This window comes from Canis lupus, chromosome 26 (assembly GCF_048164855.1).
Source record: "Canis lupus baileyi chromosome 26, mCanLup2.hap1, whole genome shotgun sequence".
Classification (NCBI taxonomy): Eukaryota; Metazoa; Chordata; class Mammalia; order Carnivora; family Canidae; genus Canis; species Canis lupus.
Window position 1 is genome coordinate 4,553,402 of NC_132863.1, and position 144,179 is coordinate 4,697,580.

The window sequence follows — 144,179 nt, forward strand, 5'->3', positions numbered from 1 at the left end:
ATTTCTAATTGACATCTATATTTCATGAAGACTCAGCTGTTGCTCCTTGGTGATAAGTTGACAAAAGTAGTTTAAATTTCACAGGAGAAATAATGCTGAGATATTTCAACCTTAGCAAATTGACATCCTGTATACTCTCTCAGCCAGGGCTGTCTCAACAGGATGGTGGGGCAGGGGTTGGGGCTTGCCTGGAGAGCTCCAACCCTATGTTGTTTTTTTTTTTTTTGTCTCAGTTACCATCCTTCCTCCTTTTGCTACTTGGATGCATTGCATAGTGTTTCAGCCCAAGACCCTTGGGGAAACAAATGTTGATTTCAATCCTGGTGGGCAGCCCTGTATGGCCATGTACATCTGAGACTCCAACCTCTCCAATTCCCACTGTAGCTGGGATACGGAGATCCTTATCTGGCATAGCTGAGTGAGGAAGGATCATGACAGAGGGTATGACACATAGTATGAGATAGTGGCCAGCATCACTGCTTTACTGAGTGGGACTAGAGATGAAAAGGAGAGGGAAACACTCATCAGAGCATTTTTCTCTGGAGAAATGGCTGAAGGAGACAGAATAGTAATTCTATTTTTTACTGTCTCTTGACTAAAAAAACAACATAATGAGAAAAAGTTAAAGCATCCCTGGCCATGGCTTATAAGGTTAGAACTACCCAATGGAGCATACAAAGATTAATTAAATGTGGATATTGTAATAATTGTACCAGGCAACATTTCTCAAACACTTGCTGTGTTCCAGGTCTGCTGCTAATTGTTTCACATAGACTATCTCATTTCAACTGTCAGAATAGCCCCCACGAAGAATGTATTATTCCTGGTCTGTTTACAGATAAGGAAACTGAGGCTCAGAGAAAAGGAACTTCCCAAGGCATCTCACTGATGTAGAGACTGCTATGTGGTCAACAAAACCCATTTTTTTCTTCTTCCTGAGCAACTAATTGAATTCTGTTTTTGGTTGCCTGTGCAGTTAGTTGTGACTATGTGAATGAATTTTGACCAATAGATTGCACATGGAGATGGCCACACAAATCTCCTACCTGATCCTCTGCCCTCTCTTACCCTATCTGGCAGCTGAGTGCTGAGGACCCAACAGAGAATTTCAGGGCCATGGGTGATGGTGAAACCACAAGATGGAAGGGAACTGGATTCCTGAACGATCAGAAAAAAAACTTCTGACCAGAAATACTCACTTTGGATTTTGTGTGAGCAAGAAGTCAACTCTTATTGTGTCAATATGCTGAGATGTGGGACTTGGTGATAGCAACTAGTGTTATGCATCCTATGTCATTCACACAGACTGTCAGCATTCTTGTCATGGAGCCAAGAGTCTATGAGCCACTGCATTGCTGCACTGCTCAAAAACAGTGAAGATACAAAAGAGCAAGTGACAGTGTGTTTCTTCAATCTTCTTGCTTTCATTCTTAGTGCTCTTAAGAGATCTACCTATCACTTTATTATGGTCTTTGGAAGAATGATCAGTGGTGGATATGAACAGATGCAGGAATGAGGTGGGCACTGGAAATTTTGGAAGGGAAGTGGAGTACAGGAAGGGCACTAAGCTGAATCAAGTGGTCAGGAAGGGAAAAAGGAAGGTAAGTGCTAGGGCAATTTGTAGCTCAGATGGATACCTGATGGGTCAAGAGGATAGGATGGCTCTTGGTGTTTTTTTATTATTGTTATTGTTAAATAGTTCCCATTTCTTCATTGAGATATCCCCTTTTTTTTCTAATTTCTAATGGTGTATTTTTCTTTAAACCTTTGAATATATTTGTAAAAGCTGCTTTAAAGTCCTTGCTTGCTGATTACAATGGTGCTGTCATCTCTGAGTCTGTTTCTATTGATTGATTTTTTTTTCTGATTATGAGTCACATTTTCCTACTTTTTTGCATAGCTAAAGTTTTTTGATCCTATGCTGTTGAGTGCTGGGTTCTGTGGAGTGCTGAGTGAGTGTCCTGGCAGGCATTTAACTTGCAGTTACTTGTAGATCAGTTTGACCCCCTTGGAAGCTTGTTTTGAAGATTTGTTGGGTTGAGTCTAGAGTAGCCTTTACTTTAGAGTTAGTTTATCTCTACTCCCAAGATGTGATATTTCAGGGGTCTTAACTCATTGCTTGGAACATGGAGTGACATCTTTCTAGTCTGGTCGTTAGAACTCCAATGTTTCCCTGTCCTATTCAAGCTCCAGAATCTGCATTTGGCTCACAGCACACCACCCCTCTCTATTGACTACTCTTTCCCAAGACTCATGAATTCACACTCTGGACATATGCAGTTTAGTATTTGGCCAAAGGCTCAAGGGAAACTTTATCTAGATTTGTGGAACTCTTTCTGCGTACACCTCAATCCCCATTGTATCCTGTCCCTTATACTCCATCTACTGCCTTAGACCCAAACTCTGATTTTTGACTCCTCACCTTGGTGAGACCACCATGGTCTGTAAGGTCTCCAGCTATCTATAGTGTGTTTTGGAAAGCACCTCTGGGTAGCCAGCCAAGGCAACATGGGTCTCACCTTGTATGTTTCTCTTCCCTCTAGGGCCATAGTCTTACGCTGCATTCCAATGTCTAAAACCAGTTTTTTCCCAATTTCAGAGTGGCTTATAGGGGGAAGGCTGATCTGAAACTTGGTACTCCAACATGATGGGAAGCAGAAGTTATTCTCCTATTATTCTGATGCTCTTGAGTTTGCAGAGTCAACTGTCTCTTCCCTCCCTTCATACTCACTCAATGTTTGTTGTTGCAAGCAGGCTGGAAGGCTCTTTTAGAGGAGAAGCCATCCTGTGCTGTAGATGGGTTCGAGATCTCAGAGGGGGCAATGAGTGCACAACAAGAGGCCTTACCAAATGGGGCCAGCATTGTTTGGGGTTGGCTTCTCAAGTCTGTTTACTTGGCAGGATGAGGTTTTTTGTTTGTTTTCAGTACGGAGTAGGATGGAGCTATGAAGAATAGAAGGAGGTGTGAACTAGAAAATCTGGGGACCAGACACATTTCTATCACTTAGAAGCTAGGGGGTGTTGGACAAGCCATTTGGATTCTGAATTCTGTTCTCTCACTCATAGAATAGGAGAAATGGTACATTTTTTGTACAGCACCAGTGAGCTCAAGAATGTGAATGCATCTTGTAAGCCTTGAAGCCTCTTATATACATGAAGGGTTTTTCCTGTTAAGGATGTAAGGTGAGGTATAGAGTTGGATTTGCCCAGAGCACCAGCATCCCTTTGGAGAAACCCCAGATTGCTGAAAGAAGCAACCAAGAGAAAGAACAGGGAGAGACTCCTTCTGCACCATCCCCCTCTGGGCTTAATTGGTCCGTCTCTCGGGCAGTAGTGAAATCAAGCCTGTCCTCTTAGGTGTGTGTGCTGGGGGTTCTTGGTCCAGAAAATAAACAGGCAAACCTGAGGCCTGCAGGTCCCCTGGAGAGGCTTCCCAAGGCTGCCTGGCCTGCCTCTATGCTGCAGGGCAGCCAGTGAGGCAGAACTTAGGCTAGTTGGTTTTGGGGTCCCAAGCATTTCTCCCTGTGAGGGTTTTGACTTCTCTCCCATTGGCCCAATGTACTCCACTGGCTGCCATACAAGATCAGCTGTACAATTGCCTGAGAGTCAAGATTTGGTAATCTCCCTGGGTCCTGAGAAGGAACAATGGGGACCACCAGGGAGAAGTGCCGCTTTGGTCTCCAGGGCTGACCCCAAAGGCTTAAAGCAGCAGGATCAAGCCATATGTCCTCATTATTTTTTTTAATAACGTTTCTTTTTTTTTAAGATTTTATTTATTTATTCATGAGAGACACACGCAGAGAGAGAGAGAGGCAGAGGGAGAAGCAGGCTCCACGCAGGGAGCCCTACGTGGGACTCGATCAGGGGTCTCCAGGATCACACCCTGGGCTGCAGGCGGCGCCAAACCGCTGCACCACCGGGGCTGCCCCATATGTCCTCATTAATCCAACATTTGGGTCACAGGGTGGAGATGCATATAGAGCCTGGTTAATGACACGGCATAACTCCCCTCCCAAATTATAATTCTGAGACTTGATGGCAGAGGAAATTTAGTTATTGAGAGCCCACAGTGGGGCAAGCAGAAAACAAAGCAGATTTTGGAAAAATGAACACATTTACCTTGTGCATGGAGTTCTTGAGAGCATAATGAGTTAATGTTAACATCATCCTACTCTCTTCCGCTATCCAAGATTAAACTGGAAATAGTAGAGGTGGGGTGAGAGGGGACAGAGCTCTTTATGGAATTTTGGGCATGATGTGGGGTTTTACAGCTTTCTCATTAACCTTTCTTGAAACCAAGTTATGTGCACATCCCATTCCCAGTTCAATTTTGTTTGTTTGAAAAATGAAATTTAACTCTAACTTAACATAATGATGTTAAACACCTTTCCCAATGTTTGCAACATAGCCCTGCACAGCTGTCACATTTAACTGGCTCAAACCCCACCCCCCCAAACCCAAAAAAACCCACTACCAAAAAAACTGTCTTTGCAAATTAAAAAGATAATCAGGATTTGAAGACAACAAATAATTGACTGAGGGTTTTCAGATGTAATAGTTTTAATTATGTAATCACTCTGCGGATGTCTGTGATACATTTTTAAGTTCATTTTCCACTGGGTGGAATTTCTACATTCCAGACAAAGCACTTTCCTCCCCACTTGATTTAACAGACAGAGGTGAACTGGCAATAAAGCATTTGGTGGTTTGTTTGGTTCTGTTCCATTTTTTGTTTTTCCCAAACACCGACTTTTCGAGTTTTCTGAATCATGCATGTAAAACATCTGGATGTGAATACATATTGCTTTCTGTGTCTTCCCTGAAATCACTAAAGAAAACAAGCTTTGAGTTACTAGTTGTGTGTGTATCTCTATTTGCAACCCAGGATTTCTAATTAATTGTAACAAACACGCTTCCATCATGGGAAGAGAGCCTCAGCTTCCCCTTTGTCAGAGCAGAGACTCTGCAGAGCAGCCTGGCTGTCAGCGAAGGCTGGGGTTGGGACACCCAAGATTGTGGGGTAATCTCACTGGGATCTCGAGCTGGGGGACTTGCACCGCTTTTGGAAATGCAAGCTGCCTTTTCTGCTTTGGTGATTAACAATTGTCCGCCAAACACATTAGAATAAATTGCACTGTAGGTATAACATTTTTATAAGGTTCCCAACTATTACAAAATAGTTTCTACCCCAGCACTTTCCCCTCTGGCCAGACTGGTGGAATAATCCTGGAAAAACAATACACCTGGAAGTGAGCACAACCTTCTCCCTTTTTGTTCCTCATGTAGGCACCAGTTTGTCCAGATTATTGATGGGGAGGAGGTTGTGTTTAAATGATAAAAAGGAAAAGTAGGAAAGGTGGATGGAAACACCACCACACTTGCATTCTAGAGAAGTGGGTGAGCAGTGAGAAAAGGCATCTTCGCCCATGCTAAAATTTGCCCAATTAAAAGGGACAAAGAAATAGTGGCGGTACTCATAAAACACCATCTCTGAGTGCATGTCTGAGTGGTAGTTCTCTTTCTGACATGTCAGACTGGTAGCCTGGGATCTTTATGAAAAAGTTCTGAGCCGCAAAAAGGCTCATATACTGAAAGAATGTTAATGGAGCATCCTCAGAGCTAAGCTCATGTGCCAAGGCTTTCATGAAACACAATAAGATGACTTGAGAGAATAATTTCACCAGGAGAAAAACTCGGCTGCCCACTAAACTAGTTTGGGATACAGGTGGGGGTCTGCCTCTGTCTGAAGGAGAACCATCCTGCCCCCCTCCTGAGAGGTAACCATAACTGGAAAGACCATGGCAATAAATACAATTTATTGCATTATTTATTTATTTATTTATTTATTTATTTACTTTTCTGAGGGCTTACTATAAGGCATAAGGTACAATGAGATGTCAAGATTAAAGTCATAGTCCCTGATCACTGGGGCCAATTAGTAAGGATAGAAAATTAATCACCATCATCATATATATTACTAAGCATCCATATGTGGAGTGCAGTTTGAAACACTATATATTTTAGTTCCTTGATTCTCACAGCAAGCCTCTGAAGTAGGCACTGTTACTGTTTCTGAGATGTGGAAAATGAGGCCCAGAGAGGTAACTTGCCCAAGGCTGTAGAGTGAGCAAGTGACAAAACTTGGATATGCAGATCTATGTACACAGATCACTATGCACCATGTGAGAGAGGCTGTCAGAGAGTCATCAGTTGAATGCAAAGATAGTTGAGAAGGGAGAGGTCATATTTAGTTAGGGAGAAGGGCAGACTTCAAGGGGGAGGTGGCAGTTCAATGGGCTTGGAGAGATAAGAGGCATTTCCTCAGGTGGAGATCAGGGCCTGGTCGAAGGATGGTAGACACTTATGTGGGTGGACTTTCAGAAGCTGCTCCCTGTTGCAGAGGACTATGTTCCAGTGTGCAGGATTGAAGCTTATTGTACTGTGGGGCCCTATGGTACCAGGGATCACTGGATCCACTAAAGTAGGTTTCTGTTAAAAAGTGTTAATCAAGACAATGTCCACATGGAAGAAAAGGTGAGTGGAGGGTTCCAGAGATGGCAGCGTTAGGGGTATGTCTGGGGAAAGAGAAGCACATACTTCCCTGTGAGTGAAAAGTTGCCATTAAAGATGGAAGAGGAGGGATTCCTGGGTGGCGCAGCGGTTTAGCGCCTGCCTTTGGCCCAGGGTGCGATCCTGGAGACCCGGGATTGAATCCCACGTCGGGCTCCCTGCATGGAGCCTGCTTCTCCCTCTGCCTGTGTCTCTGCCTCTCTCTCTCTCTCTCTCTCTCTCTCTGTGACTATCATGAATAAATAAATAAAATCTTAAAAAAAAAAAAAGATGGAAGAGGAACAGCAGTGGAGGGCCTATAGGACAGCCCTACTGCAAGCATCTTTATATACCTTGTCTCATTCTTTCCTAAAATAACTCTTCAAAATAGATATTATCATCACCATTTTATTGATGAGTATATTACGTCCTGAAAGGTGAAGTAACTCATTCAGGACTGCATGGCTATTTCAGTGCAGTTCCTGGGGCACTTGAGTCCAGTCCTGAATTCTTCCCACTACCGCCAAGGAGGCTAAAGCCACTCGTGCAGGATCTCGAATGCTGGCAACTATCACTTTTAAGTAGAGCAGTTGGGAATGGGAGTCTGAACTGGTGATGGCCGGAGAAAGAAAAAAAGAGGCTTAATTCTAGACATACTGTTGAGTTAAACCAATAGGTCAGTGGTTCTCAAAGTGTTTCCAGGCCAGCAGTATTAGCATCTCCTGGGAACTTACTAGAAATACAAATCCAACTACCAAATTGGAAATTTTCGTGGTGGGGTCCAGAAATCTCTGTGTTAACAAGATCTCCAGGGGATTTTGACATGTATTCATGTTTGAATGATTCTGTCATAGACCATATCGATGAGCTGGATTTGAGAAGTTGGGAGTGGAGTCATGGATGCAGATTAAGGTTAGATGTATAATCAGTCTCTAAACTATTTGTATTCCTATGGCAGTCTCTTCTCCTCACAACCCCTGGCAGCCACCATTCTGTTTTCTGTATCTGTGAAGTTGACTATTCCAGGTACCTCACATAAGAAGAATCATACAGTGCGTGTCTTCTCATGATGAGCTTATTTTGCTTAGCACAATAGTCTCAAAACTCATCCATATTGTGACATGTGTCAGAATTTCCTTTCCTTTCAAGGCTGAATACTATTCCATTGTATGTATATACCACACTTTGTTTATCCATTCACCTGCCAGCAGACACTTGGGTTATTTCTACCTTTTGGCTATTGTGAATAAACCTACTATGGATATGCCTGTACCAATATCTCTTCAAGACCCTGCTTTCAATTTTTTTGGGTATATACCCAGAAGTGGACTACGTGGATCATATGGTCATTTTCTTTTTAAGGAACTGCTGTACTACTTTCCATAATGGTTGCAACATTTTGTGTTCCCAACAATACACAAGCGTTCCAATTTCTTCACATCCTTGCCGACACTTTTTCTTTCCTTTTCTTTCTTTTTTTTTTGACAGAGGCCATCTTAATGGATATGAAGTGGTATCTCATTGTGATTTTGATTTGCATTTCCCTAATGACTAGTGATGTTGAGTATTCTTTCATGTACTCATTGGCCATTTGTATATCTTCTTTGGAGAAATGTTTATTCAGGTCCTTGGCCCAATTTTGATTGGGTTCTCTGGAGAGTTCTCATTTTTAACCCTTTTTAAAGACAGTGATTGGAGAGGTCTGGAAGGGAACCCAGGTATCTGTATGTTATAGAAGCATCACAGATGTTTCTGAAGCAAGTAAGATTTGAGAGCCACTGTGCATTGTGGCAAGAGCTTCACCTCTGACAACTTAATTAAACATGCACATGTTCATATGAATGATTCAAGCAAAAGTTTAGAACTCCCTCATGTTCAATTTCTCTCTATGTCAAATAAAGTCAATGGGATTTTTATGTTGGATCACGAATCATCTAATGCTCCTCCTTCTTTACCTTTAGACAATGGCAAAGAGGCTAACACTGGTCACAGTGGCCAAGAAAAATATGAAGAGGAAACGGAAACCTAACAAAGTAAGAGTTTTGGTTAGGGAGGAGGCTGAAGCTATTTGTCATAACAAAACAGTGAAATTCCTGTTCTTATTTTTCTCAGGATCCCATTCCATGAGCAAACAGAGCAGACATTAAGAGCCTCAGAGAGGAAATACCACACTCAAGATGCAACCAAGAAGAATTAGCCAGAATATGATTCTCAGAGACGGGCTCATCTACTGGATTTCACACAGGACCATGGATGGTGAGAAGTCTGGAGTCCAGAAGTGTCAGTCAGCCAGAGATATGTTGATTGCAAGTGGCAGAAGTGGGATGGGATGGCATGTTACCCACCAGACTTCCAGTTCTCCATGCTTTCAAGGAAAATGGGCTCTAGCAGCTCAAGGGCTGTCCTCCAACAAAGAGATGCAGATACTGGCTGTTGGGAATGAATGCACATGGGGATGGGTTTGTGTGAAAATGACAAGAGATTTTAGGGGACATCGGCAGAGTAGCTGATAGCAGGTGCTATACCCACTCACTCTCATTCAATCTTCAAAATATTGAAAAGTGTGATTTCCAATACAGTGCCTGTAGGATGAAGGGTCAGCTTTGACAGATGATTTGGTGTACATACTTATACAGTATGTATAATAGCATACTGTAGTAGTACAATTTTGATGGTTCATGAATGACAAAAATATTTTGTTGGTTCAATAACAAAAGAGAGTTTAAATGAGAATGGGCCTCGGTCACATAATTTGCACATAAAGCACCTTGAGTGCAAATTTAGCTCGTGATTCTGTGGGTTGGTGGGTGGCTCTACTGGGCTCGGCTGGCTTGGCTGATACCCGTTGGGCTCTTGCATATGTCTGTCTTGCATATGACTGTCTGGTAGAGGGATGGTAGACTATGGCCTTGCTCTCCAGTGTGATCACTGGCAGGTTACTCAGTCTTTTCTCCACATGTCTCTAGAAAGTAGGCTGCCTCAGGCTTCTCACATGGTGATCTCCAAATACACCAAGAGCATATGTGTTACATGCTTTTAAAATTTCTGCTTGTGTCACACTGATTAATGTTCATTGGCCAAAACAAATTAGACAAAGCAATGGACAACCTCACGTCTAGAGGGCACTTCCAAAAGGTGGACGTGGGTGCAGAGAGAAAAAGAATATGTGGCCATTTATTATCATATTTACTCAGTTATGTTTTGTGGGTGCTTGTGCTTATACTCAATGTCTCAGAAAACTTAACAGCTTTTCAAAGAAGTAGACAAAAGGGAAATGACTACATTCCTTTGTATAAAATTATTTATTTGAAGCCTTGAAATATAAGTGCTCTTTTAAAATTATAAATCCATGAATACATTGTCAGGATTTTGAGACCTAAATGCAGGTGATACACCTGGTAAAATGGCTTTGGACATTATAACCTCTCTAGATACATGAGTGTTTATACATTTCTGAGAAGGATAATAATTAACTCAGATCGTAGAATATGTTTTTCAGTATTCTTCTGTGTGTGTATGTTTGTGCGGGGCACATCTGGTCACAGTAAGTCCCTACCTTCAAAAGGGCTTTATATCCTTCCTTCCTTTTTTTTAACCTTTTTAAAAATTTACATTCAGTTTGCCAACATATAGTATAACACCCAGTGCTCATCCCATCAAGTGCCCTCCTCAGTGCCGGTCACCCAGTCACCCCATACCCCTCCCCACCCACCCCAACCTTCCATTTCTGCAATCCTTTGTTTGTTTCCCAGTGTTAGGAGGCTCTCATGGTTTGTCTCCCTCTCTAATTTTTCCCACTCAGTTTTATACCCTTCCTTAACATGGGTGGTCATGACACATTCAATTGTTCCTTTCCCCACATTTGACTCTTAAATCAGTTACAGGATTAACCAATTTGAGGATTACAATATTTATTTTTTATTTTAAAAATAATGGTAACCGGGGTACCTGGCTCAGTCAGTTAAGTGTCTTCCTTCAGCTCAGATCATGATCCCAGGGTCCTAGGATACAGTCCTGGGTTGGGCTCCTTGCTGAGCAGAGAGTCTGCTTCTCCCTCTGTCCCTCCCTCTGCTCATACTCTCTTTCTCTCTCTCTCTCAAATGAATAAATAAATAAAAATATTTAAAAAATAAAAATAGGTGGCCCAGCGGTTTAGCACTGGCTTCAATCCAGGACGTGATCCTGGAGACCCGGAATCAAGTCCCACATCGGGCTCCCTGCACCGAGCCTGCTTCTCCCTCTGCCTGTGTCTCTGCTAATCTCTCTCTGTGTCTGTCATGAATAAATAAATAAAATCTTTAAAAATAAATAAATAGATAAATAAATAAATAAATAAATAAATAAATAAATAAATAAATAAAAATAAGGTGACATTTGGATTCAAACCTGATAAGGACTCTTTTCTCACTTGGAATTAGGTCCCCCTGTTTTCCACCCAAAAGGGTAGTTTGCAAGGCATTTATTTCCTTTTTCTCTTTACCTTGGGAACACATGAAGTGTTCACATTTTCTGTGCTTTGCTCATCACTGTGGCAAATCAGCATGGGACTGATTCTGTCAATGAATGAACCAGAGTCTGCACAACAAAATCATCTGAAGGCAATGTCACTCAACATTTGTGAACATTGCTTTGTTCACTTGGGTACACCTATATTCTTTTACCATGTGATTACTCCTAAAACAGTATTGTTATTTTTAGAGAGAGACAGAGAGAGCATGCGCAGGAAGTGGGGTAGGGACAGAGGGAGGAGAGAGAGAATCTTTAGCAGGTTCCACGCCCAGTGTGGAACCCAACATGGGGTTCAATCTCATCACCCTCAGACTGTGACCTGAGCCAAAGTGAAGAGTTGGATGCTTAACCGACTGAGCCACTCAGGCACACCGTAAAAAAGTTTTGATCAAAAAGTAATTGACACATTTCAACAAATGTGTGGCCAGCAACATTCAACAGGAAAGTAACCTAAAAAAAGATGCTTGTGATCCCAAAGCAGACTGAGTAATAAGGATCTTTTCCTTTCTCTCTGCGCAAATATTTTTTAAGTCTCTTCTTGAAGTGCAGCAGTGTTCTGGAACCTTCACCATAGTTTCTGCAAATCTACTCTTGTCCAAAACTGGGCATATGGTTTTTATACGAGACACCACCCCTCTTTCCTCCCACCACAACCCTCGGGATCTACCTTTTCCATTTTGTTTCTTTGTTGAATGTGCCAGTGATGGGACCTATGTCCAGAAAGGGATGCTTTCAGTTTTGAATAAAGTCTGTGTCAGAATCTGTTCTGGTTGCCCGGCCTCAGCAAATAGGATCCCAGGGTGGGGAAGACCCAGGCCACCTGCCTACAGTGACATAACTACTCCACGGTAAATCAGCTTGGCTCTGCATCGGGCAGGACTCCACCTGGTTCCATAAAGACAGCACGTCCGCAAGACCCTGCCTACTCTTAAAGACTCACTTGGGAAATAGGAAGAGGCCGGAAGCCATGACAGGCAAGGGAACTTGGACTCTCCAGCCCTCACACTGTCCTAGCAGAAATGCTGTGAGCTGAAGACTGCAGCCGGTGACAGACAGCTCCTTATTTGTAAGTAGTTAATGTTTCTTAGCAAGCACTTCTGAAAGAAATTGGTATGTAATGACAGCACTCACTGGAAAACAGGCCGATTAGAAAATGCACTAACTTATCTGGTATTCATTTGAAAAGTAAATGGATGCACGGCAAGGTGAGAGTTCACTATCAATTCAAATATTTTCCCATAACAGGCTCTCGCACTCCTGCTTTAATTCAAGCAGAAACACAAGTATGAATAATCAAACTAGATGACGCTCATCAAGAACCTTTGTGCCTTGTACCATTTCAAATGGTCATTGAAGCTTAATGGCAAAAAATTTACATTCTTCCTTTAATTTGTATTCTATTCCTTCCTTCTGAGTGATGTGATTGTGGCTTGCTGCTGCCTGCTGTATTATTTTGATGCAAATGCCGTGTTGTGTGTGCCTGAGTCCAATTTCCTGGCCTTTGCTAGGAAGAGGAGTGACTTCGAAAATAGTTCAGAATCAGGGTTATTTAAAGAGTTTATAACTACTGCTTCTAATGAGTGAAGCAGTACAGTTGACGAGCCCACCGTTTGGAGGCACCTTGATGGCTCTAGGTTAACAGATGCGGGGGAAACAAAATAAAAATCAACAGGAAAATCACTGTTTACTCGTCGTCTCCCTTTCCCCAGCCTCAGTACAGACTTTACTCCGATGGCCTGGCCGTCTACAAAAGAATCACAGAATTTGTAATTCAAGCCAAACCGCCTTTCCTGCGCCTTCCCCTCGCTGGGGGAGGACGGCTTTGCTGCCACACAGGGGTGCTGGCCAACGCCGCAAACACTGGGCCCCCAGGGCCGTGCGCAATGTAATGTATGCACGAACTCATTTATGATCCTGTGACTAATTTCCATTTCTTGTGCTTAGAGTTGCCGGGCTAATTACAGGGATGTTTCCCTAACTTTAGTAATCGCGCTCTGAGCCTTCGCCAGGCGACGGAGCAAACGAGCGAGGGCGGACTGCGCGGCGCTCGGAGCGGGGCGCGCCGGGGCGAGAGGGGCCCGCGCCCGCCACGCAGGGCCCGCGTCGCTGATCACAAGCCTCGCCGGCTTTGACCAGCGCCCACGGGCTGCAGCGGAAGCATCTGGAGACCTGTTTGATGGCACGCCCCGTAGTTAGATGGACTGGCTTAATTAGGAGAAGTTTCGGGGCAGAGGGAAGCTGGCGGGGCCGCGCGGCGATCTGACGGTTTGCAGCCTCCTCCCCTCCCGGGAGGTGCGAGCGCAAGGCTCGGCCCACGCGGGGGCGTCTGTGCCTCCAAAGCGGCCCCTGCTCGGGCGGGGGCACCCAGAGGCCTGCCCCTCTGCCGCAGCCTGTCCAAAACGATGGCGATGGCGGTCACGCTCTTCAGCTGCCCCCTGGCCCCCCGCGCCGCCCTGGGAGGCAGACAGGAGGGCAGCTCAGATGCGGTGGCCCCGGGCGGCGCTTGCAGCCAGTGAGGCTGGGACCGGGGTGGAGGACTGAGGACCGTGGATATTTCCCTGATGTGGGGGCCAACATCCAGCACATAATTCGAGGTTCCAAGCATACACGTAGCTATTTAGAAACCTAAATGACCCGATTCCATCAGTTCGAGTTTTCAGGCAAACTTAGAAACTCTGGCCTTGACCATGTCTAATTAGGCTCCCCAGGGAGGGCAGAGGGATGAGGCCAGGGCTGGAGCCGTAGGTACCACACACATCTGGGAGCATCTACCACTATCAGGTGGGTCTTCTGATAATCAGACGCCACAGTGGCCAGAAGGAGAAAGGAAGCACAACAGTCACTAGTGCAAACTCACCAGGTTTCATTTGCTCTCATTCTAGAGACTTCTCTCCTCCCACAACTGGAGGCAGCAAGGGAGAAGCTGAAGGTGTATGTGAATGCATGTGTGTGTGTGTGTGCATGTGAGGGGGGGGAGAGAGAAAGAGAGAGAGAGAGAGAGCAGTGCGTGTGTGTGAGTTGTTCTCAGCTGGGCGATTTTTGCTTTCTGGAACACCAAGGCTATTTATTTTTGACATCAGGAAACATAAAAAGATTGCAATAATCTGTTCCCACTTTACCAAATTAAAATGGTTCCCTCTGCTTTATAGAGATGAGGTGATTTGTACATCAGGCATTCAAGATATAAAAAATGATCTGTCCCCTAAATATCTCATTAGATATCAACATTTGATGAAATGCACTTCAAGCCACTCATGATATCAATTTTAAACTAAGCCAACCAGGTAACCTGCATCAAAACAGACCATGCTGAGGACAATACTGTTGAATTTTTAATGTACCATTGGAAAACATTAACAGCCTTTATTTTGAAATTCTAAAAATGGATTTCAAATGCATTTGAAAGGGCTTCTTCAACATAATGATGAAACTTACTTCAGAACTACTGCCAAATCCCTATTTAAAGGCTCTTCCCAGTTAAAGAATTAACATTTCAGAGGACATCACCTTCAGTTAAATAAAAAGAAAAAAAAATGAGGAGAGAAAATTTGGAGGAATGCACCAGGACTCAGACATCAAACAGGACATTTGTAGGGTAAATATTCCTGCCAGTATGGCTCCCCAGTCAACCAGAAAGAAGAGGCATGAGCAAATCCCAAACGTTGTGGTGAATTAGCCCAGGCTGAGCCTAGAATCCCAGTCAGCCATGACAGAATGAAGGGTTCCTTACTGATGGGTGTGTTTCCCCTGAGAGCAGCCCTCACTGAAAAAAAAAGTCCTCCTTTTATCCATTCAAGTGAGGCTGATGTGCTTGCTCATGTGATGTGGAAGAAAGGAAAGCAACAAGAAATGTAATTATTTTGCCACATTCTTTTTAAAAAGGTTGTTGTTCCTACTTAATGCAAAGTGGTTTACACTGCCATTATGAAAGGAGTCCGCTGTCCTTGGTCTTTAAACTGTGAGCACTCTGAAGATTCAATGCCAGCCACAATGGCCAGTTACTAATAGTTTGATGACAAACTGCACGGAGAGCTCATTTCAGACCTGTGAGAAACACAGACCTTTCCCTGTTCTTCCCTTCCAGCATTCTTGGTGCCTTACATTTTCACTCCATTTTGTGAGGAAAACCTTGTTTTTACCTCGAAAGAAAGAGAAAACATTTTGGAGGGTCTCTGCCCCTCAGTCATCCCTGGCTTCCTCCCCCAGTGATTTTTACTTAATTGAAAGCTCCATGGTACATGACTCCAATTGTGTAATTCCTCTGAAACCAGTTCTGGACAGTCGGACCTCTGAGTCACACCACCCTGCCTGTTGGGAGAGTCGTTGCAGGTGCCTGTTAATTACCGTGTGAGCAGTTGCTGGTTCTGGGAGAAGCGTGCCCATTTCTCTCCCCATCCCATTTTGTGTTGAAGATGGTTTGATGCTAAGGGGTGGACACCTCAGAACCCCCAAACTCTGCTCCTTTTTGACCCACCCTGCAGCTGCAGAAGGGGCCCAGATGTTCCCCAACAAAATGTCATTTGTGAGTAGGAGATCAAAAGCCCTCTGATAACTCACCGGCCTTCTCATGCTCCTTGTGGCATCCCGAGGAAGAAAAGGATCAAAGTCAGAAATAGAGGCCATATCACTGATGAATAATTTACATGCACAGTAGGTGGGAGTGAGTTTGTACATGAAGGTCCTTTTGAAGAGGAAAGAAATTGCTGCCTTTCCAGCAAACATTGACTTTGAGAGAAGCCAATGAGAGAAACCCTTTCCACGGGAGGGTTTGGCTTTGCTCTGACCATGACCACGGTGCTCTAAGAGTCACATGTGTGCACGAGGGCAGGACTTGCGGGCTGCAGAGGCTTTTAAAACACATGTTTGTTCATCCAGTGCCTAAGTGGTAGAAGAGCCCAAACTCTGTATCAGAGTTTATAACTCGAGCCAGAAGCCTGAGTTGAAAGAATTTCCACATGCCCTGGTTTTGCTTATCATGAAAACTACCTTCCCCTACTGTGTCCTCTCTCATCTCTAGGGGTTCTAATAAAGTTATGTGAAATTAAAGACAGGCTTAAAACTCCGAATCAGAAGAATCACACCAGATTTTCCTGCAGAGCAATAATTATATTTGGAACAAAGGTGCCTTTAGGTATATGTGTATCTGGATTAAGTGAGGCTGCTGGTATTCTACTAATGGAAATGTCGTCTTTCTTTTCAGGATGTAGGCATAAGAACTGGCTTTTGAAAGCAGCCAAATTCATGTTTGTGAAAGGAAAAAAAAAACGCAGAAAGAAATAAAGATTTAGTTAGCTTTTTATTTAGGACCAAGTATGTTGTTCTCCCCATCTATCTTAATTTTAGATGCTGACATCATTCGTGCATTTTAAACTATTAATCACTTCCTTAAAATAATCTCAACACTCAGCTACAATAAAATAGATTTCTTTCAAAGCCCCTTACTTAAATGTGCTCAGTGCTACTTTCTGTATCATGCAGGTCAATTTAATTCAGTTCAGCTCTATCTGCCCAGCCAAACAATTGCTTTTCAGTCTCTGGAGAGTGTGGTGAAAGCAGCCAAGAATACCCATCTGGAGATGGCCTTGGACACTTTTGCTCATAAAAACTTGACACCCTAAGTCCCACTCTTTATTAATGTCTTGTCAAAGAGATAGTCAAGATTTCTGAAAAAAGTCAATGTCATATAAATCATGATTAATGATTCAGCAATGAATGAGATGACAAGTGGGAGAATGGAACATTTTAAGAATGATACCAGGACACCTAGTTTACAAGTAGCCCTTCTTGGAAGAGTTGCACCTCTTCACCTGCAGCCTGCTTTTCTCTGTAGCTCCAGACCAGGTGAATTACCTGTGGAGCCGATGGTTTAGTAATACTGCATGAATGATCTTTATCTCTGTGTCTGTCTACCCATACCTCTGCTCATGTCTTGATTCCCTGCCTCCCTTTTACCTTTATGGCCTCACTACTTGTTTTTTCTTGCAAGGTGTCTTAATTTTCAGTTCTCTGGAAACAGATCGGAGATTTTGAGTGCAAGTAGTTTATTTGAAGAGTTTCTTCAGAAAGTACAGGTAGAGAAGAATAGAAGAGAAACTAACATGTTTGCATTAATAAGCAGGTTGCAGGTATGGGCTTCTGGGGCTCAATCCTGCTGGACATCAGGGAAGTAATGTGGAACACATCTCACAGTTGTCCTATCTGAGGGACAGGGAAGCCAGAGTATGTATGCATCAACTCTTGTTTGGCATTGGTTGAGGGGTCAAGTACACCCCTTCAGCCAGTGAAAACCCCCTCTAAGTTTGCTGACTTGCAAACTGGGAATGGTGCATGCCAAGAGGAAATGGAAGGAGCACTGTTTCTGCTAATCAAGGTAGGGTGAAATCACTCAGTGCCAAGACATTCCTCCAAAGGCCTGGCTTCTAGCCTGATTCTGGAGCTAGCAGATTGGTGCATGATGTCTTCAAGTCATCACCTCCTTGAGCCTGTGTTGTGTGAAATTGACTAAAACTCTCCCTGGGGTACTATAAGCTCCAGCTGGAATCCACGGTGGCTTTCTCCACCCTAATGTACTGCTCTAAGGACTTCTTCCAGTTTGCCCATCATAGCTATTACCCCACAATCACTGTGAGGCAATGTTCTGGACTTCATGCCCATCTCTTGCTCTAGAAGACAGTTGGTTGGATCAGGGTGCCTGATCTTAGGCAACCAAATACGAAAGTCGGTTAGAAACAGTTTGAGGCTTGACTTGAAAAGACATGCTAGGCCAATCTGAGTGCCTCTTTCAAGGATCTGAGCTAAGAAGCAGAGGATATGTGCCCATGAGTGATGGAAACAGCAGCTGGAAGGTCACAAGGTAGAATTTTAGATGTAAAGAGCAAGATAGGATCAAGGTCAATGAGGTCATTGACCCAATGTTATTATACCCTCAGTGCCTAGCATAGAGTAGGTTCTCAATAAACATTTGTTGAGTAAATGAATAAATTAATTGTGTAGACTGAAGTAATAAGATGTAGCAATGGTGAGTAACCAAAGGAAACCAGTTGGAGACAGAATAGTCAGAAGAGGAATTCACTCATGGCAAGCTCTATAATGAAGATAAAAATGGTTAGCCTATCATATGAAGCACCCAAGAAAGCAGAAGCATGGAGACCTTAAGTGACCTTCCCAGGATGATACAGCTAGTGCCAGGTGGAACAAGAGTTTGGACCAGACTGGGTGCTCAGGAAAGCCTGTTGCTAGCACTGTTTCACCTCTGCTAAAAGCCCAAGGCCTCCTTGCATCTAGAACAGGTCTCAAAGTCAACTGCCATGAGGCCCAATGATATTTCCACATCTGGCCATAGATTTTTATTTGACTACATCCTTCTGCTGCTCCATACTGGTACTTATAAACATTTGTCCTCCTTGTCTCTCTGACTAGAGACAACTTCAGTGGCTTTGTAATCAAAGAGCAAAATTCAAAAACAGAAAAATAGATAACACTGAACATGTAGTCCCTGAAACTGTCTTCCAGATGTTTGCCTGTGGTCTGGCCTGGTGCCTTATGGGTACCAACTGGGTGCAGTACTGCTCCCAGAGAACATTTGCAGAACAAATTCTAGTCACCAGGAACCAAGTTATTCATCTATCTTAGGTGTGCTGGTTATCTTTTGCTGCATAACAAACCACTCTGAGTCTTAGAGGCCCACAAACAACGACGACATTCATTTTGCTCATGAATCTATGGTTTGAGCAGGCGTGGCAGGTGTAAGGGGTAGAATAGTGTTCCATTAAATAAATTCATGTTGAGGTCCTAACCCCAGTATCTTAGAATATGAGGGTATTTGGAGACAGGGTCTTTATAGAGGTGATTAATTTAAAACAAGGTCATTCAGGTAGACACTTATGCAATGTGACAGGTGTCCTTATAGGAAGAAAAAATTTGGATCCAGGTGTGAGAGGGGAGGGGAGACCATGTGACCTCCAGACAAGGAGAAAGGCCTGGTATAGACACTTTCTTCCAACCTTCAGAAAGTACCAACTCTGCCAACACCTTGATCTCTGACCTCTAGTCTCCAGAACTGCGTGAAAACAAATCTTGTTTAAACCACTTAGTCTGTGGTACTTTGTTATGATCACCCTAGCATACTAATATAGCAGGGCAGGGATTGCTTATCCATGCTCTATGTGGTGTTAATTGGGCAAGCTTGAAGGGTGGGGGCTGAATTCACCCAAAGTCTCTTCACTCATATGTCTGATGGTTGGTGCTGGCTGTTGGCTAGACATTAGCTGGGTCTGTCAACTGGAACACCTCCATGTGGCCTCTCCACATGATGGGGCTTTCTCAAAACATCAAAATGTCTGAGTTCTGAGGGTAGAACCAGCCAGGTGGAAGCTGCTCCTTTTAAGACCTTACTCAGAAGTCACTCATCAACACTTCTGCCACATTTTATCCATTAGCAATGAGTCATAAAGATCAGTTCATATTCCATAGGAAGGGAATTAAAATCCCTACCTTTTGATGGGATGAGAGTCAAAAACTTGCAGATGTATTTTCAAATCACCACATCAGGAAAACCAGTCAACATCCTTGTTTTAACAAAGGCCTTGGCAGACTGTAAGTCACACCAGCTTGGACTCCTATCATAATGTTTCCTACTTTATTCACATGAGTACAGTTTGCAGAAATGACACACTCCAAATGTGTGCATAGGGGAGTCATTGTATGTGGTCAGCAGAATCTAGTGAACTGGACATTGCCAGATATTTAAAGCTAATACAAAACAAAGTATAAAAACTTCAGCACTGTCTATTTATGGAATAGAGGTTACCCTAAGCTGCCCTATTTGAACCAATGGGCCACAGGAAATTTCAGCAGGCAGAAATTGGCAGTATCCTGACCCCACCCCATGGGACTGGTTGTTTATTTCCATTGTCATAACTTGACAACTAAATCAAAGGTTGAAGTAGATATGGCATTTGATAGCCAATATGGATAATGACTAATAATATTTCACTAAGGTTTCATGCATTGAAGAAAAGTTTGTGAGTATGCGATAACATGTTAGAGTAGGGAACTGGAATCTGAGTGTGCAAGGAGACAAACTGGGGTATGTGTAACTCGCCACTAGAAAGCTTCTGTCTCTGACTTCACAGTAATAAGGAAGCCTTTGATTAGGGAAGGAAATAGGACTTCTCTCCTCTCTACTTGGGAACATCAGCTACCTCTCCATCTTTTCTCCAACCTTTCTCACAACTGTAGTCCAAGTCAGCCAGTTGGATAGTTGGAGATTACTCCACGAAAGCTGTGGATGTTTCCATTACCAACCCAAAGTCTTCTTTTCTACGACAGGAAGACTGAAAGCTGCTATTCCCCAAGAGACGGCTCCTACTTATTCTTCCATTAGGGGCACCTGCTCATGTCTGCAAATCACCGGGACACCCCATCACTCTCGGGAAGCATAAATATTAATGAATGTGTGGTCCAGGCATTGAGGGCCACATAGCACTTATTATAAGAGAGGAGAATGCAGCAAGCCTGTGGAAAGCATCATTAGTGAGGCACGTGGTGGATGCATTAAGCAGTGTCTTCACCACAGAGATAGATGGCTGGGGAGGGTGAACTTGAGAAGTGAGAGCATCACAGGAATTCAACTGGCATCAGACTCATAATTCCCAGTTGCAAAAAGCCCTTTCATCTGGTCCAAGTCTGACTCCTCTGATTAACCTAGTAGTGATGTAAAAATGGTGGCATCTTCACTCTAATCTGAGTTTGAACTCCATCCAAATTAGCAAAAAGGACAAAGGATGGAGGGAATACAATCCATCATCAATGAAGTAGGAATCTGAAACAGTATCACACCCCAGAGTATGAATCATTGCTGGCAAATGCCAAGAAATCGAGGCTGAGATGAGGGAGTAAGCTGACAGCTAATACACGCTGCCTCAAACTCTGATAAGGATATGTATTTCTTCAAAAGTATTTGTCAACATCAAGAAGAACATATCCAAGGATTTTTAGAGTGTTGAGATCCAGTTTCATGGGCAGCCCAGGAAAGAGGTAGGGAATGCTCTTATCTCTATGAAAAGATATCCACTGCTTTTAGTGAGGTCAGGGATGGAATTTAGCTAAAAAATGAATTTGTACCCTGATAGTCTGTTTCTGTTGCCTGTGACCAAGGGTTCCACTCAAAAAACAAAACAACACAATACAAATCCAAGAGAGGAAGCTAGGGGAATGGTGCGGAATGGACAGCCAGAACCCTATCACAGCCCAGATGGCATGCACCCTAAAGAGCTTACTATGAGCAACGCTGGTCCAGGAACACAGACTTGGGGAAAGATGTGCCCTTAGGGTAAGGAAATTAAAGCTACAGGAAATAAGTACCAGAAAATAAAGACAAAAAGAGAGACCGTGTATAGGCTTGAGATCATCGCATGAAATGAAATGGAAAAGTTGATTATAAATAATTAATACAAAGAGGATGATAGATATTGGAGATAAAGGAGACTCATGTATCCACAATTATGGTTTCTGAAGAAGAAAACAGGAAAACGGAGCAACATACTTAAGAATGTAATAGAAGAAAATTTTACTAAAATAAGGAAACATTGAAAGAAAAATATGTTCTAGGGACGCCTGGGTGGCTCAGTGGTTGAGTATCTGCCTTTGGCTCAGGGTGTGAACCTGGAGTCCCAGGATCGAGTCCTGCATTAGGAGCCTGTTTCTCCCTCTGCCTATGTCTCTGCCTCGTTCTTCACACCCTCTGTCTGTCTCTCATGAATAAATAAATAAAATCTAAAAAAAAAAAGAAAAAAAAGAAAAATACGTTCTAGAAAAAAAAAAAGGATGTACAATGATCAACACTAAGTTATATCCTGGAGTAGCTATTGAACTGCAAGGTGAAAGAAAAAATTATAAAGACATCCAAGTAGAAATATTTCAACATTTAACACGTTTTGAGTGTCCTCTATGTGTCAGACCTGTACTAGACTTTGAGGATTCCCCACAGAGGACAAGATAATCAAGGTTCCTGCCCTCGTGGACTTTTCTAGGGTAGGATTTGGGGTGGGTAGGTTGGAAAACAAAAAATAAATAAGTAAACAAATAAGATATTTAGTATAATCATTTCCACCCAAATAGGCCACCTATCCATATTTTGAACACTTGAGCTGTGTAAGTGTGTGGAGAGATGTCCAGAATGGTGTTTATCAAAAGTTGAAAACTGTGATTTCTAGAAAGGTTTTGCTTTTTTTCTTTTTGCTTTTATGGATCTCTCAAAAATGAGCATGTGCTTAAAAAGTCTAAAAACATTATCCTAAAATTAACAAATAAAAGCATAGTGTTGGGCCCTTTGACTAGTGACTCCTTTCCATTCCTGACCTTCTTCGCCCTCTGTGGTCGACAAGATGGCTCAGTCTAGACGGTGAATAATTACATGTCTACAGATCATCTGACTGAGCTAGAGGCTAGGAAAAGAGATAAAACATCTGGTGTTGTAAGGATTCTGGGAATATGTTCTCTTGCCTGCTATCTTTTAACTTTTTAGGAATAAGACTTTTGAAGCCAAGCTCTCTGCCAAAGATGGGGTCAGAATTCAAGGATTAGGAATCACAATCCACCGATAACTGAGATCAGAAAACAAATACTGCCTCCTGCAAGCCAGCCAGCAAGGTGGGCTTGCAGAAGACTTTTTTATATTTCCTTACAATCATCACTGGCCTAGCTCTTCTAGGAAAACACTAAGTGTTTTGGCTATGGGAACTTGGTTTAAGGAGCAAATGGCTGATTTGTGGCATGCCTACTGTGTGACAGGTACATCATTTCTTTTAATCCTCATCAGAACACTATGGAATAGGTATACCATTTCATACCTTTCAGGTTCACTGAGGAAGTGTGGAGAGGGTAAATAAGTCACCCAAAGCCACACAACTACTGAGCAGCAGAGTCAAGAATCAGGTCTGTCGGGGATCCCTGGGTGGCTCAGTGGTTTAGCGCCTGCCTTCGGCCCAGGGCATGATCCTGGAGTCCAGGGATCAAGTCCCATGTCAGGCTCCCTACATGGAGCCTGTTTATCCCTCTGCCTGTGTCTCTGCCTCTCACTCTCTGTGTCTCTCATGAATAAATAAATAAATCTTAAAAAAAAAAAAAAGAATCAGGTCTGTCTGGGAAATAAGCATCTCTTCACACTGAAGGGCTTCCAGACAAGACTCCTGCCCACAAAGGGAGGGGTTTGCTAGGCATTCAAATCCTTCTGGTTTTAGGAGTCAAACCAATTTTAAAGCTACAGGGAGTGGGAAGAACAAAGATTTTGGTTGGTGTTCCTAGTATCCCTTATAACTGATCTTGTAACACAGGAGCCAACGACTTAGGGGATCTGTCATGGCTTGAGTCAGTTTGCAAGGAGCCAGAAGACCACAAGACAGGAAAACAGCAGACTGTCATTGCATATCTCCATATGTCATCCTGCAGATGCCCAGATTCAAATGCTGAGTGAGGAACTCTGGCAGGATTTGTAATAACAAAAACTGGAAACAAGCCTAAGTGTGCATCAGAAAGGGAATTGTTAAATAAATTATAGTCATACCTAAATTGTAGTCATGGAAAAGAATAACATCAAGCCTTTTATACTGGTATAGAAAGGTCTCCAGGACATTTAGATAAGTTAAAACACCAAGATGCAGACCAGTGTATTTTTATGCTCTTATTGACATAAATATATATATATATATATAAAGATATAGATATAAATATAGATATAGATATAGATATTAGGGCACCTGGGTGGCTCAGTTGGTTAAGCATCTGCCTTCAGCTCAGGTCATGATCCCAGGGTCCTGGGATCCAGCCCCACATTGGTCTCCCTGCCCAACAGGGAGCCTGCTTCTCCCGCTTCTGTTCTGCCTGCTTGTTCTCTCTCTCTCTGTCAAATAAGTAAATAAAATCTTTTTTAAAAAGGTAGATTATATGATAGGACAATCCTGTTTTTGTAGGTCAAAACATTTCAACAGTGGCAATTTAATATGCTTCAATCTACAATGTATGTGTAACAGACATACACATGTTCGCTAGTACATAAGAAACTAGTAATAAGATAGCATTCTGGGCAAGTGACTGGGGGCTAGAGGTCTGGGATAAAGAGGACAGGCAATTTACTACCAAGAGCAAGTATTACTTTAATAAAATAATAATGAAAAAAAAAGAAATATACTTAACACCTTAAATTTGAGGTTATAGGTTTCCCAATTTATGACAAATTCTTGATCCAAATATTAAAAAACTTGAGTTAGACTTTTCATTTCATCAAAATCTAATGTGAGAGACAGAGCATGCTTACTTTTTTATTTTGAGAACACTTTAAGCAAGAAAGATCCTTTAACCAGCACAAAGCCCCACTATGCTGGTGAGAAGATGGATTGGAGATGGGAACACAGGTTTAGAAAGGGGAAACCAATTCTGTATACAGTCTTCTTTCTCCTGTTGTTGTTTCCTGCCCATGGTACAAAGTTCTTCCAACCCTCTGCTTTTTTCTTTCAGGAGAAGAAGATAATGATGCAAGATGACCATCAGAAGAGGTAACACTAACCATGATGCCCAATCAGATCTTCACCTAGTTGGGTCAGAGAAATAATATGGTTTAAATTCAGTGATTTTGTTGGGTCACAAAGATGACGTCAGCTGGGGTCAAATGGCTCTGGCTCAGTTATATCAATTGTGCAAAGGCAGCCCTTGAAAATGCTTGTCTGGGCATCAGAATGGGGCTGGAATACTTTAATGTAAACTAAGATGGTCTCAGACAAATAGTTATTTTCACACAGAATTTTAGCCCCAGGAAGGATAATAACTGCAGTGGATTCATCCCAGTAATGGGCCCAGTTTGTTCATGCCTCCTGCTTACATGCTTTTTGGTAGTTTTTATCACACTGACTCTAGGCTTGGTCATGGAACTTATTCTGGCCAATGGGGCAGGAGCAATGGCGATATAAGCAGGAACAAGAAGAGTACTTGAGCCCTGGCCCTCTCACTGCTCTTGAGGTCCTGCTGAGCTGCCATATTGAATAAGACTGCTGGAAGTTGAGAAAACACATGAGCTGAGCTGAGCCATTCCAGCTGAGCCATCTTACACCAGCCAGACCTTAGTGGACCTGGCAACTGACAACAGCTACAAGAGTGTGCCCAGCCAACATCAACTGTGTCTAGTCCAAAGAGGCAGAATCACCCAGCTAAGCCCAGCCAGATTGCCATTACTTAGGATAGTGACTAAATAAATGATGATTGTTTCAAGTCATTATATTCTGGAATGGTTTATTATATAGCAATGCCTGTCTGATATAACATTCTTGCTTCATAATACTTGATATAAAAATACCAAAAAAATACTTATTTTCAGTTATCTAGAAGTGACATTTTGTTAGTCCAACCAGCTCTTGAATATCTGAATAAATAGACAATAGGGACACAATGAAAAGTCAATGTTCATAGACAATCCCAAGTTCTACAGACTGTTGAAAAAGTTGGTGGTGATGGTTATACAATAGTGTGAATGTACTTAATGTCACTGAATTGTATACTTTTAAAAATGGTTGAAGTGGTAAAGTTTATGTTATATGTCTTTTACCACAATAAAAAAAGAAGAAAAATTATATCATCTGTTACTAGTTTCAACTTTATTCTTCCTTCTGGCCTGAATCAAGTTTTTAAAAAAGGACTCCTGTGGATTTGATCATACCCATCGCTCCTTTGCCAGGGGTGCTAATGAGCAAGGAAAGGGGAAAAGACCAGCAGCAGTGGGGGTGGGGGGAGAATCAAGAGATCTGGATAATCAGTTTCTGGTTAATGAGTCAACTAGCACCAGGGGTCTACGGTTGGTGAGCACTTTTCTCTCCTGCAGCCTTTTGATCAGCTTGGATCATATCAGCTACGATGTGCTGTGGTTCCGCAGTGATACACATCCAAGGCTTACTTCTTCCATACACTCCAAATTAATATGTGACCAACTCTAATGAATGAATCTTGTTTTTGAAAAATCATGTGTACTCTGTTTACTTCTAAAAGAATTCGATGTGATGGAAAGCTGATGGGAAGAGATATTTATACCAGGAGCTGGTCGTTAGGCACTGCCAGTGCCTTTCCATATTCACTCAGCCTACCATGGAGGTCTCCTGTGGCTTTCTGTGTTTCTCTGGCTGGGGAAGCCTGGAGGTGCTAGGGAGTAAATGCCCCCAGGAGTGGCCTACAATGGATGAGGGACAGGAGACAGTAGACAAAGACCCAAGTTCCTTGACCCTTAGTGGGACTGCTAGATATGGTTCTACACAGTCACTTGGAGGTCCTTGGCTGCCCTCAGTGATAACCCTTTCATTACCACAGTTTCTGTTAACTCTTCTCCCTTCCTTGTCTCATGTCCTGCTCTTTCACGTCCTGCTTCCTGGGATCATAAGTAAGCCACATGTACCCCGTTCTCTCTTTCAGCCGTCTACTTTTGGGAGGAGGGAACCCGAATCCAACAGAGTCACCACAATACTTTTAGCTTCTTAGCAAGTAACATTAAGAAAAATACAACCCCTATTATTTAATAGAGCTGAGTAAGAACCATTAGTTTTGAAAATATTCTGCCTTTTCAATTAACTACCTTGGCAGTCGAGGGACTGCTCACTCTTCAGGCCACCATCTGGGAAGCCCTGTTCTGTGAGCTGCTGCCATGACTTACCCGGGACGTGAGCCCGTCTTGGGCTCTGGAGGAGTTTCATAGGTTTATCAAAGATGGAAATGTTAATAACGGCTCTGAGGGAAAACCAGCTTCCCCAATAAAGATGGTGTGAGAAGTCTTGTGGAGGGGGGGTGGTCCTCCAAAGTCATCCCACAGAGGGAAAACAGACATGCTGTATTTCTCTAGAGTTGTCAGTAGAACCCAAAGGCACCAGTTGGGATATTTTTGGCAATTTAAAAACACATCCAACAGTTACATGAAATTCCTTCCATCAAGAGGCAGATCTATGTTGCCTTGAGCATAACACCGAACTTTGTGACTACACGATGCATAGAACAAAATCAAAGTGAGACTGTGTGAGCACTGACGCTAGGTTAGGAAAGGCCTCATTCCTTCTCTTGGAACATTCTCTATAGGGCCTTAGGCCACCATATAAGAGGTCTGACCTGACTACCCTGAAGCTATGAAAGAGAGAGAGAGAGAGAGAGAGAGAGAGCGCGAAAGAGAGAAGAGACAGCCAGCCTTTCTGTGAACATTTTGTCTTGCTCCTCATGATAGCAAGACCACTACTACAAATCCAAGTAGAATATTCTCATACAATTTCTAAAGGTGGGCAGGAAGGGGCATTTTGCCCTATGTGTCTCTTTTTTATGGAAAATCTTTCCAAAAATTTCCTCTTTAGACTGCCCTTGTGTCCCATTGGCTGTGATCTAACTACAAAGGAGGTTGGGGAACTGAATATCATATACTTATAGTCTCTAAAGTAGGAGGTAGTCTCTGTCACCATGGAGAAAAGGGCTGGGGATGATTGTTGAATAGATAACCACAAGTGTTCTCTAAAAATTAGCTTCCAGGGGCATCTGGGTGACTGTCAGTTAAGTGTCTGACTCCTGGTTTTGTCTCTGGTCGTGATCTCAGGGTTGTGAGACTGAACCCCTCGTGAACTCTGCACTGAGCGTGGAGCCTGCTTAATTCTCTCTTTCTCTCTCCCTCTGCTACTTCCCCTCTGCCTTTGTGAATGCATGTGCTCTCTCTCTAAAAAAAAAGAGAAAGAAAGAAAGAAAGAAAGAAAGAAAGAAAGAAAGAAAGAAAGAAAGAAAGAATTAGCTTCCAGACAATTGAAGCTTCCTTGTCAGTTAGAAAAGTTTTATTTTATTTTAATCATAATGAAAATCTTTTTAAAATATTTCAGTTTTACATTTTTTTCTTTAACCACCTGGAAGTCTCTCTGTCCTCAGCTGAGACACTGATTCTAATTGGAAGCAGCTATTCATTCAACAGGATGGGAAATATTCCTAGTACCCCTGAATCTGTTTAGTTGAAATTGGCAACCATTGTGACCCGGCACTTTCTCCCTGGCTTGGTTCTGGACTTCTCTCTCAGTTTGATGTCTGGATTTGTTTGGGTCCCAGTGTTTGGTGACTCTCTTAAGAGCGCAAAACATGCTTTGAGCACATGCTTCATGCATTCATTGTCTATTGCTTTGTAACAAATTACTCCCAAACATAGTGGTTTATCTTATAGTTTCTGAAGGCCAAGAATTTGGAAGTGGCTTATTTGGGTGGTTCTGACTCAGGGACTCCCTATGAGATTGTAGTCAAGGGGTTAGTAGGGGCTGCAGCCATCTGAAGGCTTAACAGTAGCTGGAGGATCTGCTCGTGTTTGCTTACTCACATGGCTGTCGGCTCCAGGCCTCAGTTCCTTGCCTTTCGCGGGGTTGTGGGAGTTCCTTGGTATGGCAGTTGGCTTCTCCTAGAACAAGTGGCCCAAGAGAGAAGCAAAAATCAATATATCTTTTATAACCTAGCTTTGAGGAGATGACATACCATCACTTCTGACATACTCTATTGGCCACACAGACCAACCAGGATCCAGTGTAGGGGAGAGGCCACACAGAATTATAAAAACCAGGAGGGGAGCATCTTTGGGGGCCATTTTGGAGGCTGACTACCGCATTTCACAAAAGACTAACAGTCTGCCAGTCCTCTGTGCTGTTTCTTTGTTCTAATTTTTGAAAAATACATTTGTTTTCTCCCACTCCCACTTCGAAATTCATTCATTCATTCGTATATTTATATTACAGTATAACTTCAGGTGTACAGCATAGTTATTGGACAAATCTGTATGTTATGCTGTGCTCACCACAAGGGTAGTTACCTACTGTCACCATGCAGCGCTCCTACAATACCATTGACCATATTCTCTGTGCGGTGCCTTTCATCTCTGTGACTTATCCATTCCACAACTGGAAGCTTGTACTTCCCACTTCCCTTCATCCCTTCTTGCCCATCCTCCCTCGTGTGGCAACGACTTTGTTTCTTTGCTTGTTTTGTTTTTTAGATTCTGCCTTGTGCACTTTTGGTGGGAATGTAAATTGGTGCAGTCACTGGAAAAAAATCAGTATGGGGCTTCCTTAAAAAATCAAAAATAGAAATGCCATATGATCCAGTAATTCCACTCTGGGTATTGACCCAAAGAAAATGCAAACACTTATTCAAAAAGATATATGCATCCCTATGTTTATTGCAACATTATTTACAATAGCCAAGATATGGAAGCAACTCAAGTGGGTGCTGATAGAAGAATGGATAAGGAAGATGTGGTGTGCGCATGTGTGTGTGTGTGTATAGTATATAAATACACAATGGAATATTACTCAGCCACTGTCTCTTACTTTTTGATAACTCTGTTTGCATTTCCTTATGTCACATGCTTTTTAAAGGTATCCACCAGAAAAGATGTTGCTTAGCACTCTGCCTATCCCCCCTCAGGGACCTTTTTACCTTTTCTGTTGTGGGCTTTCCCTGACTTCGGGGGTGCTTTGAACACTTGCCCCAGGTTGAGATAATCCTGAGACGTAACCTATGCTCCTGAACCCCTGTGAGGCCAGGCTCCTGCTATCCCTTGCAGGACTTTGCCTGGACCACACCTTTTCTTGGCTTCCTTTCTTTTCCTCTCCAGCTTCTCCAAACCCTTTTCAGTTTTCCCTGGGAGCACTTTCTTAAGAAGACTTGCTTAAGAATTTGCATCTCAGGATCCGCTTCTGGGGAGCCCTCCCTGAGAGTTGTTTTTTTAAAAGATTTTTTTAAGTGTATTTATTCACGAGAGACACACAGAGAGAGGCAGAGACATAGTTAGAGAGGAGCCTGCTGCGGGACTTGATCCTGGACCCGGGATCACGCCCTGAACCTAAGGCAGATGCTCAACCGCTGAGCCACCCAGGCACCCTGAGAGCTGTTTTTATTACAGTAGACAATGCCCTCATTTTATAAGCTGTTGTGTGTTCATAAACTCCTTCTATAAAGGAACAAGAGAGAATTTCTTTTTAAGATTCCTCAAGATTTCAAAATCAGTAACAAAACATTTAAAGTAGACATATCTACATCTTTAACATACTGAAAAGTGTTCCCAAATAACAAAAAAATGTGCTGTGCATTTATTTTTCTGCTAATCTACTCCCCCTATCTCCTCTGCTCCAGCTCTGAAGATCCTGAGAGCCTAAAGAGAGTCAAAGAGTCCCCCACTGTGTGCTAAGGGCACATTAGTAGGGTCATTAACTTTTGAAGGGCATATGCTAAACCTACTCTGCAATAAGGAGCTCACTTCAAACCTTTCTCTTGGAGCCCTCTTGGCTGCTTCCAAGTCTGGAAATATGAAGAGGGAGATCAAAATCACTGCCTCCCAAAATAGGCATGTATTTGGTTGATAACTGAGGATCCTTGATCATCTGGCACATGTTGATCATCAAAGTTTCAGCTTCTCAACCAAGGCACAAGGTAAAGCTCAAAAGACATCTTCATTAGCTTGTGATTGGAGTAGAAATTAGTCCTCTTCCCCTTTCAGATGCCTGCAATTTTTAATGTTTCTATAATATTCACAAACTTTTTTAGGGAGTAGAGACCATGCAGTTTGTTATAGGTCGCCAGCCTGACTTGCTTACGTGGCCATGCTGGTTGGTCAAGAGTGATTTCTAGTCTGCAAAGCCTTTCAATTCTGCTCCTGTAGTAGCCCCTTTTGATGTTTAGGCTTATCTCTTAAACTTGTATTTTGTTCTGGGAGCCATATTTTCTCTATCTACTCCTTAGAGCTTCCTTTGGGATCCATTTACAAATCTCGATCTTTCAGCAATGATACGTGTTCATCTGGAATACTTGCCTGTGCAGGAGCAGCTTCCCAGCATCATTCTTCTTGGGAGCAGAGACTTTTCCAATAATATACTTTCTATTCTATACAAAGGTCTTTCTGTGTTTAGAAGGCTGGAAACAATAGGCTTTTATTCAGTTGTATTATGGGAACTCTTTTATACAAACCTATCAAGGAACCCCTTCTCCTTCCTCAGAATTGATTTTGTACTATTCTCCCCACCCTCTGAAATCATATTTTCCCCTTTCATAGTAAGTACCAAATGCACTCAGTTTTCACTAATGCTTCTTTCTTCTGCTTGATTGTTTTAGTGACATATAGAAATATAAGTTCCCATGTAGAGCATCTTTTTTGTTTGTTTCACCTTTTTATTTCCTAAGACATATATACCTTTTCTTTTTTGTTCAAACAAAATCTCTTTGAATTTAGCAAACTGGTATTTTCTTTTGTTTAGGGTTCTCTTAGGCCAAGATTTTGGTTGGCTTCACAATTTGTTTGCAAAAATAAATAAATTTAGTCTGTTCACTCAAAGCAGGGCACTTTCTTTTCTATTTTTCATTTTTCCCTTGTCAAGTTAGACAAAATAATCAGGCTGAGCTAGGGTTGTCTAAAAATTCTGAAACATTCTAAGTAGATTTTTTGAAAATGAAATGAAAGGCTGGCTGTCATTATAGGTGATTATTTTATGTATAAGGAGGTCAGTAGTTGCAAGCAATAAAGAACAGATCTAAACAAACTGAGGATTTACAAATATCCCCCTCAGTGCATGAATTTCCTTTACTCTGTGCCTTAGTTTGCATACACAGGTAGCAACCACATGTGCTCCGGTCATGATGCTATGGGCTTGATTCTGATAAAAATCTATCATCTGTACCCATTTAACTATGACACATGTTGATTCACTAATGAAAGAAACCCCCCCACACACACACACAGAAAGAGAGAGAGAGAGAGAGAGAGAGAGAGAGAATTGTTCCAGGGAAGATTGCTTTTGGAAAAACACACCACCATTTGGCTATTCAAAATCACAAACTTGCCACAAATCATTGTGCTTGGTGACTCACAGCTCAACCAGTGAGGCTGGGAAGAGTCTTCACCAGGAGGAGGACACCAGCACTTACTGAACTATGATAATGTTTCATAATCCAAATGGCTTGGAGCTATCTTAAGAGGGTTCTTTTATTGAAAGGGAAGACATTTTCCAAGCTGGATAATAATCATTTACTACTACACTTAGAGAAAAATATCCTTACTTAAAGCAGTGTTTTTACACATTTGGATTTTGTCTTAATCTGGAAGCAAAGGGAAGCACAGTCAATTCAACAGATGTTTCTGAACTCCTACCATGTCTCAGCCCCTGGGAGGGGCCAGGGGGGAGTCAAAGGTGAAGCTGACTTGATCCCAGAATTCTAGGAGGCCAGGAAGAAAGTTCATCTGTACTCACACAAGTGTCCCCAGCTCTTGTCATACAGTGCCTGTTAAGATACAGATTCTGAGGGATCTGAGAGCACAGAGGAGGAAATTGCACACCTCGGGCTGAGTGGATGTGGTGCACCAAGTGCTGCAGATCAGTAGTTCACACAAGATCTGGACATTCCATCCAGGTCAGCTGGGGGCTGTCCTCACTCAGTCAGGGACCCAGGCTGATGGAACCGCTACCATCTTCTAGCTGCCTCTTTGGGGTCATGTGGCTTCTGAGGTTGCTGTGGTATTTGAAGAGAGGGACTGCAGAGCTGAGCTCATCCTAAATGTGTCATCCATCATTTCTGTTCACACTACGTTAGTCAGAACTGATTACATTGCAAGGGAGGCTGGGAAGTGAGAGGGATTGCATGAGTAGTAGTGGAATGATAACTGCTCAGCCATACAACTAAAACTCATGAGATCCTACTGTGTGTGTCTGCCTCTGGGTGCCACCAAAGTGGAAGTCTCCACCTAATGGAGCCAAGAATGTATGAAGGGGAGAACTTCTTGTCTGTGCCTTGAAGAAATAGGAGGCTCTAAGATGGAAGAGATAAAGGGAGAGGAAGGAAGAAATTCTATCACAGATGCTTATGGGAAATGGAGTGGAGAGAGAAAAAGGCCAGAGCACCAAAAGGTAGAAACTTCCAGTTATAAAATGAGTAATGTTTGGGGATGTCATGTACAGCATGGTGACTGTAGTGAACAATAATGGTACTACATCTTTGAAAGTTACTAGGAGAGTAAATTTTAAAAGTCTTCATCACAAGAAAACAAAATTTTTGTAACTATGTGTGGTGATATATACTAACTAGATTTATGGTGGTAATTACTTCCATAATATATATAAATATCGAATCATTATGGTTTTTTTAAAGAGTTTATTTATTTATTTGAGAGAGAGAAAGAGAGAGAGAAAGCAAGGGGAGGAGCAGAAGGATAAGCAGACTCAATGCTTAGCATGGTGCCAGATGCAGGGCTTGATCCAATGATCCTGAGATCATGACCTGAGCCAAAATCAAGAGTCAGATGCTTAACAACTGAGCTACCCAGGTGCTCCACAAATCATTTTCTTTTAACCAGAAACTAATATAATGTTATATGTCAATTATACCTCAATTTTAAAAAAAGGACAGAATAGATTTGGAAAATGGGGAGGGGTCTATTCTGTTGAAGATGCTAGGGCTGAGAAGACGATTGGGGTCAGATCAGAAAGGACTTTGGCTGCCATAGTCAACTGTGGTTTTGTTTTTCAGGCAAAGGAAGCTTGCTGATGAGCTTTGCTCAAGGAAGTAGCATTGTTATCATCATGGCTGTAGGGGCCACCATTAATCAAGAGCGTTCAATATCCTGGGTGCCACTCTGCATGTATTATCTCATTTGATCCTCAAAATAACTCTGCAGTCATGTGCTTTTCTTATCCTACCAAACAGATGAAGAAGCTGAAGTTCATAGAAGATCAAGAACTTTTCTAAGATATCACATTGCTAGCTGGTGGTAGAAAAAACACTATTTTCTTGAAAATAATTTAAAACTTGTTGGATTCATTGCTATTATTATGGTTATTGGTATTATTTCAAAAAAACATTGTTGTGGCTCCACATTTAAGAAAGACTAAAGTTTTGCTGAGTGTCTTGGTTAATAAGATTAAAATGCTTTTGCAGTTGACTTTTATTATAACTATAAGCATGTGACCACTAAGCTAAACCAACCTTATGTTGGACAGGTAAGATGGACAAAATAGCCTGCCAGAAGAAACAAATGAGGGTAAAGAGTGAGTTTAAAGACTACTTAGTAGGCCAGGGGGATTTCCATTTTGATCTGGAAGTAAGCCAAGAAATTTACATTATAGAGCCCAGCCCAGTCCAATTGCACACGATTTTGCCGGCTGACTTAGGACTCATTTCTGCACACCTTTTTTTTTTTTTTTTTCATGTTAACAGGGAACTTGGGAGCTGCCTTCTGGAGGGATCAGAGGTTGTAGGCTATGTGTGCTCTATGTGCTGTTATCCCTCTGGGATCTGATTACCAGAGATAATAATGCTTTCCCTGAGCTTTATTGTTTACATAGAGAAAGCTGTAGATAAGTAGTAGCTTCAAAAGGGAGCAATTTTTATTCACATGACTTATATTTGGTGACTGCATCAGTAAAGCTATGATTAGAAGCAAGACAGGAAGACTTTGTAGGAGATATAGTTGGAAAGTGGTCCTAGGACACCTGAGTCCTCATCCCTATGGACTATGACACTTGCACTGCCTCCTAAAGAGTATATAGCTGACACACTTTCTTTGGCTGCCAGCACCTTCTCTTTCTTTTGGCCAAAGACAAGGGATTCACAGAGACCCCACTGGCATGATGCTGGAAGTGCTGGAGACTCAGGTGGCACAGCACTTTCCGTCTCCAGCTAATGTTCTTGCTTCAGTGTTCAATGTTCAATGTTCTTGCTTCTCAACAATAGACCTCCTTTCCAGATCCCATTTGCACAGGCCAGGTCATTGGTGAAGGAGTCTGAAGTTCCGCTACAAAGTGACATCTGTTCTTAGTCATCTGTGCTGTAGAGGCAGAGAGAACACACAGATGCCTCATATATTACAGTAAAAACATTAAGTTAAATGTAATTTAAAACTCTTTATTATAGTATATACAGAGGAGTACACAAATCAATACATTTTCAAAAACCAAATACACTAGTGTAACCAGCATCTGGATCAAGAGTCAGAATACTATCAGCCCCAAGAAGCTCCCCTGCTAGCCTCCTCCAGTAACTTCACCACCACCCCAACTTCTCACATCCAGGAGCAGTTTGTCAGCCTCAGAATGTTAATAAATGCAATACTTTATATGTGTACATTTTAAGTTTCACTTCTTTTATCCAGCGTCCTTTTTGGGAGATTCCTCCATATAGTTGCAGCTCAACCATTCTAGTGGCTGCACAGTGTTCCTCTGTAACCCTACTCCTAGTCGGTTCATCAATTCTGTTGGAGGGCATTTGGATGAATTTTAATTTGGCATAGTTATGAAGGATGCTGCTCTGACATGCATATCCACTGGAAATCTTCTTAGGAGTAAAATTGCTGGGTTTGCCTATGTCTGGCTTTAGTAGAGATTGCTGATTTTCCAAAGTAGTTTTAGAAATTGATACCAGCAATGGGTAATGGCTCTGGTTGCTCCAGATCTCATCAGCATTTTCATATATATATATATATAAATATATATATATATATATTTATATATATATATATACACACACACACATAGGCTCTGCAACAGAATTACTGTCAAAGAAGAAGGAAAGAGCAGGCTTGGGGTAAGAGTAGTTTGATTTTGGTTAATGTCCTGAACATTACTCCAAAATTCACGTATTGCTGTCCTGCCCCTAGCCCAGCAAGTGATGGTGGTAGTGTGACAGTAGTTATTTACAAGCTCCAGCCACCCCTCTCTCCTTGAACAGCACAGATGGTCCTGGGAAATCCTTCTAGAGGCAACTGAGAGATTAGCCAATGGCTATGCTTCTGCAAGAGTGAGCCCACCTCCTCCCCTCCCCACCTTTCCCTCCTACAGGACCAGTACAGAAGGCTGACAATGAAGCCAACTCTATGCCCGCTTCCCAATAACTCAGCATTACCACTGCCTACCCACCAGCCAGAGCCTGCTCTCCTGGTGTGCATAGCGCCCTGGCTTGCTTGCCAAGACAGAGCACAGCGAAGCTTCCACATAATCATTTCCAAACATTAAAATGGCCCCATTGTCATTACAGCAGGGAGATTGAATTCGCCTCATCAAAGCGGAGTGTGACAGGTGACTCAATAGGACAGTGCCAAGCGCAGAGGCAAGAAGATTAGCAGGGCACTGATATCATTATTTCCGCCTATCACAGATTCGGCAGGGAGGCAATTGTAATTTCTGGGCTTATTAGTCTACATTCGGAGGGAAAAACCGAGTGATAAAACTCACGGTGACAGCTAGGCATTTGTGCAGCAAGTGCTGTCACGGTGACACTTAGAAAATGCCAATGTGGCTACGTCCTCATAATCCTCACTAATAGAGGTTAAAGCCGGGCACAAAGGCACCCTTATCAGTCATCAGTCCACTAATAACATTTGCATTTTTAAGTTAAATATAGTAAGTAAAGGAGTAAGTAGTTCTTTGCAGTTGGGACAATTAATTTCACACTGGAATTAGAAAGCAAAGCCAAAAATTTCTAGCGGCTCCTATCTCTTCGATCGCTTGCAAGAATCCTCCAAGGGAAGAGATGAGTGAATGGTGTTAAGAACAATGTTCCCGGCAGTATCTATTGCCTGTGAAACCGTCGATAGGAGAACATCACTAAACTCCTGAAATTAGATTTCTGTCCCCCTCCAGTCAACAGACAATGCAGCTCAAGGACTTAAAACTAACAAATGCAGTGGAAAATATCTTCACATGCTTAACATATTCCTGTCTCCGCGCTCCCGATTTTGCCATCCGGATGTATATTAAATCACAGGAGAAAGCTCCAAAGAGCTGTGGAGGGTAAGGCCACGGAACTATTGGTGCCGGAGGTGGAGTGCTGCCTGTTAGCAGGACCACTTCCCAGAGAAGCCTTCCTAGCCCAGCTGATTTACATAAATCTCCTCTAATTAATACGTTTCTATATCAGCATTTTTCAGAGCATCGGCAATGAAAGAGAAAATTAAGAGATTCTTTTTAGAGATAATACCAGAACTATAGTTTCACAGTTAATATATATTCATGGCTAAATGATTGAAAAAAAATCATCTAGCTTAGGGAAAATATTGGAATTCTTTGTTGGAAAAATATTACAGGTGGCAAGCCGTTACTTTTTCCCATTTAAATAAATAAGGGACCAATTAAGAAGACTGTGTAATTCAATTCTTGAGTGAGTGCCACTGAATTCAATTTGTTTCAGGTCAATGAATATGACGCAAAGTTATTAACGAAAAGGTCAGGGGCTGCGTATAAAGCATACACACATGATACTACGGGGTAATTAGTACACATTTCCAGTATGCTGTTGTGCTGGCATATGGTGGAGAAAATCTTAACAGGATTAGATGTTAATAAATTTCAAGTCTGTTTTTCTTCCCCTACTCCTGCTGTAAAAAAAGCCTTAAACTGACTGTTGTCTCCTTTTCTATCTCGATTCTTTCCTTCATCTTGCACTGGAGATCACACATCCTGCCCTAGAGATCACACATTGTGCACCGGAGATTACACAAAGTTGGTTTAGAAAACCATACATATCATGAGCAGGGCTGAAACCTGCACTTTGAGGATCCCCACTGCACGAAGTGGTGTCTGAGTTAAGAAAATATAAGTGCTCCATCTGCTCTCATTCTGAGTTAAGGAATCCAATCTCCTAAATCCACCAAAAAAGGCAAGCAGGAGAATGGGGTGGGGGCACAGCTCTTGTTCTGTGCAGGAGGAAGGAGAACTTTGGGAGGGAAGGTTTGTGCCTGCTGGACTTTTAGAGCACTGTTCAAAAGTCTCTGGAAGTAGGACGGACAGGGACGTGCAGATCTCCCTGATGCCAGGCACACCATGCCTTCCATCCCACTGATGCTGGAAGCTGCCACTCAAGAGGCTAACTATGCTCCGTGGTGCTTCGGAAAACACAGTTTAGGCTTAGGAGACAAACATGGGCATGTTCTCACAAGTCCCTGATGCAGCCCAAACTCATCCCTGCTCAGCACTCCTGCAGGAGGGGGCGGTGGGCACACTGAAGACAGGGGACCTTCAGGACAATCTCGAGCTCTTCTTCCTAAAGGCACAGGTCACTTCTATAGGAAGAGGGGAGTAGAGAACCCCACTGCCCCAGAGGTTTAGTGTGGACTGAACCCACCCCTGCTCCCTGGCCCATCTCATTCCCCCTTCCCCCACACCCTGTACTTCCTGGTATCACCTCCCACACAAACTGCCTATGCTCTCTTTGTCTCAGGGTCCACTTCAGGGGTGGTGGTGGTAGGAAACTGAGACAAAGGCAACCAAGAGGTAGAGGGAAAGACAGAACAAGGGAGCGGCCAGTGCTTGCTATGCTGGAGAACGGCATGTTGTTCACTCAAACAGACAAACCCAAGGAAGCCTGTCCACTGAAGGTTCCAGGGGCAATGCAGTAACTGGCTTGAGAACCCCACCCCCGCCCCCAGGATATTTTCCTTTCCTGTCTCAGGCCCCCCTCCCCAAATGGTGATTCTTCTGGTGTTGCTTGCCAAGTGATTGCCTATTTGTACCTGAATTCCTGTCTCAGAATCTGCTTCTGCTTCTTGACAACTCCAGGCAGTGGTCAAGGCACAGTCTAGGATGTGGCCTCAAGGGCTGTCCTCTAGAATCATTCTGGGAGGTGATTTTTAAAGTAGCCATCTCAAAAAACAGCCCTGCTAAGAAGTATGAAATATTTACCAGCCTCTGTATGTGAATAATTAAAAACAAAGAGAAGACCAAAGGCAGCCCATTTCCCTCCCAGAGACTACATAGGGAAGCAAAGAATAACATGAACAGAAATTCACTTTGTCCTTTGACAAGCTGTTTATCTACAAGGCTACTCTAGATGCAAACAGGTAACCAGGCTACAAGGCTGACACACAGCCATAGTACCACTTTAGAAAAACGATTCGCTTTTCATGGTCTTAGAGAGAAAGCTAGCATCCACCGAGTGCTTTGTGCGAGCTTAATGTAATTTCCGGCTCTGATTATGTGATATATGCCCAACCTTCCATTGGATCAACAATGACATTCGTCCTCAGTTGAGGAAGGTAAACAGCTTCTCCCTGGATTAGGTGAGGACCTCCGTGGTAACATGGAGCTACAAGCTAACATGCTTGTAGACACCTCAAGTGGACACTTCCACTTGTAGACATTGGAAGCTGATAAACATTTTCCCATAAACTTATCTATGTAGAAGCAAAAAGGGAGAAGAGAGTGCTTGGCCCATCCTTCTCAAAACCTCTCAAAACATGTAGGGACATACATGACATTGAGCAAAGTAGTTAATGTCTCAGTTTTGCATCCATACAATGGGCATAAAAGACCTGTCAGGGCTATTGCATGCAAGATGCCCAGAACGTGGTAAGGGTCGTTACACTTAACGCTTTGAGAACTGATTCTTGAGACAAGAAAATTCTCTCCTCTTTAATAACTCAAGCAATACATATTAAAAAATTAGAAGTTACAGAGAAGGAGAAGCCCTCTCCTAATTCTATCTTGCGAAGATGGCTTCACATTTTGGTTTGTATCTTCTAGATTCCTAGCCCATTGAGCCATGTATATTTTAACAAATATGAGCTCATACAATAATACCACATAGAAACTGCATTTTTACATTAATAGATTTTAATTTTTACAGAAGTTTCAAGTGTATTGAAAAGTTAAGCAGGAAGTGCAGTTCCTCTCCGCCCCTGAAGTACAGTTCCCATATACCCCCTTTCTGTAACATTTCTTCTTCTTCTTTTAACATATTGCATTAGTGGTACATTTGTTACAATTAATGAATTAGTAACCAGCATTGATACTGTTCATTAAGTAAATTCCATAGTTTACGTTAGGGTTCAGTCTTTTAGTTGTATGTCCTTTGGGTTTTGACACATGCATAATGTCATGTATGGCCCACCACAGCATCACACAGAATAGTTTCTCTGCCCTCACAATACCCTGTGCTCCACCTATTCACCCCACTTTCCTTCCCCCAAACCACTGACGCCAACTGATTGTTTTGTTTTTTACTTTCTCTGTAAGTTTGGCTATTTCAGAATATCCTATCATTGGAATCATACAGCACGTAGGTTTGTCAGATTAACTCTTTTCACTTAGCAATATATGCATTTGCGTTTCTTCCATATCGTTTGTGGCTTGTTAGCTCATTAAAAAAATTCTGAATAATAGCCCATTGTCTGGATAAACCACAGTTTATACCTATCCATTCACCTAACAAAGGACTTCTTGATTGCTTCCAAGTTTGGGGAGTTCTCAGTAAACCCGCTATGAATATTTGTGCAGACTTTTGTGTGCACATAGTTTTCAACTCATTGGGTAATACCAAGGAGTATGATTGCTAGATCTATGGTGAGACTATGTTCAGTTTGTCAACAGGGCTGCATCATTCTGCATTCCATCAGCTGTAAATGAGAGTTCCTGTTGCTGCACATCCTTGCCAGCATTTGGTGCCGTCAGTTGGATCCAGTTTTGGATTTAGGTCAAACAGGTGTGTAGTGGTATCTCATTGTTTTAATTTGCAATTCCCTATTGACGTATGATGTTGAGCATCTTTTCAAATGCCTACTTGCCATCTGTATATCTTCTCTGGTGAGGTGTCTGTTCAGATCTTGACCATTTTTTAATTAGGTTGTTTTCTTATTGTTAGATTGTAAGGGTTCTTTGTGTGTTTTAGATGCAAACCCTTTATCAGATATATGTTCTGCAAATATTTTCTTCTGATGTGTGGCTCGTCTTTTCATTCTCCTAATACTATCTTTCACAGAGCAGATTTTTTAATTTTAATGAAATCCCATTTTTCAAGTTTTTCTTTCATGGATCATACATTTGTTGCTGGATCTAAAAAGTCATCACAAAAAAAAAATAAAAAAATAAAAAGTCATCTCTAAACTGGAGGTAACTTAGATTTTCTCCTTTGCAATCTTCTAGAGGTTTCATAGTTTTGCATTTTACACTTAGTGGATAATTCATTTTGAATTTTTTTTTTTTTTGTGAAAGATGTAAGGTCTATGTCTAGATTCTTTTTTTTTTTTTTTTTTGCGTGTAGGTGTCCAGTGGTTCCAGCACCATTTGTCAAAAAGACTCCCCTTTGTTCATTGGATTATATTTACATTTTTTATTAAAGATCGGTTGGCTATATTTTTGTGGGTCTATTTCTGGGCTATCTGTTCTATTTAATCAATTAATCTGTCTACTCTTTCACCAATACCACAATGTCTTGATTACTGTTAAGTGTTGAAATTGGGTTATCAGTTCTCCAACTTTGTTCTTCTCCCATTATTGTGTTAGCTATTCTGGGTCTTGCTTTTCTATATAATCTTTAGTATCAGTTTGTTGATATCCACAAAATAACTTGCTGGGATTTTAATTAGAATTGCATTAAATCTATAGATAGCAAACTCCTTTATATATGTCAACAAATTGTTAAAAATTTACCTTTTTATTATATAATTTCATACATCATGCATTTTTAGGATGCAATATTATGTCTTCATGTGTAGGGTGATCATATAATTTATCATCCAAACTGAGATACTTTAGAGGGTAAAAAAGAAGTGCTAATTCCAACTGCATAAAGGGAACAGGAATAACCAGAGGTGTCAGATTATTCTCATGGTTGTGCTTCTCTTATTTAACCCACTTCTTATTTTGGGGCATTTAAATGCAAACTTTATTTATTATTTTTGATTACAAACAATATGATACTGTCACAGAGCATATGTTTTATGAGGCTAAAGATCTATAAAAATGCAATTTTGCACACTTTTCTGATTATTTATTTAGGATTAACTACTAACTGTATAATTGCATGCACAATTTTTGAAAGGGCAGCTTAGTAAAATAAAATCTCATTGTATTTTAGGACAAATTAGCTCATACATACACAAAATAAGTCAATGAAGAAAAAGATCTTTTTTATTTTTGATCTTTTAAAATACCTCTTCTTTTTAGGTTTTTTTTTTTTTTTGAAACTCAAGTTTCACTTCAGAAACTTGAGTCCACAGAATATAAGCAGTATATTACCAGAGAGTTACAAGTAAACACAGATTATACATGCAAATTTCTTTTCACAAAGGTCACATGTGCAGGTATATGAATTAGAAGCATGCATCTAGATTATGGCCAGACTGTTTTTAAAATGCATAAATGTAAAATTACATCTTGAAATATGAAGAGATGGTCTACACACTTCAAAAACAAATGTTGCTTATACCAGATGTATGACAGCTACAGGATTCAAGTGACAAGCCATAAGATCTCAAAAAATTAATACTGCTCAAAGAGAATGGGAATATTTTTACATTTCACTGAAAATACATTGACTACTAGAATACGAAATTAACAGGAACTTAGGGGAAAAAATTACAAAAATCTAAAGCCAATTACTTAGTATTTCTTATTACCTAAACAACAGCATGACATTAAAAGAAAACTGCACCTCTTCTTTTGACTTATTATTCATATAATAGCTATTGGAACACTTAGAATTAAATTGTATTTTCTTGCTGTTTTTTTTTTAAATTTTATTTATTTACTCATAGAGACACACACACACACAGAGAGAGAGAGAGAGAGAGAGGCAGAGACACAGGCAGAGGGAGAAGCAGGCTCCATACAAGGAGCCTGACGTGGGATTCGATCCTGGGTCTCCAGGATCATGCCCTGGGCTGAAGGCGGCGCTAAACCGCTGAGCCACCCAGGCTGCCCTCTTGCTGTTGTTTTTAAAAAACAAGTTTACGTTCTTGTTTTTCTTATTTTAAAATTACAGTGGGGGCCCCTGGGAGGCTTAGTTGGTTAAGCTTCTGACTCTTGATTTCAGCTCAGGTCGTGATCTCAGGGGTCATGAGATTGGGCCCCGCCTGGGCCCCAAGCTGGGCATGGAGTCTGCTCAAGATTCCCTCTCTCCCTCTACCTGTGCCCCTCCCCACCAGTTCTACTTTCTCTCTCTCTCTCTCAAAATTAATTAATTAATTAATCAAATAAAATTACAATGAATTTGATTACACCAAAAGTAAAGTCAGAAGGGAGATACCATTTAAAGATATCATATCACTTTATCAAGATTACTTAAAAATGGCCAATTGTCATTTTAAAATTTGTAAAATAACTCATATTTGAGAGCACCTGGGTAGCTCAGTCAGTTAAGCATCTGACTCTTGGTTTCGGCTCAGGTCATGATATCAGGGTTTTGAGATCAAGCCCTGCATCAGGCTCCAATACTCAGTGTGAAGTCTGCAGTCTACTTGGATTCTCTCTCTCGCCTTCTCCCTCCATCCCTCCAGCTCATGCTGTCTTTCTGTCTCTTTCAAATAAGTAAATAAAATCTTTAAAATAATACATATTTGAAGGTAAATAAAACCTTCTTTGAAATATTTTTAAGCAGGAACTTAAAAACTTGGGTTCTCTTTATTCCTTCTCTGTTTCAAATTCTTAATGTGGCTCATTTTTGTGTCAGTAGTTTGAAAGGTACATATATTTTATAGATGGTTTATATTTATTGTAAGCGTGGCAGAGGTAGCTGGCTGGTGACCAAAATCAATACTTGCTGCATCTAAGAGTTTGATGTAGTTGAAAAGTGGCTGCTTAGGAAGGTACATTTCCCAGTTTTCCTGACAAACAAATGCAGGCTTGTGATTGGGTGTCATCAATGGGCTAAGGCTGTTGAGAGATGAGGATGCTTCCACTATACTCTCCTACCATCAACTACATAGAAACACATGAAGATTTATGAGCTAGCAGAGCTACAGATGAAAGGAATCCAAAACCTTAAATTATGGTATGGAGTGGGGGGTGTGAGCCAATTGTCTTGTGAATCAGAAATAATTCTCTATTTGGATTTTCACCTTAATATATTTTTGGAGTGTGTTTTTTATAGTTTAGCTTACAGTACTACAGTAAGGAAACTCTCTTGGAAAATTAAAATTGGACATGGGAAATGCATGAATCCCTATAGCAGGATTCCTCATCAGCCACTGGTTTGCTGTTGTTGTGAGTATGAAGTCTCTGATTTTTAGGAAATCTCATTCATGTGCTGTTTGGAATTCATTCTTCTTCCATGTTACCTTGGGAAACTGCTCATTTCTATAGTATTGTTCCAATTATCATCACCCTTATGAATTCTTCTTTGAGCCCTCTATCCTTTTTCTCAGCATAATAATTCTAGTTAATAATTCCCTTTATTGTGCCACTTAATTCTATTTTTGTATCACAAGTGGTTTTTACATCTGTCTTTCCAACAGATGTGCTATGGATTGAATGGTTGTATTCCCCCCAAATTTATATGCTAAAACATGAATCCTCAATGTGATGGTATTTGGAGAAGGGGCCCTTGTGAGATAATGAGGTCATAGGGGTAGATCTCTCATGATGAGATTAATGCTCTTATAAGAAGAGACACAAGAGAGTTGCCTCTTTCCTCCATCTCTCTTTTTCTCTGTCTCCATCATGAGAAGAAGCCAGGAAGATGGCTGCCACCAAACCTGACCATGCTGGCATACTGATCTTGGACTTCAAGCCTCCAGAACTATAATAAATAAATACATGTTTGTTGTTTAAGCCACCCAGTCTATGGTATTTTTATTATAACAGCCCAAACTGAATTGAGACAAGATGCAAACAAATAACTGAGTTCCATCAATGCATTCATTTTTTCCCTTTTCTTTTCTTTCTTTCTCTTTCTTTCTTTCTTTCTTTCTTTCTTTCTTTCTTTCTTTCTTTCTTCTTCTTTCTTTTTTTTTTTTTTTTACCACTTGAATCTAGATGGTGCCTTGTCCATACTAGAGATGTAATAAAGTCTTGCAGAATGCATGAATGAGTGGTAACAGTAGTTGCTAAAGAAGTGTTGATCTTACAATAAACAGAAGACAAAGAGGATCATTCTGCAATACTGACTTGGAATTCTAAATATTCTTGATCCCCAGGGTTTCTATCTTGGGGATACTGAATTCTGATTTGGATCAAAAGCAACCTCAGCTGGCAAGATATTCAGGTGGGTATTACAGTGTGCCCAAGAGAGCTGTTTCTAAGCTTAGATGTGTAATAGTTCATGGAATGAAAAGCCCTGGGAACAAGGGGACTTGGCAGCGTGAGTAACTGGGCATTCCACTATGGCAGGCTCAGGCCTTGGCTAGAGAAGATTTCCACCTCTGTTTGGGAAATACACAATCACTGGCTCCTTGAACTGAGTGTCAGCTTAAGTCAAGGAGAAAATGCAGCTGTTAAAGCTACTAAATGTTAGTGTTCATTGGTTCCAGTCCTTTGGTAAGACAGAGTTATGGTTTGGCAACCTATGATCTCCTTTTTTCTGGAGACTTCTCACCATGCTTATATAGGGGTCCACCATGTTGTTCTGTGACTGGAACTCTTACTACAGTTGGTTGGTGTGAAGTAAGCCAATTAGAGTCTTTCTCTAGGAATTTTTGAGCTGAAATGTCTTTGTACTGGTGGCTAGGCTTTTTGATGTAATGTTTAGAAATTATTTAAGGCTGTATAGTTTTACCTTATGGATGAGAAAGACAAAAGTAGATCCATATAGAGAGAAGAATGGTGCAGATGTTCAGAGAAGGACACAACCAAGAGATGGAGAGAGAGTCTACCTGGGGATTAAGTGTGTTCCAGGATCTGGTTATTCCTGAGGCCAGATATATTCCTCTCATAGCTCTAGATAACTGCCCTTGTTTCTTTAAAATAACCCAAGACTTTCATGATCTGGTTCCCTTTGAATTTAAGCCAATTCCAGTTGGACTTCTGTCACTTCTCAACAAATAGGCTACAAATTCTAAACATGAGGGAAATGATGCTGAGGAAGAAGAATGTATTTCATTGTGTGATGCTGGATGTACATTCCATCTTGAGAAAGAAAAGAGTATTCTCTAAGTTACAGGAGTGTTTATGAAACTTTGGCTCATATTATTAATGGCATTTTCAAAAGGGCTTTACATAAAAAATTCATTCAGAGAAATTCTATTTCTCTTGTATTTCTTTGATTATCAAGGGGAAACTGGGCTGACAGGTAGACTTTGATCTCCTTTCTGGCTGCCAGTACCCCATTGTCATTCCATAGACCCAGGCTCCTAATAGATGGGGTGGACAGATGACATAGTGTACACCTTTGTGGGGGTCACCAAGAAGCGAGAGAGCCAATCAACACACACTTCTTTCGCCTCCTGAAGCTGAGAGGCCCAAACCAAAGAGTGATTATAATTCTCTCCAGAATCAATTAAAAGAAAACTATTTTCATTGTACTTAGGCCCCAAATGGGAAATTGGGAAATTTCTGAGGTAGAGCCAAATGGATTTTCACATAAGCTTTGGAATTTATTCATGATGCAAGGAGAATTCTTATCAGCTAAAAGAAAATAGGCACAGCTCTCCTTAAAATAAAGTGAAATTATGGACACAGGATTACAGCTGCCCCACACTGCCAAAAATGCTGTTTGTAGAACCCAAATCCTTTAGACACTCTTCCAAATCCAAGTAGTACGTTTTGCTTTTGCTATTTGTGTTGGCCCTATTAGCCCATGCTCTCTACTTCCTACCACATATAGTAACTGTGCATCAGGAAAAGCCATGATGTTTAAGAGATTCTCAAGGAATTTCTTGCTCTGTGGTAGGCATCCTCCAAGGCAAATGCCAGAAAATCACATAAAAATACAACATCATTATGGTCTCTTATAGGACCACTGCAGATGGGTAAACTGAACTTAATTAAAAATAAAACACCTTAGTGGCTTAGCCAATGAGTAGTAATGGAATATGAAGACATAGAGTGTATGTAGGAGCCTTTTTTGTGTCCTGTTTGATATGCCCTAAGCTTGGCTCTAATTTCAGCTTTGGTAGGTATCTCCTAAGCCATTTTTGTGTCCATTTCAAGGACCCATCACAAAGCTTTTTCTGTAGGTTTGTTGGAGCCATGCTCAATAGCAGGTGCCCCTAAGTAAGCTGAAGCCAATGTTCAGGAGTAACCTTCAATCAATCGCTGATAAGAGTTAAAAGATAAAATTCTCAAGTTGTTGTTTTTTGAAGGAACAATATAGCAGGGCATTCTTTGTGATTTCCCAGCAGAGCCTCAGTTCCCACAGCAGCAATAATATTAAAGCAATTGATTTTCTTTTATAAGACTCTCCTGATTTCCTCCTTCGAATTAGCACCCAAGTCCCTAATTCAGGTTCTGCTTTTGCAGAATCCAAACTAAGGCAGTATATAACTCTGTCTCCTTGTTTTCATTTCATCTTAGACTAAATTCTTGCTCCTTGGTAAAATCCAGTTGCCCCAAAGCAACACTTTCTTTATTATACGCAGGTGCTTATTATTCTTTTATCTCAGAGTATCAAGTGGAACTATTCCATACTCATAAATATCTCAAATTTCAACTGACTAAGATTGTACCATGTGAATATTTGAGTGCCACATGAACTGTGAAGCATAAAGCAAGGAGATAACCCATTGTTAATATTAATAGAAACGTCTACTTATTTATAGAGAATCTGCTTTGTGTCATGCCTTCTGTTCTCTATATTGACTTGGAATGTCCCTGCAAGGTAGGCATTAATAATCCACTTTACAGATGATATTGAGCCTTACCAAGGAGGCATCCAACCCAGATATGAAGTTCATGTTTTTTATGTGGGTCTGGAATTTTTGAGTTTCCTCCATGTTCTAAGATTTTTTTCTGTGTCCTATTTGGTTTTCAGTCAATTTAGCCAACCATTGGACATGTGCCATAGTCCTTGTGCACTAAAGAAAAGGAAATATGCAGGCCTTTAGAGAGCTATTTGATATAGATGTGAACTGACAGGGACAGCAGAATTAGATCCTATTAGAGTGACCTTCTATTTGAGTGGGCTTTATGCAGATCAGGTGACAAATTAAATTCTGGTCCAAGTCCATCTCACAGTGTTTCCAGTGGATCCTCACAACCACCTTAAGGTTATTTTTTCAGTACCCATATGCATAGTCAGGATGGAGGTCCTTAACACCTGGAAGAATCCTTACATTGACTCTCTTTTTTGAAGATTAAGAAATAATTTGGAAGGAATATCCAAGTGGAAGCCTTTGAAACCATTCCTCCTCTGACCTGGCCAAGATAGAATCATGACACATCCCACGAAGAATTGCATCACTCTCAAAGAGACTTTAAGAATGCAAGGGTGGTGGTCCCCATTATATGCTCATCTAATTCACTGTATGGCCTCTGCAAAAGCCAAATGGATCGTGGCAGATGACAGAAAATTACCATAAACTTTACCAGATGATAGCTCTAATCATAGTGGCAATGCTGACTGTGGTCTCTTAATGGAACAGATAAATGTAGGTTTTCATACTTGGTATGCATCTTTTGCACTCCTGAATGTGTTAGTTTCAAGCTCCACCAGGAAGAAGCTTCAAAGGCAGTTCACTTTTACATGGAAAGTATAGCAGTACACATTTCCTTGAGTTCATTTTATTAACTTATTTTAACTGGAGTTTGATAAATTCTTTTTTTTTTAAAAAAAAGATTTTATTTATTTATTCATGAGAGACACAGAGAGAGAGAGAGAGACGCAGAGACACAGGCAGAGGGAGAAGCAGGCTCCATGCAGGGAGCCCGATGTGGGACTCGATCCTGGGACTCCAGGATCATATCCTGGGCTGAAGGCAGGCGCTAAACCACTGAGCCACCCAGGGATCCCCAATAAATGTTTTTTTGATTGAATGAATAGAAACATTGAATCCAGAAAGTATCCAAATTTCTGGAACTCAGGTCACTGGCTCTGTTCTTATCCTCAGAATCTATTTGCTGATTCATCAACTCAGCCCAAGAAAAAGAAAGGATTTCTCTCCAATGTCCTTTCATTAGGACTAATTATAGTATGGGACATTTTCTTTCCATTTTCTGTTTTGACATAATTTCGGACTTAGAGAAAGGTTTTAAGAATAGTATAAAGAATCAGGTGATTCCCTGGGTGGCTCAGTGGTTTAGCGCCTGCCTTCCACCCAGGGCGTGATCCTGGAGTCCCGGGATCGAGTCCCGTGTCGGGCTCCCAGTGTGGAGCCTGCTTCTCCCTCTGCCTGTGTCTCTGCCTCTCTCTCTCTCTCTCTCTCTCTCTCTCTCTCTCTCTCTCTATGTCTATCATGAATAAATGAATAAAATCTTTAAAAAAAGGAATAGTATAAAGAATTAAAACTATAGTGAGTTACCAGTTTAGAATTCCTAGGATGGCTGAAATAGCAAGTGTTAGCAAGAACGTGGACAAATTGGAGTCCTCATACACTGTGGGAATGTGAGATGGTGCAACCACTCTGGAAAACTGTATGACAGTTCTTCAAAGTTTAAGCAGAGTTAGCATATGATTCAGAAATTCCATTCCTGCGTATACCTCTAGGAGAAATGAAAATTGTCCACACAAAAACTTGCACATGAATGTTCATGGCGGCATTATTCAGAATAGCTACAAACCAGAAACAATCTAAATGCACATCAATGAATGCCTAAACAAAATGTGATGTATCCTTGCAAGGGAATATTATTTGGAAGTAAAAAGAAATGAAGTACTGATACACGCTACAAACTTTGAAAACATCGTGCCAAGTGAGAGAAGCCAGTCACAAAGGACTATATATTGTCCATTTATATTAAATATCCAGAAGAGGCAAACCTGTAGAGACAAAGAATAGATGTGTCTTTTGTGATATTGACAGTTTTGGAAGATACAAGTCAGCCATTTTGTAGAAACTCTCTCAATTTGAGGTTGTATGATGTTTCCTCTTGATTATATTGAGAGGAAGAATTTCAGGCAGGAAGACCCCAGAAGAGCTGTTGTACACTTTTCTTTTTTTTTTTTTTTTTTTTTTTATTGGTGTTCAATTTACTAACATACAGAATAACACCCAGTGCCCGTCACCCATTCACTCCCACCCCCCGCCCTCCTCCCCTTCTACCACCCCTAGTTCGTTTCCCAGAGTTAGCAGTCTTTACGTTCTGTCTCCCTTTCTGATATTTCCCACCCATTTCTTCTCCCTTCCCTTATTTTCCCTTTCACTATTATTTATATTCCCCAAATGAATGAGAACATATAATGTTTGTCCTTCTCCGACTGACTTACTTCACTCAGCATAATACCCTCCAGTTCCATCCACGTTGAAGCAAATGGTGGGTATTTGTCATTTCTAATAGCTGAGTAATATTCCATTGTATACATAAACCACATCTTCTTTATCCATTCATCTTTCGTTGGACACCGAGGCTCCTTCCACAGTTTGGCTATAGTGGCCATTGCTGCTAGAAACATCGGGGTGCAGGTGTCCCGGCGTTTCATTGCATTTGTATCTTTGGGGTAAATCCCCAACAGTGCAATTGCTGGGTCGTAGGGCAGGTATATTTTTAACTGTTTGAGGAACCTCCACACAGTTTTCCAGAGTGGCTGCACCAGTTCACATTCCCACCAACAGTGTAAGAGGGTTCCCTTTTCTCCGCATCCTCTCCAACATTTGTTGTTTCCTGCCTTGTTAATTTTCCCCATTCTCACTGGTGTGAGGTGGTATCTCATTGTAGTTTTGATTTGTATTTCCCTGATGGCAAGTGATGCAGAGCATTTTCTCATATGCATGTTGGCCATGTCTATGTCTTCCTCTGTGAGATTTCTGTTCATGTCTTTTGCCCATTTCATGATTGGATTGTTTGTTTCTTTGGTGTTGAGTTTAATAAGTTCTTTATAGATCTTGGAAACTAGCCCTTTATCTGATATGTCATTTGCAAATATCTTCTCCCATTCTGTAGGTTGTCTTTGAGTTTTGTTGATGTTGTACACTTTTCATTGCATCCTATAAAGAGGTGCACTATGTCAAATCCAATTACTGGTTGTGTTAATTCTGATCACTTGGTTAAAGAATTTTGCCTACCAGGCTTCTTCACTGTGAATTTACCACTTCCTTTGTAGTGAATAAGAGGCTTCTCATGAGGGGCAATCCTGAGGCTCAGGACAGAACATTTGGCTCATGGAAGTTATGCAACCACCAAGTCCAATCAGAAGGGAGGAAAGTTCATCTGTCAGAAACTCTTGTATACCTCGGCCTTCCAAGAAGAAGGGCCAATTGGCTCTGCACCAACATTAACTCTGTAGTTGAATGGAATAAACACAGCAAAAGTCTGCCTCTCTTCAGATGAGGGCTGGGACACAAGGACTGAAAAACTGGGAAAGCTTTCTGCCTCCTTTGCAGCTAAACACACAGCTAAACACACACAAGACTTACCCCCCATTCTTCTCACCTCCAGGGATTCCTTACCCTTTTAGGAAACAGCACAAACACTGATGCTCACTCACAGCAGGGACCTCAAGTTTGACTACAGTAGAGTAAAACTATTGTCACCACAATTAAACACTTCTCTTCTAGACTGACAATTATTTGAGGCTTGGGTGGCCACTTTGGCTTTGTAGCTTTTCACTTTTCCCTACTTTTTTCCTAGCAAAGTCCAACACTTCCCTCAGCTCCTGGCTTAAACGTCATTTTCTCAAGGAAGGCTTTCTGGACACCAGTGCCTGCTCCGGATTAGCTCTACCTGCCCCATCATCTCTTCTCTTCACTGTTCCTTTCCTGCTGGAACCCCAACGGCAATGAACTGGCTTTCAGTGTGATTATTTAGTGGGTGGCAAACTCATTTCCTAGATACAACATGCCAATGTGAACACCATCCTGATCCTTGCAGCAGCCCTAGTGCCTGCAAGTCAATATTTGCAGATGGACAAAGGAATGAATAAATGAGTGGTCGACAAGCACTTAGCCTTTCTTCCCAAGATCTAGTGCATATTGTGGTAGGTTGATGATGGCCCCCTAGAGAGGCCTGAGTCCTGACACTCAGAACCCGTGAATGTTACTTTAGATGGCAAAAGGAACTTTTCAGATAGCATCAAGTTAAGGATCTTGAGATGGGGAGATTATTCTGGATTCGCTTGGTGGGCCCAATGTATTCACTAGGATCGTTATAAGAGGGAGAGAAGGGGTTTCACACAGAAGCAGAACTTGGAGTGAGGCATCTATGAGTCAATGAATGCCATAGCCTCTAAAATATGAAAGAGGCAAGTAATGGATTCTCCCCTGGAACTTGCAGAAGAAACAAAGCCAGCTGATCCCGTGGCTCCAGTCCTACAAGACTCATTTCAGACATTGGACCTCCAGAACTATAAAAGAAGAAATTCATATTACACAGCCATGCAACTGGCACTGAGATGATGCCAATATTAATGACCCTCATTGTCTCTCTGGGAAGCTCTTATAGGAGGTCAAAAATTTATTTGGCATGGTGATGGCACAATACATAATGAAAGAAAGAATGAACCCAGTAGATTCGGTAGAAAGAGAAAATAATCTATGTGTGAGTAATATAGAATTCAAAGAAATATTTTTTTAAAAGAATTTGTCTCTGCTTTCTTCACTCTGCTATTCATAGGGAAGGCACATCTAATTTGCTGAAAGATAATATCAGGAATTCATAGCAGTAGGTTTGTCACCATTCCCACACCGGTATAGCGATCCTGCGATATAGAGATACAAAGACTTCCCAGGATGCTATCTGATCCAGCTAGAAAGAAAAAAGCCCATTAACTTTGTGCAATAGGCTGGCTATAGAAGAGATTGTGGCTCTGTGTCTGTCTAAGGTCCAATCCAGTGTGTGTTGTACTCTGTGATTGATCCATTTGCAATCTTCTTGGAATGAATTGAGAACCACAGCTCATCTCGGACAACTGGGGAGGAGGGCCGGGGGAGGTTGCTTTTCAGCTGCACAAGGGAAAGGAAGTCAGTTCACAGGCATTGTCTGTGGTTCAGATAAGTTGCAGAGGCCTGACTCCTAGGCAGTGATTTCACTGACTCAGGACTCAAGTGTCACTGTGGTCTGAGAGGCCTAAAAAGGAGGCTGGGATAATAGAAATTTCTGTTCCTCCTTCCGTGAAAAGATGCTGTGAGGACTGAGTGGATTGTGTTATTGGAAACACTTGGTCAATGGGATCATAAGCAACTGATTATGCACCATTTCTACTCCAATTTCTACTCCAATGGTCGTGGACTCGGGCTTTTCAGGATGGAGGAGAAAGATCAGTCACTGACAGGAGAGAAGGTGTCCAGGGAAGGGGACTCTGGTTGGTGCTTAGGCAAACTGAGTGCCTGGGGTGAAATATTTAAGGAGACACTGGTTCTCTGGTCAGGCCTGGACCCTGGGGCCTGGTGGTAATTAGGAATATGGAGTCAGACTACTTAGGTTCAAGGCCTGGTTCTAGCACCACTGGCTGAGTGACCCTGGGCAAGCTATTCTTGGGGCCTTAGCTACTTATCTGGAAAATGGGCCTCATGGGAGAAGTCATCTCTGGGGCATGGGGGAATTCAAATGTCAGATGCTTAGAATCTCATCTTGTACGTAATGAGTGCTCAAATATTGTTAGCTACAGTGATTTTGATTACTGTTACCTTTAAACCAACAATAGGCAACAAGAACAGGAGGAAGGCCTTGTCCCCACAGGCTTGGAACCAGCTGAGCTTCCTGGAAAACCAGAAGACAATGTGCCAGGAACCTGGGTGGGAAAGGATGCCCCACTTCAGTCACAAATGCCTTGCAATTTGCTGGGGTCTACTTCCTCCTGAGTTCTCCCTGGCTTTGCAGACCAGTGTTCTTAGACCTTTAAAATGCATTTATTCTCCAGACAGTGCTCTTGGCCTTTGAGATGTCATTACCCTGTGTGTGGCAGCTATAGTGTCTACACAATGGGAGGGGCGATCAAGAGTGCACAGATAAACTAGAGCTGCCATCCCCACATGCTCAACAAGTCCAATTAGGGCCAATAGATAAATATTGACACATTAGACTATTTCCTCATTTATTTTCTGTTGATTGTCTGGGCAATCTGATGGGGCAAAATTCCACTTTTCTGATAACTGATTCTTGGCTAATAAAAACAAAGTAAAGGCTTCTGTCCACAGTGGGTTGGGCAGGCCAATTGTGTACAAGCAGTAATCGGATTAAATGGACTCCTAACTCTATTTGCAGCCACCACAGCCCCTTGAACACTTCCCACAACTGAAGGCTACCCATCATGGTGGTTTTCTGGCCTTTGAAATCAAATGGACAAGAAGCAGGGGGAGGCAGCCAGTTCTGTCTCCACACAAAGTGCAGGGATGAAGAAAAATACACGCCTACCCTTTGCAATTAAGTAGACAAGCAGAGAGAGGGGTTCTGGCCAATGAGGAGAAACCCATTTTCATTCTTATAAATATATATATGTCTTTTCCTAATTTTCTTTAAAAAAAAAAAAAAAAGCCAGCAAAGAAGGAGAATAGCTAAAGTGTAAACCTGCACTGTACATCCATGAGAAAACTAGAAGTCTTGCAAGAGTCGTTTCTATCCAGCATTCTGGGGGGCAATGCATCTTCCTGATTTTGCCAATTTATCTAGAAAATATTACAATTTAATCTGTGTTAATAAAAGACCAACAGAGTAACAACGCCTGGGGTTTTATGTGTCTGGCTGGCTTCTATTAGCATTTAAATCTGCATCCATTACATTAGTCCCTTAAAATAAACACAAACATTTATGCGAGCGACAATTCTAGTTAGCCTTAGTCAGTCTTAAATAATGTCACTCAACTCGGCATTTGGACCGAAGCCTGTGAATCATGAGGTGTATTTTTGCCTACAGTCTGATAATTTTCAAAGCTATTGGCAACCTGGGAATTTCCCTTCCTTATCACCAGGGCTCAGCTAACTTCACTAAGACTAATCAGGCCGGGAATCATTCATTCAAGGATTGCATGATCATGTTTTTCTTTAGCTGTGACAGCTGCCTCAGCCACATTAGCAATGCAGATTAGCCAGCCTAATAGGTTAATGCAGAACACGCGAAAATTAGGTTTAATCCCCAGTGAAATAATCTAACATTTTCACATTTCTTGATGTTGGGATAGAGACATTGCTGGTGACTCAATTAGGTGTAATGTAGATCAAAGCAAATTTACCTTCTGGCTGAACCTCCCCAATAGTTTAGACAGAAGACTATAGCAAGGGACCTTTACTAATTGGTGAATAGCTGTAGGGAAAATCACATTAGGAGCTCTAGGAAAAATTGCAATAGGAGATGTGAGCAGAACTCTTTGGGCCTAGGACAGACAATCGATATATTTTGCAAACATCCGCATCTCTCACTTGGTCATGCCTCCAAACGATGTTGCAGCTCTGCAGATGAAAACACCTCGTACCAACACAGTCAGCCTTTGGGCATCGCTGCTATAAATGGGAATGCTCTCGCTCTCGATCTCTCTTAATCTGCACCTTTTTCGTGTCCTGTCCAGGAGTATCACAATTGTATTCTCAATGGGCCTGCATTGTGAGGGGAACAGAAAAAGAACAAGAGGGTGTCTAATGTTTTCATTCTGGTGAACAGCATATCAAACACCCATCTCTTTCAATCATAAAGGGAAGGAAACAAAAAATTACATGCCCTCAGTTGCCAAATTATTTTTTTGCCTTGACATCTTAATTCTTAATCCTTGTGTGTGGTCAAATCAGTCTTCTATAGGCAACCAATCAAGCAATTATTTCTAAATTATATTTGCCCAACTCACATTGATTGGCCATTCTTTTCTTATTGGGTTAGCTCATTAATTCCGAGCAGCTTGCTTATTATGCCTTCCACATCATTTTCCTTCCGAGCCTATCTGCTCCAACCAGCCTGCTGATGTTTCAAGATGCCATGCAGGGGGGAAAAAAAAAACCCGACCAGTGATCTACGCATTGTCTCCTCTAGCAATTACAATTCACATTGCTGATTAACTTTGATGTGAAAACTAATGAGATAAGACAAGTTATCAAGGCGGACCTGATCGTCATTCCATTTATACAGCATTTGCCATCGGTGAATGACAAAAAAACTAATGAAGACATATCTGACAGCAGGCTGAGCAGAGACAGATTTCGGTGCCCCATCAGTAAGAGTTGAGCTCCGTTCTCATGGTCTATCTGAGACATGTCGGAATTAGCTTTAATAATGGAAACACTTCATCTAAATGGACACATGTTTACATTAAAATAACTACATGATAAATAGATGGCGGAGATTTTATGCCTTCTTGAGTCTAAACAACAAAGTAAAAATGTGTTCTAGTATTCACTAAATCATTCGGAGGAAAATTCAATTTAAGCTATTATACTTATCACTGAGCGAGCGTCCCCAGTTTATAGGTAACAAATGTTGGTTTTCGGAGGGCGGGTGTAGAAATGTGATCTGGGCAGAACAGGAATGATTTACTTTGTTAAGATGGTAATGGGCAGATAAACAGAAGCACAATATTGGTAAAGCTACTGAACAGTAATAGCTTTGTGGTGTAGAGATCCACTGGAATGACATTTCCAGCTGTACATTTTCGTAAAGTTCTGTTCATTTTCGGAAGTGAAACACTGGGGGTCTCTGCTTTCTGCTCACGTGTAAATACAGTACCACTGCTCTCTCTGTGTACCATGCATTATGTTTAGAAGAGTAAATTCAAAGCATTTCTCTGGATATGCTCATATGTGGGTTTCTTTTCCCCTAATAAATTAACAAGGAAAAGCATATATTGTGTGGGAAATGTAAATTTTCTGTGGACGTAATCTTGGGGGCTGAGCATTTAATAATTAAGAAAAAACACACATTTTATTAAATTGGATTTAAAAAGTGGTTACATGCGAGCTTCAATAAAATTCATAAGTATTCCTACAGTTAAAAGGATTCCAATGCATTTTTTGGTCTCTGCATTATCTCTGTTACCTTAGCCTTGTATGAAAGGAAGTAAAACGCAGATTGTCTTTAGAGATAACACAGCCTTCCAAATAAGGCATTTTGCTACTTTGATAAATCATTACGGAAATCGTAAGAAAAGGGGAAATGTTCATTTTCCTAGAAAAAGCTTTCTTCTCTCTAACATATGCAAGTGTATTGTCTTTCATACATAAACATCATGGAATAATATTATACTCAAATAGCATGGGATAAGCCAGAATGAAAAAAGCGGAGGTGGGGGGATAAATTGTGGCATATTGAAGCATATCTTAAATATCATCCCTTTTTTAGATGGGTGGTAGTTCTGTTTTATTTAGCCAAATACGATTTGAAACATTCTAAGGCAGCTGTCTCCAAATATAATTTCTAGTTACCTTTTTTGGACTAAAAAAAAAAGAAGAAATACATTAATAGAATCAGCATCTGTGATCAATATTTCTCCCCCTCTCACTGTACTCACCCCCCAGCCATCACAAACAACAGCAGGAAAGCAAAAAATGAATACAAACCTACTTTTCTGGAGGGGCTGTATTTAAAAAAATCTACTGCATGTGATGAAAGTTAATCGCAAGTACTGTTTTAAGGATGAAGAAACAAATTAGTACTCCAGCGAGGGATTAAGTTTAAAAGCTCTTCTCAGAACCGAAGATAAATCCTATATATTAGAAGACACTATAAAAGTACTTGCGTAAGAGCTAGAGGCACAAGTGGAAAGTTGACCCCCAGGATGGTTTGATGATGGTGTGCTAAGTTTATAAAATTCTCCCTCAATAAAAGGAGCCTGTAAGTACAGTGCCCACTAAACACTGAAGCAATTGTGCTAGAAAACGGGTTTCCAATTTTGACTCAAGTGGCAAAATTAAGCCCATCTGAACAAGGGCTGACCGATTTCTTCTCTGGAACCTGCCTCCTCGCCCTCCCCCCAATACACTCGCTTCTCTTTCAGCCCATCCATCTCTGGAATTCTCTCCTGGTTATGTTTACCACTCAATTCTAATGTTAATTAGAGACATACACATCCGTATTAGTAACCCACGTTTTCATTAGCAAAGCCCACCCGGCCAAATGAAAACCGAGAGTATGTCTGCATGTGAGCCAACAATGCGGAGATGGCTGTATTCTTGAACACACATATCTAACATTCTTTCCTCCCTGGTATTAATTTTCTCTTCTGTGTCCTCTTATTATGCTATCTCTAACATGGGTGGCGGATTCCTTTTTAGCCTATTTCTTTAATCTATTTTAATAAATAATTACAGGCAGCTGCAGAATTTATTCATTCCAGAGGGCTACCTCCTTCACATTTTTTTCCAGAGGTGCAGCTCAAGGAGACATGGTGATAATCCAGGCGGGTGGGGTGGGAGGTGCTGGGATCCCTTCTACACAATGTCATTGTGAGCTTCCATTTAAAAAGAAAAATGTATATTTCACTTAAAAGCGATGCAAGGTTAGCGCCTCTTCCCAGGGCATGCTTCACAACAAGGGACACTCTGGGTCCATATTCTGGAAAGGAGCAGGAGGAAAATGAAAGAAATAAAAATCACTACAACATATTTTTTAAGATATTGATGGGAGGAAGAAAGATTCATACTCTTTGTTTCCCTGCAATAGGGAATAATTAGCCTTCACAGGGTTTGAGAATTTTATTCCTAAACTAGTTAATCTACTTTGTTTGTGTAGTACTTGGGGCTTTACTTATTTTTATTCTATTAAGAACAAAAAGAGAACTTCGTCTATTTTTCACAGTTTCTTCCATCTTCCCTAGGATGTATTATAATTTCCAATGTCTTGATTCCAATGCTCACAAGATTGGGTATCCCTTCCAGGGCTGGAGTCCCACTTACCAACCTTTATAACCCTCATAATACAAACTGGTTTGTATAGCCCTGAGCCTGGGGCTGAATAGTTTTTCTTCATTCCTTCCAAATGGCCCCGTGGACAAGTACACTGGGTACATTTCACTGATCAATCTCACTTCTTCAAAACCAAACTTTACCCCATCCCATTCAAGCAAACGTTTAAAAGCATTTGAAAATGGGAAGCTAACTTCATAGCTCAGCTGTAGAGTGGGTTTGTAGTATTTATCTTTGGAGAACTGAAAATAAATTCCTTTATTAAGTGCTTGCTTGAAGTGCATTGCTAAACAGTTCCTATACTCTGTATTCAAAAATTTGTTAACTGAGCTCCCTTCCCATAAATGATTTAAAAAAAAAAATCCTTGCTTTGAATTTATATATATTTCAGTCTTGACTAATGTTTTATTTAAAACAGTTACAGTGCACCTTTTGATTTGGAGTTTAAAGTAAATAATATTTGTACATCTGAAACATACTCAAGACAAATGAAAAGCCTCTAGATGCTTTTGTGTGAGATGTTGAAGGGCTCTACAAACTTAAAAGGACAACCTCAATTAAGCTCATCTTCATCTGGAAAAAAGTAGCAACTGAAAGCTGAATATATTAGATAATACACACTTGCCAAAGAGCATTCTCTTAGCTGCTTAAAAAAAAATTTTTTAAAGAAAAAAAAGAAAAATATTCTTGATAACCAACCCAAAGCTGGCCTGAGTGTCGCAAGATGCTAATTTTGTTTGAAACTGTTCAACTAACTCTGAATAGATATCCATATTCAACAAAGATGTAATTAATAGCAACGTTTCCTTCAGCCTCAAGACATCATAACAAGCAGCAAAGTACAAAAAGATTTTTATGGGAACTAATTTAAGGACAAAGGGTTGACCTCTCGCATTTCATTAACTAACTGGAGGGAGGCAGGGAAGAGTGGCAGTGCTCATGTCGTTCATTTCAAGCAGCCAATTTCAAAATGCAAATCACAATCTGCAGATGTTGGAGACTGATATGGATATTTTTAAATATCATTTGTTCAATTTAAGGACATCAGACATTTGAATTTTAAATAAAAATCAAAACCAATTTTGGGATTCATTTTTAGTCGGGGAATGAATGTATTCATGGTGCATTGAAGGTCTTTAGGTTAGCTATGTTTTCAAGTGTCTAAAACTATTCTTGTAAACCATTAATTTCATATATTATTTCCAAAACCTTTTAATGGAGAAGTTCTATTAAGCTACACATTATTTCTGATGATTGTGCCAAGTGAGAAGTGGTGTATTTTGAGTACAGAGTTGAGAAGGATAGAAGCAACCGTCCGAATCAGACACCTGATTCCTAGAAGTCTTCAAAATCTAAGTATTCAAAACCTCTGGACCCTGCAGTTTGCTTCAGGTGGTACCTGAAATAAAATCTGAGAGGTTCATCTTTATAGGACAAGGAAACAGTTAAGTATATTACTCCTTTTAGAATTCGGGCCTTTCCCGACTCTATTTCGGCTTTTTCCTTTTTTTTTTTTTTCTATAGGGCCCTTTCCACTATCTGACTCACTATGTATTTTACTTTGTCTTTTTGTCTGTCTCCACTCCCTTCTCACTAGAAAATAGGCTTCAAGAAAGCAAGGACTTTCAGCCCTTCTGTTCAGAGCCTAATCTCCAGAGTCTAGTCCTGCATTGTCCATGGCAGTCACGTGTCACATGTGGTCACTCAGATTTAGTTTAAAATTCAGTAATATTGAACAAAATTAAAAATTCAGTTCCTCAGTCACACTAGTCACATTTTAAAGGCTCAACAACCACAGGGGTTAGTGGCCATGCAGATATAGAACATTCTTATTGCCTCCAACAATTCTAGGGCCTAGCAGTGCCTGGTACATAGTAGGTCCTCAATAATATTTGTGGAAATTGAATTTGAACACTTGGAAAAGACTATTTCCAGGGATAAGAGATGTCTGATATGGTTGCCCCCACTGTCAAATGCTTAGATTGAGTGAGAAAAACAGGCTTACCACAGAGCTCGCAGCATGGTATCACGGAGTATTCCATATATTTCATCACCAAAGGCAGATGTGTGTCTTGTAGTTTGGCTTTGTTTTGATTAGGGTAGAAAGAATCATGCAATTCACTTTCTCGTCTCTTCATGTGGGACTTCTGAGGTGGGTCAGGAAAGATATCGCCAACCCCATTTTTAGGTAGGAGATGAAGGCATCAGAGGATTAGCCCCTCACTGCCAGAGGACAGAGAATATTGTAGGGCTACACCTTCTTGTTCAGTCCAATTCTCCTAATTAGTGCAGCCTTCCCCATGCACTCCCACAGACATTTTAGGGAGGCACTTAATAAATGCTTAATTGACTTGCATCAAGCAATAACATTGAAAGTAATTAAAATTGGCTTCCACTCATTAACCTTCATCATCACCACCACCACTTATTAAATTTTATTATGTAGTGGGCAGCATATGAAGACTTTACACATATTCTCTCATTTAATCCTGATGACAGTTTTTAATATAGATTGCTTTCCCAAATTTACATATGAGAAGGTGGGATACAAGGAAGCACTGTCTTCCCATCTAGAAGAGCACGGGGGCCTTTGGTCAGAGTTGGGGCAGCTGAGCCACTCCCTTTATATATGGCAAGTTATCATATTTACCCATTAATATTTTTCACTTGCATTTACCATAGGCCATCTTGTCTGTCTTCTTCCTCATAGACAGTTTGATTTTATAATCCAATGAGACCTACTGGGGCTGGATATAAAGAAAGACTAAAACAACAGCTTTGGTGCCAAGATGTGAAAGAAAGTGAGTATTCATTAGGAACCTTCAACGGCTTGTGTGTAGTGTTCTGTAGAATATGATACTGAGAGTACAAAAAGAGGGAGGCCAACATGGGAATGAAGGCCTCTGCTAATTCTACCTGTGTCCCACTGCTTGTCATGGACACAGGCTGTTATGATGATGGGCAAACCTCATAGGGACAGTGGAACTTGGAATGGGAAGAGGGCTTTTGAGTTGTATAACCCTTGACAAGATGTGTTTCCTTTGAGCTAGGCTCCAACTGTCCATACTAGCTCATGCTAGAAGCCATTAAAACACCATTGGATCTCAACTGCTCTCTGTTTTCTCTATCTTATTCTTAATGTCCCATAAGAGCAATAATTATAAAATGGGGAGGATAAAGAGAGGGTGGGAACTCATTTAGATATATATTTCTGAGGTTGTCAATATCCCAAACCATACTCTGGGCCACTGAACTGACCTTTTGGATAGATATGGACTAGATTTGCTATAGTTATAGACAGGCATGGGATGAATTGTCAAAGTTACCAAGGAATGCTTTTTACCTACACCCAAGGGAAAGATACTAGTAGCAAAAGACAAAGGCTTGTGGGAACTTGAGATTCATGATTCTGGGGACCAAATCTCAGCTCTTGGGGATATCAGCTTTTGGGGTTGTTTCCAAATAAGGGAAGTAGGAAGACTGAAATCTTCTTGGGGGCCCATAAAGAGGAAAAACTGCAAAGTGGATGGACACATGCACCTGTGCACATGCGAGAACATGGACACGTCTCTCATGACCACATATTCTTTTTTTTTATTTATTTAATTTTATTTTTTGACCACATATTCTAAGCCAAGGAGTCAATACCTGGTTACACCAATTTGCAGGTTGCTTCACTAGGAGTGACAGGCTGGGACATAAAGTTTGAATTTCTACGTTGTGATAAAGTTGTTGGTAGCAGAATTCAAAATTAAGGCAATCGCAGAAACTTGAAACTAAATGGGTTTCATAGATCCTACCCATGTGGGGGTTATTTACACCCTGCTTTATTTCTAGTGAACTCATGTCATCATAAATAAAGCAACTGACAAAACCTTTGACAAGAAAAATATTAATAAGTGTAATCAATAGGAAGCATAATGACTCAATGGTCAAAATGAAATAAGTCTAAAAAAATAAAAACAAAATCAGAAAGTTATCACCAGATGTAGGCTAAGTCCTGGGGACAGTCACCTGTAAAATATAAACCCAACCAAGAAGAAACAATAAAAACAAAAGACTCAGATATCTGACAACTCATTTGGGGCTGTATTTTGGCTGATATTCTGAAATAGAAGGAATACACTCTGGTGGAGGGTTCCACTGCTGTCCTAGCTCAGTGGGCAAGTTAGTCATATGTTATTTTCTCACTTTGCTTTGGTCATCAAGGCTCTCCAAACCTCCATCACCTTCTCTAAGAATATTCATCTACTCTTTTTGGGTGTGTGCTGGGTTGGCCGAAGGTGGGTACTTTCACAGAATGGGTCACGGGTTGCTGAAGAGATTCTGCGGGACACAGACAAGTTTTACTCTAAAGTGAGCCATGGCTGGATTGTCCCCTGGAAATAAGGGCCTCACTGCACAGCCATGATGGGCCACGAGGGCCACACTGCCTACCCAGCTTATTCCCTCAGTGCTTCTATGTCTTGACTGTGATCTAGTTCAGTAGGGCTCACTGTCACCATGCTTGATGATAATCCCCCCCATGTACTTTAGATTCCCCCTCCTCATTCTGCTTTTCTTTTATTCTTGACATGTTATCCTCTAAGAGACCATGCACTTTATTTCTGCTTATTGTTTACAGTCTGTCTTCCCTGCTGGGATGTAAGCTCCACAGGGCTGGAGATCTTTATTTGTGTGGTTCATAGACATGTCCCAAATGCCCAGAACAGTTACTGCCACATCCTAGGCACTCAATAAATATTTTTTGAAAGAAGGGATGAATGGATTCTTTGTAAGTACCTGGCATGGCTGTGGAAGGTAAGTCTGTCCTGCAGTTCTCTCTCTGTCTCTTATCCCTGTGGCTTGTCCTTCCCTCCAATGTGTCATTAGATCAGGGGAACTTTTATCCACTCTCCCAGAGCAGAAAAATGCTGCAGGTTATACCTATTAAATCTTTCTGTCACAGGCCACGGCCATCGGTGCCCTCTTTCCTTTCCCTCCTGCTGCTCAGTGAGCAGTATTTGTAGATCTGGTCTCTGATTTAGAAGAACATGATTTTAGGAGCTGGAAGAAACTCCTGTGTTTCAAGGAAGAAGTTTTAATTACCAATATTCAGAGTTATTTCCTCATCACATTAGTTTTAAGCCAAGGCACACTTAGTGTGCAGACCCAACATCTTGCCTTTTGGCTCCACAAGGTGCCAGGTTGTCCTGTGTGGCTTCCTTTTGTCCCCACTGTAGACATCCTCTACCCACTGCCATCACTGTATCCTAGTGCATACCTCCACGGGCTGTTTTCCCCACCCCCCTCCCTTCAGTGTGTCTGGTGAAAGCCTGAAAGGATTCAGCTTTATGGGGAACAATCCCATCCCACAGTTTTGTCCCTTCTCTTCAGCCATTCCCACCCCTTCCTTGGGTTCTAAGCAGAACAGGCTCTTATTAAAATGAGGTAGTAGTCAAACCCAGTCTTTGGAGCTTCCTTCCTGACCTCCAGCCCTAAGCAGCATCTTCACACTTTCTCCTCTTTCCTTCCTTCCCATCATGCTGCTGAGATGGCTAGAGTTGCCCACTGAACTAGCAGGTCCAAGAATGGCTGCTCTCTGGGGATTGGCATGGTAGAAAAGGCTGCTAGGAGATGTCTTTGCTTACTACTCCCATAATGTTCTAAGGGTAGTGTTTCAGGTATTTTAAGGAGTGAGATGCTGGTGTGAGCTCAATAGGGCTTTCCTACATCCTTTATTCTATATTTTGGAGCACTGGTGCTCATTCTTACATAGCACAGCCCTCTAGTTTTTTCACTTAGGGGCTTGGGCTATGCTCTTCATGAAAGCAGAGGAGGAATCTCAGGCCAGCTTTACCAACAAATGCTTTTGCCTCTCCAAAGAACCTGGCTTGGTGTTCCCAATTCGTCCCCTCGAACATTTGTTGGTGGTAGATTCCAAGGATTTCTGATCAATGACCAATAGAAAGAGGCTAAAGCGTCCATCACATGGAGTTATTTTAAAACAACAAATTTCAATATTACACAGCAATTCATACACACATATACATCCTACAAAAAGACATTTTGTGCGCTGGCCCATTAAGAAAGAAATCCCACAGAGTGTTGAGCCAGATGTTTTCCTTTTAGCTCTTAAAATGAAGGATTCATTTTTACAAGATAAATTCATTTTTCCCCCCTGCAAAGGCATTTTAAGCTCATTCAACTGGTTTAATTGGTCAACCTGTACTCATCACCCAGTGGGGAAGTGGGTTCTTCTCTTGCCTCCAACAAAGCCAGGCCTCAGAAAGAGTGACGACTGTCCAGGGTCTCACCATGCTTGCCAGCCCTTTTGCCTCCATCATATGTCAACAGCTCCTGCAGATGTCTCAGAGCAAAATAAATGACTTCCAGATGTGAAGAAAAGAACTGAATGCATTCATGCAGAAGTGAAGGGGGCATTGTTTTCCCTATGTTGGGGTCTCTTGGAAGGTATCAATGAACAACAAATTCATTCTTAATATCACAGGAAATTGAAAATGGAATGTATCACCCAGCAAATAATTTCCTATTTTCCATGCCGAAAAACCCAAACCTAATTTCTTGTTAAGTACCAAGGCTTACATTCTCTAGGAAAGCATTAGACTGCTTACCCACTAGTCAGATTTAATAGCTCATTATTCCAATTTAAATTTCAAAACAAATGCAAAGGTTTACAAGAATGGCTTATATGGATTTCATAAACTGATACTCCTTTTTTGAGGTCTGCTGTCTTGACTGGGGAAAGTCAGTCACCTTCTTGAAAATACTTTCAAAGTGGAAGCCCAGATACACATCATCTGCTTCTGTCATAAATAGATCATGCAATTTTTAGTGTTCAGGAGGAAGGAAATGACTTCTTTTTTCTTCCTAAGATGCTACCATCCACTAGTTGGATGTGTGTGTATGTGCAACGATGAAGCTGATGATGATAGTGTGTGTGTGTGTGTGTGTGTATGCAGTTTTAAAGTATAAATCATGAGACAGAGTGGGGTTGAAACCAGCCCCAAGGAAAGGTACTATGGCTTTGCACCAAAACTGGGGCTTATGAGAAACTTGCTCAGTTGACAACAGTATAGCCCCAGAATCTCTCACACACTTCCTCAGGACAGGATTATAATTTGAATCAGAAGGTTTTGTATTGCTGGTATCTACAAACAGGCAACTAAATGTAACCTTACCTGAGATCTCATCAAAGTTCTGGGCTCCACCATAGTCCTGTTGTCAATGTTGCTTGATTTTGTTTTCCATAAGAGTAAGTGCAGGCATCTCAAAAGTCTAGTGACATACTGGCATGAGCACACCTTGCTCCATTGTCTCTACAAATGACATCTTGGTTTGAAATGACCTTGTGCATTACTTGCTTACTCTTCACGTCTCAGGACAGGAGGGACTTCATTTCCTTCAGGGCTATGTCCCCAGTTCCTATCTAGTCCCTAGAGTGGATCCTGGCTCATTCGAGGCACTTACCACCCTTGTAGGATGAATGGATTAGGGCCACTACTTCCTTGTGGGACCTCTGGGAAATCCAAGTGTCTTTCCATAGCATTGACTAATGATTAATTGGTTTGGACAAATGCATCCAAATAATCGGGAAATACTGGCCATAATATTGGGATGGACATGGTGCATTCACTCACATCTATTTAATAGAATAGAGAGGAAATTAATGTCTTCTTACAAGGGAAATAATCAAAAGATACAGTGGCAGAACCCTAAGAGATGTAAGCTGCTTTATTAATATTTGAACACTCATACAAATGAATGTTCTCTAAAACCAATTGGGCCCTTTAAAGAACACATCCTCTATGTTCTGCAAATTAATTCCAATCACATCTTCAAGTCCACTTACAGCCAAACTCAGAGTCCTCCCCTTCCGTCAGCTGTTGACTTTCTAAGTGTCCCAGGCAGCTGTGCGTCTGTGGCTCCCTCCGATGACTTGCCAAACCGAGCTTTCTTAGGCTGCGGACTTCTATGGGGCGCTCTGACAAAGCCTCCGCTCTCTGGAGGCCTGAGGCCCAGGCGGCCAGCCAGCCTGCTGTGGGAGTTCAGGGATGCAGGAAGGCCCCTTTAAAACCATGTCACGCTCATGTGATAACTGCTCCTCTGTGCTTATTTGAACTGTCCCTCCCAATTAGCGGTAATAAGTGACTCTGTAAAGATGAACAAACACACTGCCTTCATTAGTCTGCACCAGCTCTGCTCGCCCCATCCCAGGCCCACATTCCCGGCCCTGTGCCAATCAGTCCCAGAAAATCCCCAGAGTACACCTCCAATAGTGTTTGGAGAAAGCTAAACACATCTTGCTCCGAGTGAACAAGGACCAGCAAAAGGCAAATTAATGACAACCCATTTGAAGGGTTTGCTTGACATTACTGTATTCCATCCACCGAAAAATTGATCACTCCCGGGGAAGGGGAAAAAGTCCAAATCAATAGACTAAAGCAAAATGGTCAAAAGGCATGCTCGAAGCCGATTTATTTTACCTATTTACCCCTCCTTGCTGTCCTCCCTTGCTGTATCCCTTCCTGTGCATTTCTCTGCCCCTTCTCCATCCATAACACATTTTTTAAAGAAATGAGGTATAATTTACAGGGCAGGAGCTGCTTGGCCTTTTCAGATAAAGCGCTAATGGCAGCCCAGGGAGAGCTAGCCGCATGGCTATACATCTCCCAGATGAGCTGGAGCCTGTGAACATCCACCTCGGAATCACACTTTTGCCATCACAGAGTCTGGGGTGACGTGGGCGTGGGCAGTTCCCTCCATGCGAGGCAGAGAGATGTTCAAATGAGGCATTTGACTCTGTTGCAAGCCAGGCACACAGTGTTAACCCCTCTCTTCTCTGAACTGTGTGGAAAACAGGAGCAGAAAGGATGTTCCTGTGTAGACAAGGAGGCAGGAGGCAGGAATAGCTTCCCCGTACCTGTTAGATGCCCTGTTAAGATGATCTTAGGCAATGTCTCCATATCTTACCTTCCTAGATGGGAAAGCGAAAACGATGATAACAAATTTGGGTTTTCACCCCCTTCCTCATTAAACAGAACTGGCCAGGGCTCCTTTTCAAGGGTCTGAATTTCAGCTCCATGGGACCCCTTCTCCATGCTTCTAAGTTGTGGTACTTCCAAACACTTCTTTTATCCCCCAGGCCTAGAAATGGTACTTGCTTCCTGCAGCTGCTGTTCCAAGACTCTTTAGAGTTCACTTTTTATCCTTTCAGTTACAAAGTGAATAACTATTTTATTCCATTTCTGTTAACATATCAGGTGAGGCTTCTGACTTCCAACTGCTACTGAGGCCATTGAGGCAGCCTGGGCAAGATGAAACATTAAAATGGGAATGGAGGAAAGTAGATGGATGAGAAAGGTATTTAAGAAGTTGATTAATAAAAAAGTCATGGAAATTGGGGATAGAAAAAAAAAGAAGAGAAAGGACTCAAGCTTTCTAAAATAAGCAACAGGTGGAAGAAGGGACCAGAAATGAGATAGATGACGTCTATATGTTTCTGGTACTTTTGGCCATCCAGCATTCATTTCCCTTTCTCTTGCAAGTTACACTCCATTTTTGGTCCCATGCCCACCCTTGATCCTCCTAAGGATGGCACAGTGGTCTTTGGGGTGGGACAGACAGATTGTTATGTCAGAAGCCTGTCAGCACTATTCCCTCCCCTTGGCCATTAATTGGTTCAAGGATGACAGGGCAGACTGCCTTGACCCACTCAAGCCATAAAGCTCAGGAATTGGTTTTGTGTGGAAAGTGTGAATGAACACAGAGTCAGAACTGCCCGAAGGGTGAATCTGCCATGAATGAAGCCAGCCTTGAGAAGGCAGAGCTAGGAAATGAAAAGAAAGATACTGGATGCAGATACTAACTTGGCCCAACACCAGCCCTCTTTGGGGGTTCCAGTCATGTGTGCCAATTTACCCCAAATGTCATTTCTTGGTTAAATCTTTATTTATTATTTAAGCCAGTTTGAATAGCTTCCCAACTATTAGCAACTAATCATTCTAGGTGATATGGTGAAGAATGCTGATGGAAATGGATTTGGGGGAAGCTGGTGTGTTCTGTTTTAGACCAGGTTTATTAAAGGGAGCTCTCAGACTTCAAGGGGAGACTTTATGGATATAAAAACTATATATATATATATTTTTTTTTTCTGAACCTTTGCTACTTTCCAGGTACCAGGACACTAGGATAACATAACATTTATGAAACCCATTTATATAGTAGTTACTATTGTTATTTCCATTTTATAGATAAGAATAGTGAATGAGAGCAGTAAAGGAGCTGCCTGAGGTCCCACCTTGCTCCTTGCAGCCTCATATTGCCTATCAATGAAGCTTTGTGACCCTGCAGCTTAAAAAGAAACAATCCAAATGGAACAAAAATCCATTTTTGAAAACTGATCATCATCACATGTCACGGTGATCAACCTCATATGCAAACAGGCCTACAATTCCACATCCCACTTGTTGGACATCCCAAGATGCTTGCTTCTTTCTGTCTCCCCTCTACTTCTATTTTCCTGTCTCCCAGGATTGTAGATGGGAGGTTTTGGTTGGGATTCTCCAGAGGCCAGCCATAAGACTGCGATTTGAAGGCATCTAGTGTGCTTGGGGAAGGTGCTAAACAGCACTCCCAGTCGGGGAGTGAGGAAGTGAAACAGAGAAAAGAAGGGGCTCAATCCAGCTGGGTCCTGGGATACAGCACTCTTTAGACTTGTTCTTCAACTCCCATGGGTCAAGTGTTGCTCCTGAAGTATCAGCCCCTGGAACTTCTGACTCACCCCAATGCAAGGACTGAGCAAGTTCCAGAGCAGAGAGGCCTCTGCTGGATGGCTTTCCTGGCCTTGGGATCATGAGTCTGCTCCAGAAGGAAAGGTGGCATCAGTTTCTACCCCATCAGGGAATAGCTGGCTCATCTCTGGTATTATCTCTAGGGTGGAAGCAGGCTTTTACCACAAGCCTGGTCCAGCCATCTCCTTTCATCCCCAAGCAAGATATCCTTCATTTAGCCTTGTAGTTGGAGTGAAGGGTTGTAATGATAGAATAGCATCTTTTTCTGGGTCTGTTGCAATATTTCCAAAGGCTGCAATCATCCTAGTTTGGATTATGGTCTACATGAGGTTTAGCGTCCAGGTGTTTCCAAGCTTGTTTTAATGGTTTTATTTGTAAGTTTTACTTGTAAGACACAAACACATGTATATTTCACATTATCTGTATGTTTTCACCATTTTTTCCTTCTAATTGCAGATGTTTATTTCCTTCATGCATCCTTGGGGGCTAAGCTGTAGCTCTCCTACTGAGCCAAGCCTTATGGTTTGTATTTTCTCTTTAAATGTACTGGTGGCAAATGGTATTTTCCAAAAATAGTCATAGCAATATTTTTGGTTCCACATGCTCTTCTAAAACATTGTCACTCCCTTCTTTTCCCTCCCTTTGAAATTGGAAGCAAAGAGATTATAGGGGAAGTGACACTGTGACTTCTGAGGCCAAGTCATCAAAGGCCATACAGCTTCCATCTGGTTCTGTTGATTCTCAACACTGGCCCTGGGAACCCAGCCCAGGCCCCAGGGAGAGGCCACAGTAGGTGTTCTGGCCACAGCCCCAGCCAGGGCCTCAGTCATTGTGCAAGGGAATGAGGTGATTTCAGCCCTTAGTCTTGGAGTCTTCCAGCTGAGGTCTTTTGGACCAGAGGCAAACTGTCCCTGCTCTACCCTATCTGAGTTTCTTACCCACAGAACCCATGAATAAAGCAGATGACTATTTCATGCTACTAAGTTTGGGGGTCACTTTTATGCATCTGGGCAAGTCTATCCTCAAAGAGGATCTGTGTAGTAGATCTCTGCTGTCTACCACATCTCTACAGGTAGAAATCCTTTTACCTTTTCTTATTCCAGAGAATGTGACTGAGCAAATCAGGGGACTCAAAGACACAAAGACAGCGGTATCCCCAGTGTTATGAGGGATCCTCTGTGTTGGTCAGGGTGTTTTGGTTACAGCCAAAGGAAACAGATTCTGAATAATTTACCAAAACAGAGATGTGTTGGAAGGACATGAAATAGCTCCCAGAATTCAAAGGGGAACATGATGAGCCAGGTCCTGGGAAGGCTTGGAACCCAGCTATCCAGGGAGCTAGGAAATAAACACACAGCATCGTCACAGCACTATCCCAAAATAAACTGGCTCCATGAATTTCTCTATCCTTTCACTTGGCCCAAGAAGCAAATTCCCAGGAGAAGTAGTCTGATTGGCCTAGTGTGGGTCATGTGTTCACCCATTGAAATGATTAGGGCATGTTGACCGGTATCTCTATGAAGACTAAATATAATGAAGTGATAACAGCCATCATTAACCTGGACTCAGCACTTAGCATGTGCAACACACACAGACTCAGTCACTTAGTGCTCACTAAGAGGTAGGAGCTATGCTTACCCTTCTCTTATAGTTGAGGACACTATAGCTCAGAGAGTGTAAGTCACTTGCCTAAGGCTGCTCAGCTGGTAAGCAGTATTGCCAGGGCTCAAGCACAGTGGCTTCATATTTTGGACTTTGAATTCCTGCATTCATAGCTTCTCATAGGTTATAATGCTGCTCCTGGCCATAGTTTCCCAAAGGCAAATCAAAGGGTTAATTGAAGAGGAATGGGTACTGGGCTGGAAGCACAACAGGTACCAGCAGAGACTTTAATGGGCCAGTGAGGAAAAAGAGAAGATCTGAGATCTTGATGTGAATCCTCAGAGAGATAGGTAACCATTAGACCCAAACTGACTGACTGCATAGCCAGGATAAGCCCCAGGCCAAAAAACATATGTATCTATTGGATCCAGACTTCTCTGGAGTAATTCCTCTAAACCAGATCACTACTTACTTTGGGGCTACAGGCATAAGAACTGTTGGTGGACTGGTGCCCATGGCTGGCTGGGACACCCACCCACCTGACTCTTACGTACAATGGGAACTGGGCCAGCCCTCTCTGAGCAAAGCCCTTGTGCCGAGTCGAGATCTTCATGCATATTTTTCTGCCTGCGTCCCTTTGTCCTCTGGATCTAAACTTTCTATGCAGCTGAACTGGCTTTCTTTTAATGGCCTTGAAAACCATTCACAGGTTTAAACATTCACCTTAAACAGACATTAAAAATATGTCCAGCATGCAATTCAGTGTGACACACATAACAGGTACTCAACACAATTTTGGTGTTAATAATAAAAAGACAAGATGTTAGGGGAAGTCATATTGTGATGTGGGGTGGCTCACCTCCTCAGTCTATAATGCAATTTCACCAAGAAGGATTCTGCTAGTAGAACTTGCTGGTTTAAGCCTGTGCTCACTCAGCTTAATTACAATGAGATTCAAGAATTAGTTGCAATCCAAGTGAAGGATAATTTTTTTTTTAATGATGATCTTGTCTCTATGTGCGGGCGGTGTCCTTAACATAGCATGGTTACATACTTGCTCTTGTTCCAAAAGAACCAGATGTGGGAGATCCCAAGACGAGGTCCTCATCTGAATTGATGTGAAGATAATTCTGAGTGATTTTCTGATATCCCAAATTGTTTTTGTTTTCAATCAAAGACAAATGAGAACACTTGTTCAACATCATTTAAATTTGGAGGAGATTTTTAAAACATTTTAAGTATATACAAAACTTTCACCATACCCCATTTTTTCCCTTTTCCTTCTTAAATTTTTGGGAAACCTGGTAAATGCTTTGAGGTCCCAAAAATAGGCTCTGCCTTACAAGGCAGGCCAGTAACCCATGATTATGAGTATTCCCACAATGATAGTGATTCTGTTCACCTCAAACTCTTGCTTGCTCACCTCCTCTGAATCATCCACTGGTGGCATTATGGAATTTTATAACCAAACAACAGTGATTTCAAGGAATGTTAATGAATAGAATATGGTGTTGGATCTCTTTCTGACCCATCTTTCATGTAGGTGCGTTTTTGTTAGAATCTCTTATCACCTGAAATAAAAACTGACATCTGAAGAAGTAAATGGAGACACTCATTCTAGATGCACTTGCACTGGCACTAAAAGTGGTACATGTTAAGAACTTAGGCTATTCTGGGCCTGTGCTCTTTTTACCCAAGGCCGAACCAGTGACAATGCCTTATCAAGCTCTCCACACCAAGCCACCCAACATACTGGGAATGTTTGATAAGATTTTGAGAAAGTGACCCTGTACAGGTGTTTTCTGTTACTTAGCAACTATTGCCCACCCTCCTTTGCTTCTGTACCCGTTTTTTTCTGCTTTATGTCTGGATGTCCAGAATGTGACCTGGAAATAAAGACTGTGTGTGATTTGTTAAGGAAGTACTCCTGAGATAACAAGGGAGTGGGGGTGGGGTATGGGGATGCAGGGTCAGGATGGGACAGATTCCCCAAGATCCTACTTAGGCAAAGTCATGCAAAGAGTACTATGATATTGTGATTGATAATAAGAAATATATACTTGGACTTTGTCCCTATTTCTAGCACAGAGCTCCTAACACTCTTGAAATTTCCCCAGTGATGAGGGAAATAAAGGTGCCTTCTGTTTATTTAATGAGGTGACTTTTGAATCCCACCTAAGAATGGGGGCTGGTTGCCACTGGAACCAATCATGTGATTAGAAGGTTGGAACTTTCAGGAAGATGGCTTCCTGACCTCTGTGTGTGTGATGAGGGGCTGGAGATTGAGTTCAATTTCCAATGGCCAATGATTTAATCAATCATACCTACGTAATGAAGCTTCTATAAAATCCCAAAAGGACAGGATTCAGAAAGTTTCCTGGTAGGTGAACATGCTCGAAGAGAGAGGGAATGGATGCTCTGAGACTTTCCCCCCATAACTTGCCCTGTGCATCTCTTCTATCTGGCTGTTTCTACATTGTATCCTTTTATAATAAACCACTAGTGTAGTCAGTGAAATGTTTTTTTTTAAGTTCTGTGAGCTGCTCTAGCACATTCACCAAACCCAGGGAGTTGTTGGAACCTCTGATATTTGCTGTTGATCAGAAGCATAGGTGACAATCTGGACTTCAGACTGGCTTCTGAAGTGGGGGCAGAAAGCAGTTTTGTGGGACTGAGGCTTAAACCTGGGAGATAGTGTCAGAATTGAATTGAATTGTAGGACACCCAGCTGGTGTCAGAGAAATGCTCAGTGGAGGGAAAACTCTGCACATTGGAATTGGGTACAGAATCTTAGGTCCATTTCCAGGCACTCCCCAAATGGGCTCTAGTAGCCTCTAAGAGCCACGAGTGCAGGTTCTTGTCTGGAAAAGGGCATCAATATCAGAGACCCACTAAAATAGTAAAAAGTTATCTTGGGGGACCTGGGAGAAGTACTACTGTTGTCCACTACCCATTGATGATGGAGAGCAATGTCTTGTGTGCGACTGAAGTGGGAAGTGTTCAGGAAGAATTTAGGGTATGGGGATCTCCAATCTTTGGGTGTCTTCCACATATCCTATATTCAAAGTCTGGCAAAGTGTCAGTCTTTATCAATCAGATACTTAACCCGGGTCATAGAACATGTTAATACTGGGAGTTTGACCCATGCTGCAATTCAGCAGTGCATATGAGCATTTTCAGACTTGCTTTCCAATGGACTCATTGTGTCAGCACTCAGCAGGAAGGGCATCCTTCAGTAGGTCACACTGTGTTTCCAAAGGTCTGCTTCCAGCTGCACCAGATACAGATACAGTAATCATTCTTCAGCCACTGGAAATGCCCCACTGTCTTGAATTCATCTGATCCCTGCAACCCTGTTCTTCCTATCTTTAAACTATTCTGTGGCTACCCAAACTCTCAAAGCATGACCTGCAGAGGTGGTCTGAGTCACAAAGAACCACAAACAGTAGCTTAATGTCACATCGCATTATTGTTTAAAATGGAATCTATCCTAAGTTACAAAGACTCTCTCACATACCTGATCGCCTATTCCAAACACCCTCTGCCTCTTATGAGTGTCTGCTTCCATGCAATCCCACTCATGGCACTGATACTTGTTATAGCAAATATCTTTGGTTACAAGGAACAGAGGCTCACTTGAATGAACAAGGAACAAGAGGATTTATTGTAACTTACTATGATGCAAAGTTGAACTTGGAATGATATTCAAAGCTACCAGGAATTTTTGAACTCTCTTAGAATCCTGGCTTTTCTCTTTACCTCTCCTCTGTTTTTCTCCCATTTGTTGATTCTAGTTGTTAATTCTCTCTGTGTTTTTCTCACTCATTAGTTTTTGCCTATTTATGGTTTCTGATCTCTTATACCTTCAGTTTGAATTGGCTCATCGTGACCATATATTTTTTGTTTCCCCTGATGTGAGGCAGATTATTTCCATTCTTTTGTGATACAGAGGTTTGAAAAGTGCTTGCATGTTATTATGGCTTGTCTTTTATTGCTCTTGGGACTCTTTGGCCACCCTATCAATGACCCTGAGTTAGTCTGCTGGAGGATAACCAAGGACCTTTGCCAATTGCCTACCAACCTCCTGTCACAGGAGTGAGGCCATCCTGGACTACCTAGCACAGCTGATCCCCCAGCTGACTGCAGTAGTGCAAGTGAGCTCAAGCAGGAGCAGCTGAAGAGCCATGCCGCTGAGCTCAGCTCAGATCCTTAGCCCAGAATGACGAACTGCTATGATTGCTGTTTTAAGCCACTAAGATTTGGAGCTATTTGTTACCCTGCAAAAGCAAATTGATACACCAAGCAAATCAGGGACCGAACCTAATATCGTGATATAACCCTCTCATAGGGAGGGGAAGCATTTATTTGGAAAAAGCAATACTACCTACTACAACATCTGTTTTTCATATGACACAGGGCCGTCCTTAGTTGTAGAGCTTGTATCTTGTTTATTAGTATCATCACTCTGCACAATAAGTGGAATCTAGTATGTGTGCTCAAATAAAAGGGGGTATGTCAAAATGAAAAAAGGGCATTATCTGTCCTCAAGCTGCCTACTGTCTAGATATGGAGATAAGAAACACATCCAAATAATGACCTCAGGAAACAGAATAAAAAGTGCCATGGAAAGTGCTAAGTTCCACCGAGGCAGATGGCAAAGCAAGTATTTCCATCTGGAGGGAAGATAAAGTGAAGAAAATCCAGGAGGACTGCTTGTAAGTCATAACATTTAAGCTTGGCTTGAAGGATGGACAGAGTTTTAAAAGGAGCTGGTAAATAAGACAGTCAATGTTAATTGTGTGAGAAACAAATAAAAAAGCTAAAAAGTTACTGCTCCTGTTTGGGATAAGGCAAAAATCCTGATTTGCTTGAAGCATAATGTGATGTAGATGGAGTTAAGATGAGAAAGGGAGAGCATTTCTAGACTGAGTTGAAGTTTAATGAATGACTCTTATAAACTTCAGGAGCAGCCAAATGTGTCAACATATTGTTATACTGCCATGGGACAGAATATTTGTAATCAACAAAAAAATTGTCTTACAAACATGTTTAATGACATAGGTTATAATTAAATGGCTAAATATAATATAAATTCACAGCCTAGTTTTATTAAATCATATACAAATTTAACTGCTTATGATCCTTAAGCTTAAGACTTTAGTAGATATGATTAAACCACTAATTAGAGTGGTGATGAATTGGTGATAGTATAATTTTGTCAGACACTATTCTAAGTGCTCTATATGCATTAGCTCATTTATTTATCATAATAACCGCATGAGGTAGATGCTGTTGTCACCCATCTCTAGCTAACATGGCGAATAGCACGGCTTGTAGGTTGTAATCCCAAAGTAGCTTTATTTGTGCCATGGCTTCTTGACCTTTATTCTTTTGGACTCATTCTCTTCTTGTCCACAGATGAAAATTAAGGTGTCTTATGCATTTTCTGGCCACTTTCATGTAATATAATGCCATCTAGTCAATAATTAATATGTGTAGTTCAGGTTGTAATCAGTACTTTACACATGATTGTTGGTTATATTTTTTTCCGCTTCTCAGTCTGGGAGAGTGAGCTCTAGGATATAGATGGAAAGAGTTGGATTGGGGGTGGGGTGGAGGAAGAGGCAGGAAAGTTGATATTTGGTAACTGGATAACGTGGAGAGCTGGTGTCAGCACTCTCTGCATCAGTATGTTTTAAGGCTGCCCGTTTTCCTCAAGGGCAGTACTTGTGGGTTCTCACTTGCTTGGGGATTTGCCACCTTTGATTCCCTTATTACTGATGAAAGCATCTCTCTTCAGATGGTCCCTTACGACTCCTTCCTCACCCAAAAGGCATCTGATTGTATCTCTACCTTCTTTCATCTTTTTGCTTCTCCGGATGACTCCCAGGAAGCTTCTAGAATAATCCCGTCATGGCACTCTTTCATGGATGGTGCATGAGACACATTCATACATCCTTTGTCCTTCCAGACTCTGGGAGTGAATGTTCCCAGCGCAGCCACCTCAAGTTGCTTCTTCCATTAGAACATCTGACTTGTACCTTGCACATTAGGGTCTCTGGCTCAGGCCAGACCCGTCCACTGAGTCTCCATGGCTGCTGGAGACCTCACCGTGTTCTCTGACTTCTCTATAAAGGCTGCTTCCTTGACTTCCAGTTAAACGGGAACACCCAACTCTTTCTCCATTGTGAGCATGGAGGACTTGGAGCAGCAATAGCTCTAAAAAATGTGCTCCTGGGCAGCCCAGGTGACTCAGCGGTTTGATGCCTGCCTTCAGCCTGGGGTGTGATCCTGGAGACCCTGGATCAAGTCCCACGTCGGGCTCCCTGCATGGAGTCTGCTTCTCCCTCTACCTGCATGGAGTCTGCTTCTCCCTCTACCTCCCTCTACCTCTACCTTCTCCCTCTACCTGTCTCTGTGTCTCTCATGAATAAATAAATAAAATCTTTAAAATAAAATAAATAAAAATGTGCTCCCTTTTCTTTGATAGCCTCCAACCCTTACATTTCACTTTTGTGGGTGAACAATTAAGAGTGATATAGCAGTATCAACTACTTCTTTCACAAAACCTACATCATGGTTTTGCAACTCATTTGGAAGGAGCATGATTGTCTTGGGCTGAGGCCCACTAGAATATTTTGTTAGATCCCATTTTTTTAAAAATGGGCCCAGTGGAAAAGGAGGATGAAATAGCCTGTTAAAGGTTAAGGGGTTAAATAAATAAATAAATAAATAAATAAATAAATAAATAAATAAATGTTAAGGGGTAGAAGGTAGAATTCCAATCTGGATAATTTGGTTTCAGAACCTGGACTCTAAATTCCTCTGCTGAACTGTCCCATACACATATACACATATGCAAAGGATGAGTCTGGGATAAACTTACCAAGATGTTAAACAGATTATATATATATATATATATATATATATATATATATATATATATATATATATATAATTTATTTCAGAGAGAGAGAAAGAGTGCACGGGGAGGGGCAGAGGGAAAGGGAAAGAGAGAATCCTTAAGCAGGCTCCTCACTGAGAGGGGAGCCTGAAAAGGATCTTGATTCCAGGACTCTGAGACCATGACCTGAGCTGAAAGCAAGAGCTGGTTGCCCAACCAAGTGAGCCACCCAGGTGCCCCATAAACATATATTTTTGAAGAGAGGGAGTAATTTTGTATTTCCCTCTATATGTTTGTCTATGTATTACACATTTTCATATCTGCATAATGGGAAAAGTTATATTTTAAAAATTACTCTGGCAAAAACATTCAGTGGAAGTTTGGTATGATGAGAAATTGGAGATGGGAATAGTAGATAAGACAATGTCAAAGTAATCAAGAAATAAGAATACAGCAATATCGATTATAATAAAACTAACAGAGAATTTGCTGAGCACTCTATGTCATTCCAACTTGATCCCCTCAACAGCTGACTGTACAGGTACTCCTGTTATTCTAAATTTAGAGTTAAGCACAGAGTTGTCTGACCCTCTCCATAGATTGCAAATACCCTGAGGGTAAGAACCAATTGTGTTCGTATTTTTTCTCAGTGCCTAGGAGAGAGTTGGGGCATTGCATGTGCTCAGTACACATTTGCTGAACTAGAGAGGGCAAGGTGATGGTACTTGGAAGCTGAACTGATGGGAACAACTAAGTGGGAGGACTCTGTGATGAAACCAGGCAGTTAGTGGATCATAGAACCAGTGATGGCTACTACCACATTTGCAACCAAATCCCCATCAAAACTCATACACAAAAAAGAAGACTAAATAAAATTTTAAATCGTTTGGGTAAGAAAATTAGGGAGCAGCCTGAAGTGAAGATAGTTTTAAAAATGCATGGCCAAAGGTTAAATTTAGTGGACCACCAATTTGGTCTGAATTTTGTGGTGGCCAAAACAAAGAAAGAAACTGGGCTAGATAATTATACCACATGATTCATTATTTAATAAAGACTCAGTTCTTTAGGTTTCAATTGTCCCAGGTACTAAAATCAGAAACAATCCCACCCCTTTGTCCTACCCATGCAATCCATAGAGTGTCCTCAACAAAGTCCTTACAGCAGATACAAGCACAAGTATTATAAAGATTTTTTACATGATTTCCTCCAAGATACACTGATGGCATAATGCCAATGCACAACCTAGTAGGAGCTGCTCTGGGAGAATGAAAACAATTCAGTCCTAGGACATAGCTCTCTGCCACCTGGTATTACTACAGAAAGATATTTTAGAGAATGTGGGCAATGGATGGATGGCATAACGTTCAGGCAGTCTTCTGTAAATATTGTTTCTTTTAATCAAGGCTTTGATAAATATTGAGTGGCAGGGAGTTCAAGGTTGCCTGGAGTAGTTTGAATGCAGCTATTCACTATGTTAGCTAAACACAGACTTCAGCAGTCAGTCTAGCTGAGGGTTACGCTTCTAGGCAGTTTGATGAGTTTGACAAGGACAATTGTCTATATTTGTGGCAATCAATCACTGCCACAGTACTGCTGTGTAACAAATCCTCCCACAGCCCATTGGCTTAAAACAATGATCATTTATTCTCAAAATGTCTAAGGTGGCTGGTCAACTGTGTGTAGCCCTGGGCAAGCAATTTGTCTAGCTCTTCTTTACATCTCCCCTCCTTACTTGATTGGTGGATTAGCTGGCTTATGTTTTTCTCACACCATTCATAGAAATGTTAGGAGACGAGGCTTACTACACAAGGACACTATACACTTTTGCTTCTTTCATGTCCATTAATCTTCCATTGATCAAACTAAGTCACATGTCCAAGCCCAATACCAATGGGATGAGGAGGTGCACACTGTCACCATGGGAAGAGAGTCAATAATGTTCACTCTAGTTAATAATCCAAACCATCACATTCCACTAAAATTGGCCACATTGATGAGAAAGGCTTAAATTGAAATGACTGACGAAACCAAATATGGCAAGAAAATGGAAAAACTGGAATTCTCAAATACTTCCTGTGGGAATATAAAATAGTACAACTACTTTGGAAAAAGGTTTTAAAAGTTAAATGATCAACTACTATGATCTACTACTAGGTATTTACTCAAGAGAAATAAAAATATATAATCACACAAAGACTTGTACAGGAATGTTTGTAGTGACTTTATTCATAATAGCCCCAGAGTAGAAGCAACCCAAATATTGATCAACAGGAAAATGGATAATTAAATTGTGGTATATTTACACAATGAGATGTTACTCAGAAATGGAAGGGACAAACTCTTAATATATGCAACAAGGATAAAGCTCAAAAACATTACGTTGAGTGAAAGGAGCTAGACACTAAAAAAAAAGAATACATACTGTCTGAATACATTTATATCAAGTTGAAGAACACACAAAATTAATCTAAAGTAATGGAAATCAGACCCGTGGTTTCCTTTGACTGGAAGTGATATGAGGGAAATTTGGGGGGTGGGTATGAGAAATGCTCTCTGTCTTAGCTGAGATTCTCTTTATGGGGGTGTATACACTTGTCAATACTCATCAAATTGTTTACTTAAAAGTATGCATTTCAGTGTATGTAAATTTACTTTACTTAAAAGAAACAAACCAAAAAACAAAAAGTGGAACTTAGGGTTTGGTCCGGCACATACAGACTAGACTACCGAGACCAGATTTTTTTATGTGTTGAACCTGGCTTACCAAGTGTGAATGCCCAGCCATAATCAAACTCGTCAGAAGATGCCCAATTGCTGGTCAATCCTGGGTAAATTATACTCTTCAAACAAACTGGCTGTAAAATGTCTTTCCTTGCAATTGTCTTACTGGGGGCTTCTGGAAAAGCTGAGCCTGAGCCAAGGATGTGAATGCAGGTGGCTTACCTGGGAGATAAGTTCAGGCAGCAAGAGTGAGGAAGCAGGGAGAGTGAGTCTGGGGAGAAGGAGGAGAGCAAACACGTCAGTGCTATCACCTTCTACAAATTAGCTGTTTAAAGAGAGTGGAGGGGCTGATGTTAGTGCCCAATAGATGCCCCAACTGCTGTGAGGATTGTCTTCTTCTCTGAGTGCAGTTTCCTCTTCTTCAGGAAACTCTCCTCAGCACACAGAACACTTTGCCCAAGAAATACACCCAGGGTGGCTTGTGGTCAATGGTTGACTGATATGATGACATAAGAAGCCAGTCCCCTTGCCTAAAGATGGGACCGATTGGTAGAATTCATTCTTTAGAGCTCCTTGTGGAATGTGGTTGAAGCTGGTCTTCACTAGAAGCTGTGTCCTGACTTAGCTGTCCTCTCCTGCTCCCATCTGTCCCCTTTTCTTGAGGGTGCAACCTGCATAAATCACTGAAACAAGAATCCTCCTCTCAGGCTCTGCTTCTAGGGAATTCAACCTAAGATAGGTGGTGTTATGGGTTGAATTGTGTCCCCTTCAAAAGATACATTGAAGTTCTAATCCCCATCTCCCTGTACTTGGGTATATGTCTTTATTTGGAAATAAGGTCTTTGCAGATGTAATCATGTTAAGATGAGGTCCTTAGAAAGGACTCTAATCAAGAGTGACTGGTGTTTTTATAAGAAGAGGAAAACACCATGTGAAGACGGAGACACACAAGGGGAGATGAAGCATATTGGGGTGTCACAGCAACAAATCAACAAACACCAGCAACTGCTTGCCACCACCAGAAACTGGGAAGAGACAAGAAAGGAAGGCTGCTACCCAAAAGGAGCCTGGCCCTGCTGGCACTTTAATTTTGTGCTTTTGCCTCCAGAACTGTGAGGGAATAGACATTTCTATTGTCCTAAGCCACCCGGTCAGTGTGTTACGGCCACTCTAGGAAACTAAGAGTAGTCCTGACACTCAGTTTTAAGATTCTGCTTTGATGCAAGTTTCACTAGGAAGAGGGGGTGCTAAGCAGGAGCAGCCAGCCCTCAAATCATGTCTTTCCATAGTCTCCAGTGAAAAGTAGAAAAGAATCAAAAGACTGGGAAGAAACATCTCTTTGATTAACTGAAAAGGCTTGCCAGAGGGGTGAGTTTGGGGTGCTCTGGCCCCCTGAACCCGCTCATATACAGTAGACTCCTTCCATTTGTCTGAGTCTTATTCTTTCTTGATCTACTGATAAAAGATGATTTCTTTTCCTTGTTGCCCCATCCACTCACTACCTTCATTTCCATCCATTACTTAAAAATAAATTCTTTAGCAAGAACGAAGGGAAGGAAGGGTAGACTTTAGTACCTACCAACTTGAAGATATAGTTTTGTTTCAGTGGAAGGACAACTCAGAGTGATCAGTGTTGACTCTTGGTTTGTGCTTTATTCTCATTATCCTTACCATCAGCAAATAATGGAAGGAAGCCAGAATGGTGTCTACAACCATAAAGTCTCCAAAATCCAACCAGCTCTATTAGTAGAAATTAGTTTGAATCTACTGCTAAAAATTTAATTCATATAAACCCATGAGCTGATCCTTAAGAATAAAAGAATACATTATGGATTGTTTTTCAAAATTCATGTCTGTGCTCTTCACCTGCTCAAACTATCTCTGGCAGGTTTCTGTATATGTGCATTTCTAAATGGCCACTGGGGATGAAGTTTAAGGAGACACTCATTGGAGTAAAGTACAAATAATTCCAAACCTGTTTTTAACCTTCCTGGTCTTCCTCCTTGACAGGCAAATCAACAGTGAAATTACTGATGTGCCATGACCTTCACTTGCAGTTCAGTGCTCCAGAGGCTGAGTCTGGGTTTGGAAGGACAATGAGTGACGAGCCAGAAGATTGCAAAAAATGTAGGCAGGAAGAGAAAGCAATACCACTATACAAAGCATAAATGATAGAGCATTGTGGCTTTGTGAAATGCAATAAAATAGTAAGTGAATTCTGGGGGCGGTGTGAACTGGTACAACCTTCTGGAGAAGTGTTTCGCAGTATCTACTAAAACTGAACATACGCATGCCCTGTAACCGAAATTCCACTCCTAGATGTGTACCCAAGAAACAAATACCTCTGTCCAGCAATAGGTTCAGAGTAGCTTTATTCATTAAAATCTCAAACTTAAACAGTTCATCTTGTCCACCGACAGGAGAGTGTGAAGACAGATGAGGGCATATTGCATACAACAGCATCTGACACAGCAGTGAAAATAAATAAATCGCCACTACACACAGCACCATGGATGAACCCCACAAGCACAGTGTGAAGCAGAAGAAAGCTAGATACAAAAGATGACCTGTGATTGCATTGATATACAAATTTCAACACAGATGAATACTCTGCTGCTGAGGTCAGGATAATACTTTTTCATGGTGAAGGGAGGGTGTTGGGGTGTGAAGAAGGTTTGAGGGGCTAAGTGCTGACTGCATGGTGTGTTCACTTGTGAAAATTCACTGGGTTGAAACTTGTCATTTGTGCACCTCCTTCATATTTGCTAAAACAATAAAACTCCACAAAAAAAAGAAAGGCAAGTGGAAATTCATCATCTTACTTTTGCACACACACACACACCCCTTGATAAAGCATCTTCCATGTGGCTCTAAAACAGGCTGGAAATGATTGAATAAAGAACACAAGTTAATGTCCTCTGACTGCAAATCTTTATGAAAGAGTGATGCTTGCACGTTATGAAACATACCTGTCTTCAACATCCAGCTGTCACGCGATTGGGACAGTATAGTGTAGTGCAGAGTCACTTCTGAAAGACACAGCAGGACCAACTCCAGCTTTATAATTTAAGAATACCAAGAAGGCTGAATCAGAGAGGATTCTCAGATTGGTTTTCTTAAGAGTTTGCTATTATCCTGGAGGTTTGCAGAGCAATGCCCCCCACCATAAACATAAAAGGAAAAGATTTTTAAAGATATTTAATTTATTTATTTATTTATTTATTTATTTATTTATTTATTTATTTGAGACAGAGAGGCAGAGACACAGGCAGAGGGAGAAGTGGGCCCCCTGCAGGGAGCCCGATGTGGGACTTGATCCCAGGACCCCAGGATCATGACCTGAGCCAAAGGCAGACACTCAACTGCTGAGCCACCCAGGTATCCCTAAAAGGAAATTTTTATACTCCCTCCTTCAGTGAGGATTTTGATGGTAAAATGGACAGATTCTGAAAACTCAAATCAAATAAATTTTCCATTTCTCAAGCCCAACAAGTCTGCCCTTTCTTCCCTTATCACATACCTACAATTACCTGCTTCAGACCCTACTGAGCATCCAGCTAATGTCTGCCCAACATGCCCAAATATTTGACCAACAGAGAGGTTTGAGAGGGCACCACTGTTGGGTGATGTTTGCTTCTGCTATCAGCTAACTGAGTGATACTGGACATTTCATCGAACCATCCCATGCCTCAATTTCCACACTTGTAATAGGGGATAATGACAACAGCTGGCTCATAGAATTTTTGTGAGGACTAGTTGAGTCAATGCCAGAGAAGGCCTGACACCACAGACTAAGGTCTGATGGAGTGTTCTCTGATACTGTCATTGTGCTGGCAACCTGACTTCGAATTCACCAATGTGGGATTGTCCTGGGCAGGAAGTGGCATATAGTAAAAAGACTGGAAGGCTGCAGTAGCCTACTGTCTCTTTAGAGCTCCACTGACACAGTGAGAATTTGCCTATGTGGGTGCCAGCCTGTGGAAGCCATCCAAGCTCTGAGTTCACCACCTGCCCCAGGGGCGCATCTGGGACCTAGCTGCCTCCTCCCTCCCCCTGTCCCCTGCTCACCCACCCCTTTTTTGCCTGCTGCTGCTGCTGCTGCTTCGTACCCTTCTAATGTTCTCCTAATTCCTTACCCACTGGGGATGGCTTTACCCCGCACAGAATACAGATTCTTTCCGGCATGGTGCCATTAGCACAAAGAAACCCAGACCTGTAATAACTACTCAAAATGGCCCAGCTGTCTCCATCAGGGGTCACCACACAGACCAGAAAACAAGGCAGTGGTTTTATAAAATATAGTTTTATTTGAATAAGACCAGTCCACATGGGATTAATTAAACACATCCATAGTGAGTGAAAGGATGCATGTTGGATTTGCTCGTCTGCCTTTCCTATCACGGCTCTGGAAGGTTTAGCTTCTATTGCTTTTGTCTGCATGGGATTAAGAAGGAGGAGGTTGGACGGGGTTATTAAAAGAAAAAAGAGCATGCCTAGTGACCTAATTCCCTTCTGCATCTTTATCATGTACCGGGATGTACAAATCCCTGTATGGGACAACAATGCAAATGAGTTTTACTGGAGAATAAAACATTTGAGACAAAAAAGAAACATGAGTTTGTCATACAATATCACTGCAACTCGTAATGCTCAGACTTTTAAAAAATGACATTCTATTATGGAGTTTTATTTCCTGTCCCAGTGGGCAAACAACCACGCATAGCAATTCAGAATTCAAATACTGTACAAGGATATACAGTAACTACGGTTCTCTGAGGATTTGAGCAAATGTCAGAAAACCAAGCCCCAACTCAAATTTATTAGTTGGTGCTGATATCTAACAATTTTACGTAGACACTGATAAAGCCGTCTGGGAATCCCTCTCGCCATTAAGTGATTTAGAGGCCTCTATAGAAATTTCCTTGTCTGCTACATTTCATGAAGCAGCCCGCCTCTCCCCCTGCATGAGTAAACCATGTGAAAATAGCAGCACTGGTTAGGTACTCTTTCCAACGGCCATCTTTTCCTTCAAATGCTCATTTCTGTAAGACCCACAGACTGAGGGGCTTCTTATGAAATCTGTCAAAGCCAGAAGGAGAGACGTGAAACAATTTTAAAATTTCAGTGTTAGGGCTAAGAAAGAATCGTTCCCTCTCAGATTTACTCATCTCGCAAGCCCAGGCTTCCTGTTTAGTCCCTAGGGGTCTACCGGGAAAAACAAAATAAGTTGTTACTAGTGGATGGAGGCTTCTGGCTTCATCTGGACCAAACTTAGCTCTTGATTGTAGAAGAAAGGAAGGCCTGGGTGTTGGTGATCAGGACTCTAGTCTAGACTGGCCTGGGACTGGCTGGATGCACTTAGACAAGTAGCGAAGACACCTGGGCTCCCTGTTCTCAACTTGGATCAACTGAGCCAGAACCTTTCTTTCTGGGACTAAAATAGGGTTTCAAGCCACAGTCCCACACCCATGTCCTTGATTTCTCCTTTCCCTCCAGTTGTCAGCCTCTCTCTCTCCTCTCTCTCTCTCTCTCGCCGCTCTCGTATTATCTCCAACCTATAACTGCCAAATTGCTCCTCGACCCACTTCAGCAAGGTCACATAAACGACAAAATGTGGGACTTTATTCTGCTATAGGTAACTTGCATATTTGTTGAACTTGGAAGTGATCTCTGACCTTAAAATAATTTTGAAAAGTTGACTCAACAAACTTTTGACTGGCAGTAGGGATAGAGTAACTTCTGGAATGGAAAGCTGTGATTTCTACTTTTGGGAAGCATGCAGGCTGGTCCAGGAGAGGGATAGGGAGTGGTGATTCCATGCCTTGCGGATGTGCTCTGAAGGAAGCCCCCCAAGGACAGTTGATAACACAGCCTAGAGGAATCCAGAAGCTAAGTCCAAGCTAAGTTTTAAAGGACAATTAGGAACCAACTGGGTAAATGCAAGGAAGGACTGTCCAGGTATGAGTGAAACAGTGGATGCCTTCAGCTGTCCACCACAGGGGTGTCTTAAGATGCTGCAGAATTTGACTGTTATCCTATACTTAACAGGGCAGGGTTCAAGAGTTTTAAAGAGTGAAGGAGGTGCAGGGTTAGATTTGCATTTCCATGGGGTCGCTTTATTACACTGAATAGTAAAGTGTAAGTCTGTGAAGGGCAGGGAGGAAGGAGACCAGGTCAGGAGCTAATGCAATAATGGCAGGATGACCCCAAATCTGAACTTGAGTAGTGGCAGCAGGACTTGTGTTATAATCAAGGGCATGGTGGCAGCTATAACACCCAAACCCCCAAATGTCAGTGGGCTTAGTACCACATAAGCTTATTTGTTATTCACATCACAGTCTAGGGGAGAGTGTTCTGCTCAGTTGGAAGGCTTTTCTCCACAAAGGAGTACAGCAGCCCAGACCCCTTCCTTCCTACAGTTCCATAGTGCTGAGGACCTCAGGTTCTCTGCCTCGGAGCAGGAGGCAGGAAGAGAAGGCGGGAGAGTCTCACCCACTTCTTGGGGACCGTGGTCTGGAGGAGACACACATCATTTCCAGTTTGATAGATAGAGCACCAGTCACAGAGCCCACTCAGATACAAGATGGTTTGGATCTGTGGTACAGACCTAGCCACATGCTGGTACCACATACAAGAAGCATGAGGTTTTGGAGGGCGGCTAGATGTTCCTGCAACAGATGAGAGGGAGGAGTGATGGTAGGAAATGTGGAGGAATTGTATCATTGGGATTTGGGGAGGATTTCTGTTCAGCTGAAAGTAGCAGGTACATGGGGGAAGGGTATAATGTTATCCTTTCTTAGATGGTGGTAATACCACGTAGGAGTTGATAATAGAAGGAGCGATGTTTCTCAGGGAAAGAGGATGCATTTTGCTGGGTGTATATCTTAAGCCAAGTTTTCTGGAAACAGTTATGTGCATGTAACTTATTAAAGACATGCTTCCAGGGGAGAGTAGTAAGGGAATGAGGAAGCAGGATAGCCAAGGGAATCAACTGAGCAGGGCTAAGATTTCAGGCCAGGTCCCAGCTTCAGCCTGGTCCCACAGGGCAATGCCAGCACCTCCAACTCTCTGGGTGCGGAAGCAGAACCACATAAAAGTGAGGGAAGGAGAACACGAGATAACAGAAGGGATTCAAGGGCATTTGGGCAAAGCATCAAACATGTCTCCTACACAGTCGCTGGGGGTCAAGCCACTAGGAAAAGTGAACAGATGATGGGAATTTTTGAGTGTGGAACCTTGGTTGCTCAGGACAAGGGATGCAGACCCTGACTCTGCACAATGGTGGAGGTTGAAACCACCACAATGCAGGAGATGGTAATGGGAGAAAGTGTGCGAGAATAAAAGGTGGAAGGGCTAGCCTTCTAGGAGAGCACCAATGCTTGCAAGTTGGAAGAGAGAAGGGATAAGGAAGAAAACTGAGAACGAGAGTCCAAAGAAGTAGGAGAACCAGGAAAATAGGCAGTCATCTGTCTCGGTCATGAGTTTTAAAAAGACAAGGACCAAAATTAAATCTGGCCATCAGGAGCCCATTCTCTATTTTGGCAAGAGCAGATTCTGTTTCATTCTGCCAAACATTTCCTGTTCTTATCTTTATTACAAAAAAAAAACTTTATGGGGTGCCTGGGGGGCTCAGTTAAGCATCTGCCTTCAGCTCAGGTCATGATCTTGGGGTCCTGGGATCCAGGCCCACATTGGGCACCTTGCTCAGTAGGAAGCCTGCTTCTCCTCTCCCCTGCCTCCCCTCCCTACTTGTGCTCTCTCTCTCTCTTACACTCTCTGTTTTTCAAATAAATACATACAATCTTAAAAAAAAAACTTATAACTTTATATTTTATTAGGCAATGAACATTTGTGTGAAAATGCTGCAAAGGAAGGGTTAAGCGAATATTTTGGCTTATTATTAATAACCAAAGGCGCTCACTTGTTACTCTCACACCTACAATATTTTATCATCCTGCAAGATAGGGGCTCCTCATTTCAATTAGTGGAAAGCTCGCCATTAGCTAACTAATTAATGCTCTTCCCTCACATCTACTTTCTAATTACAGTCACCACTGAGACTTTTTTCACCCAAGTGGCCAGTGATGCTGTGGATTTATTTTAAATTTAGTTTGACAATAACAAACACCTAATTAATGTTTATAAATATAATAAAATCCCTCCTGACAAGTTGTGGGTATTGCATACACTAGCAACTGGTTTATTAAAACATTAATTGCAGTCGGATTTGTTTTGGGATTCATGCATAATCCATTTAGTACATAGCGGGACTAACTCATTTTGAAGGGATTATGAATGAAATCCTCCACAAAGTCTTCCGTTTAATTCACATTGTAGTCAAGGAAGGGGAAAGTTTGCTTTCAGCAAATTCTGTGGCTCTTCAGTGTTCTTCAGAGGGCTACTTCATTCATTCCTTCCTGCCTTAACTCATCCATCTCATAGGTATTTATCAAGCATCTATTGTATGCATAACTCTGTGAAGATACCCAAAATGTGTTCATGGGGTGTAAAGATGAACCCTACAAACTTCAATCGTTTGAATTCTTCTACTTCAGGTGAAAGTATAAATTGGTACCCCCCATTTTAGAAAATTTAAAGCATTTTCTAAAGCTGAATACGTGCCCACTTTATGACAGCAATTCTACTGGTAGGCGTAGAAGTGACAGTAATACATCCACATGTTCACGAACAAGAGACACATTAGAATGTTCATTGCAGCACTAGTTATCATAGCCGCAAACTGGAAACTGCCTGAATACCCATCAACAGTAGAATGGGTAAATAAATTATGGCATATTCCCATAATGGAATAGTATACAGCAATGAGAATGAACACTTTACAAAGTTCAAAAACAAGCAAAACTAATCTATGATGCTAGAAGTCGGGTACTAGCTCTCCATGGAGGTGGGTAATAAATGAAAGTTTTTGGGGTTCTGGGTAATATTGTCTCTTGATCTGGTTTCTGGTTATATAAATGTGGTCAGTGTGTGAACATTTATTATGATTGATGTACTTTTTATGCATGTTATATTTAAATAAAATTTGTAAAACAAACCAATAAAAACTCAATCTGTTAGCTAGAGACTTGTCTTTGTTTTTGTGTGTTGGTGCTTATTCTGATTTAAGTGGCTACGTGATTGCTTAGATCTGATCATTCATTCATTCCACAAGCATTTACTAAGGACCTAACTAATTTGTAATGCTGGGAGGTGTAAGTATGTGTGAAGATCTAAAAACACATCAATCGTGGTCTCCTCAAGGTTTTCACCAGGCATCCGCGGAGAGAATCACATAAAGTAGTTACAAGTACAGTACAGCCAGCGCTAAGGTCACAGCTTGGTTCAAGCTGGGTGGTGGTGTCGTGAGATCTTTTTGTGTGTGTGTGTGTGTGTGAGATCTCCAGGAAAGCAGAAGAGAACATTTGCTGCTTTGTGTCCCTCAGCATTCCCTCACCCTATTTAGGCAGGATCCCCAAGTTTTATTTGTGGAGCAATTCATCATCACCTGTTGGTTCAAACATGGCCCGAGCCCCTTGCCCCAGGCCAAAGGCAAAAGTATATTTCTTCCTCTAGCTACTTTGATTGGTTCAGAGATGAGCAGGTAATTTAAGCCGGTCTAATGCTCGCAAGTTGGAGTTGTTCAAGGGCTACTGAAAAAAAATCTCATTCCTCTCCCTTGAAGATGCGGAGTCAGTGCTATGGCAGCCACCTTGCTGTTGAAAATAAAGTGACTGTGTGGAGGCCAACAGGGCTGAATCCAGGAGCCAAGAGAAGCTATGTTCTGGTGACCTCAATTGAACCTTAGGCAAGCTGAGCCTGAAGCTTGCTCTCCCTTGGGACTTTGTAGTTTAATGAGCCAATAATTTGTTTTGAAGCCCATTGGAGTTGAGTGTTGTGATTTTAAATGTTTGAAAGAGATTTAACTGATACTGACAGTCTCCAAGAGGAGTCATGTTCATGTTGACCTTTGAACGTAAAGTAGGAGTTAGAATAAGAGAAAAGGGGAGGCGCACCCAGAGGAAATGCTACCTCATGCATTGGAAGGAACTGGGATGACCTGTCAGGAACAGGAAGAGAACAGGTAAAGAAATCTGATCTGGCTGTGGGTTGGACTAGGAGAAATGAGAAATGCACACAGGGGCTGGACCATGTTATGTTGCCTGCGCACCTCGGGCCCTCCTCAGAGCCTTTGGACTCTGTGACAAGTTCCTCCACTGCTGCCTGGAGAAGCTTTCGGACCAGACACTGCTCTTCACAAATGGAGCTGACACTCCAGGGAGAAGCCCTCCACCCAGCACGAAGGGGTGTTAGCAAATAAACACCCCAACTTGCTCCCCTGGAAGGTGTGTTCCACGCCACCTGTCACAGGCCCCACGCGGGAGCCTCCTTAGGAGCGGACGCCACTGACACCCGTTCCCCTTAGTGGCCTCTTGCTGGCGGCGGTCACTCCCCGAGGCCGGCTCAGGACAGCGATGCAGGCTTCTCTGGATCCGGGGAGCAGAAGTGCGGGCGGGGCACAGCCGGGGGCGACGTTCCCCAGCCCAGGGAAAGCCGCAGCCGCCCGTCCCCTTCGGCTGGGCTCCAAGTCGCGGGACGGCACTTGTGTACCCGCCGGGGCCGGGCGGTCCCAGAGCCTGCCCAGGTCCTGGGGTGCGGGTGCGGCGCGAGGACCCCGCCGGCGAGGGGGCGGCCGTCCTTGCAGATCACGCAGAGGTCCCACTCCCCGGCAGCGCCGCCTCCCAGTTAGACGGAAAACTAAACAAACAACGAAACAAAACCCCAAACAAGCCAGATCTTGTTTTTAGGCTCCATCTTGATCTTGCTAGTGCTCGATCCCCACTCTGGAGGACAAATGGTTTTATTAAAAAGTCGGTTCCAGCAGGACATGAAAGCTCCGCGGAGGAGAATCTGCCGTGAAGAGTCAGGCCGCGGGTGACCGGACAGCTTGGGGGACAGCTTGGGCTCCCCGCCCGCGATCCTGCAGGGCATCTCCGGGGCTGCTCCCCAGAAGCCCCACCCCCCCTCAAGAGCATTTAACACGCAATGGATCTCATTTCCTGAGCCTGGAAGTCAATCTTTTCTTCTCTTTTCCCCATCAGTCTTGCTAGAAATTTATTAATTCGGTTCATCTTCAAATACCCAGCTTCTGGATTTCTGGGTTTTCTGTCCTGCACATTTATTTCCTGCTTCATTGATTTTTGCTCTTGTCTTTTATTTCTTTTCCTGCGTTTTATAATTCCTCTTCTGGCTTCTGGCAATGGTAGCTTAAGTTGTGGGGCTTCAGCCCTTCTACTTTTCTAATATATGAATTAAAGGCTCTGCTGCAGCCTGCAAGTTTGGTAGATCATGGTTTATCTTAATGCCAGCAAAAGGGTTTTGGTCTGTGAAAGCAGTTTCCTGTGACCTAAGTGTACCCGCATGCCGTCCTGCTGGCTCAGAGCTGGACTCCACACAGGAGATTTGCCTTGTCCAGCTTTCAGAAAGTGGTTTACGATCTAGATCACAGTGCACCCCTAGGAGCCCATTTATGTGGACATGAAGGAGAACGCCAGCTCTCATCCATACAGCACTTCACTTTTCAGGCTGTTTTCATGTGAACTTATTTGACTCTATTTTCATTGTTCCTTCTCATGGGAAGCTCAGCTTACCCACCAAGCAGCCTGCCTAGCTCAGGCCTCTGCTTGAGGGACTGCCCTTGAAGGACCCTGTTTTGCCCTCTTAGGCTCGCAGTCAAGGCGACCTGCCACAGCCTCACCTCCAGCTAGAGTTGACTTGCTTCCTTGGCAACAACACTTCACTCCTGCGATGACGCTGCTTTCCACTGCTCTTTTAGTATCCTGCCTGGCCCAGCCCAGCTGAGCCCCCCTTGCACCTTGTACCCCACATAGGTCCTCATGGTTCCTAGAGGGCTTCAATTCAACCGGTCTTGGAAGTTTGTATCAGAATGGCAACCACGTAAAATTGGAAGTGCAGGAATTAAAACTCTCTTTTAGTTTAAGTCTCTAGAGGCAGAGTCTGAAGCAGGGATTCTGGTGCCTGTGAATTGTTGAGAGAGGGTTCTCAGTAAGGGAGGGGGCCAAGCAGAATAGGACAAGGGAAGAAGCCCAGCAAGGTTGTGGTCCTCACTGTGGTGTGATCCATGGGATGGGTATGGGGGCTTTAGAGCACTATCTAGGCTACTCTGTATTGTTCCCCTGGAGGCAAGAGGTCTGGCCTTTTGTGCCTCTATGGCAGTCAGTCATATAGGAGCTGCCTGGGGAGGAGGGCAGGGGCTCTAACTTCCCAGGTGAGGCAGATCCATCAGACGGGGGCAGTTCTTGGGAGAAGGTAGGAAGCTGTGAGTGGTCAGCAGCTCACACTCCCAACTGCATTGAGGGTGGGTGTGCTGGCCCAGTACTGGGATCTGGGTGAGACAATGGCACCATCTAGCACTGGAGCCTGTTTTGCTGACAAGCAAATCAAAAGTTTTACAACTGCCCTCTTCACAAAGCTAGTAACTTACAGAGTCAGAGGTAGAATATTCCAGATACGTATCGCCGCTTATGACTTTTCTCATAAGACCTCACTGACAGCACTGGGCTCTGGGCGTGTCAATTGGTTTCATCACTTTGAAATCACAGCCTTCCCCTTTTATAATATACATTGTCAAGCTATTTTGATATTTGTAATGTAAAATGTCACCCTCAATCCATAATTAATTGTAACCTGCATGTCCCTAGACCTCACAGGGCTGTAGGTATACATGAGGTCCTGTGGACATTAGTAGCCAATTAAGCTAGCAATTAGGTCCTCTCTCTTTAACTTTATCACTCTGCCAAGGTCAGTTAGTTCACAGGGTTCCCAGAGGAATGCCTCATATGTGCTTGTTAAAAACTCTGTCCTGCTGCTCTCAGCTGTTCCTGCTCATTCTGTGACTTCGGGTCAATGCCTGATCCTATTGCCATTGGTACCACTACCAATTGATTGCAGTTGATGGGAGAATGTGGAGACTTTCATTTAAAATGAAAGTGAAGCAATGGAGTTGTATATTGGAACTTTACTCATTCGTTAGTGACATGAGTGACTTCTCTCTGAATCAGATACTCGTTTTTGAATGATGAAAGCATACTTCCTCAATTTTTTTTTATTCTATCCAGTGCAATGGCTATAAGCAAAAGTTTAATCTGCATTATTCATTTACTCATCTTTTTTTTAGACTTTAGGCCCTGATATGAGCCACAATACTTTTTCCCCTTAGACTTGATTTACTTTGTCATGCAGATGCTTCACATTATATTCATGTCCGTCTTTTCCTTTGTAACTTCTGGCTTCTGAGTCAGCATTAGAAAAGTGTCATCTCCTACAAAGTTATTTTAAAAAATCCTCCTGTGTTTTTTTGTTGTTGTTGTTTGTTTGTTTGTTTGTTTTTAAGTAGGTTCATGGGGCCCAAACTCATGTGGGGCTTGACCTCACGACTCCAAGACCAACACCTGACCTGAGATCAAGAGTTGGATGCTCAAACCACTGAAACACCCAGGTGCCCCTCCTCTTTGTGTTTTTTTTCTTGGTATTTCAAGTAAAAAAAAAAAAAAAAAAAATTAAACATTTAAATATTTGACTCTTTTGAAATTATTTCTGTTCCATGTAAGGTAAGGATGGATCAAGCTTTATTTATTTTCAGATGGCTACTCAGTTGTCCCAACTATTCCCCATTGATTTGAAATGCCTCCCTTATTACATATTACTTTCTTTTATATTTGAGGGTCTATTGCTCGGTCTTCTTTTGTGTTCAATGGGTGTGCCAGTATCACACTATTTTAATTATTGAAGCTTCATAAAATATCACACCCTATGATCTAATCTCTAATATAATACTTTGTAAGATTCTTTCTCACTAGTTAAAATGTCTTTTTTTCCATATAAACTCAGAAATGAACTGGCCATCTAGTTTTTTAAAAAAACTTAATATTTTTATTTGCTTTGTGGTCAATTTCTAAATTAATTTGACCAGAAATGACATCTTTATAATATTGACATTTCTTGTCCAATGGTCTTTCCATTTGTTAAGTTTTCTCTGTATCCTCTAGTGATATTTTAATTTTCTTCATAGAGGCTGTGCACATTTCTTCTGAAAGTGCTTCACCTATACTAATGTTTTTACAAGCAGGGCCTTCTGTTATGTCTTTGATCTGGTCGTTATTTGTATTTATGAAGGTTGTTGGTTTCTATGTATTTATTTTGTATCTTTGCTGGATTTTTGTACTCTTTGTTGTAGTTTTTCATGTGTGTCTTTGAATCTAAAGTGTGTCTATTGTGGATAGCATTATATACTTGAATCATGTTTTTTTTTAATTAATTCAATTAACCTCTGACTTTTAATTGGAGAAACTAATCCATTTTCATTTAATGTAATCATTGATATAGGAGGATTTATATCTGCCAAGTTGCTATTTGTTTTCCATATCTTATGTGGGTTTTTTGTTCCTTAATTACTCTATTACTGCCTTCTTTTGTGTTTAGTAGATATTTTCTAGTGTACCATTTTGATTCCCTTGTTGTTTCTTTTACTTTATATTTCTAACTTATTTTCTTATTAATTCCCTGGAAATTACCATTAACATCTTAATTTATATCTATCTAGTTTGGATTAATAGCCACTTAATTTCAATAGTATATAAAAACTTTGCCCCTATAAAGTTCCTCTTTTTATATTATTGTCACAAATCACATCTTCACACATTGTCCAACAACTTACATTTATCATTATTGTGTTATACAGTTGTCTTTTAAGTCAGATAAGAGAAAAGGAGTTATAAACCAAAAATACATTTATACTGTCTTATATTTACATAATACCCCCCCCTTTTTTTTTTACTTGTAATTACCTTTACTCATGCTCTTTATTTTCTTCATGTGGACTTGTCCTTCCTTTCATTTCCAGTCTGAAGGTCTGCCTTTAGAATTTCTTGTAGGCAGATGTGCTAGCAATGAACTCTTTCAGTTTGTTTATCCAGGAAAATCTTAATTCCTTTTTATTTTTGAAGGATAATTTTCTCAGACATAGAATTCTTGATGGGCAATTTATTTTTTATTTCAGTACTTTGTGGGTTCTTTATGCCAATTTTTAAATTCAAGTATAGTTAACATACAGTGTTAGTTTCAGGTATAAAATAATGATTCAACCCTTCTATATGTTTTTCAGTCCTCGTCAAGATAAATACTCTTAGTTCCCTTTATCTATTTCACTCATTCCCCTCACCCACTTCCCCTTTAGCAAACACTAGTTTGCTCTTTGGTTTTAAGAGTCTGGCATTTTTATTGTTGTTTGTTTGTTTTGTCTTTAAAATTCTATATCTGACTAAAGTCATATGATATTTATCTTTCTTTGACTGACTTATTTCACTTGGCCTTACACCGTCTAGGTCTATCCACGTTATTGCAAATGACAAGATTTCATTATTTTTAATCACTGAGTAATATTCCATTGTGTACCACACCTGCTTTATCCATTCATCTATCAATGGACATTTGGGCTCCTTCCATTTCAGCACTTTGAATATATCTTCCCACAGCCATATGGTCTTCATGTTTTCTGATGAGAAATCAGCTGATCATTTTATTGAATGTCTTTTATACATGATGAGTTCTCTCTTGATAGATTTAGGATTTTTATCTTCATCTTTGGCTTTTGGTACTTTGATTTTGAGGTGTCAAGATGTGAATCGGTGAATTTGTCTTGCTTAGACTTCTTTGAGATCCTTGCATGGATAGATTAAAGTTTTCAAAATCAAATTTGGGTAACTTCCAGATATTGTTTCTTCAAATATCAGCTTATCTAGATTCTTCTCTCTCTTCTCTTTCTGGGACTTTCATTATGTGTATATTGGTATCTTGATGGTATCCTACAGGTCCCTAAGGTGCTCTTCATTTTTCTTTTTTCTTTCTACCCCTCAGACTGGATAATCTTGACTGACCTATCTTTAAGTTCACTAATTCTTTCTACTGTCTCCTGAAATCTGTGGTTGAATCCTTCTAGTTAATATTTCATTTTGGTTATCATACTTTTCAAATCCAGAATTTCTGTTTGGTTGCTTTTATAATTTCTACACCATTTATATTCTCTGTTTGTCGAGACATCATTTTCATACTTTCTTTTAGTTCTTGGACATATTTAAAATATCTGATATGTCTTTGTCTAATAAATCCTATGTCTGTGCTTCCTCTGGGACAGTTTCTATGAATTGCTTCCACCCCTTATGTATGGATCATACTTTGTTTATTTGCATGCCTTATAAAATTTATTGAAAACTGTACATTTCAAGTAATATAATGTCAAAACTCTGGGAACTAGATTCTCCCCTCTCCTCAGGATTTGTTTTGTTGTTCATTGTTGAAATTATTATTTGTTTATTTAATGAATTTTCTGAACAAATTCTATAACATCTCTATGTGTAGCTACTGAAGTCTATACTCAGTAAGCTTATGGTAGACTAACGATTGGACAAAGATTTTCTCAAATGCCTGGAGTCTATAAGTCTCCAAGTTTTCGCCTGGAGTCTCTGTTTGTGTTGCTACATAAATTCATCACTCAACTCTGGTTTAGTCTTAATTTCCTGCTAATGTAGAGCCTCCAGGAGGTCAGAGGTGAGAGCTTAGAGCCTTCTCAGGTCTTGCTGAGCATGCTCACAGCTACACCCAGCCCTAGGCAGACAGGTATCCTAGATTCCTAGAAATTCTTCAAGTGAGGCCAAATAAGAAGCAATTTGCATGAGGTCTTCCAGTGAACCACCATGACAAACAACCACAATTATTTGGAACTGAGCTTCATTCTACTTCCTCTGGAACTAGGAATATGGACTTACTTTTTAAGGCTATCACTGAGCTGAGGAGCAGGGAGTGAGGGGTCAAAGTGCTGCAAGCTTTCTGTTCTTACCTAGATTCACCATATTTCTATATGTTCCCAAGGATGCTGGAAGCCTTTGGTTAATTTCCAGAATTCTGAAAAAGTTGGTTCTGGCAACTTTTGCCATTTGATTTATTGTGTCTATGGAGGGTTGAACTTTTGGAGATCTGTACTCTGCCACTTCCCGCTGACACCATTCTTGTCACTACTTCTCTTTATACATCTGTTGTATGTGCCCTGTTACTTGCAGCAGAGTTAAACAACTTTATAGTTCTTGTGCTAGTCACTCCCTAACTGGAGTCTCTGGGTCTCTTAGTTCAAATTGCTGTGAGAGAAAATCTGATTAAAACATCTCAGGCAATGGAATGACTCACTCTGTACTACTAGTTATCTATCTATATTTGTGATGAGTTGTGTTGAGAGGTAGTGACAAAGAAAAGACAAGCAGTCTTACATTTCTAGTACAGACTTCACAGTTAATTTCTCCCTCTCTCATGCATATTCTGGAAACTTGTTTACAGAAATGCAACCCTCAGGGCACTCCCTCAGGTCTAGGCCAGCACTCTCTTCCCATATTTCTTTTTTTTTTTTTAAGGTATTTATTTATTAAGATTTTATTTATTTATTCATAAGAGACACACACAGAGAGAGGCAGAGACACAGGCAGAGGGAGAAGCAGGCTCCCTGTGGGGAGCCTGATGTGGGACTGAGTTGGAGAGACATCTTGAAGTTTGGGGAGAATTCATAGAACCAAGATTGAGTTCCGACTGCCTCATGAAGCCAAGAAGAGTTTTGATCAGAGCTTGCCAGGTGGTTTTCATAAAGCAGAAGCTACAGGTATGCCCACTTTATACCAGATAGCTGCTGCACAAATAGAACATCTTTACCAACTTTTAGACCAACATAAGGGGTATGATGTGGCCTCGCCAAAAGCCACATTATTATCACATTCAAGTCAACAGCCACTTAAGAGTCCTCATGTTTTTGTAAGAGCTTGTTGCAAAGTGATGATGAGAACAACTTGACTAAATATTGTTTACCACCATGGTGAGTTGTAAGACCAGCTGAAGGTGCCCTCTTGATCATAGTTCATTAGGTAGTGGAAGATAGAAGAGTCTCAAGCAGATCCATCCAGGTGGGGTTATAACAAATACCAGCTGCCTGAGAGGTTAGAGAAGCTTTGAAGAAAATTATCTGAGCCTTCAGATACACTACTGGTGAAGCAAGTTGAAAGTTACTGATTCCATTTTGTGTATCCAGCTCCATGATACTTTTTTCAAAGGAAAAGATATGCAAGCTCACGTTAATATTTCTAGGGGGAAAAAGCATGGGCAGGATTGAAAAGAAAAAAGACATTGCAATACTACTATTTGTGTTCAAGGAGCAGAGAAATACATGAGATTACAAAAGAAACTCATTTACAATCCAGATTTTGAAATCTCAACCATTTGCTGCCTTGTGTCAGGAATGAAAACGCACCTATCAGAAAAGACAGAGGATGATCTGTTATGCAGTTTCACATATGATTTCCTATAATATACTGAGAGTCAATAAGCTATCATCCCTCATTTTATTGGTAAGAGAATTGAGGTTCGGAAAGAAGGCATGACAACCAAGATGTAAGGAAATACCAAGTACTGGTTATTTCTAGCTCTATCCAGTCCTTAAGGTAGGCTACTATTCCCCAGGCTCTAGGATTACCTAATACAGTAAAGTGGCTGACCTCACAGGTGTGATAGTGGGGATGGAGGCCAGCCCTGCTCTGCTCCTCTCCAATGCTCCCTGCTCCTCTCAGCTGGGGACTCAGGTCTCCTTTCCAGCACCTGCCATTTTACATGGTCCTGGTTCTGCTTATGTGTTCTCACAAATGTAGATCATTTATGCTCCATGCCTTGTCTTGCTCCACCTCTTCTGTAAAGTGAAAAATTCTATTATTTTCTAAAAGGCATTTAGAACAAATGGTTTACATTCGTAAATATCAAAATGGAAAACTTGAATTCAACTTGGCTCTTCTTCCACCTCCAAGAGGAGAAAGAACTCCCCAGGGCCAAGATTTGTGACTTACATCTAATTCTATGTCCTACCTCCCACTCTACTGTGGAAGCTGGAAGTCGAAAAACCAAATCCTAGTCTTTCCAGGCTCCCTTGCAGCAAGGGTTCTGATTCAGTTTTTGCCAGTTATATTTGTTCATACAAAATTTGGATGGTGGAAGGGATGTGGAGGCCACCTTTCTGCAGAGATGGTGGCTGGTAGGCAGCTTGTGACCTCCATGTTTGCAGTGACATGTGTGAGGAGGACTGTGCTAGTGGCACTTGTGTGGGCAGGAGCAAACATAGTCTCATGACCTGCTGTGCAGTGGTGTGGTCCAGCAGAGGCCCCTGCTTTCCTTAGCTCCAACTTTTCCACAGATGTTGTGGAAGCACCGAGGTCCCTTATTAAATACTTTTTAGGAATATCTGCTTACCAGTCCTCTAGCTAGGCCTATGTTCTGGTTGCTGCAGCTGTATAGCAAACCATCCCCAAACTTAGTGGCACAAAATAACAATTTTATTTTGTTCACAAAGAAGGCATAATGGGTATGGTTTGACTCTGCTCCACCATGTGGGGGGAATGAAGCTGTAAAGACTTGACAGCTGAGGGTGACTTACCCATTGGGGGGCTGGAGTCATTTAGAGACCTCCTTATAGGTTTGGTAGTCGATGCTAGCTAGGCTGGAACATCAGCTGGGGCTGCCAATCAGAGCACCCACATGTGGCTTCCCCATAGAGCCAGGGCTTCCTCCTAGCACAGTAGCCCCAGGTTGATCAGACTCCTTATATGGCAACTAAAGCTCCCACAGTGAATGAACCAAGAGAAACAGGTGAAGCTTCCCTGGCTTCTCTGGCCTCATAGGTCACACCTTGCCACTCTCACTGCACTCATTAGGTTGAAGCAAATCACAAACTGGCCCAGATACAAAGGGGAGCAGACATGGTCTACATCTCTAGATGGGAGGAGCTTCAAAGAATGTATGGCCTTAATTTAAAAGCCCCTTAGCCCTCTTGGGACACCTGGGCAACTCAATCAGTTAAATGTCTGACTCTTGGCTTTGACTCAGGTCATGATCTCAGGGTCCAGCATGTTGGGCTTCTTGCTCAGTACAGAGTCTGCTTGTCCCTCTCCCTCTGTACACTCCTCTCTCCCTCTCAAATAAATAAATAAAATCTTAAAAAACCCAAACAAAATGCTAGCCCTCTTTCCACAGGGAATCTCAGTAATCACTCTCTTCCCAGTTTCACTGTGTAATTTGAAGGCATAAGGCATGATGGTTTGATTTACACATATTGTGAAATGGTTGCCACAAGAGGTACAGCCAACATCCATCTTCTACATAGACACAAAATATGGGATGCTTCCTGAATTTGGGTGTCATCCTTACACAGGACCATGCTAGTCTTCTCTGTGGCGTTTCAATTTTTTTTTAATTTTTATTTATTTATGATAGTCACAGAGAGAGAGAGAGAGAGAGAGAGGCAGAGACATAGGCAGAGGGAGAAGCAGGCTCCATGCACCGGGAGCCCGACGTGGGATTCGATCCCGGGTCTCCAGGATCGCGCCCTGGGCCAAAGGCAGGCGCTAAACCACTGCACTACCCAGGGATCCCTGGAGTTTCAATTTAAGTATGATATTTTATTAGGATAATGATGTCCTTGGATCTACTTCTGTTTCCCACTCAAACCAGCAGGTTTCAAGTTAGGAAAGAAAAAGAAGCAATTTAACAAATATGGAGGTAAGAAGAAAAATATACCTGCTTAGTATTATATACTTTGAAGGATTTCTCAAAGAAAGAAAGAAAGAAAGAAAGAAAGAAAGAAAGAAAGAAAGAAAGAAAGAAAGAAAGAAAGAAAGAGAGAGAGAAAGAAATATGGCTTTCATAATACATTTCCAAACATAGTACTTCGAGTAGGTAGAATCAATACAGGAAAGTAAACATCCTGTCCTGCAGGGAAACCTTCCTTGGCTTCCCCGTACATCAGGCTCACCTGTTCCAGGTCCTCATGGTAACCTGTCCTTGGTCCTCCTGACAGGTGTCTCAGTTTGTGACAAAATACTTGTGTGATTTTTTTCCACAATAAACTTTTTATTGTGACAAATTTCAGATATACAAAAATAGACAGCTTGGTATCATGAACTCCTAAGCCATCATTACCAACTTCAGTATTGTGTCAACTCCTGGGCAATTCAGTTTTATCCACAGTCCCTGTCCATTTCCTCCCTTTTGAATCCAATCCGAGACATCCTATCATTTCATCTGTAAATATTTCGGTATGTCTCTCTTAACAATAAAGCCTCTTTTTCCTAAACACAACTGCAATAATATCACATCGAAAGTAAGAACAATAATCATTCAATAACAAATACCCAGTCAGTTCCAAATGTTTAGCTATTGTCGTAAGTTTTATAGTTCGTTTGAATCAGCATCAAATAGGAGTCTGGTCGTGGGATTAGTTGATACGTCTTTTAAGTTTCTTTTAGTGTGTAGGTGTTCTTTTCCACCTCTTTATTTTCTCCCATTGTAATTTATTTGTTGAAGTAGATTGTCCTATAAAGTTTCATAGAGGCTGGATTTTGCTGACAGTTCTCCATACCATGCCTAATATATTCTACTGTCCTTATTTTTTCTGTAAATTGAAAGGCAAACAAGAGGCTTTTTCAGATGTGATTTATGTGATTCCTTTGAGTAATGTCTGTCTCCTTCTCTAGACTGTGAACTCCATGGAGACTGTGAACTCATGGATATTTTTCTCTCAACTGAAAATTTAGCACTTAGCATGCTGCCTTGTATACGTTAGGTATTCAGTAAATATTAGTTGAATAAATGAATGAATGGGAACACACACAGGAACTGGGCCTCTAGGAGTGAGCAGCTACACCTCTAGACAATGAACTGTAATGCTCCCCGGCCCCATCAATACAGAAATTCGTTCCTGAATGCATGTCACATGCCACACTCTGTTCTGGGCATCAGGATACCTCAGGAAACAGGTGGAATCATACCTTCTCAGGCCTAATAATCTGTTCAGCTAATTTTTCATAAGGTGACAACTTAGAAGGGTCCCCAGAGGCTTCTGGATGCATAGCAGCCATTTGTGACAGCAAAGGGAAATTCTGGGACTGTTTCAACCCAGGTGAGGATCCTAGCTCCATCATTGGCTAACTCTGTGACCCTGGACAGATAGTCTCATTTCCCCAGTCTGTAAAATGGGGTAGCATTGCTGACTTCATGGCTTGTGTGAGAGTGTAGCTGACTCTTGGTGCTCTGGTCCTGTCATCTTGGTCGGTTCTTGTGTCTTTCTGTCTGAAGGCATTGCCTGGTGCAGCCAAAATGCAGATGCAAAGTGCTGAAGATGTGATTCCCCTCAATTCCTCCAGCAATCCTCAGTCAGGGGAGATGGTGAATAAATACTCCAATTTTTTCAGTCCTCAGTAACACAGCAATGAGTTGTGTCCCTGCTGTGTCTCAGAGGGTCCCCATTGTGATTGCGAGTTCCTGTCACCTGCACAGTAACCTGCTCATTAACACCCACTGTGCTGGCTGCCTTCCCTATTCCCCATCCTTCCACATGCCCTCACCCTGCATTCTGGGATCACCTCCCAGGAACCATGTTCACCCACACCTTTACTCTGGCTCCGCTTTGGGATGGAGCATCAAAGGAAATGAGGCATAGCTAGGAGCTGCCCTAGCCAGAGCAGGATCCAACACGTACATTATATCTAAAGGGGAGTTGAAAGTGAGAGAAGCAGGAGATATTTTCAAATCAGAAAGGAATTCAAAATCACAGGGATTGGTGGAGATTCAAAGGAAGCTTCCCCATTCACTTAGGTCTCTCCCAGATCAGGCGCTGAAATGTCATAGCTCAGGGCTCAATAGTCAGAACTACGCCCCAAATCATCGGGAATTGGTTATATTATGATCGCTGTACTCTCAAGGAGAAGGGAAGGGTTGTGAAATCTATTTAAGAAAGATCTCCATAAAAAATGAGTACATTAGAAAAAGACTGGCACTTTAAACAGATGGGAAGCTGCTATTATTTTGGAAAATTCACCAGCGTAGCTGGGCTCCTTCCTGGGCAACGGCAGATAAATGAGATGTGATTGTTCTAGCACCTGCACCAATGTGTTCGCCTTGCCTCGGACAAGGTGTGGCCGGGCATTGTCAGTGGAGTGGGCTCCTAATTAGATGGACTATTATTCCAGGAATCAAAGCTGTAACCAATGCCCATGCCTTATTCTGCATAACTCAACCACAGTATGCAGAGAAGTGAGAAAATAGGTGAGAGAGTGAATAACATTCTCAGGATCACATTTCATGCAGACCACTGCATTTCCCAGCAGATTCTTTTTATTTTAATTTTTTCACTACCAAAGTAATACGTGATCATTACAAAACCACGAACAATGAGAAATATATAAAGTGAAAGCCCTTCTCCCATCCTCCAGCCCCACTTCTGGGATGCACCATTATGGACGTCATATGAAATAGTCGGAAAGGTGTGTCCAGTCACACATCCACGTTGCTTTGTCTTTCTCACTCTGCCGTCTATCTATCCCTGACATTTTATTCCGTGGGATGTCTTACAGAATTCAACCGCACGGATGTCCCACATTCTATCCAGTCCCCCTTTGGACATTTATTTTATACAAATATTTGAACATGGGACATCTTTGTACATAACTTTGTGTATTTATGAGATGATTCCTGCAAAATGAATTGCTGGAACTAGACTGACCAGGTTTAAGGGCATGCACATTTTTGCCTTTTGCTTAATACTTTCAAACTGCTCTCAAATCAAGAGAAAAAAACCCACCATTTCATTGTTGTTTTAATTTGCATTTCTTTTAAAAACAGTTATAATTAAGCTTTCCATCCCATTTAAAAAAAGATTTTTCATGAGAGACACACAGGGAGAGGCAGAGACATAGGCAGAGGGAGAAGCAGGCTCCCTGAAGGGAGCCCCATGCAGTGTTTTATCCCAGGACCCTGGGATCACAACCTGAGCCAAAGACAGTTGCTTAACCGCTGAGCCACCCAGGTGCTCCTTTTCTCCCCACATGTAGTGGCCTTTCCTATGAATGGTATGAAAATAAACAAGGACTACCCAAATGAGAACAATTAAAGGTGATTTATTCAGGGCTTGCTAGAGCAAAGGAGCTGGCCACCATTTGGGGGGTTTGGCAGAGACTCAAAGGCAGGCAGAGGGGTTAGAAAGATTTGCAGTGGGAAAAAGGGAAGGCTTCAGGTCAAGTGTGCCCTGATTGCAGTTTGTTGGCCTAGGGAGGCTGCGGGGGGGCTAACTAGCAGCCAGCATCCTGCATGACTGGTTAGAGGTACATGTTTGACTTTCTCTAGTCGGTCCCAAGTTGGATGCAGGGGCATAAATTAGGGAAGCTATCAGTTATTGATTGTCCTGGCTCTTTGGGGCCAGTTGCTGCAGAGATGGTGGTTTTGGCTTCCTAAACTGGTTGCTGCACAATGTGAATTACATTTCTATTTTCAGGTAGGGTCTGGCCATGTGTGTCAGTCTATCTGGCCTCCCAACTGTTTTTTTTTGTTTCTGCTACCTAGATTTCTATTGGGTTGTTGATCTTTTCTCCTGGTAGTTTGAAGACTTGGCATAGTGGGGAGACTTTTCAAGACTAAGAAACATGTGTGGATGGTCTCTCCTGCAACACAGTTATGTTGCACAGGAGGAAAAAGGGATTTTCAACCCCACAAAATAAAGTTCTCTGCAGAAACAAAGCAAACCTGTCTGGTTCTTGTTCGAGGCATACATAAGGCTGGAGGTGGGGGTGCTATCAGGGGCAGAGTTTAGGGTGCCTCTATAGAGTGGGACAGAATGGGACCCCTGGAGGCCGTGCATCGTGGAAACTCCAGAAGATGCCCAGATGGCAGTTATTGACATTGGTGCCACTCTGCACAAAGCTTACATTTAAAGATCGAAAAACCTTCATCATGCTCCAGACTAAAGTTTAAAATGAATACTACACATCTCTTTAATCTTGGGAGAGTGAGCAATGGGTCATTTACCAAAAAGTCTATATGTGCCTCTTTTGTGTGTGTGTGGTGGGGTGGGGCCACAGCATTGGGTCAAGGAAACTTGGCTGTCACATTAGCTACCTTCCATCTGGCAGGTTTTGGAGTCCCCTCTTATGGTTTCTGAGCTCTGCCCCCACCTGACATCTGCAGTTTTTTTTTTTTTTTTTTTTTTGGAGGACTGTTACTGGAAGTCCAATTCCTCCTACTTTTTAACCTGTAAAGAGGGTGTACAGGTATGAAAGCTGATCCATTCCTTTGGCACAACTTTTACTCCAGAGCTCCCCATGGGACCCTATCCCTGGCAGGTGTTTGCGTGAGAGGCACCCCTGCCTGACCTGCTCCTTTTCTATGCCCTTGCTGGTATCCCCGGGGAGCACTTCCTTAATAAATCACTTTCCCGCCAATCATTGTTCCAGGGTCTGCTTCTAAGGAAGCCAACTTAAAATAGCATCCAAATTCCTAACTCTGCCACCAATTTGTTGTGTGACTTTCATACCGTCTTCAGATCTCTCCCCATATCTGGAAAGTGAGAGTATGAATAAGCAATTTCTTAGGTTCTTTAACAAGATCATGACTTCCTTTAAATTATGGTTACATCTTATGTTTCCTTTAGAGAAGGCATTTTTAATGTGAGACTCATGCATGGCTTTCAGATGGTCAGCAAACCCCTGGGAATTGTTTGCAAAATTATGGGTCTTTTTTTTTTTTTTTCTGGGGAGAGTGTTCATAGCTTTCATTAGATTTCCAAGGAGCCATAACCCCCCACCAAAGTTAGCAACCACTCTTTATAGCTTGTTGTTTATAGACTTCAGAAAGGTTGTGGAGAGAGCACTGTCACTTTCCTCAAATGTTGATCTTTTCAGATTAATAACGATTTAATTGAAACCACTTAATATTTATTTTTAAATGGTATAAAGTATATGCTAATTGTAGCTACACAACAGAGATAACACATTCCTCCTAGCCCAGCTTTAAATGGCTTTTTTTCTTGTAAATATAACCTTTTGTAGGTTCAGGATGCTTTTGACCTTGCAATTGGAGTTTAATATAAATGGCAACTTTTTCTTTTTCAGACAAGTGTTGGATATGCCAGCCTGACTTTGCTAAATGAGAAAATATGTTTGCCTGTGATTAATAAGAATCCACTTACCTGAGTTCCTCTCCAGGTACGTCTCTATCCCTCTTTCCGTACCCAGACAGACAGACAGGTATAAAGACACAGACACACACAATCATGAGTACCAGAAAAATAACTTAGAAGCTTTCAAGTGCAGGATTCAAAATCTGGTTTTGACAAAAAATAGCCCCAGCTGGTTATAGTTAAGACCCATTTGTCATGCACACAGTAGGTCAGTAAATTATGGCCCATGCAGCTGCTTCAATTTTTAGAACCATTAGGTCCCATGGGTAAATTCATGGAGCAGGGAGGCGGCAGGGTGCACAGAAGGTTCTTCTTGAGAAATGAAACATATCCTCTTGTGCATCTGGGTCAGTCACATATAGTTCCTCTTATAAAGGATATTTTATGAACCTGAATAATAAGAGTTTGTATAAATATACATGCACAAACTCACATGATGCATATGGAGGTAATAAAGAACAAGTAAGTAATGGTGAATTAAATGCATTGAAGTGTTCAGCTAGCCTTATAATAAATGAAGAGAGGAAAGCTTGAGTATGTGTGATGTCACCTTGTTATAAAAGGGTATTTATATCTTCAAACAAGGCTTCTGTGCGTTCGAGGCTTTGGGAAGAGAGGACTGGACTCCCAAACTTGGGTATAGGCCAATTACATTCATGCATTTATGACTTTGCTCAGTCTCTTTGTGGCTTTCTTTGTTAATTTATTGAATATGCAGTCACTGAATGTCACGTCCCACATTCGTTGTTCAAATATGGATTCCTGTCCTGGGACTTAAAGTTTTGGGGAAAAATGACAGAAACTAGCAAACAAATACTTGAATATCTAATTACTGACTGTGAAAAGATTTATTAGGGTGGTCCCAGGAAAAATCAGCAAGATATGAGAAGCAGGACAAAAAGGCAATGGGGAGCCCCACAGCAGGCTATCTAGGACAAAGTCTTGAAGAGGGTGCTTTTGGACTGATCCTACAGGGGACTCTGGGATGTAAGGTCTGGCCGAGAGTTTGTGTCACTCATGAAAAGGGACTGAGCTGTCATACACATCTGTTGGCTACTGCCTGTGGCCTGTGAACTCCTTGGCACTCTGGTTCTCTGGGAACAAAGTGGCTTCAGTTACCTGATAGCCACTCTCTGAAGAAGAGCCATTGGCATGAGCCAATGTGGAAGGGCTGGAGAGAAGCACTATGCTGGGAGTGCGGTGGGTAAGAGCATTCAAGATGGAGAATAAAGCCTGCACAATTCCTGGAGGAGGAGCCCAGAGTAACCAAGGAACTGGCTAAGAACAGGTGATGGAGGCAAAATAAAGTTGATAGCGCAAGTGAGTTTTCTGGTCAAGATGAGCACTGAGTTCCAACTTCAAAAAACCCTGCTTTTCCAAACACAGGGCAGTGATGCATGAGATATGAAGAGACAAGCAGTGATTCTTCATCTTTGCAAACAAGAAATATAACAAAAACACAAAACAGTACATATAATACTGGGGCCTCCAGCTTGCTGGGCTGCTGTCCTGTAGAAGGCAACAGCAACTGGGACTTCAGCTTCTGAGAGACCTAGAAGCAACCCCTTGAACAACACAGAACTGATGCAGGATCGCTGCTTGAAGCAGAGAATTCTATATCCTGAGAAACAAAGGTAAAGATAAACAAGACCAAAACCTGAGTAGTCAGGTTGTATGTCAGGCAAAAATTAACAATAGTAATAAATATCTGGCCTCCTCCTGGCAAATGTTTTCAATTACAAGGACAAGTAAAGCATTGTATTCTTGAGCATATGCTATATGCCAGGCACTAGTCTAAAACATTTGTATTTCATTTGATTCTCATGGTGACTGCATGAAATGGGTGCTGTACTCCACATTTTCAGATGAGATAAGTAAAGCTCATAGCAATGAAGTAATTTGTCTGAGGTCATAAATAGAAACTGGAGTCCAAACTGCCTATTTCCAGAACCCATGAACATTAACCATTTTGCTATATTTTTCAAACATCCAGACAGGGATCAAAAGAGGAAAGCATATCAGCTGACCTCACTTCACTACCATACTAAATGCCAGAAGACAATGAATGGTATCTACGATATGCTGAACAAACAAGGTATGTTCAGTTTCATTTTCTTTTGTATGTGAAGTCAAAGAAAGATACTGTCAGTCAAACATGCAAAAATAAGAACAAGTCCAGTGTACTCTCTTCAAAAGACTACTTGAAAATGGACTCTGGGCAATCAACAGAGAAGAGGGAGAAAGGGAGGGAGGGGAGGGAGGGATGGAGGGAGGGAAGTGGAGGAGGGAGGTTACTGGGTTTTCATTTTATCTTTGCTTTTCATTAAATTCTCAGGTTGAAGTTTTCCTAACCAGGCCAATATATTTTTTCTCAATCACTTTGTAAGATACACATTATCCCTTTACAGCCACCTATCCCATAAGCATGTAAACCATGACTCAGAAAACCAAATCCTGAGACTTGGTGTCATCTGAGACCATAACATTGCCATATTATCTCTGCCAAAATCATCTATTTATTTAACAAATATTTGTTAAGTGAATAATATTTCTTTTTTAAAAAGATTTATTTATTTATTTTAGAGAGAAAGAGACAGAAAGAGAAGAGAGCCCATGAATGAAGGTGGGGGCAGCATGGAGAAACACAGGGAGAGAAAAAAACTCAGAGTCTCCCCACTGAGCTGGGAGCCTGAAACAGGCCTCAATCTCAAGACCTTGAGATCATGACCTGAGCTAAAACCAAGAGTCGGCTCAACAAACTAGACCACACAGGCACCCCTGAATAATAATTCATTTAACAAATATTACTGAGCATGTGCTCCAGCCCAGGTATTATAGGAGATGCTGGGAATTCTATAGTGGAGAAGACAGATGAGGTCTCTGTCAAGTGCCCATGGAGATAAACCAACAATGAACAAGTAAGCAAATGTACTACAAGATCATTGCTGATCTTGGCAATTTGGTAGCTGGCAGGACCATTTACTAAAATGAATATTTGTTTGAATTAGGAAAGCCAGGGATCAAGGTTCTATGTGGATATATGAAATGTGAAATAACTGACATCCAGATGGAAATGCAGAACAGATAGGAATAGATGCATCTAGAGCTCAGGGCAGAGGAGTCTGTTTGAGCTGGAAATAAAATGAGGAGTCATCAACATGTAGTTGGGTAGGATCCATGAACTGATATTGCCTTAAAGCTGTACAAGATATCACCATTGGAGGAAATAGGTTAAGGGGTACATGGGTCTATTTTTGCAATTACCTGTGACTTTATAATTATTTCAAGACAAAAAGTTAAAAATAAAATCCCATGGGTCCAGATAAGATAACCTGGGAATGAATTTTTAAAAAGGATCATATGACAAAATAATTAAAATTTAAGCCATCTCAGAAAATCCAGAAATGTGGGTTCATGACAACTATGGGCTCTGTTCAAGTCCTCCAAGAAGTGGGAAAGATGGTCATCTGCTGAGGACTAGGGGCTAACTTTTCTGCATGCTGATAGGAACTCAGAGGAGTCCAAGAGTCCTGATTACAAACCTGGTCTTCTAGGTCATTTTACAAAGGAATATTTTTCAAGGTGGGAGGATAAACCCTTATTAAAAGTTTGATGCATAAGTTTCAGATATCTAGACATATGTTATGGCAGCTTCCATCTGTACCTTGTGCTGGGCTTTGCCAATAGTAGAACCACTTGAAATTTTGCTAGAAGCCGTGGTTATGTGTTTCCTGAAAAATCCATATATAGACAGATGATAACATTCAGAAAATTTAACAATTTTGAGAATTGCTAAGTAATATAAATTAATACACAAATCAACATATAAATCTTTAAAATTTATAAATAAGCTAGATTTATGTATATATTTATCTTCTATATCCCATAATTTGTTATACTCATATATCTTATAATAAAATTTCTTATCAAGTAATATAATTACAGCTAATCAAGTCATTCTAATATATATATATATATATATTTTTTTTTTCTGAGTTTAGACTTGTTAGTGTGACATTTGGTTTAACTTACTGTCACTAGCTGAATACTACTGAGCACCTGCTCCAGCTCAGGTATTGTGGTAGGTGCTAGGAATTCTACAGCGAGAATGACAGACAAGGTCCATACATAGACAACCTTTGTCTGCATGATATAACACAGGAAAACTCATCAAGCTCTTTCTTATTAAATTGGTAGTCATTAGGTCCCCAGTTCTGGGTCATTTTTTGCAGCTGGAAGGAGCATCGTACCTTAGCCTGCATATCTGACATGGCACACACCCTGGAGCTTCACCTCCTGACAACAAGATTACCACCCTGCTTGCCCTGCAGTTCCCACCATGCAGGTCTTCCCCAGGGCAATGGATAGGCATTGCCCAGGCCTTGCTGCCCTGCTGCCATCCCCACCTTGGTCTACTGAGGGTTGCCAAGGGCCACCCACTTCCACAGGAGCCCTGTTCCCAGGTTCTTTATGTATGGCCAAGTCTAGTCATTTTTATACCAATCAGACTGGAAGCATTTCAATGACCATCAGTACAGGCAGTACGACGCTTATTGGAAACCATCATCCTGCACTCACATGCAAACTTGATGCAATTCCACATGGTTACTGACCTGTATCTCCCAGGATACACACTCCAGCAGGAGTCAATGATATGCCAGAAAGCTGCATGGGAGCATGAATAGACATTACCTGTCATAGCTGCCCTGGTGTCCACAGCCTGGAATGTAGCTGGTGTTCTTCAGACATCAACTGATTGACACAACTATCACCCCATCAATTCAGTGGAATCCAAAGGATGATTTAGCTACAGGTCTTCAAGTCACTCAGCTCTCTTATAAACAAAAGGCTTTTATATAGGAGAGGATTCCAATACCTAATGACTTGGATTAGACCTCTTTTGTCCTTTTGGATCTCCACCCCACTCTTTTAAAAATACATACCAATCTCATTCTTAACATCTGATGGATTAAAACTTTCAAGTTCCACTGAAGACTCTGAAAGTACAGAATGAAAGGAATTAGTACGGTTGAGTTTACAATTTCAGAAGGGATTGGACATATGATGAGGACTAGGTACAGATCAGAAAGTACTATTTTGTAAAAAGCCTCAGGTGGGAGAGTCCTAAAGCTAGCTTCTCTCACATGGGGCCGAAAGAGCCATGAGCTGAATGTCTGAGGTAATTGATCCTACTCACAAATTACAGATGCACTAATTTTAAGGTTGGTCAATCAACTAATCAAGCGTGAGAAATTGTTCCTAAACAGGCAAAAAGAGGAGAGTTCGTGAGGATGTTTAAAAAGCAAGAAGAGGAACAATGAATTCTCAGCTGCATTCCTTCAAGGTGTTGCAAGTGTATCAGACATCAGGGCTCAGTAAGGCCAAACCCGGGACGTGGGGGAGAGCAAAGGCATCGACAATAGCAAAGCTGGGGGGGGGGGGGGCGGGGGGGGCGGTGCATTCCAAATCAAGGCAGGCAGATCAGATAAGACATAAAGGAGGGAAGCAGAAGACCCCATCTATTGTCCACATGCTCAGGCTGCATTATTCAAAGACAGATTTTTAAATATGTATCAGCATTCCAGTAAACAGGGCAAGCTTGCTAATATCAGTGCAATTCAGCAATCACTACTCTAAATAAATACATTAGAAATGTCATTACCGTAATCAGATTAAACCCGTTCCTTCATGTTATGCTTTGAATAATCATTAAAATTATTCTTAGTGAATTTGGCAAGTATGTTGTCTAGAAATACACAGAAGAAACAGCGGTGCATTAGTATTTTTCCTCTTTAAATAAGTTCCCTAAGTACTTTTAGATGCATTGATTTTTCCCCCATATGGGCGACTTCATATGGCAAAACCAACTGTGTTCAGTTTCATGATTTCTACCATCAGGATGTAATTTTAATGCTGGATTTTATTATTCATTACAGAAGTTCATTGCTTTCTATGAAAACAATTGCTCTAATAAGTTAAATGTCATTATTTTCAAAACTACCCTCAGAGATTAGCTGCTACATCACCTTCTGGACACTTGCACTTGAATATCTGAACCATAGCTCATGATTGTATTATTCACTAGGCTGATTCTTCTTGCTAAGAATGCCTATAAATGCTTTTTCAATAGCCAGAGATCCAGTCCTGTGAACCAAACAGTCTCTACCCATTTTGGCATTGAGCAACAGCTGGGATCTTTTGTAAGTAAATTGAAATCTAGTGATGAGTTTATTTTCTATTGTAGTGGTATTCATAACGTGAAGGCCATTAAATTTCGGACTTGTGTTGTTGGATGTTCAACATTTTTTTTAACTCATGGAATTTAAGTGGGAGAAACATGATTGTGATCATTCATTAAAAGAATTTTCCTATCGAAAAGAAAATACTCTTTTATGCTACAGCATAGTTAGGAGATTAATATTTAATAAACAGATATATTGAACTAAGCTTCAACAAACATCTAATAACACCTACTTTCTTTCAGACAAAAGCAGGGACTTGCACACACTAATAATCAGCCTGAGATGGAAACCAGAAGTTCTTTTTCTTGGGGGGCGGGGAGGGGACCGGAAGTTCTAACATGACTTTTATTTTGCTTTGTTTCTGTTTTGTCAACCAATACTTGACCCTTTCCACCACACTTTTAAATCTTGAAAACATCAAAAGTCGTCATGTGCTGTTCTTACATAGGAAAAACAGAAGGAAATAGTTGAAAATTCAGCCAATGGCAGTTGCCCAAAAGTAGCAATAGAAACAAATCACATAGGCCTGCTCAAATTGTCTATTTCCCTCTGCAAAATTCACCCCTCTCCCCCATGTGCTTTCTATTCCTCAGCTTCAACAATGGCTTTCTTTGTAACTGGCTTTCTTAGGTACTTTGTGTCTCGGTTGGTCACACAGGAATCCCTGCCATCCTATAATGTCTTGAAATGCAATAGCACAGTCTTCTTTTTCAAGGGAAATTAATGAGGATCTGGAGCCAAGGCCATTCCCAAATAGGCAAAGAAAAATGAGGGAGTACAACTTGGTCCTAGGAGTGAATTTTTGACTATGGAATATGCACAAGTTTCTTTTACAAGAAGACTAGGTCGCTATCTTACATTTCAACCTATAGTACTATAACAAAGAACCTTTGACTCTGGCCTTTGGAACAGTGAAGATTTCTTTGGGCTGACTAACCATTCCTCCAGATTCACTAGGATAAGTGGAAAGGAAACCTTCAGCTCATTACATTCCTTAATTTTGCACGTGGGGAAATGACACATGGTTCAGTAGAAATAGAACTCAACCGAAAGCATGAAGTGTCCTTGAACACAGTTCTATGCTCCTTCCTTCATCCCAATATCGTTTGTGATTTTGTACTACCTTGCCTCCCCCATTCTTTCTACTGAAGCCTGTAAAATATACCCTCATCAAAAAATAATTAATCCAATAACCCATCCACCTTGGGTTTCCTAAGTAGCTGCGCACACCACCCCAAGGACTCAAGTTCTCAGCTGGCACAACCATGAGGCCACACTAGTGCTGGTGTGGCAATTTCCCAAAGGAAGAGTGGCATCTCTCCTTCCTTCTTCTTTCCCTGCCAAGCCAATTGAGCCTGTTGCATCTTCTCTTAAAAGGAGGCAAGCAGCAATGATCTCAGGTTCCCTAGGCTTATTCCTGGAATTAATTCTTTGCTTTCACAGGATTGTCCAGTCAAGTGAATTCTCATAGCTGCCAACAGCAAATTTTCAGAAAAATTGGCCTCAGGCAAATATTTGTAATTCCCCTTACTTTTCAAGGCAAGTATTTCTTACTCCTAAGGAGAACCTTCCCATTTTCTCCAAAGCTTCCTCTCCTCCCTGTGGGTAGTTTATTGATTCTTCCAGACTCTTAAGCCAAGGTCTATCCATCCAATCCTCATTCCATGACCTTAGACAGAAGATGAATCATTGAACTGGAATCTCAACCTTATCAAACCAGGATTCTTGACTGAATCTATCCTTCTTCCAATACACATCAAGCTTGAAGTCATCTTCAGCATGTGGGTGAAACTAGCATATATGTGTCCATAAAAGTCAAAGGCCTTTGATTGAAGAATTCTTATATTCAGTGGGAATTTATTGACCATAAATTACATGAGCCTCTGAGCCATAAGTTAGGGCTAAAGAAAGAAAGGCCATGATCCCTGACCTCCCAGAGCTCAAAGTCCAGCAGAAAAATGCATATAAATTTCCAGAATCCCACGGAGTGCAAACTATCCACTCAATAAGTAACTAGTATTAAAAGTATTTCATTGATCAAAAGGCCAAGTCCTTTGAATTCAGTGGGAGCCACTTGTAGATTGGCTTTCCTGAAGAGTGTATATTCCTATGGGGAAAAAAAAAATAACAGAATTGCAGGGAATTCTTTTGATGGCCTTGTGTTGAATTCAAATATTGCTTCTGGGAAATCAAATAATAAGGTGAAAAACAAGAGGATAAGTTGAAAAACTAAGAGAACAAGGTGGATTCAACATGTCCAGGAAAACAAAGACCTAGCATTTGTGTGCAACTAATTATTGGGAGATCATGAGGTTAGTCAGAACCACCACAAATACCACTGTGTGTATTTGACCCCTAGAACTCAGTGCATAAGGTTTGCCGAACATCCACTTTGAGCATGACCCTGAAAGTGCTGACAGCTGCACAACCAATGGGCCCCTGAAGTCAGTTTGTAAGAAATGGCATCCCATCACCTCTATAAGGCCACCCTGCAATTTAAAAACATCCCAGTGTGATTTAGGTTAAAAACAAAGGTTAAAAACAAAGAACCCTTTTTGAAAGCAAATTTTCAGCCCTCTATCAGCTGGGAGAGGATCTCTGAAATTTGAACCCCCTAATTTCAGGAGCTTAACACAATGGAAGTTTCTTTCTCGTTCACATAATGCTTCAGGAGAGGCAGCCTTCCTCGTGGTGATTCTGAGACCAGTCTCCTTTCAGCCTGTGGTTTCACCATCCTTTAGAACCTGACGTTCTCTCCTGATGCTTCTGCTTCCAGCTGGCCAGTGGGAGGAAGGAGAGAGTGTGGCAGATCCAATGGGAGGTTTCTGTGGACCAGACCCAAAAAAGCATATATCACTTCCACCATTTTTCACTGACCAGAAGTCACAACCAAACTGAACCCAAGTGACTGAGACACGAGGTCTAGCTACTTGCCAGAGGAAAGGGAAACTGAGTCAGTGAAAAACTCACTAGTGTCTGCGAGACGTCCCTAATGTCTTTGGTGTGGCTTTCCTAAGAGAAGAAAATGCATCTGCATATTAAAATCATAGCAGGATAAATTCATTTATTAAGTACGTGCCATTAGAAATTACCTTAATCTTTAAGGATCTTCATGAATTTGACCTTCAAGCCAATAAGCCAACCAATAAAAACAGATCAGGAATTATCTTGGCCAAATTATTTTAGCATTGCCTGGTTGACAGCCTAAGACTATTATCAAGTGCTGCTGCTACTAAGCTTTGATTCATGAAACATAACCTTCTTTAAGAAAGATCTTAACTAATCAGACATCAGACAAACAGCTGTTTAGAAGCAGCTAAAGAAAGTACTGATTGGAATCATTTCCAAGATGGATTGTTAGGGTTTTTTGTTTCTGTTTTTGTTTTTGTTTTTTTGGCCCCTCTGCTTCCACCACCTGCCAGCCCAGCGGGAGTGGGAGCCGGAGCCCACCTGAGACTTAGGCTCCTCTTCCAAGCTGGTTGTTGGCAGAATCTGATTCTTGCTGACCCTCGGCTCCCATGGACCACCCTCAATCCCAGCAACATGGTTCCCCCGCACATGACAGCCCTTGCTTCAAGGCCAGCAGGAACACCTCCCTTTGGTCCACTATGGTGGAGTCCGAGGTAAGGGGAATTACCTAATGATGGGAAGGACATCCCATCATCTTCGCCATCGACCACGCGTAAGGAGAGGATTACTTGGGACCTCCCACACTACTGGTTGCTTTTAACAACATATGCAAAATACACATAAAATATATCTGCATGAATACAGGAGGAACTACAACCCGGCTTGTCTCAGGAAAGCAAAACTTAAAGCCTGGGAATAGAGGAGAATGTCTCTGTTGTCTTTTATTATTCCTGTTTGAATAATTGTATCATATTCAGACTTCCCTGTTCACATGAAGTAACCATGTAGGCTAAGAATAGCTGGTTCGGTGCTTCTCTAGAGAAGGAGAACCATCCTCTCAGGAACCCACAGCATGGCATCCATCTGTCCCATGGCAGATGTTGCAGGAGTGGAGGCACATGGCCAGAGCCTCTCCCAGCAGCCTCCTGCCTGAGCCTGTTAGCACCAGTCCTGAATGACAACAAAGGAAGCCCTAAAACTGTCAAGGGCTCCTCTCCGGGAAGGTCCTAAGTGCTCCTGGCTGGAGCCTTAAATACAAACCAAAGTAGCAAAATTAGCGACAACGTCTTATGTGCCCATATGCCTTAGCTCACTAAAGCTGGCCGAAAGATGCCATAGTGATCAGGTGCCTTGTTTTAAAGAGACTGTCTTCCTAGATGCAAATCTTCCAAATTTTTTTTAGCATTGTTTTTTCAAATTTTAAGTCCTTCCCGTGTGGAGTATTCAATCCAACTAAGTTTGCACCTAGGACATGTATCTTGTTGACTACTTAGCTAATTTATTTGGTTTTCACATCTGGCTTTATAGTGATCGTGCCAGCGGTAAAGTTAGCAAGAACACTCCCAGGTAGCATAGTGCTACACAGTAGTTTCTTCCTGTGATTCCAAGATAGCCTGTGAAGTAGGAGTGCAGTTTTTCCTACTTTGTAAACCTAATCACGCATGAGAAAGAGAAATTTTTAATAACTTCAACCTAAAATACCTATATACTTGTTCAATTCAGTAAATTAGCATCCCATAGAAGGACTCCAACGTCAGCATCTCTCATGGGGATGTGTCTGAGACAGCCATGTGTCTGAGATAGTCAGGAAGCACCTGCAGGAATGCTGTTGGCCTCCAACAAAGATTATCCATCCAGCAGAAATCCACACTGTGTTTGCTTTTCTCCTAGACACTAATGTGAGCGAGAGCTAGTAACTGGCTGTGAATTAAGGCAACATCAAGAAAGCATGAGGAAATAAACCAAGGAGAGGAAGGGAGTCGATAAAAGGCATTTATTCACAAGCAGGTTTCTACAGCGAGCAATGGAGGCTCCATCCCTCTGGGGTCCCCCGGGGACAGTGTAGAAAACATCGGAGCACTCTGCCCATGGGTGTGGGAGCTGGCATTTCTCTACCAACATCTCTGAGTCATTATTTGAAGATTTCCTCCTAGTATATCTGACCTGCCCCACACTACGGGCCAGAAAATGCCCCAGCAAAGAGGAACGGGTGCCTGCAGATTGAAGGGATGTGCTGGATGTGTGAGTGGTGGGGAGCACTGAGGGGATACAGGGGATCCATAGCCTTGTGTGCAGCACCCTGTGGCTACAGATTAAAAACTAAAATTCAAAAAATAAATAAATAAAAAAATAAAAATAAAAACTAAAATTCTCCACTCTGGCTAAAACTCAACCCCATGCTTTTTTGTTTGTTTGCTTTTAAATTAATAGACTACTTTTTAAGGGAAGTTTTGCAGAAGGGTTTACAGAATCTTTATGGCAAGTTTATAGAAAAACTGATGAGAAAGCACAGAGTTCCTGATAGTCCCTGCCCACAGAATCTCCTAGTATTAGTATTATTATCAATGTGGTTTATTTGATATCATTGATCCAATATTGATACATTATTAACTAAAGTCTGAGGTTTATATTAAGGTTCATTCTTTGTGTTCTACATTCTGTATGTATGATGGTATATGTTCTTCATGGTATATGTTCATCATCACTGTATCATACAGAATTCCCAAAGCTTTTTAAAAACTGCTATTTTTAGCTATTCTCCCAGGAAGACCCTCTTCCCATGTAAAATTGAGAACCTTGTACAAATCCAATTTTGATTGGCTAAAGAAGCAGCAATTCTCCTGAAGCAGTTATTTTGGCTGAAGAAGATGAAACTACCCTTAATTCTTTCAGAATTCCCAGGATGTACCCGCTTCACACCTTTCTAGAAAAGGGTCTGTTACTGACTGAATTATGTCCCTGTCCCAAATTCATATGTTGAAACTCTGACTCTAAATGAGATTTGAAATGGGGCATTTGAGGAGATAATTAATGCTGAATAAGGTCATAAGGGTGGGGCCCGGACCTAATAGGACTGATGTCCTTAGAAGAAGAGGAGGGGACACCAAAAATCTCCATCTTTCTCCTCGCACTGACAGAGGAAAGGCTGTGTGAGGACACAGTGAAGAGGTGGCTGCCTACAGGCCAAGGAGAAAGACCTCACCAGAAACCAACCCTTGTGACATCCTGATCTTGGACCATCCAGCCTCCAAAACTGTGAGAAAATTGATTTTTTGTTGTTTAAGCCACCTCAGTGGGTAGTACCGTGTTATGGCACAGCAGCCCTGGCTGGCTGAAGGAGGATCTCCTTGGGGAAAAAAACAACAACGACAACAACAACAACAAAAACAAGAGTCCTAGCAAAAACATTTTGTTCTTCTCTTTGAATCAGGAAGAGACTCTAAGGGGCCCCATGTGAAGCCTGTAGCAGGGGTTTCCGAGGCTGACACAGTGACTCCGAGGAGCAGAATGTACACCAGCTCCGGCCTGCACCAGAGGTGAGGGGGGTTGGTGGTCCCCAGGCTCTTTTTTCTGCAGCCTGCCAGTCCTGCAGAGGGACACATCAAGCATGCTGTCAAGACAAATCCCTAGCTCCTCAGTAAATCACAGAATAAGGCTGTCAGTCATCCTGACTGCATGCCATGTGGCCCTAAAAATATAGCATCCATGAAATGTCACTGTGTCACTACCCGATGACACCCACCGTGCCCCCCTGCCAAGTCCTTATCCCCTCTCTGGCACCTCCACCACCAACATTACTCTGGTCTCAGTCCTGGCTGCACTATGCCATTCTTTTCAAGGAAGATTATCTCTTAACCTTGATCATGAGAAACAATGTTGAGTTACCAGTGGTCATCTGTGTGGATACCTCCCCACTGAAGCACCTCGCATGTTGGATATTGCCCCACAGAGAGCACATCCTTTTTCCTTTCTCCAATCGTCACTCCAGACAGGTTCTTTATGAAACTAAGAACCCATTTTGCCAACTCCCATCATGAATCCCATGGGCAAGCCCAATGTGCCAACTGGCGCACCATTTTTAAAGCCATAAAGACATTTCCCAGGGGAACCGCAGTGTGCTGTTTGGGTTGGCAGCAGCATTGCTGACTATTCCAGCGGTAAAATACATTTAGCCCGAGGTGAACTTCTTGGAAGAAGGTGTCGGGTTTGTTTACTCCAAGCAGTAGATGGGAGATAAATCAGTGCTACCCAAGCTGAATGCTGGACTCCTCCAGCAGGTTCAGAGATGGCACTTACAAGAAGCTGAAAACGCATCCCGCCCAGACAATTCTTGATTTATTGTGTCCTTTCCCTGGGTCTTAATAAGTCATTAAGTTTCTTCGAATCAAACCAGTCTCCTCATTATGAGGCTCCTAGAAAACCAGGTTCCTATTGCTCTGAGACCTGTGGATAATGGCCTCGATACATGGAAGTTTGAATACACATTGATAAAAATCAGATCTTCCGCATGAGATGGATATTAAAAAGACCAAACTTTTATGATTTTTGAATGCTAAGCTGCGTCCACAGGGCTGAGGTGACCTTGTGTTTGGGGTCCAGAGGAGAAGGAAGGCAGGGTGGACACCCTCCCATTGCACAGTTAATAACTTGCCCGCTGCGGAGGCCTGGGGCTGCTGTGGTGTTTGGTGCACACCTCTGAGAGCGGCCTGGTCCGTCCCAGGCAGCCGGCCTTCCTGAGCTTCACGGGAGGCCCAACCAGACCAACGTTCCTTTCACTTTCCCTCCTGACACCAAGTTAATCTAAATTCAAGAACAAAAGTATTCATATTTGTCCTTGGATGTCAGGGATTACCAGCATTGAAGGGGGTTTCTATGATCTGCTTGTCACTTTGTTTCCTCCTTAATCTCTTTCTCTTGCTCAATAGCCTCTCTTACTTTCTCTCCTACTGAAGATACAAGAGAGTTTAAAAAAAAAAAAAAAAAAAAAGAGTCTCTTGCTCTCGCTCTCCCTCCCCCGCCCCCCGCTGTTTCCCTTTCTAAAAAATTTGAGAAGTTAAAAGGCCAGCTCAGTCTGACCACCTGGGCAGACGAGAGGCCCTGTCGCCGGGCGCCCTGCCAGCAGCCAGCTGTGACATTGTGCCCTGCCAGCTGTGCGAGGGCCCTGCTCCAGGGATTTTCCTGGCTCTACTGGTAGCCACCTCCTGCCCAGCCAGTGGCCCATTCCTATTGTCCTCTACTTCCGTTATTTAATGCTGTTTTGCAAATTACTAAAGCACTAGAAGTCTGTTAATCACAGTTCACGTCCCTTGTGAGGCCACACAGGAGAGGCAGAGCTGGGTGGGGAGACCCACTGGCAAGAGCGGATGTCTTGGTGGTGGCCCCTTCATACCCCTAACGAGATCATTACCACTAACTAAATACAAGCCCGGCCTTGTGACCCTCTAGGGAGTTGGGGGGCCTGCACGGGGCATCAGTATTGTCCCAAACCCCCACTCTGCTGCCTTCCTGTTCTGGAAGCTAACCATGTGATCAAAAGGTCTCTAAGCCCTGCTCTGGTTCCCAGAGCGCCTGAGTCTCAGGCACCTGAGTGACACCCCCCATGGGCGCTGCCCTCAGCCCTGCCCCAGGGTGGTCAGGAACTGATTGGCCTGGCACCGCTCTTACTGGACCACCCAGGAAGCCTTTCACAGTGCCCATAGAGTCTGGAGACGTGTCCAGGTGACCTTCAGTCCCAAGTCTGGGCCCAATGTGGCCTAGATGGTAAAGTCCAGGAGGTGAGCCAGGAGTGAGGACTTTGCTGTTCATAAACAATGGGCATCTTTGAGAAGATTGTCATGAGTCTCCTTGGCATAATTTGTTTTTTTATCCAGATCTCCATGTGCCTAAACCGAGAGTGAATGTTTTCCTTCCCTGGAGATGTGAAGATGGCCACTTGTACCCACTCTCGTAAGTAAAGGTAGAGTGTGCACGAGCACACATGTGTGAGTGTGTGCAAGTGTGGATGTGTATAAGCACATGAGTGTGAATGTAAGTCTATGTATATGTATGATTGTGTATAAGCATGGGAGCAGGTGTGAGTGCATATATGAATGTGCGTGTATGTGAGTGTAAGTGTGTGAGCATGTGTGGCTGTGTATGAGTGTGGGAGGGTGTACATGTGTGTATGAGCATGCGTGTGTGAGTGTACATGTATGAGCATGTGAGCGTGCCTGAGTATGAACATACACCTGTGTGTATGAGTGTATGAGAACATGTAGGCATGTGTACAGGTGTGAGTGTGTGTGAGCATATAAGAGAGCGTATGTATGACATGCATCTGAGTGTGTGTGTGTGTGTGTGTGTGTGTGTGTGAAATAGGGAAAGGTTCGCCAGGGTTGTTTGCTGCCTACCTGCTTGGTGAGAATAGCCCTGGTGTGATGAGTAGAAGATTTCTTATAGAAGGAAAGAGCTGGTGATCAATTATTTCTCTTTCCCTCTCTCCTTCCTTCTCAAAAGCAGAGGTGAAATGCTGCATCTAAACGCCATTGAGCTGGAACAGTAATAACTTGAGAAAACTGTATAACCAAGAGAAAAAAACAAAAGGCAGGCCCATAGATCTAAAAAAAGCACAAAAATGCTGATGGAGCTTAGTGGCCCTTCTCATGAATGACTCCACAACAGATGTGGTATTTAGACCCAGACTGGTCACAAGATTCTGGGATTAGGTTTTATTTATAGCAAATTATTGAAAATACTCTTGAAAAAGTTAACGATATACAGGTATCTGTTTTATGTTTTTCTTTTCTTTTTCCTATTTCAAAGAGGTGTCACCAAACTCACAGGTGTCCGTGGACATTGCTTGCACGTGGACAGGCTTCTTCCTTCACTAAAGCACAACGCTGTTTGGGGTCCTGTTCGTTCATCCCTCCACAGACCCTATCCCTAGCAGCTAACTTCCCCAGAAGCAGGACTGGGAACTCTTTGTAGGGATCGGAATTCAGAACCTTTCACACAAACAGTTCGCATGGTTGCAGAGAGCAAACCGTTTTCGGTTATCTTGTTATCCTGGGTATGTCCATGCTCCCTACCGATGAAAAAACCTCCCAAACAAATCTAACTTATTTCATGATGCAAGATGGGTCAGAAGTCTACAAACAGGAAAGTGCTGAATATCTGTCTCCTAGGGACTGCACAGAGCCCCACGCTGGCATCCTTGGCTCCAGGAGGGGGAATCTGAAGCATCCCTCTCAGGGCTCATCTGAGATGGTCTTGTGTGTGTCTCTCTTTCCCCATCTCTCCAGGAACAGGACTCAGCAGGACTCACGATGCCCCCAGGGGGCTAGGGGCTGGGGCTGGTTAAGCGATGGCTGCCTGAGCTTTGCTGCCCTCCTTGTACAAGTGAGCATCTAATTGGACCTAAGTGATGCGCAGATGGTGGCATGGTCTCCCGACCTCTCCTCAGCCCTCTTGTGAATTTGTAGTCCCACATAGGATGTGTTGATTCCGCCCCTTCTGAGCATCTCCTTGCTGACACTGGCTTTGATCAGAGGAGGGAGAAGGTGAGCTCCTGCAGAAAATTACTCTGTAGTTTGATTGTCCTGGACCAGACTGTGCCAAGAGGACAGTAAAGGTCTGGGCCTTCCCACTCAAAGCATGGGTTGGTGGTTAGCAAAACTCCTGTGCCCGTGACCAAAAGGAAGATTACCCAGAGCTGCTCATATATTAACCTTCACAGTGCGCCAGCCAAGCAGCACCATTTTCGTTTGGATGATGGAACTGGACAGAACCTAAACCCTTCCTTGTGGGAAGTGAAATAAGAGAGTTTTGCTCTCATAGGTTTCGACAGAGCGTTGATGGCATCGTGAACCAATGAACTGGGTCTTGTGGCCTGTGCCTCCCCACTTTGCTGTGTGAGGTTGCAGGAAGCATCTTTGGGTAGAATGCCACATATGCTTTAAGTAACTATTTAATATATAAATATTAGAGTTCATCAATCAAAAGCAGCTTATCCCACCTATGACTTAGCAAAGCAGCATGCTCTTCACAGAGCGATGGCATTTTTAAAACATTAAGCGTGCTTCCTCTCCTTGCCTGACAACCTCCAAGGAAATAGCTAAACCAGATAAGGAAAAGAGTAAAGGTTTTTCATTAAATCCTTTTCAAGTTTTATCTTGGGCATAGGAATTTTCATGAAGTAGAAACACAATTTTCAGGTTCAGGGAACTGGAATATAATTTTGGTCAGTCTTTTAAGGAATATAGCTTTATCTGAGTGGGTTTATTATTTTATAATGTACACCTACTTAATCTCATGCCAGGCTCCTCTTTGTTCATTTCGCTGTGACCACTCCAAGGCTGATCCCACCCCAGGGCCTTTGCATTTGCTGTTCCCTCTACCTGCTTCTCTTTTCCACAGATCACTACTCAGGTCTCAGCTCACATGCCTTCTACTTGAAAAAGACTTTTGACTCTCATAGCACAAGTAGCTCCTAGCCCCATTCTATTGTCTTGGAGGCATTTCCTTCTTAAAATTTGTCTCATCTGAATGTTTTCCTGTACATTGTCCATCTCTATTAAGGCCTCATCCCTTATTCTCTTGAAACAAAAATGCCTGGCACATAGTAGATACTCGATAAATATTTGTTGGGAGAATTCTACTTGGAAGATAAGGAAAAGCCACTTGACATTTTTGTTTGCAACTCACTTGGTTCTCTTTTGAAATTATATTTTATGGTGACATCAAGCAAACTAGACCACTGGATTTGTTCCATGGAGTCTGCGCACACACACACACACACACACACACACATATAACATATATGTAATATATATGTGTGTATATAAAATCTTAATATCACTTACCTTTAGTAACCAAATGTCTGCTGTGATCTTTACTCTCATGCTTATTATCTATAAAACTGAATCCACTTCAAATTGCTCCTACATTAAGAACCTGTAAAAACATGGGCTGTAAGAGCTTTGAAGGATCATTTCAAAAATCCATTCTACCAAGTTTTTCCTCCCCTCCTCCAGAGCTCTTTTTGCACCAAAGTACCATCTCCCGTGCTAAAGTAGGCTTGTAGGGAAATAAAGCACTTGAGGCCATCACAGATCGGACCAACCGATTCCCCCTTCACTATGGCTGGGTTATCCACTTGAAAGACAGTCACATTTATTCGTTCCTGTTTATATTTCATTTTAGAGTTTTTTCCACATTGTTCTTTATTTACTTCTTTTTCCTGAGTATGAAAAAATTAACATAGCTTAAAAGTCAGACTCATACTGCAAGGTATCCTAAGACAAGTGGCATTTCTGGCTCCTGCTCTATCCCATTCCCACCCCCTCCACCTCATTCTTACCCCACCGTCTCCTTCACCCTGTTCCAACCCATTCCCTGTAGATGTAATTAGTCCTGTCAGTTTCTGGTTTATCCTCCCTGTATTTCTTTCTGCAAAAGAATTGAAAATAAGTGCATATTTTTTTCCCACTCTTCCTTACGTGAAAGGAGGCCGACTATAGATACTCTTTGGTCCTTTACTTCCTTCACTAACTGGCATATCTTGGAAATCACTGCATAGCAGTTCACAGTAAGCTTTCTCACTATTTTTTACAGCTGCCTAGCATTGTGTTCTGTAGATGGACCACAGTTCATGCAAATACTCTCCTATGATTAGGCTAGTAGGCAGTTCTCAGTATTTTGCGATTATGAACAATGCTGCAAAGGATAGCCTTATGTCTGTGTGTTTTTGCATTGTTAAAGGTGTGTGATTTCATAGAGCTGGTACTGCTAGGTCGCTGGCAAGTGCCTGCACAATGTGTCAGCTATTGCTAAGTTCCGCTGCTCCAGAGCGGTAGCAATTTGGGTTCTCACCAGCACATATGAGAGTATCTACTTGCCCCACAACCTCATTAACAGTGTGTTGTGGAGCTTTGGGATGTTTTCCAATCTCACAGGTAAGAAATGCTGTCAGTGTAATTTTAACTAGTGTTTTTCTCAATATGAATAAAGTTGAACATCTTATATTTAAGGATCATCTTACATCCTCTTGTGAAATTGTCTGTTCATGTCTTTTACCTATGTTTCTATTCAATGCTGGTCTTTTTCCTTCAAGTATTAAGAAGTGTCTCTATATTAGAGATACCAATCCTGAGTCTGTAATACATGTTGCAATCACTTTCCTGGGGTTGGCACTTATCTTTTGGCTTTTATTACAATGTATTCTGTGAGGCAAACTAAACTTCAAAAGTCTTTTACATAGTCACCGTCATCAATGTGTTCCTCTATTGCCTCTGGATTTGGGGACACAATGAGAGGGTCTTTCCTTGACTGCAGGTCGTATGGGAACTCATGCATTTGCTCCAAATGCTGGCATAGCTTTATTTTTACATTCAGCTCTCAAATCCTTTGGGATAATTATTCCTGCATCTGGCATGAGATATGGATCTCATTTTATTTTTGTCCAAAACTATTCAGTTAATCCCAGCACCCCTGATTAAAAGTCTCATGCTTAAGAAGGGCCTTTGAGAGCAAGGAAAGGAAGAAAAGAAAGGGAAGGAGAGAGTCAGGAAGACAAACCTTAACTCTTTCCTTTGCATGTCCCTCACCCCAAACACATCGCAAATGAGGCATATATCCAGCAAGGGGGTACCTGATTCCCAAGAAGCACCACAGAGCAGCTGTTCCTGCTTAAGCCTGAGCTTATGTCCCAGACCTTGTGGCTAACAGCCAAGTTCATGTGTCCAGGGGAAGGAAGGCTTGGGGTCAGTGGCTCTGAAGTGACAAACCGTTCCCTGAAGACCCCATAGCATATAGCTGGTCACAGCCAGCATTTCTACTTTGTGGGTTCCAGCTTATCACTACAGTTTTAATAAACAATTGGAAGAGTCATAAAACGCACAAGGGCCCTCAGGCTCTGGGCTGGAAGGCCATATGCCAAGAGGCATTGTCTATGAAGAACTCTGTAGCGAGGACCTTTGTTTCTGCAGGCACTGGGTTTCTCTGTCTTTTTGGTGACTCATCTCCATATCTGTCTCTCAACTATTGTGGTTGGGCAAGTCCCCAGAAGTTTTGACAATAGAAGCTTCCTGAGGTATTATGATTTTTGCTTTATTTTGTTACCTAGATTTCCCTACTAGGTCAGAATCCTATTCCAAACTAAACTGTCATCCAGAACTATGACAGTGCTGCAAGTAGCTAACCTTTTCTGAGGACTCACCCTGGCCAGACACTTTGCAGACAGTGCCTCTATTACTTTCCCTCAACCCTGTAAGGATTGCTTAATTATTATACCCATTTTATAGATGGGAAAACTGAGGCTCAGGCATGTTGCATTACTTACTGAGGTCATCCAGGGGATGGTAGAGTATAATTTGAACCCAGCACCCATCTTCATAACTATCATGCTCCAGTGAGCATGATATGGGGCAGAATCAAGACATTTAGAAGTCACTGGTCTCCAATGAGACCAGTTTCTTATAGTCACTGTGTTTAATAAGTGAAACAAACAGAAAAAATCTGATAGCCTTAAGATTCTGAATTTTCCCTTGCTCAGTTCACTACTGGCAAGAAATCAGTGGTGTCCCCTCCAACGTGCACCCCAGCTCTGGGTTTTATGAACAAACCCAGGCCCACCCAGCAGGAGAGTCTGAGAGAAATTGTCAGGTTGAACTGTCCACATGACATCTTCAAAAATTCCTACTATGTTTTCCAAAGGTAATATTATATTAAGTAGAAAAAATTATTTTCTAGTTAGGCCAGGTGCCAGTTATAAATTTAAAATGCAAATGGTGTGAACTAACTACACTTAAAAAATCCTAGGGTATGGCAGACTAATGTTAAATACAAAATGTCCTTCCATCTCTGGCATTCATTTGCCAGTCACATTGTTGGTTAAAAGTAGTCATTTTGAAAGCAGTAATTCATTCTCTACAGTCCTTCCTTAACACAATTTCAGCCTGCAATTTAGATGATAGGAAAATTACAACCTCAGTGCACTATATTATGTGATATAAATGTTATTGCAATTAAGCCTGGTGGGAACACACACACACACACACACACACACACACAAAGACCCAAAAGGCCCATGGTTTAGTCTAAGTAACTATTTCCTGTAAACCAGGAGGCTGTTGGGCAAAACCTGGAGTGGAATGGAAGCAGGTAAGAGATGACCTGAGAAGCTCTGAGTTTTACCTTTACTGTCCAGGATAAAAGTGTATTAGACTGACCTGAACACCAAAAAGGTTACCAGCCAGCCAGTCATCAAAGCTAGAACCACAGAGTGATCCAAGATGCCTTTCCCTCATTTTCAAGGCCAACCAGGAACTGTGACTTGAACTTCTAAATGTCTTGATTCTGCCCCCATTCTTTGCACCCCTACAGCCACCTTCTTAGATCAGCCCACCCCATTTTGTTCTAGATTATCGAAGTTGCTCCCTACCAGTCTTCTGTGTCAATGATCTATTTGCTCCTAGTTTATCCTTAACACTGTTATTCAAAAGATGGCTCTCAATCGCAAATCTGTGGAGATTCTCTTCTGGCTCAAAACCCTTGGAAGGCTCCCTGACACTGGTCCATGCCAGAGTATCACTCTTTGTCAGCAGTCTACTCTGTAACTCACCTCCCACCTAAATGTCCACTTGGACATTCCTTGTCATCCGTTATCAGCTGGAGTAAATCTCTCTATCTCTCTCTATCTGTATGCCTTCTGTATCTGCTGCATTGGTTTCTTGCAGTACTTAGTATAATTGTATGTGTTCATGGCTAGACAACTCTTGGGAGCAGGATTATGAGACAATCAGCCCTGTTCCATTTCCGAGTACTCCTGGTCTGTTGAAAAATGAGGGGGGATCCCTGGGTGGCTCAGCGGTTTAGCACCTGCCTTAGGCCCAGGGCATGATCCTGGAGTCCCGGGATCAAGTCCCACATTGGGCTTCCTGCATGGAGCCTGCTTCTCCCTCTACCTGTGTCTCTGCCTCTCTCTCTCTCTCTGTGTCTCTCACGAATAAATAAATAAAATCTTTTTAAAAAAATGAAGGAGGAAAAATCAGGAACTACCAATAAAAGTTCTCAAAATATTTTGGGTGTTGTATGATGAATGTCTTCTATTTAATCTTCTTGGAAGAATTCTGTGATTATGCATACAGCCTTATTTGGACATAACACCAAGAGACTAAATTTAAAGCCTTGTAAATGGCAAGTTTGGCCCAAATGGCTCTCCTGTTGCCTACCCTGATCTCCCATACCTCCCTTGAAGATGGGTCCTATTCTTCATCCTCTGTGTAGGTCCCCTTGCCTGGTCTGGAACATCATAAACAATCAATAAATCAAAAGATGTTTGTTAAATTAAATTTGAAAGAGCACAGATTTCAAACTTTAGGTAAATAGAAAAGAAATAGTTCGATTTATTTTATATGTGCATATTATAATATATAAAATATATAATATAGAATTATATTCTGTAACTTAATATATTTATATATTATGTATCAATACAATAATATATGATAATATATAATTACAGATAATAATATATAATATTGTTGTAATATAGTGTATGTGTTAATCATAGATTTTCTCTCCAAATTAGACAAAGCTAGCTACTATGATAAATTAGTTGAGAGGTGTAAAATAACTTAACGGGTATACAGTTCTTCCCCTATGCACAAAGTCCAAAAAGAATGATCTGATCATCAGGCCTCTGTCCTTCAAGCAGTAATTCTGTGTCCCAGGATCCTTCCATCCCTAAACTCTACTGTCTTCCACATGTGGCTTCTGAAGTTGTCTGCCAACTTTCCCTATAAAAGGGAGATGGCTGTTTACCAGCAGGAGGTTTCCATTCATGTCCCTTTGGCAGAATGCAGTCACATGTGCACACGTCAGTGCAAGAGGTTCTGGGAAATGTAGGAAAGCTGTGTCCAGTGAGATGAGAAGATTGGCTCACTGAGTCAGCCTAAAGGATGTTTTTTTACATAAAGTTTGTGCTGTTATGGCAAAAGGCAATTGCAAATCTTAGCAAAGAAAATAATAAGAGTAAAAAAGATGATGTCCTGAGTGTTTACTATAGACTAGGCATTGGTCTCAGATGACATTACCCCCCCCCCTTTTTTTTTTCTGAATAACCTGCAAGGTGGATAGTATGGTCCCTTTATAGTAGATGAGAAAAACTGAAGCTCAAATTCCTGAGGTCAAGCAGCGGAGCAGGAATTCAAACTTGTGTCTGAGTTCAGAGTCCAGGGTTTTTCTTTGTTATTATGCAGTATTTCCTTTCAAAATTGACCTTCAAAATGCATGATAAGGTTCTACATATAATGAAGTGAATTTCAGAGAGCATTATTAACAAGGAAAGGAACTTTGGGAGATACTCACTTAACCTCTTTACAGCGAGAAAATGGCAGTTCAGAGAAGATCTGATCCGTGGTACAGTCACAACTGGCATCCATGGTCCTGACTCCCAAGCTTTCAAACCACTGACTTGTCTCAAAAAGTCATGAAATCAATACAACAATAATTGAATTGTTTGAAACAGCAGGTACATATGTCTCTGCTAGACACTAAACAGGTTGCCTTTTGTTCTTTGGTGGATCTTAATATAAACAACCTTCAAGAAACCTCTGGCATGGCCAAGAGAATATGATGTGGAATGATCTCAAATTCTTGGGCTCCCTTATTACATGTTTATTTAACAAGCGGAGACTCAGAACCTCTGCTTTCCAACATGGCAATGACCTTGGATTTCCTTGCTTCGGCTGGGACGAGATTGCTCTTAACCTACCAAGGGAACAGAGTGGCTTGATTCACTGGGACTCCCCCAATTTTCTGTTCTTGGGGAGCAGGGACCAGGAATTTTCCATACTTTCTACTTCTTACCACTCACCATCCACGCTCCATCACAACACCGGATATGAGATGTTTATGCACGTAAGTGAATTTGAGAGGAGGAGATAGAAATGCCAGGGGCATACTCCAAGGAAATCAGAGCTTCCTGCATAAATAAGAAAGTCTCTAAATTTGCTCAGTGTCTCCATACTCAAATATATACATTTCTTATTCTTCTCATACAGATAGAATGGTTTCTTCTTACCTTAGTTTGCCTGTAATGTAGTCATATCTGGTTTATAGCATTTCCAAAACTAATAGCTAATTTTATTTATCTTTTTCTACCTCCAACCTGTCTTTGAGCTTTTTTACTTTTTCAGCCTGATTTATAAAGGAACAAATCTTTATTGTGGCCATATGTGAAAGTTCAATACATTTCACTCCATATCCCATATGTTATATAAATATAACATATTTGAATGGTAAAGTAGCAAAAAGAAAAAAAATATTGGCATTGGACAGGATTTTATTCCATCTTTGTTTCCAGGCTTATTCTCTTCCTCTAACCCAAGAGCCATTTTTTTGAAAGACTTTATTTATTTATTTATGAGACAGAGAGAGAGAGAGAGAGAGAGCGGCAGAGACACAGGCAGAGGGAGAAGCAGGCTCCATGCAGGGAGCCCGACGTGGGACTTGATCCCAGGTCTCCAGGATCATGCCCTGGGCTGAAGGCGGCGCTAAGCCACTGAGCCACCCGGGCTGCCCCCAAGAGCCATTTTTGACGTGACTCAGAGTTAAGATTTCTAAAGCTGTAAGCAATGTTATTAATTCGGAAAATGAGTCCTGACTTAACCAGTTTTCAATTAGTCCACAGGAGCTGAGCTATTTTGGAATCTGTTCCGACTTACAAACCTTTCATTGCAAACAGGCACAGCACACTGCTAAAATGACAACCAGCTGAGGTGTTTTAGTTCACTAGGAAATGTTTTGAGTGAATGTGTGGTGTAAAAAGTCTCAATTTTTGATAAATGGATGTGCCTTCCTGAGATTTTAATTCCATGTTTAATTGGGCACAAAATTCAGGCTCTCAGATTTAGCATGGGTGCTGGCCAGAATAATCAAAACAGCAGTAGAATAAAAGGAGTGGCATGGGACTGCCAACTTTGATCCCACAGCACCAAGAAAGCCCTCAAGTGAAGTCTATGGTTTTATTTTTTATTTATTTATTTATTTATTTATTTATTTATTTATTTATTTAGAAGTCTATGGTTTTAAAGTGTATTTCTAATGACTGGAGAATGGTGAGAAATTGCCTTGTTTGGGCAAAGTGCCTTGCTGAAATGGAAGAATGTTAAATAGCAAACAAGGAATTTTGTGACTCCAGTTGTTGAGAAAGTGGCTATATTCCAGGCCACCAAAGCCAGTTAGTCGTGCACTCCCCGCCTGACCCAAGTAGCAAAAGTGCCCATGGCAGCCTCTCCTCCCTCCTTTTTCTGAGAGATACCACGACAGGGAGACGAACACCAGCTAAAACTCTCATGCACCATACTACTTCTTTTTGATTAAATAAATGGAAATGCTATTTTGAAAATATTCCCCATCGTGGTTTGAATACATGATCTTTAAAAAACGATTTATCATAAACCAATACTCAGTAACAATTTCCATAGAGAAACCTAAAATGACTCATTTTCCATTTTATTAATTCCTGTTTTGATCATAATTTTATCCTCCTTGCTATTCTTCCCCTGAAAGGTAAGTCATACTTATTTCCTCCATTTCCTAATAACTGCATCGAAGATTAAAGATTTTCTTTTCAGTATAACTTTGGCTCTGTTCCATCTATTGTGACCTACACTGTTTTTATTACTTGGGTCTAATGAATCTCTCTCTATTCTTATAATAGTGATTACTATTACGTGAATCTTTCCTTTTTAAGCTGTGATTTTTTCAGATGGATGTTTTTTAGTTTTTCAAAAAGTTGAAGGGGTTTTGGCTGTGTTTTTTATTAATTTCGAATTGAGGTTTATTTTAGAGAATGGGCTTCTAATCTATCGATTCTTTGAGGTTTGTTGAGAATTTCTTCATTTAAATATTCTATGTTTCAAAAAAGGAAACATATTCTCTACCTGCTTGAGACATCTGTGTCCATCACTCAGAGCTTATTTGTGTGGTTTATTTGTGTTCTGAGCAATTTTCAGGTTGTTTTACTCTTTCTGCTTCTAGGAGTCAGGTTACAATTCCTCGTTGTGTAGATTTATCTTCATGCTTCTTGGCCACCCTTTGCTTTTTATATTTCAAGGTGAAATTATTAGGTTCATGAATGTGTGGATGTTTCCTTTTTAAAAACCTGCCATGTGTGTCTTTTCCCATATTAACACTTTTTAACCTAAATCCTACTTTTGTCTGCTATGAATGCAGCTACCAGATTTCTTTGGTTTATTGCCTACCTGGGGTATCTTTCCCAGCCCTTTATTTGCAACCCTTCGGTGTAATTATGGAGTAATATGTAAGTCCTCTTTAGCTTATTTTGTTTTTCAAAAAACACAAAGAGCTTTAAGACCCTTCAGGAATAAATCTAGCCCAAGGCTCAGAGATAGAGGAAACTGTCCTCAGAATGAGGTTCTTCAAATACTTTCAACAACTTGAAAATCTATAGGAATTAGAGAAACAAAATTAGTCCCTTCTTTATTTGCCCATCTGGACTTGGGAGTTTTTGAAAGCTGGAGATGCTGCCTTATTTTCCTTCTTATCTGTCAACGAAGCTTGGAAAACAGCTCTGGGATGCTCAGTCCTAAGGATCATTTCCCCAATACGGAAGGCAATAATGGTGTAACAGCTCTCCACGCCCTTCAGGGAGTGTTATGTTTAGAAGAGAAAACATCCCTAAAAGCATTTGTGAGAGATGACTGAGTGTTTTTATCATCAGTGATAGGGACTTCCCCCCATAAATATGTGGCATTCAATAACACAATCTCCCTTCCCAGCTACATGCACGCGTCCTTCAAAGCCACTCTCCCTCCAACCATGTGACCATTCAGCAGAGAAAAATCAGCCCGTTTACATAACAGCTGTTAGTGCGAGCGTTGACATATTACTTCAGGGCCTTCCGCCTATAATGGGTTTTTCAAATGTGTTGCCATGTTCAGTTGATTAGTTGTGGGTGATCTGAAATGTCAAACTATTAGCCTTGACAACTACTGCCAAGGTTACTATCTTCGGAAAATATCTTTTTAATAATATAACTGTTTGTAAGTGGAAAAGGTGATGCTCAAAATACAAAGTAACAATAAGTGTGGATTACCGAACCACCGATGGCTTCAGTTTTTCATTCTCCTGGGTGATGCATGGTCTGGGGGCTTCTTTTTAATGAGCGAGTGCCACCAGCGCACCCCTGGGTTTCCAGGAGCTGCACAGAGGTGGATTGCAAGATAGGAAACAGAAGGCGGGGAAGAGAGGGAGACGGACACAGACAGAAATGAGAACTTGGCGTTGAAGAGTCCTTCCGGCTCCTGAGAGTCAGGTGTTGGGAAGCTGGGTCTCTAAATCCAGGATTGGTATGGAGGAAGCCTGAAGGTCCGAATTTGCTCATTTCAATCATCAAGACGGCCCCGGCATCAAGAAGCCCGAGGGGACATCGTATCACTCACTGGCACCTAATCCGTTTTGGTCCTCTGTGCTCCCCCATATGCCGTCACCCAAGGGCACCCGGTGTCTCTACCAGTTTCCTCTAATTAGTGACATTCCTACTGATAGTCAACTCTGCCCTGCACCTTCCCTCACACATAAACTGCACTTCATCGCCTTCCATTTCTTCTGTCCTGTTCTTATCTACTTGCCTGCATGACAATTATTCTCAGGAAGCAGGCCATGATATGACGTCTTCCACTGCATAGACACTTTCGGGAATGAAAGGGGGGCTGCAACATTACACTGGGATGTCGAGGTGGGCTGGGGCGCCACCAGACATACAGGGATGTATGTATGGTCTCCCAATGAAAGGTCAGCAATGGTACTTTGTATTTGCCCCCTTGGGAAAGATGTTTCCATCATGATCCAGGGCTTCCTGGGAGTTACACGTCAGTCCAGGGATGTCTGTGAGGCTGGGAAATGTTGGTCGAACAAACCAACAAACACCTACTTCCTATTATCGGAGCGATATTGATACTGACTCAGCTCAAGTACCAATGCCGAGTACACTTACTCACTGCAAACTGAAGCCCACAACCAGCCCCCACCAGGATGACAGAGGCCAGTGCTGGGACTGACCCACATGATCGAGGTTTCAGCCAAAGGGAAAAAACACGTATCATGCTGTTTTCATGTTAACAAGCACTGAGAAACTGTGATGTTTTCTTTTTCTTGCTTTTCACAACAAAACCAGTTGAACTCTTCCACAGGAATCTAGATTATTCAGGGCGTAAAGTGGGAAGAGAGTTCATGCAGAAAGAGAGGATAAAAGAGGCATTTATAATGCATAAAAATATGAGAAACGGTGCATCTTTTCTGCATTATTTTTTTAGAGCAGTGGCTCTACAACTATAATGCCTTAATCCAAAATCAAATTAATAGTGGAGATTTCAGGCACTGTGTCAGGCTTGTGGGGAAGATACTTGAGCAGGGGCTCATTTTCTGTTGTACCTTAAAGGACCCTGAAGAAGGCTGCCAGCTCTTCAAGGAAGGCTGGAACTGCAAGAAACACTCAAAGACAAGTGGTCTTTCAAACCTGTCCCCCACCTCACCTTCCCTCCCCAGAATACCTGCAGGTATAGAAAAGTGACTTTGATACAATTTTTTTTTCCTGTAAGATATATGCAAATTTCAAAATGTGGTTTCTTTAATCATTGCAAAACAAGATGGTGACCAGTTAAAAAATATGAATACAGATTCTGAAACTTGTTACAGATTTCAGTAAAAACAGGTACATGGGTACAATTTGAAGAATATTGACTTACATTGAATGAAATCCAAAGATCACCAAACAAATCACGAGAGTGATAATTTTAAACATGTACTTTTGTTATTCGTTCCTAAAGCAGGGATCTTAACTTAATTTTGTTGAAAATAGTCTCAAAATAATGCTTTAAATGCATGAAATACAGAGAATTATGGAGAGAACCAATATCTTACAATACAGTTACCCAAGTATTAAAATAATAAATGTATGATATGGCATATGCATACTTCTTTATTAGTGCATTAAATTACAGGATCTAGTTATAAATTCCATTACATCCATAATTTTGTGGTAGTGGTGAGCATAAATGCTGGTTTGATATCTCTGCAACAACCACAATGTGATGTGAAAATGTCTGATATCTACTGGTGACAAAGTCACAGGCCCTGTTGAAACTATGCTGTTTGTTTTCCACATTCATGATTAAAGAGAATGCTGAATTTCAGTCACAGGATTTTGAAAATAGTGATTTTTTTTTTTTTCTCATTCAAGTTCACAGGTTCTCTGAATTCCAGCCATGGACCTCTTCAAGGACTGATAGACTCCAGATTAAAATCTAATATAGTTCTTATAAGGCAACATTTACTGTGCTAATGGACTGCCTTTATTTTTATTTTTTTAAAGATTTTATCTATTTATTTTTGAGAGGGAGAGTGAGAAAGAGAGGGAGAAGCAAACTCCACATTGAGCAAGAGCCCCACACGGGGCTTGATCCCAGGACCCCCAGATCATGACCTGAGTCGAAGGCAGACACTTAACCGACTATGCCACCCAGGTGCCCCCTGTGTTTATTTTTAAGGAGGGTTGTTGCACAGCCAAGTGTAAGCTTCCCACTAAGGCCCATGGAGGCCATCCTGGAAACCTGCCCTGCCCAGTCTTCATCCCATGATGGGGCAACATGTCCAGTCACAGATGTTGACAACACTTCTCCACAGCATACCAGTCACACCAATTGGAAATCTTTGGAAAGTTTAATGACTGCATCATAGCAGTGAAGTAAAACTACATTGGTCACATATATAGTTCCTTCTGGAATGACTCTTGAGTCTGGAAATTGCAAAATTTCCCAACTCTTGATCAAAAGGTCTGATAGAATAGTCTTTTAGCTGCTGAGTTTCTGAAAGAGAAAAAAAATATAGGTATTTTCAAAAAATTCCTTTTACAAAAAAAAAAAAAATTAAGAGGAAGAGGGGTAGAGGGAGAAGGAAAGAGAAAATATCCAAGCAGGCTCCACATCCAGCATGGACACTGGGCTCCATCCCACAATGCTGAGATCATGACCTGAGCCGAAACCAAGAGTTGGATGCCCAACTGACTGGGCCACCCAAGCAGCCCTCAAAAAATTTGTTTTTAATTAATATCGTTAAGGAAACAAATAGAAAGTGGACTATCTTGAAAGTCAATGTCACATGGTGCCAAGTATTTTCAAGGTCAAACAGGTCTGGGTTCAAATTCCAGTCAAATATTTACTTAAAAAGGACCCTGAGTAAGTATGTAATCTCACTGAGCTTCATGCCACAGAAGTAAAAAGTAGAGAGCACATTTCCCTGAGCAGCACTGGTGGATAAAATGAAGCTATAAAACGATGCACACACTCAGAAGGATGCCTTGAACATAGTGGTCAGTAAAGCAAGTACTGTTCTTCCTCTCTCCTAAATCCTAACATCCCTGCCACCTCCCTTTTTGGTAGGTGGCTTCTTCTTTTTTTTTTTTTTTTTTTTTTTGGTAGGTGGCTTCTTCTAGAAACAGTACCATTGTCAATCTTCTCATTTGAACAATGTTGTGCTCTGCTCTTGAGATTTTGTATGAAAACGTTAATTTGAAAACATACTTTTATAGTGCATGCCAACTCCCCAGCAAAGAATAAAGGCTAAGTTTTGGGCACAGAGAAACAATCCCAAATATACAGGAGAGGGGGAATCAGAGCAAGTAACTGTTAAAAAGCAAAAGAAGATTCTATTGGTAGTCCAGTAACAAAATAGCAAGGAGATAAATCAGAGTTCTTAACACCAAACTAATAGGCTATTATTCTGCTTTTCATAGGAACAGTGCTATTGATTCAAATATCAAAGAATACTGTGTAAATTGCTGTGTTTTCCTTCTTCTTTGTTTTAGTCTGGCAAAATCGATTCTTTGAAACATTGTGAACCTGAAACTAGTATAACACCGTATGTTAATTGTATTGGAACTTAAAAAAGAAGTAACTAAAAAATTGTTTTAATCTATTATATCGTGAGTGGTGAAAGCATTGTAACAGAAAGAACTTCTTGAAGAGATGAAAACTGATAAGCATTGTCATCAGAGAGTTAATTTTGACAATGAGGATCCACACCTTCCAGAGAAGCTTAGAGTATCTTGAGCTATCTATTCTCCTTTCCCCAAAATGTGATCGTATACATAATATTCCCCATGGAAATGATAACATCAGGTGAAAATCTAGCTTTGGGATCCTGGAATTCCCACCAAGAGCCAGGGTGTTTGCCCTACAACGCTCCCAAGGAAAGGATTCCCTTCTAGATTTTCAGAGTGAGAGTTTTATTTTAAACATTGTCTGTATTTGCTGAGATGAAGTATTCGGGACACTGCTATTGTTTTTTCCTATCGGTTAATTTAGTCTCACTTATGTAAAATAGGTCAGTGAAATTGAAGCATTTTAAATCAACATACAGTTGCCTTTAGTTTGGCTTTTTGTTATGTTAACAGCTGTTTCTAGGAGAGGAACGTTTAATATTTAATTTACCCAGAATCTTCTCAACCCACTAAAGAAAAATGACATATGTTTTCATTATATGCTGAATTTCCACCATCTTACTTTTAATAATAAGTATACATCCTGCCCACATACAGAAATGGATCAAAGATAATGAAAGAAAGATCAAGATCATTAATACCAGGTAAGGACCATTCTACTCCAGTTGGTAGATGGTTACTTGTTGCCTTTCAACTTCTTAACCTTTCTACAAGGCACTGAGGGATGAGTGAGAAAGAAAACTCGAGAATATAATCCTAGTTGCCATTTATTGAGTATTTATTACATGCCAAGCACTACTGCTCACATTGTACAGCCAATTTCTTGGCTGGGAGAAAGTATTTCTTATTTCTCCTCTGAGAGCTAAGTATTTCCCTTTTAGACACAAGGACACTTAGATTCATAGAGGTGAGGGAATTTCCAAGCCCCCACAGCTGGTAAATGGCAGAGCTAGGTTTTGAACCCATGCCCTTGACCACAGAGCCTCATGTAACCTCTGCTCTGAAGAAATTTATACACAGCCTGGGGAATACAACTCATGTGCACACAGGCTGACTGTGCAACCCACCTGGAAAACACTCAGAGGGCAGTCTGGAGGTGTAGAAAATAGGGTGGCTATGAAATAAGCAGATGTGTTTATGGCTTGGCTTCCAGAATCGTATCAGCAGGATTTTAAAGCCCAAGCTTCTCACATCCTCCTGAGTCCCAGTCAGAGGTAACCCAATGTCCATATTTGACTTGTACTAATTTACTGGAGGCAGCTTTTCCCATTTAGACCATAACAAATAGGCTTGAAAAACTTCCAAAGTTATGAAGTTCCCTTTTATATGCAGATTGATTTCTAAGGCTATTCTAGGGAATCACTCAATAACTGTTACAGCATCTTGATGAAAAGATAATGGTATATCCATTGGGTATCTTTTTGTGTGCCATGAGTGAAAACTGAAGGCATAGAAAGGCTAATAACATTATCTAGGGTTTAACAGTAAATCAAATGAAATTACAGGTGTGAAAGAGTTTTGCAGGAGTGAAGAGTACGACCCAAATGCAGGGCATTATTACGAAGAATGCTGCTACTTCATGATGTCTTCACCACCACCACCACGCTCCAAGTACATTTTGCTGACTCTGACCTAGGACATCCTACTCTAAGCCTGATTTTTAAACTGCATTCACTTATTTAACAAATACTCCTATGCTAGATACTGTGCTCTTGAACTGGGAACTAGAGGGTACGGTGGAAAACGAAGAGGAAGCAGCAGAGACCGACTTTTCTAAGTGCTAGCAAAAAATTAGAATTTAGGGCACCAGAAATTATATACTAAGGAACATGCTGAGCTGAGAAACACTGGCTCCGGTTTGCATATACCATGCATTCAATAACCATGTATTGATTCAATGATGGTTTGAACCAGAGTCCCTGGGGCAAGTTGAGAGAGCCATCTAATTTAAAAAGGTGCAAGATGAAGTTGTGGCCATAAATCGGCTCTGATTTTCTATAGCAAGATACCGAGGGGCAGAAATCATTTATAAAAAAATATTTTTGCCAAATGGTTTCTTTGTAACTCTTCCCTGGCAAGCAATGTCTATGTGGTCACCAACACACAGGTTTGGAATCCAGTTTTTCCTTTTTAAGAATTTGAAGGAGTTTTGTTTTAAAGTGTGCCCCACCCCTGTGTCATCAGCCAGCCAGCAACCTAGGATCAACTGTCTTTATTTAGAGATTGAACTCACTGTGGAAAGGCTGAGCCTCTCCTCACGGCCACGAAGCCCATCCAAGCTCCAACATCTCCACCTTCAGGAAATCATGCAAAACTCGCCTCGTGTGCCTAGCCCTTTTTGGATATCGGACCAAACAGTACACCCTACAGCAACCTCATCTGCAAGTCCTTTTTCATTTTTCTATCTCCAATCCCTCAGATCTCTCCCCATAAAAACAGCCTGAATGTTAAGGCCAGTCTCAAGGCACACACTTCCCCTATACATCAGAAGATGAAGGGAAGAAACAAGTTTCCACCCTCCTCCTCTGCTGAAGAGCTGGCCTCTTTTAAGGGTCTTTCCAACCATGAAACTGACACTCAAAACCTGATTCAGAGCTTGATCTCTAATTGAAATTTTGGAGGGAAAAAATAGAGCAAAAATAAAGATTTGAGGATTCCACACATTTCTCTGACCACATGAGAAGTATTGGCTAGAGATTCAGAGAGTCGTGAAGCTAATAGTTGAACAATCTCCGATGAGCACAGGCCGGCACTCAGGTATTCCAACAATGCACCATTCTTTTTGTCCTTTAACCAAGGTCTGCCGGCTTCAGCTTAAACCAGTGAGGGTTTGTACCCTGAGACTCTCCACCAACGTCAGAGAACAAGGATCACTTCAGTCATGGTCACACTGCTTGGGGGGCCCTATATCTACCCCCAGCGGTTATTCTAGACCAGAGCTGTCCAACGGAAGAGTCTATGATGATGGAAATGTTCCTTACCAGCGCTATCCACTGCAGTAACTCCTGACAATGTGGCCCTTGGAGCATTTGAAAGGCGGCTAGCAGGACTGAGTAACTGAATTTCTAGTTTTCTTTCATTTTAATTAATTTAAATACCAGGAGCCACTTGAGAGTAGTGGCTACTGACCTGGCCAACATGTCAATGCAAAGTCACAGGCAGAATCAGGAGTTTGGAGATGTCTGGGTGGCTCAGCAATTGAGTGTCTGCCTGCAGCCCAGGGCGTGATCCTAGAGTCCCGGGATCGAGTCCCACATCCGGCTCCCTGCATGGAGCCTGCTTCTCTCTCTGCCTGTGTCTCTGCGTCTCTCTCTCTCTGGGTCTCTCATGAATAAATGAATAAAATCTTTAAGAAAAAAAGAAACGGGAGTTTCCCACGGGAAAGACTGGGATGATTTCCACCAGCTGTATCTGACACAAACTTCGTCTTCCCTGCCTTCTGTTTCCACATGCTAATCCATTCCTGATTTTCGTTTTCCCACACGGACATACTTTATAAATGCACCTCCGCCCCACTAAAAACCAGTCTTGGCAGAGGTAAGCAAACATCACAGAGAGAATCTTGGGGTTCACAGTCTTTTCAGGAGTTACATTTTGTTTCCACATCTTCTTTATTATCTAACTAGACTCAAGCTACCTCACACTTTATGACATAATTTGTCATTTGGCTTCAGTTATCCAGATAGGATGATTCCCAGTAACTCTGCAGTCCAGAGCCCTTCTAGGGGACATAGGTATAGCACTTATCTATGGTTTCCTCCTTCAGTGATGTTTCCAGGTCTCCTCCTAGATGTGATGAATCATAATGTGCAGAGGTAGATAGCCCAGATTTTTACATTTGATGAGCTCTCCAATGCTACAGTCACCACGTGCTTGTACTTGGGTCAACCTTTGGCAAGTCCTGGCCTTTACAATGCTGGGCGTGCAATTATCAGGAGAGATGGCCTCCCCACTCCATACCCAGAGGGTTTGAGCAGAAGGGAATTTCACTGGTGTCATATAGAAACTGTTGTGGTACCAGGGAAGAAAACTATCTTCAAGTCTTCTCAGGAAGAAGTTCTTTCTCCCTAAGGAATTTGGAATGTCCACCCTTCCATTGAGGCATGGCTGGAAATGCTGCCTAGGCAGCCAGGGAACACAGACAAATTCTCAGTGCCCCAGTTAGAAGGTGTGAGAAAGCAAGCTGCCATCCTGAGCCACCATTCCCAGGGTCTTAAGTAGAGTGGAAAGCTAACTATACCTACAAAAGAGGGAGCATAGACAGGAGGACGAGCGAAAATGGCACTGGCCCTCAAAAGACATCAGGAGAAGAGGAAATCCACCACCACCCCCTCTGGCCTCTGTAATTTCACCAATTCTTTTATAAGAAGTACCTAATAGTTCACATCAAAATCTTTTTGTTGGTTTTATTTCCAGTTTGGTTTCTGTACAGTAAAACGCATGCTGTTCTTTTCTTTTTTAAAAGATTTTATTTATTTATTCATGAGAGACACAGAGAGGGGCAGAGACACAGGTAGAGGGAGAAGCAGGCTCCCTGTGGGGAACCAAATGTGGGACTCAATTCCGGGACCCTGCAATCACTACCCAAGGCAGACGCTCAACCACTGAGCCACCCAGGTGCTCCGTAAAACATACATTGTTCTAATTCTCTGGGTGTGGATCCAATCATTGACACATCCATTTGTCCATCTTCATAAAAACTACAAGTTAATGAACCTTGCAAAAGGGTGTCATGTGTGGCCACCAGGGTAAATGAGCCATGCTGGATTGTGCAGCCAGGACCCTGGAGCATAGAGCCAACCGGGCAAGCGACTGCCCATACAGAACTGTGCTCGATTCTATCAGGTCACTTGAAAGCACATTAAAATGTTGACAAGTGGGCAGCCCCGGTGGCCCAGCAGTTTAGTGCCGCCTTCAGCCCAGGGTATGATCTTGGAGACCCGGGATTGAGTCCCATGTCAGGCTCCCTGCACAGAGCCTGCTTCTCCCTCTGCCTGTCTCTCTCTCTCTCTCTCTCTCTCTGTCATGAATAAATAAAATCTTAAAAATAAAATAAATAAAATAAAATAAAATGTTGAGAAGTAAATACAAAAAGATTTTTTGAATGAGTCTTTTCCCCCCTTTCCATTATATTTCTATGCCAAAGACTGAAACATTTGCCCAAACTGTGCTAGCTCCATGTTTTCTCTCCTCTTCAAGAGATCTCTTGAGTCGTGGCAGCTTCCCAGTGGCGTAAGGAGAAAATGCATAACATCGACCACACTGAGGGGTGTGATGGGGGCAAACAAACTGATCAGTTAGGAGTAATGCTGAAAGCCATGTCTATTTGTTTTAGATATTCCTTGGTGTGTAAGAATTGTTGCTGAAATCCACACATGTGTCATTGCCCTTGAATGTGGGGGGATATTAGAGACTCATTCTCCCAATCCCATCAAGTGCTCTGTATAATTCAAGGATTTTCTCTTTATTCCTCCACTAGAAATTTCTTGGGGTTTTTCTGGAAGTGGGTACCTGAAACCCAAAAGGGCTTCCCTTTCACTGTGACTCTGCCCTTTCAAAGAAGGTGGCTACACGAGACAGCAACATGGGCAAGACTGATGAGACACACACACCGTTCACCCACTGGCTGCACACTAATGCGCTCATAGTGATTCCATGTGTTCTTGTTTTCTACCGTTGAACATTTCTGTATTTTGCTGCTACGCCTTTGTTATTAGATGCGTCTGCTCAGACAAGTTTGCTATCATTTATCTCACTTACGGTAACATCGAGAACACCATTAGTGTTGCTGAGAATTACCCCGGCTCCATGAAGATACCTTAATAGTTTTGAAGGAAAGTCACCCAAATTACAGTGTATGGGGGAGAGAGTTCACACCAGTCTATAAATGTGAAGATCCTCGAGCATTGTGCTGCATTCTTTTTTATTCGTTTTCCCTGGAGTAGGTTAAACCTCTTGAATTAAGATCCATGCTCAGATGCCAATGGGAATGGAGTGTGTACAGAAACCGATACGTTTACTTGAATGTGTTTATTGCTTAAGTATCATTTCTGCCTTCATCTCTTTCATTGCCTTTTCGAGCTTTAAGAAAAGAATGTGGTATTTACGATTATTTTATCATTTCCCCCAAATGTGTGCTATGAGTCTGCTGAGAGCCATGACAAGTTTTTTCTTTCTTTCGTTCTTTAAGTTATTGCTCTGATCAATTTGTAA

At 41.7% G+C, this 144,179-nt stretch overlaps 4 long non-coding RNA genes and 1 other non-coding gene across 5 annotated transcripts; 2 read left to right on the forward strand and 3 right to left on the reverse strand.

Moving 5' to 3' along the window:
- The first annotated feature begins 8,030 nt into the window (after nucleotides 1-8,030).
- LOC140617984 (uncharacterized) lies at nucleotides 8,031-25,455 on the forward strand. Its single transcript, XR_012018144.1, has 3 exons — nucleotides 8,031-8,582; nucleotides 8,662-8,805; nucleotides 24,574-25,455. It is a non-coding gene; the product is annotated as an uncharacterized lncRNA (long non-coding RNA).
- LOC140617983 (uncharacterized) lies at nucleotides 24,256-60,942 on the reverse strand. The gene is made up of 4 exons (XR_012018143.1): nucleotides 60,696-60,942; nucleotides 55,226-55,399; nucleotides 28,421-28,498; nucleotides 24,256-24,646 (listed from the first exon to the last, which is right to left on the reverse strand). It is a non-coding gene; the product is annotated as an uncharacterized lncRNA (long non-coding RNA).
- Nucleotides 60,943-66,275: 5,333 nt separating this feature from the next.
- On the reverse strand, nucleotides 66,276-68,297 carry LOC140617829 (uncharacterized). The gene is made up of 3 exons (XR_012017970.1): nucleotides 67,664-68,297; nucleotides 67,177-67,569; nucleotides 66,276-66,843 (listed from the first exon to the last, which is right to left on the reverse strand). It is a non-coding gene; the product is annotated as an uncharacterized lncRNA (long non-coding RNA).
- Nucleotides 68,298-73,321: 5,024 nt separating this feature from the next.
- On the forward strand, nucleotides 73,322-83,524 carry LOC140617830 (uncharacterized). The gene is made up of 3 exons (XR_012017971.1): nucleotides 73,322-73,465; nucleotides 82,721-82,917; nucleotides 83,131-83,524. It is a non-coding gene; the product is annotated as an uncharacterized lncRNA (long non-coding RNA).
- Nucleotides 83,525-100,970: 17,446 nt separating this feature from the next.
- On the reverse strand, nucleotides 100,971-101,074 carry LOC140618897 (U6 spliceosomal RNA). Its single transcript, XR_012018895.1, has one exon. It is a non-coding gene; the product is annotated as a U6 spliceosomal RNA (small nuclear RNA).
- Between the last annotated feature and the right edge of the window lie 43,105 nt (nucleotides 101,075-144,179).